The sequence below is a fragment of the Martes martes genome (genome assembly GCF_963455335.1).
Source record: "Martes martes genome assembly, chromosome: 7".
Lineage (NCBI taxonomy): Eukaryota > Metazoa > Chordata > Mammalia > Carnivora > Mustelidae > Martes > Martes martes.
Genome location: NC_137894.1, coordinates 130,647,509 through 130,789,707, shown reverse-complemented (window position 1 = coordinate 130,789,707; position 142,199 = coordinate 130,647,509). Strand labels below are relative to the sequence as shown.

Sequence of the window (142,199 nt, the reverse complement as noted above, 5' to 3'; positions counted from 1 at the left end):
TTTTCAAGCAGAAGATTTCAAAGACTCCACAGGATGGCAATGGTAATCTAGTACATGATGATCAAAGAAAATGCAAAATGTTTTAAAAAAAAAACGATCACTTTTGAATCCTTTAAAGGAATCTGCATTTTGTTAATCACAGGAACATCTACTGTCATTTATAAAAATAAGGGGAGCAACATCCTTTGAGGTTCAGAATCACAACCTCTGTGAAAAGCGCCTACCCACATTCAACCAGTAGAGATTTTATTTTCCTCGGAAGTCACAGAACTTAGTGTCTTACAGCTCCAGCTTGAAAAACATAAGGGATACTGGAGCACTGGGTCAGTGTTTTTCACACTTTTAATTATTATACAGTCCACCAATGATGGTAATACAATGGAACAAAATCTGAAAGCAGAGGTGATAGGTGACGTTTGTCACTTCTTGGCGGTCCAGCTTCAGAATCCCTTCCCAGCCGCGTGGAAGACGCCATCTTATGAGTCTTAGTGGAAGTTCAAGTCCACTGCTCACCTCTCACTATAGAGAGTGAACTCATAAGGCACTTGCTTCCCAGCTTCCTTCATTGGCAGGACTCAAATATGTCACCTGGGCTTGGCCAATCAGGAGCACCAGCTGGATTCGGAATCAGAGACCACAGAGAGAACCCCTTGGACAACCTTCTCTGGTGGGGGGTAGCAGCATCTGTGGCAGCCATGTCCGGATTCCAAGGTAGCAGCCTCAGCCCAGTCACCGTTCAGGCCCAGCCCTGACTATGTCACAAGCCACCCAGGGTTCTGAGGCCAGGGCAGGGCTCTGGCGAGCTTCTGTGCCACAATTTTGGCTGTGCTCCAGGCCGCTTCCGAGCACCCTTTGTTCTCATTCATGCACCGTGCCTGGTTCTCTGGCCTTCCCAGAGATTCCGTGGGCTACCCAAAATCCTTTCCACAAATTCCTCTTCAGCTTTACTCATCCAGAGTCAGTTCCTGATGTGCTTTTAAATCAAAGCCCTGGCTGATTCACAGTCTTAAGTCAGTTTGGGCATCCAGCTGCTTTCCTATTTTGCTTTGGTCACCCAGCTCTGAGAAAATTCTGATCATATGAATGGACGGTGTCTCAGTTCGTTTGGGTTGCTATAACAAAATACTGAAGAGTGGGAGGCTTACAAACAACACAAGTTTGTTTCTCACAGTTCTGGAGGCTGCAAGTCCAAGGTCAGTGGGGTCACAGTGCCAGCATGGTCAGGTGAGGGCTTTCTTCTGAGTAGCAGACTTCTTATCAGATCCTCACGTGACAGAAAGGGCTAGAGAGATCTGTGGGGCCTCTCTCATGAGGGTGTTAATCCCGATCATCGGGGCTCTGTCCTCATGACCAAATCACCTCCTAAAGGCCCCTACATCCTAATACTATCACCTTGGGGATTAGGATTTCAGCAGAGGAATTCTGGGAGAACGCAAACATTCAGACCAAAGGAGATGGTTATGAGTAATAATGATAGACACCAGTATATAACACCCACTAAGTGGCAGACCCTATCCCACACACTTTACATATATTAACACACTTAACAAACCTTTGAGGTAGCCCTACCGTTAACATTCCCCTATTACAAGTGGAAAACTGAGGTAAAGAGGAATGGAATAAAAAATCTGCCCTAAGTCAAGGCTTTAAATCCAAGCAGTCCTACGTGAAGGTCTGTGCTCATAACTCCTGCTAGCAGCTTTTTTTTTTTTCCAGTTTGTCTTTGAGATTACAATAGTCTTCAATTAAACCAATCTAGAAGCTAGAAAGAATGGTCTAAATTTTTGTTTCAAAGTTGAATGAGTAACTATCAAAATATCCAACAACTGCTCTTTATTCTCATCATAAACATAGAAGCCAGGCAATAAACAAGTAAAACTTACAACAAGTACTCAACAAACAAGACAGTTTCATTGCTTCATCTGCACTAGGCTAAGCCTGGTGGTTTACAGAGCCCAGGGCACCCCGTGCAGGAAGCACTCTGCTCTTCGTAAGCAGACATGCCCAGGCTGGTGCAGCGCGGAACCTCATGAGGCGCACCCACAATCCGTGCCAGCCTGGGCTCATTGATGCCAGAAGGAGCTTGAGCCAAAGTCAGCACAAAACAGAGTTTATAGAAAACTACTATACTGATGAAGGTCTGTCACAGGGGCCTATGAGTCAGCTGAAAGACCTCCCAGGGGGCAAAACTATGACAGTTTGAGGAACAAAATAAAGTAGCATTTGATTGTGGCCCAAAGGGGATGCCTGGGTGGCTCATTCAGTTGAGCGTTTGCCTTCATCTCAGGTCATGATCCCAGGGTCCTGAGATGGAGTCCCTTGTTGGGCTACTTGCTCAGTGGGGAACCTGATTCTCCCTCTGCCTGCCACTCCCCCTGCTTGTGCTCTCTTTCTCTCTGACAAATAGATAAATAAAATCTTTAAAACTATATATAGATTATCACCCAAAGTATAAAGTAAATATCTGTGAGTCCATACTTATATACATTAACAAACAAACAAACTTGACAGTGAGGGAAAATCTGACAAACACTACTTGAGCCAGATGGTCAAGATCCACACCAATAATCATAACCATGTGGGTAGTATGTATCTTTGTACACTATCTATGATGTGATGAAAATGGCACTTTCTTTCTTTCTTTTTTTTTTTTTTAAGATTTTATTTATTTGACAGACAGAGAGCACAAGTAGGCAGAGAGGCAGGCAGAGAGAGAAGGGGAAGCAGGCTCCCTGCCGAGCAGAGAGCCAGACTAGGGTCTTGATCCCAGGACCCCAGGATCATGACCTGAGCCGAAGGCAGAGGCTTTAACCCACTGAGTCACCCAGGCACCCCGAAAATGGCACTTTCTATCTGTGATCTTCCTCTCCCAAACCTACAATCCCAGTCTAACTTACGAGAAAAGCATAAGACAAATCCCCAAAGAAAACCGTCCTACAAAAAACCTACAAAACTCAACCAGTACTCACAAGATCATCAATAAGAAAAGTCTGAGCAACTCTCACAACCAAGAGAAACCCCAGAAGACATGGCACTTTAATATAATGTGATATCCTTCTTGAGATATTAGAATAGAAAAAGGCCATTAGGTAAAAACTAAGGAAATTTGAATAAACTATGGACCTTAGTTAATAATAATGTCTCAACATTGATTCACCAGTTGTGACTAATGCACCACACAAATGTAAGATGTTAGTAATAGGAGAAAGTGAATGCTGAGGAAGGGGAGGAGGATATGGGAGTTCTGTAAAACCTGCTCAGTTTCTTCCTAAATCTAAAAGTTTTCTGGGATGCTTGGATGGCTCAGTCAGTTAAGCATCTGCTTTCAGCTCAGATCATGATCTCAGGGTCCTGGGATTGAGTCCTAGGTCAGGCTCCTTTCTCAGTGGAGAACCTTCTTCTCTCTCTGCCTGCTGCTCCCCCCTGCTTATACATGCGCACTCTCTCTCCAAATAAATAAATAAAATCTTAAAAAAAAAAGGATAAATAAAATTTTTCTTAAAAAGTAAAGTCTAGGGGTGCCTGGGTGGCTCAGTGGTTTAAAGCCTCTGCCTTTTCGGCTCAGGTCATGATTTCAGGGTCCTGGGGTCGAGTCCCACGTTGGGCGCTCTGCTCAGTGCGGAGCCTGCTTCCCTCTCTCTGCCTGCATCTCTGTGTACTTGTGATCTCTCTCTGTCAAATAAATAAATAAAATTAAAAAAAAAAAAAAGTAAAGCCTGTTGGGGTGCCTGGCTAGCTCAGTTGGTAGAATCATGCGATTCTTGATCTCAGGATAGTGAGTTCAAGCCCCGCATTGGTTGGGGAGCCTACTTAAAAATAATAATAAAAGTAAAGTCTATTAACAAAAAAGATTCATAAAAGCAACTGCCCTCCCCTCAAAAAACTTAGTTTCCCTGGCAGTGGGACTTAAACCACTGAGGTCTTGATGGGCCAGACATGTATATTTAATACATTCACATTGCTACACACCAAGCACTTTTTTTTTTTTTTTTAAAGATTTTATTTATTTGCCAGAGAGAGAGAGAGAGAGAGAGAGAGCGAGCGAGCGAGCACAGGCAGACAGAGTGGCAGAGGGAGAAGCAGGCTCCCCGCGGAGCAAGGAGCCCGATGTGGGACTCGATCCCAGGACGCCGGGATCATGACCTGAGCCGAAGGCAGCCGCTTAACCAACTGAGCCACCCAGGCGTCCCACACCAAGCACTTTTTAATAGCAGTTTTTAAAATACTGAAATATTATTTGAAATAAACTTCTGATCTTCACATTGCATCCCTGGATCACCTCTGAGTAGCTGAGTACAGTTTGAGCTCCTCACAGATAACGTCCTTTGTCTCTGTCCCTTGAACACTGGATCTCTAAAGCTCCGTCACCTCAAGGCAAAGCAAAACAAAATCCCTTCCCCTCCCCCACCACACCCAAACCGCTGTGCGGCAGCTGTTGGAAGCCCGGGCTGCAGTTGGCCTTGTGTTGCACTTGCCTGTCAAGCCCCACGCTCCTCCGCAGCGGGAACGGCAGAAGGCTGGTATGAAGTGCGGCAGCAGATGGCTGGGACATGTCCTCTCGGAGCTCAGCTGCCCTGGCCAGCCTGCCAAGCTGTGTACATTTCAGAAGTTGGAGGTTCAACCAAAAGAGACGAGTAACGATTTTAAATCGCTTGCTGGAACACATGGCTAATCCTGGAGTAGCCAGAGAAGAGCGCTTTAAAAACTCACTCAAGTCTAGCGAGGGATGTGAGGAGACCCTGTGTGCTTTCTTGGCTTTGAATCCAGATCAGGCCATCCTGGGGGCAGTCGGGCATTTGTCCAGGATCCCAGTGTGCATCCTGCTTTTAGAAACGGTGTGATGTTTCAGTCTGTGTGTTTATTTGGGGAGGGGGGGGCGGGGCAAGGCTGTTTAGCAGGCAGGTTTGGATCCTGAGAAATTATGCACCCTGACCCTGTCTCCTGGTCTGGAGTCAGGAGATCTCTAGTGAACTCACTTTGTAAGTCCAGGCAGTGCCATTTCCCTGTCCAGTTCCGTCCTTGCCTGGATTATGCCAGTAGTCTCCTATCATCCTGGCTTTTCAGTCCTGCATCATCAGAATATTCCATGATGTGAGGTCATCTCTATTACCATACAGCATCTCCGACCTTGAATATTTTCTTTTTTGCCCCTATATCTCTCTCCAGCTTCCATGTCTCTCCTTTACCACAAAGGTTCTTGAACTAACAGTCTACTTTCCCTGGTTCTTTTTTTAAATTTATTTTAAATTTATTTTTTATTTTTAGGTAATCTCTCCACCCAACATGGGGCTTAAACTCAAGACCCCAGACCAAGAGTCACACGCTCTACTCACTGAGCTACCCAGACACCCAAATGACGCTTTTATTTTATTTTTAAAAATTTTATCTATTTATTTGACAGAGATCACAAGTAGGCAGAGAGACAGGCAGAGAGAGATTGGGAAGCAGGCTCCCTGCCGAGCAGAGAGCCCGATGTGGGGCTGGATCCCAGGACCCTGGGATCATGATCTGAGCCAAAAGCAGAGGCTTTAACCCACTGAGCCACCCAGGTGCCCCTGAATGATGCTTTTAAAAGGAAGAACACAACTCATTGGTCACCTTTGGAGGATGCATTTTTGGAATATCTTTTCTTGCCTGGATTACTCCAACAGTCTCCTACAGCCTTGGCTTCTTGGTCTTGTGCCATGGGAATCTCCTGCCGCATGAGGCCATCTCAGTTACCACACTGCATCTCCCACATGTTGAACATACCTTTTCTTGTCCCTCCGTCTCTCTCTAGCCACTGCTCTTGTCTCTCCCCTTGGAGGATGTTTTATTCTGACAACTAGCAATTGAAAGTAAAGAATTAAGCATGTATCCTGCCTTTCCTATATGAAAATGACCAAGTAAGCCAAATGGTTGATGAGGGAATATTTCCCTTTATAGACATATTCCAGCTAAGAAATGAAGGGGAAAAAAAAGAGAATTAGAACATCACAATTTTACAACCTCTAGGGAAATAACCAGTCTAGGTTATGATCACCAACAGCAGCTAACATCATTATGTGCCTCCTGATGGATGGACTCAATATCTATTTTGAACTAGTTAGGATTGAATTCCAAACAAATAGGGGTGCCCAGGTGGCTCAGTGGGTTAAGCCTCTGCCTTCGGCTCAGGTCATGGTCTCAGGGTCCTGGGATCGAGCCCTGCCTCGGGCTCTCTGCTCAGCAGGGAGCCTGCTTACCCCTCTCTCTCTCTGCCTGCCTCTCCAGCTACTTGTGATCTTTGTCAAATAAATAAATAAAATCTTTAAAAAAAAAAAGAATTCCAAATAAATAGCAAATAATCTTTAGTATAAATGTATCTCAAATAGGGGTGCCTGGGTGGCTCAGTGGATTAAAGCCTCTGCCTTCGGCTCAGGTCATGATCCCAGGGTCCTGGGATGGAGCCCCGCATCAGGCTCTCTGCTCAGCGGGGAGCCTGCTTCCCATTCTCTCTCTGCCTGCCTCTCTGCCTACTTGTGATCTCTGTCTGTCAAATAAATAGATAAATCTTAAAATATATATATATGTATATCTCAAATATTCCATGAGACATAACAAAAACTGTTTATTATTTTTCTGAAATTCAAATTTAACTGGGCATCTAATATTTTTATTTACCATAACTGGCAACCCTAGAAGTTGTCTAGCCAAAAAACAAAAACAAAAACAAAACAGACCTAAATCTGAGTAAGTCTTAAAAATCTAACTAGGGAGACAGGAGAAAATGTTAAAAACTACACCACCATGGCAGTGTCATCAGCAGAATGCGGTGGGTGAGGACAGACCACCAAATTTTTTCAACAGAGAGAGAGAGAGACAGAGAGAAAGGGGGAAGGAGGGAGGGGAGCAGGGGGGTTTTGTTTGGATTCTGGTTCAAAAGATCAAGGGTAGGAGCAGCCTCTACAAAAGCTGTCTGGCTTACCAGAGCCATGTGACTCTGACTCCAGGCTTCTTCTCTGGTCTCCCATCTCCTGCCTTACACTTTGCTATCCTGCAGACACATTGGATCGAGACTCCCCAGAAGCAATCTTGAGAGACACTTGAAGTCAAGTCCTGTTTCACTAAGCCAGCTTGCAAGCTGGGGGGTATTGTGGGGAGGAGAGAAAAGGCTAAGATCCCGCCTTCAGGGTGATGTGATGTGGCAAGTGCAAGGCGAGCGGCACTTCAGACAGCAAGCAGAGACACTTAGAAGAGGGTGAGGGGCACCTGGCTGGCTCAGTTCATAGAGCGAGGGACTCTTGACCCTCAGGGTCGTGAGTTCGAGCCCCACATCGGGTATAGTCCATACTTTAAAACAAACAAACGGAAAACAACAACAACGAAATAAATAAAAAGAGGGTGATTAGGAAGTCTTGTCAGTGATGAGTGGTGTGTGCCCGTTCTTTGCCTGCTCACAGAATGCTTTGCAGTGGGTGATTTGAATGCCGGGTTAGGTCTCCAAAGCATAGGAGGGCTCCATCCACTGAGCTGGCGAGGTGCCCCACCATAAAGGAATATTTTAGACTTAGAGACAAGGGACAGCTCACTGGGGCAGAAAATGGAGAATCGTTTTCCCAGGCATCTGGAGACATTTCTGTCCGCGGTGGAAAGCCCAGCTTGCTTCCGGTTTTGTTTTGCAGCTTCAGTTCTGAGTGTCTGCCGTGTGCACATCTTGTGACGTGTTACGGCAGCTGTGATGAGGCTTGCATCACTATCCTATCACGACCTTGGAAGGAGATCCCTGGTCAAGTTGGGCAATCCAGTGTCTCACTCTGGGAAGTACTGGCTGTTTTGAAAGACCTGAGCCTGGCACCATCTATTTACTCAAGAGTAAGATCAAAAGAGAGAAAGAAGAGATAAGGATCTTGCTCCCGCAGCTGTTCCCCTCTCCAGAGCAAAGAAAAAAACAAAGAAAAAAGGATGACGAAAGACAACTGAGTGGAGATCTCGGGCTTGAGTTGACAGGGTCTCCCTATATGAATAAGACATTTTATTTTATTTTTAAAGATTTTATTTATTTATTTGACAACAGAGATCACAAGTAGGCAGAGAAGCAGGCAGAGAGAGAGGAGGAAGCAGGCTCCCTGCTGAGCAGACAGCCTGAATTTGGGGCTCGATCCCAGGACCCTGAGATCATGACCCGAGCCCAAGGCAGAGGCTTTAACCCACTGAGCCACCCAGGAGCCCTGAATAAGACATTTCTGAATAAGACATTTTAGAAAACACTGTTCTTCCACACCATCATCTTTTTTTCTTTCTTTCTTTCTTTCTTTTTTTTAAGATTTTATTTATTCATTTGACAGAGATCACAAGTAGGCAGAGAGGCAGGCAGAGAGAGACAGATCGGAGGAAGCAGGCTCCCCGCTAAGCAGAGAGCCCGATGTGGGGCTTGATCTCAGGACCCTGAGACCATGACCTGAGCCGAAGGCAGAGGCCTTAACCCCCTGAGCCACTCAGGCACCCCTTTTTAAAGATTTTATTTATTTATGGGAGAGAGAGAGAGAGAGAGACAGAGAGAGTATGGGTGGGTAGGGGGCAGAGGGAGAGAGACAAGCAGATTCCTTGCTGGACAGGGAGCCTGATGCAGGGCTTGATCCCAGGACCCTGAGATCAGGACCTGAGCCGAAGTCAGACCCTTAACCAACTGAGCCACCCAGGCACCCTGCCACACATCATCTTATAAGTTATAAAAGTATCCCATTGATATTGCTATTAAAATATTTTGGAATTTTTTTGGTTAGGTTTTTAGCGGAAAAACAAATGTTATTTTATTTTATTGTATTGTATTTATTTTTTTCAGCTTAATCACATGTCTTATTTCCCAGACATGGCTCTGAAGGACTCTGGGTGGTCCAAAAACTCGTGTCTTCCTTCAAAGATGGAGGTTTGTTACCACTGGGAATATGCCATAGTGAGGCCGGCGTTACTTGGGGAGGAGGCCTGGAGAGATGTAGAGGCAGCGTTGAAGTGGGTGGAGTGGGGGAGTAGTGTGAGGCTGCCCCTAGGCTGGAGGCCCAGGGAGGCCAGAGGCCATGGCTGTTCATCACTGACACGCTGCAGGTGCATGGTAGGGTTTGCTGAATGAATGAGCATGAGAAAGACTGTCAGTGCATAGGAAAGTTGTGAAATGTGTGTTAAAAATTAGAAAAAAGAAGTCTAATTTTTTCATTGATTCATTCTCACAAAGGATCTGGCAAAAATGGCATTTCCAGCTGCTTCTCAAGGAAGCTGAGCCCATGTCACAGGAGGAAGAGGTAGGAGAGAGGGCTCTGGATTCTCAAGAACAGCACCAGAGTCCCAGGAGATGTGCCAAATAATTTTTATGGAAATTATAAATTTTATGGAAATGCCAAAGGCTGCCCTTCAGATAAAGACTGCAAGCTTTTTGTGCACACCGATAAAACCTCAGGCTTGGGAGTCTTTGTGATTAGTTTCTTTGGACCGCTGGAAGTACCACAAATCTGGTGACTTGAAACAACAGAAGTGTATTGTCTCAGAGTTCTAGAGGCGAGGAGTCCAAAACCAAGGTGTCGGCAAAGTCATACTCCCTCTGAAACCTGTAGGAGAGTCCTTCCTTCCCTGGTTCGTGGGGGTTTGTTGGCAATCCCTGGCATCTCTTGGCTTGCAACTTCGTGTCTCCTCCCATCCTGGCCTCCAGCCTTCACGTGGCCTTCTCCCCGTGTGTCTGCCTACACATGACCATCTTCTTATAAGGGCACCAGTCATATGGATTAGGGGTTCTTCCTACTCCGGTGTGACCTCATCTTAAATAATCACATCTGCAATGACCTATTCCTAAATAAGGTCAGGTTCTGAGGGACTCAAGTTAAGATTTCATTGTAACTTTTTGAGGGGAAAATAATCCAATTCTTAACAGGGGCAGTTTGAGAACATGTCACAATTCAAACAGGATTCAGTGATCCAGCTGACGCAGAAAATCAAATTGTTACCTGTTTGGTTGGTACCTTCTGAAAGTGGATAAGAAGCAGCAGGCTCCGGTTGGCCAAATTTCCCAATGTGTTAGCCGAGCCTGTCTGGCCAAGCCCTTCTGGCCTGGTGTTTTCTAGAACTCGAATCCAAGGGTCATGCTAACTCTGAGTAACTCATTTCTGGGACACTCATTTCCGGCCTTTTCTTTCAGAGCAGAAGCTCAACAATCATTAGATGCATCATTAGGACAAAAAAGTTCTTTACTTATCAGTCGCTGGCCCTTCAGGAGCCCCATGTGTGCCAATGCCATTGCTGCTTAATCAAAGCTCCTCATTCCTATTTCTGTCATGGCACACGGAGGGAGAAAAGGTATCCTTTGGAAAGCACTAGGGAGAAGGGACAGGCCTCCTCTAGTTAATCCAGGCCCTTCCCAGCTTTGTGAATGCTAAGGACATCACCATCTCAGGCCACCAGACACCTACCTACTGGGCCCTGGGAGGGATGCCTAGAGCTAGACGATTGTACCCAACCTAGAGGTAGGACTCTGACTCTACCACCCCAATCCCCCTTCAGTGGATCTCCGCTTGGTGACTCCAGAATTTTTCCTCACATACACCCATTTCATCCTTATGAAAGGAAACAACCAGCCTAAACTGGATCATCTCCATGAAGAACAAGCACAGTTCCTATTCCTTAGGAGAGGAAACTCTCCAGTTTAGGTCTAGAATAGATCTAAAGTGTGTAAGATCACAAAGCAGTCCGGAGACTAGTCCAGGATCAGAGATAAAACCCGGGATCACAGTCTTCACCGGGTTCAAGTCCTTCCTCATGGAGGATGAAGGTTTCAGCATAAGGACAGATGGCTGGCTTGTGAGCAGGGAATGGGCTCTTGTCTGGCTCTCTCTTGGGTTACCTGAAGAGATTTAACCAGCTTCCCTAGGCTGCAGTGTCCTGAAATGGTAGCATCTCCTCAAAGGCACAGATTCTTCTCAAGTACTTCCTCCTCCAGGCAGCCCTTCTTGACCACCTAGCCTGAATGTGGTGACCCTACTCTGTGCTCTGGCACCTACTTTCATCATTGCACCTACTGTACTATGGAGTAACTTACTGTCTGTCTTCCCAGGCTGCAAAGCTCTTGGCTCTTAGTCTCCTTTTATTGCCCATGGCTAGCACTTGGTAGGCACACCAGCTTACTGAATGAAATGAATGTCACAAATCACTTTTTAAAAATTTGTTTATTTATTTATCTGAGAGCAAGATCAAGAGAAATAGAATGAGCGGGGGAAGGGGTAGAGGCAGAGGGAGAACAGGGAGCCCCATGCAGGACTCGATCCCAGGATCCTGGGATTATGACCTGAGCTGAAGGCAGACGCTTAACTGACTGAGCCACCCAGGCGCCCTGTCGCACATCACTTTGAAGACAACGGATGACTACTTCCACAAGTCACACACAATTTCTGCTCGGTGCCCTTACCATCTCCTCTGCTCACAGCTGGTCCCAGGCAGTTATCAAATGGGCTGTGTTTTTTTTACTCAGGCAATACCCTGGTTGCTCCTCCTACTTTCATGCCAGTCCCTCTTGCTCAATTCTAGTTTCTTCAGTTTCCATGCCTTGCCACCTACCAGGATTTTCCCACTGACAAGGGGCTAAGGGGCGTTGGTTACACTTCTGCCTGTGGGCGTCTCCGGATTGTTCTTCACTCCTTCCTTGGCAGCTTGTGTGTGGGCCAGGTCTGGTCACCCAATCCAGGTCAATACCGAGAGCCCCAGGCTCCTGCTCATTAGGGAGAAGGGATCTGGCTCTCTGTGACCTTCATTCACTCACTCACTCACTCGCTCACTCACTCACTGATTTATGTCCCTCCTAACTTATTTATTTACTGTCATGGATTATTTGACATAAAATTCACACCGTAAAGTCCACCCTTTTAAATTGTACAATTCACTGGTTTCAGTATATTCACAGAATTGTACAACCATCACCACTATCTAATTCCAGAACATTTCATTGCCCACCCCCCCATAAGAAACCTCATACCCATCAGCAGTCCCTCATCAACCCCACCTTGCCCCGGGCCTTGTCAACCACGAATCTTCTTTGTGTTATTATGGATTTGCCCGTTCTAAATATGTCATATAAATTCAGTCATCCAACATGTGGCCTTTTGTGTCTGGGTTCCTTGACTTAGCGTTATGTTTTCAGGATTCGTCTATGTTGTAACATATATCAGTAGTGCATTCCTTTCTTAGGGCTGAATAATATTTCATTTTCTGAACATACCACATTCTATTTATCTATTCATCAATTGGTGGATGTTTTAGTTGTTTCCACCTTTTGGCTATTTGAATAATGCTGCTATGAACATTCATATACATGTTTTTATGTAAATGCATATTTTCCACTATCTTAGGTATATATATAACTAAGAGTGCAGAATAGCTTTTTGAGGATCAGGTGACTTTTTTCAAAGAGACCGTACCAGCCCTGTATGAGCATCCAGTTTCTCCATATCCTTGCCAACACTTGGGGTTATCTGTCTTTTAATTTTAACCAACCTAGTGGGCGTGATGTGATATCTCGCTGTGGTTTTGATCTGCAATTCCCTGCTAGCTGATGATGTTGACTATCTTTTCATGTGCCTGTTGGCCATTTGTATGTCTGTTCAATTCCTTTGCCCAATTTAAAAACTGAGTTGTCTTGTTATTGAGTTGTAAGCATTTTTATGTATTCTGGCTACAAGTCCTTCGTCACATACAGGGTTTGCAAATATTTTCTTCTATTCTGTGGGTGGTCTTTCCACTTTCTTAATGGTGCTCTCTGAAGTACAAAAGTCTTAATTTTGGTGAAGTCCACTCTATCTGGTTTTTTCTTTTGTTGTTTGTGCTTTTGATGTGATATCTAAGAGACTGTTTTCTAATCCAAGGTCATGAGAATTTGCTCTTGTTTTCTTCAAAGAGTTTTATAGTCTTTAGCTCTTACATTTAGATTCATGATTCCCCTCTCTTATTTTTGGTTTATCATCTCCCAAGGTCAAAAGCATTTCATGGCAGTTTGTTTGGTACTCTTCTCTGCATCATCTGTTGCCTTTACCCTGGGATGGGACACTTTCTTAAAGAAGCTCATATTTAGTTGTTCTGTGAAACAGACATTTATACCTCCAGCAACCTTTGGCTACTATCATGCCAAAACCAAACACTTATGTAATAAAATATGCTTTTCAGACTCCAGTCAGGCTGGTATTCCAGGCATTGACAATTTTGGAGGTGGTTTGAAGCTTGGTACTTTAAACCAGGACAGATAATCTGTGACCTCAATCCCAATCCCAAGGAAGGAGGAATACAACTGCAGAATTTGTCAGCGGGAGACCTTGATGCTTGGCAAGCTGTCACCTCGCTACAAGCCGGACCACCCAGGTCCCTTTCTACATCTGTGTCTTATTGTTCCTTTGGTTTCGGTTATTCAATTCAGTCATTGTCTGAGCCATTGTCTGCAAAGATGTTTGGGTTGGAAATCCTTCATTATGCCTCTGAGCAAATGATACCACATTTTCTCTAAGCCCTGCATTCCTTGGTCTTTGAAAGTCGATGACAAAATTAGTCTTAGTTTCCTTGGACATTGGTTTTGTATGGTTGTTGGTCCTCTCCAAATGGTATGTTTTTTTTCTCCTATTTGTCAGCCAATCCTTCAACTTTCTATTTGTTTGAATCCCTTCCAAAACAAGGAATAAATTCATTTTAAAAAATCAAACTCTATTTTTCATCTGGCTAAGTTTCCTAGGATTTAGATTTCCCACAACTGGAAGAACAGTGCCAGAGAGAAAGATAGTTTAAATCTGATATAGCTTTACATATGAAACCATTATTTTATCCTTTTTTTGGACCAAACCTCCCCAAACAATATAATGAGCAAGGGCTACATTTATAACTTTATACAATGAGGCAGTCACCTTCCTTAGGGAGAAGCAGCTAGAATCTGGCCATCCAAAATCTTCACTTTCTAGTGAGCTCCAGGCCACACAATATACTGATAGACAGCTCAGTCACTCTTCCAAGAGAGATTTTGAAGCTGATCTGTGATCATCTTTTGTTATCCAATAAAGGGAAATCACATCCAGCCTCCAGGAAGCCACTGTGTGGGGAAACCTACAAAAGACCACGGAGCATGTAAGCTCTTGGCCATCAAAACTCCATGCTGTTTAGAGGTGTCGATCCAAGGATGAGCTTGGCTTCCTGTGCTGCTGATTTGCTCCGTGACATGGCAGGCTCTTGTGGTTAGGACAACTTAACCAGAACTTAAGCCCAAACAATGGCATGGGGTCTTGACCCATCTCACTCACTGTCAGAATGGCTACTTGTGATGGAAATAACAGGGTTAATAACATATATGTAAAATTCACTTAAAATTGAGAGCTTAAGAGGCGCCTGGGTGGCTCAGTGGGTTAAAGCCTCTGCCTTCGGCTCCGGTCGTGGTCTCAGGATCCTGGGATTGAGCCCCACATTGGGCTCTCTGCTCGGCGGGGAGCCTGCTTCCCCCTCTCTCTCTGCCTGCCTCTCTACCGACTTGTGGTCTCTGTCAAATAAATAAATAAATAAATAAATAAATAAATAAATAAATTGGGAGCTTAAGAGATGGCTGAGATCTCATTGATCTAAAAAGAAGCAACTATAAAATGGTAACATGGCCCTGTTGGTAAACTGTTTATACGTGTTTTTTAGATTATTTATTTATTTATTTACTTTTTAAAAGATTTTGTTTATTTATTTGACAGACAGAGATCACAAGTAGGTAGAGAGGCAGGCAGGGGGGCGAGGGGAGCAGGCTCCCCGCCAAGCAGAGAGTCCAATGCGGGGCTTGATCGCAGGACCCCAGGATCATGACCCGAGCCAAAGGCAGAGGCTTTAACGCACTGAGCCACCCAGGCGCCCCTGTTTATACGTGTTTAAGTCTGAAAACGAGATATGTTAAAGTGTTTCTCCAGATAATAAAACTATAAGTCCTCCAATTTATACTTTAAAAATTAATAAAACAAATAAATAAATAGATAAGTAAATAATTGTAATGAATAGATTTTATTTTTGTAATAAATAATTGGACAAATTCTGTTTTTGGAAAAAAAAGAAAGAAAAAGAATTATGTCTTACCCTGAATTCAAATGCATGTTCTGAATTTTTAAAATAGGTAGCCAAGAGTACATATTTGAATTGGCTACTCTGCAGGAAAACTTAAAAATAATAAGCCTTTAATGGTGCAGAAGCAGTTGGCTGCTGGAGGATGTCCACTGCTGGAGAAGGCTGGCCCAGCCCTAAATGCCAGCTGGGTCTCAGGGCAGCCGGCTCATGGTGCTTCTGCCCCCTGCTGGATAATTCTGGAAAGTGCAGGCTGTGGCCCCCGTAGTTTTTCCCGGAAATCCTGAGAGATGATGAGTGTTTACAAACCCAGGGACTAGAAAAACTGGCCTGATTGCTCAAAACTATTCCGAAGGTCTTGCCACAAGGACACTACTCATGTAACAATCTTTTCATGCTCCCTGCCCCTTTTTGAAGACATATAGTTGTTTTTTAAATGTCCCAGACTTTTGGGCATTTACATATGGATAGAGAGTACAGATAAAACAGATGTTTTTGTGCCACCATCCCCGTCCCCCCCATTTATAGTATAAATTGTATTGTATTGCGCTTTGTAAATCATTGTATTCTCTGACCCACCGTTTTCACCTGTTGATATCTCCTGGCAGGCCCAGTAGCCAGGTGTGACAAGAGGGACCTGCATGACATTGAGAATGGCCTTCCAGCATTTTGTGGCCTTTGCCATTACCTCCAGGCCGGCCCCTTTCTCTGTGACCTCTGAATAGCATTCCATTGTATGAATAGGTCACGATTAACCATTTCCCTCTCAATGCACCTTTAGGTCATTTCCAGTTTTTAGCTATTATTAAAATGCTTTGTTGGAATCCTTACAGATGCCTCCTTGGGCATATTGTCAAAGTTATAATTTCATACTTTTAGTTTGTGTCTTTTATACTACCTGTTTAAGAGGGCTTCCCTACTCTGAAGTTATGATAATGTCTTTCTATATTTCTTCCTCTTCCTCCTTTTCCCCTCATTTTGGACCTCTGGTGCAGAGTTGAGTTAATCACACTCCTTGGCTCCTCAGTATGAACTTTACAGAATCATCACGGGTCCATGAAAGACACTTTTTTTTTTTTAAACTCCCTTTTCCCTCTTCCATTCCCCTTGCCCACCATGGATAATCACTCTGATGTGTTAGGTATGATAGTATTTGTATATTTCCTTATGAAGTATGTAGTACATATATGGAATATTTATAGGAATGATGCTGTGTCATAGACCTTATTGTATTTCATACTGTTTCCATTCAACACTGTTTTACAAGCTATCCACATGACCCTGGTACATATAGTTCTTGCTAACTGCTTCTCTTATCCCTTCCCCTGCTGGGGAGCTCCTGGAGCCTGCAACCCCCATAACCACAGTTGTGCAGTGCACAACCTCAGGGACCGTCAGTCCTATGTGAGAAGCTCTGTAGGGTATGTTTCCAGGTGGCTTACATTTTCTTCAAGTACTTGCATAGGGTTTTTTTTTTTTTTCTATTTATATGCCTGTCTACATCTGATCAATCTCAGCCAGAACATTGAACTTTTGCTATGATCTTGACTCTGTTCATTTTTGAGATTTTCTTAATTCCTAATTTCCATTTTGACTGTGTTTTTTCAAACACTATTTGAGCTATGGTTTGGGCAGGGGTTAGGTTTTTTGTTTTGTTTTGTTGGAATCTCAGCTCCCAAGTTCATGTTAGATGATACTAATATAACTTAGTTTGGACTCCTCAAGCCGAACTGAGGCAAGGGCTTGGGTGACCCTCATTTATTGGTGAGGCTCTCCCAAGAAGACAATGAAGAAGAACAGAGAGTGCCATCGGGAAACGGGGAAAAGCCCCCGAAAGATGCATTCCTGAGCTGGTTATCACTGTGGACAACGGACATAATCTTCCGAAGGCCCTTTGAAAATCCATATAAAAAAGCCACCTAGAAATGCCCCTCTGAAGTGTGGGAGGTGGATATGTATCCATCCACCATCATCCTCCATGGGTTGAGAGTTGCCCCTGGGTGGCACACCCACACCCACATGTACCATACCCTCCTGCTGTGGCCGCCAGCAAGCCGACTGAGCAAGCTTCCGAACTGGGAGAAATCCTGAGGCAAAAAAACTGCCTGACTTGGGGGTGCTTGACAGGGAAGCTGTCAGCGTGCATAGGAGCCGTTGGCTCTTGGCTGCCCTAGGAGTATGCCCATCCTTGTCTGCCAGCTGCTTGTTGTCTGACCAGCCTACGTCTCCCCCCCCCAGATCCTTGCTATTTCTATACTGACACTCCACAGACCTCTCTGTCTCTGCCTGGCGAGACCCGCCCAAACCTCTCCCTGGGCTGGACCTAACCCAGCTCCCACTCTGCTCACCCGCCCGCAGCGGCTCACCTCTGGAAACTGGGCCTTCTCCTCCCGTACAGCAGATGCACTCCTGTCTTGTCTCTCTTTCAGCTTCAGCCCTACTTTCTTTCCCTCTTCTCTGTGTCTACGCTTTAAGCCTCCATAGCATCAGCGAACCCTGCTGAGATCATCCATTTAACTGTTCTCACAGAAGTGCCACACTGGGCTTTAAATAATAAAAAGAAGCAGAACCCTATGGAGCATGGTTGGAGCACTTCCCAGGGGCAAGCGCTGCATGAAACGGAGCTCAGTCCTTTCCATACTGTATCTTCACAACAGTCCCATGGATTAAGTACGCTTGTCATGTCAGTTTCACAGAGGAAACCAGCTTGGAAAAGATGACTCTCTGGTTGATGGAATTCGGCCTCAAGCGTGGGTGTCCGGTCTTAAGGATTTCCTTTTGACCCCTCCAGGTAGCTTAGCCATTAACTGCCAACTGACCCTTGGAGAAGGCGTCTGACCCTTGGGGAAGCATCACCTCCTGTGCCTGGTTTCTGACCTTTCACATAAAACAGTCTCTATGGCTTTCCTTGTTTTCCATAAAAGATTCTTGAAAGTACGAGATAAGATTTTTTAAAAATACTAAATGTAACACCTCAGCTATATTTCTTTCGTTTGTTTTGTTGTGGTTTTGGTTTTCCGGGGTTTCGTTTTCTTGGCTCATGGCCTTACTGCCATGTGACACTTTTTACCCAGGGCCAACCCTGATGTATTTCTCCCTCAGCTTCCAGATACCTAAAATTCTACAGTTAGAAATTAATTCATTTTATGTCAGTTCACAGAGCTATGGGAGAGGCTACACAGTACTTCTCAGCCATTTTCGTACCTTAGCATGAGGAAATTTATGATCTTTTCTGAGAGCTAGTTTTGAAAGAGGAGACAGGGGAGGTACATGAATATACTAAGCCTAGATTAAAAGGAAGCCATGCTAGGTCATCGCCCTAGAAAAGCTCTTGCACACGTACACCAGGGTTTATGTGCAAGAATGTTCTTGGCAGCATTGTTCATAATAGACTCAAACTGGAAACAACCCTATCCATCAAGAAGAGAAGAGAAAGACACGTTGTGGTGTATTCATATAAGGGAATACGATACAGTGATGAAAATGAATGACCTCTAACTACAGCAACTGACTCATTTGAATCTCACAAACATAGTGTTGAGGGAAATAATGTTGACACAGAAGAATGTATTCAGTGAGAACTCATACATGCAAAGTTCCGATAGGTGGTGAAAGTACAAAGAAAATTAATATTCTGAAGGGCAGGATAATAGTAGTTAATTCTAATGAGGAGGGAGAGAGTTGTGATGACTCAGGGGACCCACCGGAGGCTTCTTGGATCTGATACTTGCTACTTTTTTTTTTTTTAAAGATTTTATTTATGTATTTGACAGACAGAGAGCACAAGTAGACAGAGAGGCAGGCAGAGGGGGGGGGGGGGAAGCAGGCTACCCGAGGAGCAGAGAGCCCGATGTGGGGCTCGATCCCAGGACCCTGGGATCATGACCTGAGCCAAAGGCAGAGGCTTTAACCCACTGAGCCACTGAGGTGCCCCTGATTGAACCAATTTATCTTCTCACTGGAAGTGTGTGATATAGAGTTCTCATTGCTTTACATGTTCACTTTCATTTGATATTGTCAGATTTTAAAATTTTGCTGCTTTTATAAGATGTATAGAATTACCTCATTATTATTTACATTATCCTAATAATTAATGAAGTTGAGCATCTTTGTATATATTTTTTGTCTTTGTGAAATATCTGTTTAAGTCTTTTGCCCATTTTTTTCTACTGGGTTATTTGTCTTTTTTTTTTTTTTAAAGATTTTATTTATTTATTTGACAGAGAGAGACAGTGAGAGAGGGAACACAACCAGGGAGAGTAGGAGAGGGAGAAGCAGGCTTCCAGCTGAGCAGGGAGTGTGATGCAGAGCTCAGTCGCAGGACCCTGGGATTATGACCTGAGCTGAAGGCAGATGCTTAATGACTGAGCCATCCAGATGCTCCTGTCTTTTTTTTTTTTTTTTTTTGGCCTTTTTTAAAAGTAGGTTCCACTCCAAGAGTGGATCTCAGCATGGGGCTCGAAGTCATGATCCTGAGATCAAGACCTGAGCTGAGATCAAGAGTTGTTTGTCTAACTGATTGAGCCACCTAGGCACCCACTCCTGTCTTTCTTATTCATATAATGGAGTTTGTATACATTTTTTTAAAAAGATTTTATTTATTTATTTGACAGAGACCACAAGTAGGCAGAGAGGCAGGTGGGGGGTGGTGCGGAAGCAGGCTCCCTGCTGAGCAGAGAGCCTGACGTGGGGCTCCATCCCAGGACCCTGGGATCACGATCTGAGCCGAAGGCAGAAGCTTTAATCCACTGAGCCACCCAGGCACCCCTGTATACATTTTGGATATATTTTGGATATATTTGTATACAGTTTGGATATTTTGGATATTAGGGCTTTGATAGTTAAAAGTATCTATTCACATCCTATGGCTTGTCACCTGCATTTTTGTAGGTGCGGGGGACAGAGGCAGCAAGGGTTTGCTGCCTCTGAATTCCTTTGCCGACTGCTTGGGTGCCTCAGGGACTTTGCTCAGCCTTCATGGGCGTTGGCTGCCCTTTCTGACCCAACCTGGAGTTCCTGGCTCCACAACCGCGGGCCCTGCTCTCCTCACCAGAGGCAAGCTGCACAGGAAGCAGATGAGCCCCCATGAGAATGATGATGTTAGCCCCAAGCAAATGGAATCTGTTTTGTGTTTTCTCTTTTCCTACCCTCTTGCCATTAGCAGAGAAAATGGAGTCTTGGCACTGCCTCAACTGCACAAACTTGTACTTCACACAACAGTGCCAAAAAGAACAACATGGGAGAGGACCCAGAGGTCGGCCAATTTCTAAAACCCTTTGTACCAGCCTGGATTTTACTGTCTGGACGAGAGTCAGTGCTGCCTGAGAACTGTGGGCCTGGCTGGGCCAGGGCAGACGGAGAGTGTGCATGGTGCCAAGGGATGGGGTCACATCACCCGCATCAGCGTTTCAAGCCAACATAAACCACGCGGCTAGTAGGCTTGGAGGTCATTAGCAACCCTTCCTGCAATACTTACTTGAACTTGAGACTAGCTTCCAGTGGAAGGGAGAGGTAATTAGGTTGTAGATGTGGTGTTACACTATGCTAATTTTTTTTTTTAAGATTTTATTTATTTGACAGATCACAAGCAGTCAGAGAGAGGGGGGGAAGCAGGCTCCCTGCTGAGCAGAGAGCCCGATGTGGGGCTCAATCCCAGGACCCTGAGATCATGACCTGAGCCGAAGGCAGAGGCTTAACCCACTGAGCCACCCAGGCATCCCTACACTATGCTAATTCTTGCTGAGAGGAGGCCTGACTCTCCGATGGGGAGGGCGTGGTGGATCCTGAATTATGGTCAATTTAAACAGTTCATTTTCACAGGTGACCTGGACAAAACTTTTTGAAGTACAGTTGATCTGTCTGCCCCACCCCCAACCCTACCCCTTCACTCATCCCAACCTCTTTGAGGGCAGTCTTGGTTTGTGTGAACATGGCTGATGGGCCATTGCATGCTGGCGCCCACTGCCGCAGCCGGGAGCCTTTGGAAAACTGAAGATTTAGGCAACGCCTTACAGGGGGGTATCTCTGGAGGCAGAAAAACTTGCGGCAGAAAAACTTGCAGTGTCTGTGAGATATTACCCCTTCCTCAAATGTCCTCTCTAGGAGATGTTTTTTGCTAAAGGCGTAGTGGCTTTTAAGGCTGCCTGGAGTCAGGCTTGAGTTTCTTTTGACTAGGACACAGTGCTAAGGTAGGTCTCAAGGAAGGAAATGGGGGTGCGTGAGTCTATCTGGGTCATACTCACATGCTTCTCTATCTGCACCAGCAGCATCCTCTGCACAAACAACACATACTCTACTGGATAGCTGTATGGGGTGTAAAAGTCTTGAAAACCGGGGACCCTGGGGACCCCTGGACTTCCCAGCAGACATGTTGACAGCTGCCCTGGGGGCAGCCATGCTGGAGCAGTGATCAGAGTATCTCCCCTGTAGCCACTGAGATGTGGTTTTTGAAAATCTAGGACATGGGGGCGCCTGGGTGGCTCAGTGGGTTAAAGCCTCTGCCTTCGGCTCAGGTCATGATCTCAGGGTCCTGGGATCGAGCCCCACATCGGGCTCTCTGCTCAGCGGGGAGCCTGCTTCCCTTCCTCTCTCTTTCTGCCTGCCTCTCTGCCTACTTGTGATCTCTGTCGAATAAATAAAATCTTAAAAAAAAAAAGAAAGAAAATCTAGGACATGGGCACATGGGTGGCTCAATCCGTTAAACAGCTGTCTTCTGCTCAGGTCATGATCCCAGAGTCCTGGGATCGAGTCTCACATTGGGCTCTCTGCTCAGCGGGGAGTCTGCTTCGCCCTCTGCCTCTTCCTGCTGCTCTCCCTGCTTGTGTATTCTCTCTCTGTGCCAAATAAATAAAATCTTTATTAACAAAAGAAACTTAACAGGTTCAATCCATTCTTCCATCCAGTGAGGTCTGTTTTAGGTTGTTTTCTCAGAGGCCAGCCAGGGATGATTTGAATGCAAATTACTCATTTGGGAGCCATCCCAGGAAGCACCAGTGGAGCTGAAGGAACTGTGGGCCCAGCGGCTGCTCCCCAACCCTGTGAGGTGACCTCAGAGGTCCCTAGATGACCTCCGGAGCCTTGGGACTGCCGCTTCGCTTCTGCCTTCCAAATCTCACGCGATCTTTCTCTTGTGGCTAAGCCCAACGACCATACAGGGGAGGGAGTTCTGGAAAATGTAGCACCCGCGACACAGTAAAAACCCTCCACAATCCTCCCAATGAATGTGCAGAGAAGACGATTCTCGGTCTACAAAGTCTGACTCGCAGCACAGCATTTTCTTTGTTTTCCACATCAATCGAGTTTCTGCCTCAGAGCCCCATTCTGACAGACAGTCCTGCCTGGCTTTTCCCCTCGGGGATCTCGTGAAGATTTCACAATCTTCCCCAGTTCTCAGTGGGCAGTGCCTTCTGGCACTGGGTCATCCGTGACGGATGAGGTTTACCGTAGAACAGACATTGTGTCATTCCAGGCAGCACCCCCAGGTCTGGTGACACCTTTGCTTCCATGACCCACTTGGGATTTGTTTGCCAGGCTGAGGGCCCCAGTGCTTTTCTTCTCTGGAGTTTGGTCACATCTCTGGGGCCTTGCCACAAAGCCAAGACTGAAGGAGGTCTGTTCCCTTTAACCTTCTTAAAGACGTTCCACTGTAAAACTTCTCTTCTCTTCATTCTACTTCTGCCACAAACCTGCATTCTTCTAAGCCCTTGGGGAATGAGAAACCAAAGTCTCTGCTTTCTGCCATTTCATATACTTTCTCTGTGGCAGAAAAGCGTTAAAGCTCCCTGCTTATTGGGAAGAGAATATACCGGAACAAAACAAAACAGAACATAAATTAATCTTTTAAAAGACATACTGTCCAGGCACCTGGGCCGTGGTGGCTCTTCCTTTGTGCTGGATGAGGACATTATGTGGGAACAGCAGCTAGAGGTGGAAGCCAGTGTCCCCCTCGGCTGTCACCACACTGTCTGCCTGTCCCCTGTCAGGGCTACCACTTCTAGTTGTGCTGAGGTGATGTGGGCAGGGAGTGGCACCAGCGTGGGGCCTTCAGCCCACAGGAAACTTCTGGAAATGCTGAGGGGCCAAGAGACACACGCTGTTGAGGACACGATGCATTTTGCTGCCCGTAGCAGTAGTCCAGACTTCCACCGGTGTGGCACGCTTTCCTGCCTCGGTGACCACCCCACCCTGAGACCTGCTGACCACTCGGCTTTGTGTTCCTTCCAGCAAAGAAAATACAGCCACTCAGTCAGCCACCGACTCAGGGCTTGACAGAGGCGAGACCCACTGAGTGAACAACGTGTGTGCAGATTATATGTGACAGAAGCATAGAGAAAAAAGATGAATTAAAGGGAAAAAACCGTCTCAGTGGATCTCATACCAGTGGATACCTGACCCACCCAGGCCAAGCCCTGGGAACCACAAAGCAGCTGGATTTAAGACAAGCCTGGGCAGACCTTACCTAAAGGTGTGGAATTAAAGTCAGCCCAGGGAAGACTCCAGGGGAAAAAAAGCAGCAAGCTTTCGGGTATTCTAATGATGCCAGCATGCAATGAGCTGGACGTTACGCGGTTTACAGTAAGAGATGATGCACTGTATTTACATATGTGATGTATTTACATATGTGATGTATTTTCATATGTGATATGTGGAGACCGTGTACACGGGCGTCTCAGATAGCAACCCCAGGAACTCTAGCACTGCGTGCACCCCAGAGCCTAGAGACCAATATGGTATGGCTACCTCATGTGCTGACAATTAAAGAGCTACTTAGTTTCTTCTGGCTGAGCCTTAAGATAGTCTTTCATTCATTCATTCATTCATTCATTCATTCATTTAAGCAATCCCTCATGACCCAGAGATCAAGAGTTGCACGCGCTTCTGACTGAGCCAGCCAGGCGCTCCTAAAATACAAGATTCTTCCTAATTTACACAGAATACTATCACTTCCAACACACAGTGCTTCCGTCTTTATTTCCATGCTCAGCTATCCACTTTTACTGTGGGTCTGTCATCTAGCTGTTGCTCGGGATGATGTGTACTCTGCTGCTTGGCAGTCCTTTTCCAACCGGAGTCTGAAAATAGTGGCTTAACTGAGTGTTCTCCCTGAGAGTAATTTCATACCGTGGCCAAGGATTTGGTTGCATGTTGTGTTTTAGACCAGTTGCCCGTGGCACTCCTTTCATGCTATTTTCACCCCTGATTTTATTATCCACACCCTTTCCCCCTGCCCTTCCCTAGGTGTGTCCCCCACCCGACGCGCAGCCCAGCCCACCTGCTCGTGGGCATGGCGCTCTCAGAAGAGCTTCCTGTAATGTTGGCTTCCTGATTTTGCTCTCAGGTGGATTGAATGCTGAAATCAATCAGAGGAGGTAGGTTTACTAGTGGTATCAGGAAAAATGGGGGATGGCTGTAGTTGTAAGCTGATAACTGATTAAAAACTCGAGTTTGCCACTCGTGTGACGTGCTGTTCACCTGGGCACAGTCAGCATCTCCTGCTCCCAGGTCTTTTTCCCTCATTTTTTTTTTTTAAGATTTTATTTATTTATTTGACCAAGAGAGAGATAGCGAGAGCAGGAACACAAACGGGGGAGTGGGAGAAGGAGAAGCAAACTCTCCGCCAAGCGGGAAGCCCAGTGTGGGGCTCGATCCCAGGACCCTGATCATGAGCTGAGCCAAGGCAGACGCTTAATGACTGAGCCACCCAGGCGCCCCACAGTTCCTTTTTCCTCGTGAATGATAATGCGCACCTTTCTAAAGAGAAAAGACACTCCGTGATAACTTGAATACAGTTGTCAACTATTTTTACTTCCCTATAATCTCTCCATCTTTATGTCTTTTAGGAAACCATCTCTTGCCATGAGAGACACCGAAGCAGAGCGTTCGTGGAAGCACCATTGCGTCTGGTCCTGGCGCTGCACGGAGCAGGTGCTGACATGTGTATCGGCAGCTGTTAGGGCAAAAGCCTGTGCCCACCATTCCTTCAGCGGCCAGTGAGCTAGGAGGAATAGCCAGGGCCAGGTATTAGGAAGTCCTTTCTGGGGTATTGGAAGGTCCCTAAGAAGAGCCTCATAGGATTTGTGGAGCAGGTGGGGGAGAAATGAGAACTATTTGAAAGAAGTGTTCGAGGCTCTCTAATGCTGGGCCTCATCTTCTCCTAGCTTCTCACAAATTGAATGTGGAAATAGAAAAGGGAAAAAGATTATGCAAGCAAAAGCAATTAAGGTTGTTTGCAGAGCTTATGCCTTTTCTCTGAAGGTCTCTCCTCTAGGCAGTAATTCAGCTGAACTCCCTGTTTTAAGATTCTTGTGAAAATGACAAAATCGCAGTGAGGGTGTTATCACTGCAATAATGTATGCTTCATTTTTCCATTACTGAAGGAGAAAACTCCCCGGGGAGTGAAATTCAACACTCAATTTAACAGTAGCACTGCATACTAATTCATTTTGAAATGTAAAACCAATTCAGTTAAAACAAAAAAAAATCTGGATAAAATGAAATGGGCCATGATAATGGTATGGGCTTTCGATTAGATGGGTCTCATGTTATAAGGATTACAAATTCTTTTCTAAATTAAGATTCTCAATGTCTCTGGTAGTAAAGATAGAGGTGGTCACTCCGTGGCTGAGAAACTTGAGCCAAGAGGCTCTGTGACTGGCCCGGGGTGAACGAGAAGTTGCAGGGAGAATGTACATCCTGGATTCCTGGTTTCAGCTCTGGTCCTTGACTGCTTACCGGAAGCTTCAGACTCTGACCACAGTGCTTAAAGGTTTGGCTGAGAGACTAAAGACAACTTGAATTTGGAAGACGGCCCTCTAGACTTTTTATTCAGTCATAAATATATGTTACACCCTTTATATATGTCAGAGGCTGTGCTAACCCCTCGGATTCTCAGCCTGAATAAGATACAATTTCTAGGTTCAAGAAGATCAAGTCTAGTAGTAAGAAAGACATGTAAATAACTGTTAAATGGGGCAACAATATGCTTACAGGATGGAGAGGCCACAAATGCATTTTTCTGGTAATTACAAAACAAGTGTCAAAAAATGATACCATCCGTTTGCTCTATTACTGCAACCACGATTCATCATGCCATGAAATATTGTCACCAAGATCACCAATGAGGTCCCTGTGGCTAAATGATCTGTAAGGGAGGAGCATTAATTTCCCCTCTACTCTTTTGGTTCTTAGCTGAGATGCCTGTAATAAGATTGACAAGAGAAAAACAGACAGAAGTGTATTATCCTGTATACCTCATGTATACTTAGGAGATACCCAGGAAAAATGAGTAACTCTCCAAGATGGCTTAGAATTCAGGATTAAAAACCATCTTAGTAGGGAAAGGAGAGAAGGATCATAGGTCTCTAGGGAAGATGAACGGGCCCTTAGACCAACAAATGGGAGGTAGATGGTTTGTGACAAAATTTGTCTTGGTGTGGTGTCAGCTTCTAGTCTCCGTCTTCCCTGGTTGATGAAACTCTAGGGGAGGGCATCTACAAGTGAGTTCCTTTTAGAGGCTCTGTCTTTAGGCATACAGGGGAGTTCAGAGAAAGGCCTTCTCTACGTTTGCTCTTTTTCAAGTGCCTACAGCTGAGAATAACCCATAAACCAAAAGAGACTGTTTTGCAGTAGCATGTGCTAAGCTCCTTTGGTCATATTTGGGGGTGACATATTCTGTTTCAAACCTTCAGATCTGAAAGTCACAGCTCAGTTTTCATGTACTTGGCTTTTCTGCAACCTTGGACACTGTTGACTTTGTCCTTTTTTTTTTTTTTTTTGTAAGATTTTATTTATTTATTTGACAGAGCACAAGTAGGCAGAGAGGCAGGCAGAGAGAGAGGGGAAAGCAGGCTCCCTGCTGAGCAGAAAGCCCAATGCAGGGCTGGATCCCAGGACCCAGAGATCATGACCTGAGCTGAAGGCAGAGGCTTTACCTACTGAGCCACCCAGGTGCCCCGACTTTGTCCTTATTTTTGAAGCCCTCTCTTTCCTTGACTTTCGTGGCATTTTGTTATCTTGGTTTTCCTTTCACCTCTCTGCTTCTTAGCAGACTCTTGCAATCCTTTTCAGGGCTCTGTAGTGGGCTTTCTCCCTATATTTCTGTTACTCTTTCTGAGCAATCTTACCTCGTCCCAGGAATCCTGACCATCTACTCTCTCTCTAGTTCAGTTGTCTGTCTGAAACTCCAGATAGACCTGTGTTTCTTTACCTGTTGGCTATCTCCACTTCAATCTGTTATTAAGTCCTGTTGGTTCTAACTCCAAAATGTCCCATAGTCTGTGCTTTTCTTCCCATTTCCAGAACCATTACCTTTATTTAGGTCACCGCTATCTTTTGTTTAGACTTCCTGTCTCCAGTACCCCCCTACCCCTGCCATTTAAAATCCATTCTCCTGGGGTGCTTGGGTGGCTCAATCGATTGAGCGTCTGCCTTTGGCTCGGGTCATGATCCCAGGGTCCTGGAATCAAGCCCTGAGTCAGGCTCCCTGCTCAGCAGGGGCCTGCTTCTTCTTCTTCTCCCTGCCTGTGATCTCTCTCTCTTGCTATCTCTGCATCTGTCTGTGAAATAAATAAATAAAATCTTTAAAAAAAAATCCATTCTCCTTCAAAATGTAAGTACAGGGGTGCTTGGGTGGCTCAGTCATTTAAGTGTCCAACTCTTGGTTTTTGGCTCAGGTTGTGATTTCAGGATGCTGAGATCCAGTCCTGCGTCCTGGGCTCAGCACAGAGTCTGCTCGTCTCTCTCCCTCTGCTCCTCCCCTTGTCTGCTCTCTCTCTTTCTCTCAAATAAATAAATGAATAAAATCTTCAAAAAAATGCAAATACAATCAGGTCCAAATCTTTAACACAAAACAACAAATCTGTAACAGTTCCTCCATTGTTTTAGGATAAAATTGAAATACCTTACTTAACACAGCTCACATGGTCCCTTTGGGCTTCTCCTACTTCATTCCTTTCCATGCTCTCCCCTCAAACTCATTCCCTTAGTCATACTAAACTTCTTTAAGTTCCCTGAATATGCTTTGCTGTCTCTTACCTCCAGACTTTAATGTGTAGTATTCCCACAGTTTCGATTGATTCCCATCGACACCCCATTCTGCTCCCCACCCACTCCTTGCGAAGATCTTTCCAATTTGTTTAGACAGCTTTCCAGAAGCCTCAAGTCAGGGTTAGTTTTCCTCCTATGTACTGCCACCGAATCCTGCCCTTCCCCACCGTTCCCCGGGCAGTGCAGTATTAGAAGTGCCCGGGTTACTTGTCCTAGTCCCTTCTAGAGGAAACTTGGTGAAGGAAGAGTCTGTGCCAGGTTTTTCACCATTGCATACCACAGCACCTGCATGTAATGGGTGAGAAGGAAGTATTTGCTCAGTGGATGAATGAATGAAGCATTTATTGCCTAGCTCACTCCATTTGGCACTTATCATACTGCATATAATGTTACTTCCCTGTCTTCCCACCTGGATTGTGAATTTCCGTGGGTCAGGAACTTGAACTTGCATGTGATGATAGACCACTTAGCACCCAAGTAGTGTTAAGCAGACAGTGGGCATCCATTCACTTGTTAATTAATTTAACAGGTATGTAGAGTGTGTTTACAATGTTAAAGGCAAATGTGAAGTTTGGCAGGAGGGAGGTCAGTGAGGAGGAAGCTGGGAAATGAGTCTGATTTAAACCCGCTATAACTATTGCAATTTTTAATATCATATAGTAGTTGTAAATATGGCCTTAATCACAGGGAAAACCTTATCTATTACCAGCTTAGTAAAGGAAATTTGTTATTTCCAGTTGCCAAGGGAGCAAGGAATCAAGGTTTAAAAATAGATTAAAAATAATTTTTGGGGTGCCTGGGTGGCTCAGTGGGTTAAAGCCGCTGCCTTCGGCTCAGGTCATGATCCCAGCATCCTGGGATCGAGCCCCGCATCGGACTCTCTGCTCAGCAGGGAGCCTGCTTCCTCCCTTCTCTCTCTGCCTGCCTCTCTGCCTACTTGTGATCTGTCTGTCAAATAAATAAATAAAATCTTTAAAAAAAAAAAAAAATAATTTTTTTTAAGGGGCGCCTGGGTGGCTCAGTGGGTTAAGCCTCTGCCTTCGGCTTGGGTCATGATCTCAGGGTCCTGGGATCGAGCCCCTCATCGGGCTCTCTGCTCAGCAGGGAGCCTGCTTCCCTTCCTCTCTCTCTGCCTGCCTCTCTGCCTACTTGTGATCTCTGTCAAATAAATAAAATCTAAAAAAAATTTTTTTTTAAGATTACTTATTTATTTATTTCACAGATAGAGAGAGAGAGATCACAAGTAGGTAGAGAGACAAGCAGAGGTGGGGGGAAGCAGACTCCCTGCTGAGCAGAGAGCCCGATGTGGGGCTCGATCCCAGGACCCTGAGATCATGACCCGAGCCGAAGGCAGAAGCTTAACCCCCTGAGCCACCCAGGCACCCCAATTAAATTTTTTTTTTTAAGATTTATTTTTTTATCTCAGAGAAAGAGAGGGAGCATGACCAGGAGGGGCAGAGGGAGAGGGAGAGAGAATCCTAAGCAGACCTTGCACTGAGTGCACAGTGCCTGACCTGGGGGCTCACTTCCAGGACCCCGAGATCAAGACCTGAGCTGGAATCAGGAGTCAGTGGCTTAACTGCCAGGCGCCACCCAGACATCCCAATAGATTCTTTAAAAAGTCCATAACATAGAGGAGAAAAAAAGAAGGGAGCAAGAGAAAAACAGTAGGACTAAGTAATCCGAGGGGTCAGCATCTCCAGCCTGGAAGGAGCTCCCTCCGGTATTGTGCAATTCATGTGGTTTGGCAGAAATGAGGTGAAAGAGTCCTCTTCCCTCCAGTTAAAGGATAATTATTTTTTAAACGTAAAATCATGACTCATAGAAATATAAAATTAACAGGTGTCTAAAATTTGATTTAATGCATCAGCTAATGAGAGAACCAGTAAGATATTACAACTGATTCGAAAGATGCTCTGAAGAGCAGACACATGTATAGACAATCAGCAATTCTGAAATTAATTTGCTGCATAGACACAACACTGGTTTCTTGGGTGAGGAGGAGAGAGATCTGTTGTACTCTAGGAACACCTGGCATTTGCATTTTTATGGGCAAGAATCATCTGCATCGGTACCAGTTTTTTTGCAACCCAGAGTGGTAAAATAGCTCAAAGACAGTGAAAGGTGAAGATAATCTGCTAGACTGGGCACCCAGTAATCTTCTTCACCCGGTCTTTCCAAGTCTTTCACGAATTTTCCCAATGCTGGAAGACCCTTCAACCTGTCCTCCAACGTAAGGCTTCATTGTGTGAAGGCTTAGTGTTTTCCTAAAAAGGGTTAAGGGGAAAAAAAGGGGTTTTGAAAATTAACCACACAAAAGTGAAGTCTCCAGTCTCCTCAGATAAGACATTGAGTGGGGGAAAAAAAATCTCAGTTCTATTTAGATGCTTGTAACCTCCAAAAGCCAACTTGATCTTTTTCTTTGAAATGTAGCTCTCATGTCCTCCTTAAAAGAGTATGTCTGGGGGCACCTGGGTGGCTCAGTGGGTTAAAGCCTCTGCCTTCGGCTCAGGTCATGATCTCAGGGTCCTGGGATGGAGTCCCGTCGGGCTCTCTGCTCAGCAGGGAGCCTGCTTCCCTTCCTCTCTCTGCCTACCTCTCTGCCTACTTGTGATCTCTGTCTGGCAAATAAATAAATAAAATCTTAAAAAAAAATACGTCTGGTATTTAACTTTTTTTTAAGTTTGTTTTCATGAAATCTTTGAAAAATACACAGTTTTTAAAATGACATAGCAAACATCCAGATACTCACCACTCAGTGTAAGAAATACAGTATTTGGACAAACCGTAAGAGACTCTTAATCTCACAAAACAGAGGGTTGCCGGGGGAAGGGGATATGGAGAGGGTGGTTGGGTTATGGACATTGGGGAGGTATGTGCTATGGTGAGTGCTGTGAAGTGTGTAAACCTGGCGATTCACAGACCTGTACCCCTGGGGCTAATAATACATTATATGTCAATAAAAGAAATACAGTATTTGTCCCCTCCTCCCTGATCTTATTTCTCTTCCTCTAGAAGTAACCATTCTCAATATGGATTGGGAGGTGTGTTTATGCTTTTACAACATAAATTTTATTCATCAACAACATACAGTATTGTTTTGCACATTTTTAAACTCTATATAAATGAAATTATACTGTTGTTTCCTTCTGTAACTTGCTTTTTCTCTCCATTGTTATGTTTTTGAGAGTTTAGATCTAGTAATGTTTTTGTTAAAAATGACTTAGAGGGGCGCCTGGGTGGCTCAGTGGGTTAAGCCTCTGCCTTCGGCTCGGGTCATGATCCCGGCGTCCTGGGATCGAGCCCCGCATCGGGCTCTCTGCTCGGTGGGGAGCCTGCTTCCTCCTCTCTCTCTCTGTCTGCCTCTCTGCCTACTTGTGATCTCTCTCTGTCAAATAAATAAATAAGGTCTTTAAAAAAAAATGACTTAGAAACGAGCCCTTGATTGGTAACAAGAATGGGAGACCAGCATAGTTTAGATCCATTATTTATTATTATAAAAGTCCTGGTCATTGTAGCCATAGCAACAGTACATGAAAAGGAGGACAGCGGTGAACAACTGATGGCAATATATTTTTTTAAAGATTTATTTATTTATCTTAGAGAGACAGAGAGAGAGCAGGAGAGAAAACTGGAGCAGGGGGAGGGGCAAAGGGAGAGGGAAAGAAATCACCGAGTGGATTTCCTGCTGAGGATGGAGGCTAACATGAGGCTAGATCCCAGGACCCCAAGATAATGACCGTCAGCTGAAATCAAGGGCACCCAACTGACTGAGCCACCCAGGGGCCCTGAATTTAGCAAAGCCTTTAAAGCAGCTGTTATAAATATGTACAAAGAACTAAAGAAAACCATTTAAAGAATTAAAGGAAAGTACACAACAATGTTTTGACAGAAACAGATTCTCAATAAGGATATAGAAAAATTTTAAGACAAAACCAAGTGGAAATTCTGGAACTGAAGAATACTATAACTGAAAAATTCACTAGAGGGCTCAACAGCAGATTTGAGGTGGCAGGAATGAACTGGAAATAGATCAATAGAAATGACCCAATCTGGGTGCACCTGGGTAGCTCAGTCATTTAAGTGTCCGACTTGATTTTGGGTTAGTTCATGATCTCAGGGTTGTGAGATCGAGACCTATGTCAGGCTCTGTGCTTGGTGTGGAGTCTGCTTGAGATTCTCTCCCCCTCCGCCCATCCCCTCAAATCTAAGAAGAAAGAAATGACCCCATCTGAATACAGAGAGAAAAAAAAATCAAAGACAAATGATCAGAACTTCAGAAATCTGTGAGGTACTAGCATACTAACATACATGCAGTGGTAGTTCCAGAAGGAGAGGGGAGAAAGGGGCAGAAAAAATATTTGAAGAAATAATGGCTGAAAACTTAAATTTGATGAAAAATATTAATCTATACATCCAAGAAGCTCACTAAGGAAGTATTAAGAAAAATTTTATGCCAGAAGGTTTCCCAATCTATGGTGACTGGTATTGACATTCTTTCTTGGAATAAGAGCCTTTATACTTACTGGTTGAATCTGGTTTAAGAAAAATTCAAACATGGGCGCCTGGGTGGCTCAGTGGGTTAAAGCCTCTGCCTTTGGCTCGGGTCATGATCTCAGGGTCCTGGGATCGAGCCCTGCATTGGGCTTTCTGCTCAGCAGGGAGCCTGCTTCCCTCTCTGTCTCTGCCCGCCTTTCTGCCTACTTGTGATCTCTCTCTCTGTCAAATAAATAAATAAAATCTAAAAAATAAAAAAAAAAGAAAAATTCAAACAAAATTCTTTTCTTCTTTAAGAAGATACTAGGTACACACAGAGCATGGAATATAATCAAACATATTGACTTTTAATCTTAATGTGATTATTTTTGTGTTGATAATTTTTTTAAAAGATTTTATTTATTTATTTGACAGAGAGAGAGAGAGAGAGATCACAAGTAGGCAGAGAGGCAGGCAGAGAGAAAGAGGGGGAAGCAGGCTTCCTGCTGAGCAGAGAGCCCAATTCGGGGCTCGATCCCAGGACCCTGAGATCATGACCTGAGCCAAAGGCAGAGGCTCAACCCACTGAGCCACAGGTGCCCCATGTTTTCTTTTTCTTAAGATTTTATTTATTTATTAGAGAGAGAGAGAGCACAAGCAGAGAAGCAGACTCCCCACTGAGCAGGGAGCCCCACATGGGGCTCAGGACTCTGGGTTATGACTTGAGCCAAAAGGCAGATGCTTAACTGATTGAGCCACCCAGGCATCCCAATAAATGTTTTCTTCAAAAGATGACTTTGGGGGCGTCTGGGTGGTTCAGTGCATTAAGCCTCTGCCTTTGGCTCAGGTGATAATCTCAGGGTCCTGGGATCGAGCCCCACATCGGGCTCTCTGCTCAGCAGGGATCCTGCTTTCCCCTCTCTCTCTGCCTGCCTCTCTGCCTACTTGTGATCTCTCTCTCTCTCTCTCTCTGTCAAATAAATAAATAAATAGAATATTAAAAAAAAAAAAAGATGACTTTGGGCAGCCTGGCTGGGTCGGTTGGTGGGGCATGCAGCTCTCGATCTTGGAATAGTGGGTTCAGGCCCCGTGTTGGGCATAGAGATTATCTAAGAAAAAAGACAACTTCGATCACTTCTGTATCTAGCACTTATACTGTACATCTAATACAGTATTTTGTAGCATAGTTTGAAATATACTGTAGTATACTTTATCATATCTAGAGCCGTTCAGTATACCTGTCCTTCACTGGTGATGTTTTTTTTTTTTTAAACTTTATTTATTTATTTAAGAAAAAGAGAGAGCATAAGAGTGGGGTGAGGGGCAGACTCCCCAATGAGCAGGGAGTCCCATGCAGGATTCAATCCCAGGACTCCAGAAGTATGACCTGAGTGAAGGCAGTCGCTTAAACAACTGAGCCACCCAGGTGCCCTGGTGATGTTAATTTTGATTACCTACTCAACTTATTGTTCAGTTTTTCTACTTTATGACCATGCAACTATCTTGTTCCTCAAGACAATGTCCCTGTTGTATTGTGATTTATAATAAGAAATATATATTTGGTCTTCTTCTATTTCTGGCACAGAGTTCCTAAAACCCTTGAGCTTCCCAAGTGATGAGAATGGTCTAGGTGTTTCCTGTTATGTTAATGAGGTAACTTCTACGGGAGCCTGGCTGGCTTAGTCAGTAGAGTGTGCAATTTTGATCTCAGGGTCATGAGTGAGCCCCATGTTGGATGTAGAAATAACTAAAAATAAATAAATAAACTTAAAAGCAGGGTGCCTGAGTGTCTCAGTCTTTGGGTGTCTGCCTTCGCTCAGGTCATGATCCTAGGGCCCTGGGTTTGAGCTCGGCATGGGACTCCCTGCTCAGCGGGAGGCTTGCTTCTCCCTTTCCCACTCCCCTTCCTTGCGTTCCCTCTCTTGCTGTGTCTCTCTCTGTCAAATAAATAAATAAATAAAACCTTTAAAAAAAATGAGGTAACTTTTAGAAAGCCCCTAGGTAACCTAAAGATGAGAACTGGTTGCCAGGGCAACCAATTAAGTGATTAGAGGGTTGGAACTTTCAGTCCTCCCTCCACCCTACATCCAGGGAGGGGAGAAGGGCTGGAGACTGAGTTCAATTACCAACGGCCAATGATTTAATCAATCATGCCTTTGTAATGAAGCCTCCATGGAAACCCAAAAGGATGGGGGTTTGGAGAGCTTCTGGGCAGGTAAACATGTGGAGATACAGGGAGAGTGGGGAACCTGGAGAGGGCATGGAAGCTCCACATCCTTTTCCCAGTCCTTGCCCTATGCACCTCTTCCATCTGGTTGCTCCTGGACTATATCATTTCATTTTATTATTTTTTATTTTAAAATTTTATCTTAAGTAGGCACCACACCCAGTGTGGGACTTGAACTCATGACCCTGAGATCAAGAGTTGCATGCTGCACTGACTGAGCCATGCTCAGGTGCCCCATGAGTCATATCATTTTATTATAAACTGTCAACCTAGTAAATAAAGTGTTTCTCTGAGTTCTGGGAGCCACTCTAGCAACTTAATCGAACCCAAAGTAGGGGCTGTTAGAACCTCCAGTCTATAGACGGTCAGGAGCACAGGTCACAACCTGGACTTTCAATTGGTACTTGAAGTATGTGTGTGTGGGAGGGGGGGCAGTCTTGTAGGATTGAGCCCTTAACCTGTGGGATCTGATGCTATCTCCAGATAGACAGCACCAGCATTGAGTTGAATTGTAGGACAACCAGCTGGCATTGGAACGGTGCTTAATGATGTGTGGAAAGTACCCATCTACCATTGGATTGGGTGCAGAATCTTAGTCCTCTAGATTTACCATCCACTGATAATTCTGATAATGTCTCGTCCAATCTTTACTATGAAAGCTATAAAATGATAATTTTCTTTCTTTTTTTTAAAGATTTTATTTATTTACCTGACAGAGACACAGCGAGAGAGGGAACACAGCAGAGGGAGTGGGAGAGGGAGAAGCAGGCTCCCCGTAGAGCAGGGAGCCTGACGCAGGGTTCGATCCCAGGACCCTGGGATCATGACCTGAGCCAAAGGCAGATGCTTGACGACTGAGCCACCCAGGCGTCCGTAAAATGATAATTTTCCAACTCAAGGACTCTCCTTTACATTTATTAGCTGGCCCTCAACATTCTGCTGTAAGCAAGAACTCTCCAGTCTTTCTTTTTTATTATTGTTACAGATTCATGAATTTCTAGTTCTATGATTGTTTAGAAATCATTAATGTGCTTAATTTTTTTTTTTTTTTTTTTTTGGTGCTCAAGTTGTCCCAGATTTGGCCGGTAGGATCCCCTTCAAGCTGGCTTCTGTGTCCCTGTGACATGCTCCATCATTTTTTCAACACTTCCTTAGTTTCTAGTAAAACAGATGTTCTAGGCTCATTTGGTACCTATCCTGCCTCAACCCTGGGCTCAGCGATTTCTCTAAGAGGCCCTAATTCTCTTTTAGTGGGCAGATTAGGTATCTACTGCTGCATAACCAGCTACCCCCAAACTTAGCAGCTTATAACACTAATTATTATCTCATACATTTTCCGAGGTTAAGGATTTTGGGAGAAGTTTAACTAGGTAGATTCGGGGTAAGTTTCTCTCCTTTCATGAGGTCATAACGTATGTCCCTCTTCCTCTGCCCCTCCCCCCACACATGCTCCCTCTCTCTCTCTCTCTCTCTCTCAAATAAATAAATACAATCTTTAAAAAAAAACTTTTTTAAAAAAAGATTTTATATTTATTTGACAGACAGAGATCACAAGTAGGCAGAGAGGCAGGCAGAGAGAGAGGAGGAAGCAGGCTCCCCGCTGAGCAGAGAGTCCGATGCGGGGCTTGATCCCAGGACCCTGAGATCATGACCTGAGCCGAAAGCAGAAGCTTTTAACCCACTGAGCCACCCAGGCGCCCCAAAATACTTTCTTTTAAGATCAAATTCTAGACTACGTTTACTTTGCGCTATTACTTTTAGTCTGTTTGAGCATTTTTAAAAAATAAAGATGTTACGTATTTATCTGAGAGAGAGAGAAAGATCATGAGCAGGGGGCGGGATAGAGGGAGAAGCAGACTCTCTGCTTAGCAGGGAGTCCGATGTGGAACTCCATCCCAGGACCCTGGGATCATGACCTCAGCCAAAGTCAGATGCTTATTGGCTGAGCCACCTAGGTATCCAGCATTTTCTTTTTCATCAGTTGGTTCAAGTTATGAAAAAAAGGTTTATTGAAGACCGAAAAGAGATAAGCTCCTGCCTGAGTTTGCAAAGTACTATAATCTTTCTAGTTCTTTCCTGAAACTTTCTCAAAGAAATAAAAGATTTCAGAGATGAGAGCCTGGGTGGCTCAGTTAAACATCAGCCTTCCGCTTGGGTCATGATCCCAGGGTCCTGAGACCAAGTCCTGCCTTGGGTTCTCTGCTCAGTGGGGAGCCTGTTTCTCCCTCTTCTTCTGCCTGCTGCTCCCCTGCTTGTGCTCTGTCAAATAAATAAATAAAATCTTAAAAAAATTTTTTTAAGAGATAAAGCTACTGGAACTGCCAACCTGTTGAATGATTCTTACCCTCTTGCTCACTACCCCAGTCATCATTCTGCTTCTGAATAGCATGATGTATACTGAGCTATTAGCTCTGACGTGGTTACAATATAAATAGCAATTCCTTCAGGGCCTAATTCAGCATGGTCTCTCTTGGAGTTTATTAAAGTCCCTGGGGAGCCAAGCTGTTTTAGGAATAAGGCTTGCTCAACCTAGTTCAAAACAAAAGGCAATTAATAATTAATGAAATTGAGAAATCAGTCCACACTGCAGCAGGGGCACAAGAGTGCAAAGGCGCCTGGCTCTGGGGATCCCAGACAGACCTGGTTTGGCCACTTGCTGCTAATAAAATCCAAAGGCAGAGAGACAAATGGTTAAAGGAGAAAAGCATTTTATTTCAGTGAGGCTAACTTGGAAAACAGTGGACTAGTGTCTCAAAGACTGCCTCCAAGTGCTGAAAATACTTCCAGGTTTATATAAGGAAAATGTGGGGCAGTAAAGGTCGTATCAATCATTGAGGTCAGTCACTGGGGTCTTCCTGGTTCAGGGCAGTCCTTATTGCTTGAGGGGATGCTTTGCCTGCAGCATCTTCTGCTTGAGTTAAGAGACTGGCTTGAAAGAATTTAATAACTTAGAAAGTTTGAGGTCAAAAAAGGAAGCAGTTGAATTCCTCTTTCAACATTGGGTAATCCATCTTTGAGGAAACTGGGATTCTTTGTGAAAGAAAAAAGACAGCCCTGTTGTAAGGGAAAGGGTCCTAACCCAGCAATCTGGAGAGGCAATTTTAACCCCAGCATTGCCCTGAATCAGCGCAAAAGTGGGTGGTGAACCAGATCAGCTCTTCGAGTCTGTTTCCCTGTCTATAAAACCAGGGACAGGCTTGATGGCCTCTGTCTCGCTGTAATTTTCCAATCTGAGGCTTAGAGAGAAGTCCATGTAACGAATTAAATTCCTTCAAGGACAGCTGGACCTGAACTCCACGGTCAAGGCTGAACGATCTGTTCTTTGGGTCCAGGCAATACACCGAGGCCATACGGTCAGCTTATTATGCAGTCTGCCCAGGGGCGCCTGAGTAGCTCAGTTAAGCTCAGGTCATGATTCTCAGGGTGCTAAGATAAGCCGGGCCCAGGCTCCTTGCCTGCCTGAGACCGTCTCTTTCCTTCTGCCCCTCCCCCGCCAACAACAACAAAAACCCACAACACACTTGCCCAGACATGGGAGGATCCTTTAACACTCTGCAGCTTCCCCACCTCTAGAAACGTGGGAACCCAGGAGTCCAGCCTAAACTGTAAAAGCCCGCCCCTGGAGGGGAGGGCGCGGAGGCGAGGAGCGGAGGTCTAGCAGTGCGCCTGCGTACGGGGTTCGGCGGGCTGAGGTCGCGCGGCGCGCCCCTCGCAAGCTCCTCACACCGCGCGAGATTTCCTCCGCAGCGGCGTGGCGGTGAGTGCCGGGGGAGGGGCGGCCCCACAGCTGCGGACCGCGAACCCCGAGCTGGCTGGCGTCTTCCGGGTGTGGGAGGATCTGAGGGCAGGGGTGACCTCCACTTTTTCTCCCGGAGCTGCGGCGACGCTGACGTTATTGCCTAGGTCACTAGGTTAGCGAATGCTGCAAAAGAAAGAGAGGCAGTTTTTTTGTTGTTTTTGTTTTGTTTTGTTTTGTTTTGAACTGTTGGAATTAAGCAGCCTCGAGTGTGGACGTAATTGTGTTTTTAAGGTGCGTCTGGGGCGTTCATTTAGCACATATTTATTGGGCATCTATCATGTGCCAGTCAGAGAGTGAACGTAAATCATTGACACAAATCCCTATCCTCTCGGCGCTCACAGGGGAAGCCAGTTTGAAATTTGGGCTGTGGACGCAGGTTTTTATTCATTTCCATGTGAGTGGTTGGTAGTGGGAGCCGGAGAGGACGGTGAGGTCAGTGGGATGGGCGAAGAGCCAGGCAGGAATCCCCACAGATTAGACTTGGGCAGAAGGAGGAAGCCAAAACACTCAAAAGGTGAGGGAGCGACCAGCCAGCCAGAAAGAGTGAAGGATATCCCAGAGATTTCCACCTTTTACAACAAGGCCGTGGTCAGCAGAGCCGTTTGTGGCACGGTAGTTGAAGGAGATTAGGATAGGGAAGTGTTTCTTTAGAAAGATACTAGGAAGCTCATGATACGGAACTGGGATGTGTTGTGTTTGAGTGTCGGTTCCAGTGTCGGTCGTTACCAGTTGTGCAAACATGGGCAAGTTATTCGACCTGTCTGTTGCTCCCTTTACTCGTCAAGAAAATGGGGGTAAAAGACAGTACCATCCTCATAGAGTTGTTGGGTGGAGGGGTTAAGCGAGACAATGATTATAAAAACTTTAGTCCAGTTCCTGGCACTTCGTAACATTCGGACGACTGGGGGAGAGAAGTCTTTCCTAAGATCCCATGTGATTAGAACCCGGCCAGGTACTCTGTCTACTTAGTTCAGTGCCCTTTTCCTAATACTAGGCTACAACCTAGACGGTCAGATGACACACTCTTTATGACCAGCACGGGAGTGAATCTATCTTTCTTTCTTTTTTTTTTTTTTTTAAAGATTTTATTTATTTGACAGAATACAAGCAGGGAGAGCAGGTGAGGAAGAAGCAGGCTCGGGTCTGAGCAGGGAGCCTGATGTGGGGTGAAAGTGAATTTTTCAGTTGCATTGATCTGGTGTTATTTGGGATAATACTTAACATAATTGGAAACCCACTTAATATCATACCAAACAAACATGGTATGCTTAATGTGAGTCAATCAAGAGTTGAGTGTCCTCCCTACTCCTCTACTAGAGATGAATGTAATCACCAACACTACCTCTCTTTTCAGATCTAGAGCTAGGTATGTCGTATTTTAAGATTTTGATTTTGTAACTAAATCAAGTTCTTTATATTTAAATGTTTGTTGTGCTATCAAAGGATATTGTGCAATATCGTATCTTAGTTAATTTTAGTATTTGATAGTTGAAAACTTTGAAATTTAATACAGAGGGAGAGAAATTTGATAGTGTACTTTTCATGCTGATGAACAGTATTTGGACAAATCTACAGTGTGCATATTTTATTTATTTATTTTTTAAAGATTTTATTTATTAATTTGATAAACAGATCACAAGTAGGCAGAGAGGCAGGCAGAGAGAGAGAGGGGAAGCAGGCTCCCTGCTGAGCAGAGAGCCTGACGTGGGGCTGGATCCCAGGACCCCGGGAGATCATGACCTGAGCTAAAGGCAGAGGTTTAACCCACTGAGCCACCCAGGTGCCCCCAGTGTGCGTATTTTAAAGAAAACATGCACAAAGTAATCAGAGAAGAAGGCAAATATGAAACTTCATTTGGGAAGACTCTGAAAATTATGGTGCTGTTAGTAACCACTTCAGGGCAGTTATCTGTGGATACAGCACCAAATTGGAAAATTTTGTTTTTTAATTTTCCATAATTTATATGTAAGGTGATTCAATGGAAAATTTCCTTTTAAAAATATGTTTAGGGGTGCCTGGGTGGCTCAGTGGGTTAAAGCCTCTGCCTTCGGCTCAGGTCATGGTCCCAGGGTCCTGGGATCGAGCCCCACATCTGGCTCTCTGCTCAGCAGGGAGCCTGCCCGCGCCCCCCCCCCTGCCTACCTGTGATCTCTGTCTGTCAAATAAATAAAAAAATCTTAAAAAAAATATATGTTTAGTCCCACAAGACATTTGGGACTTCTTGACGTCATGAGATAGGATGCACATAGCAGCACCTTTAAAGATTCTTGCCTAAAAACTGAACCTGCATCTAATCAAATCTCTAGATCTAACTACTAGTCAGGGATTGGGGTTAAGGGGTGGATGAGGAAGATAGAAGAATGAGGTAAATGACACATGAGGAAGCTGTCAAAGGGTATTCCATAGACAAAGGAATTAAGCAACAAATGTTTCTTCAACAATCAATGGCATCAAATAAAAGAGGGGAGACTCAAAATGGAGTATGTGGACCTTGAATCCTGTTCTAATGAACCAAGTGTAAAAGGACATATTTGACTGAGTGTTGCTGGAGGGGAGGGAGGTGGAGGGCTGGGGTAACGGGGTGATAGATATTAAGGAGAGCACGTAATAAAATGGGCACTGGGTGTTATATGAGACTGATGAATTATTGACCTCTGTCTCTGAAATCTATAATACATTATATGTTAATTAACTGAATTTAAATTTTAAAAGGGGAATAAACTAAAAAAATAGATTGCCTATAATTGGCAAAACAAAAAAAAAGACTTGTTTGGGACAGGGAATTTGAATATGTACTAGGTATTAGGTAATTTTTTTTTTTTTTAAAGATTTTATTATTTGAGAGAGAGAGGCTATACAAGCAGGGGGAGTGGGAGAGGGAGAGAAGCAAACTCCACATTGAGCAGGGAGCCTGATACGGGGCTCGATCCCAGGACCCTGGGATCATGACCCGAGCAGAGGCTTTAACCCACTGAGCCACCCAGGTGCCCCGGTATTAGATAATGTTAAGGAATTATCTGTATTGCCAGTTCTGTCAGGTTAATGGTATAGTGTTTGTATTTAAAATAATCTGTTACCAGAGATGCAAACAGAGGGACTTTGGCAATAGGATGATGTCTGGAATTTGTTTTAAGGGGAAGCAGGGAAATGCAGTCTTTTAGCAGGGAAACGTGCATGAAAGAGAGAATGGATATTGAGGGCTGCTAACCATTAATGTCACAACCACTGAGATTATAAAAACATACATCACAAAAAGTAAAAAAGCAATGTTCTTTCTTCTGTCTTACTGAATGTTCCTAACATCATTTAGTTAATTGGGAGTAGAATTCCTCTTCCTCTACGAAAGAGTACTTATAGGAGAGTTGGACATCATTATATGGCTGTATATGTAAAAACTCTGGGGGAGATTGTGGGATAATAGTGCATAGAGTGAGGCATGTGAGATCTGGGATGAGAAAAATATATACCAGTCCCAACTCCTTTGCTTACCTGCTGTGTGATCTTGGGTACTAACTGTATCTTTGCTTCCCCGTAAAATGAGAATAATAATACATTTATCTATATAACTTTGTTTTAAAGAATAAGTAATGGAATCTATATGAAAGTTCCGTATAAATTATCTCCATTTAAATATTATGGTAAGCAAGATTTGGGAACTACCCTGTGATGATTATTTAACATACTTTGGAGTATGTATGAATATCAGGTTTATATAGGATACTCCAGTACTTTATAGGGTACAGAGAAAAATGAAGAAATTGAAATATCGTGCAAATTTAGAAACTGGATTAGTGGTAGAGTCATGCATAAACAAAATGACCCAGTGATACAAGGCAAGGGATTATTAAATGTCAAATGGATTTATAGATGGTTGTCAAATGTCTAAGTGTGCTGCTGTATAAAATCTTTTACAATATAAAATATAAAATTAGAAATGTTAAGAGCTAAATATGTTGCAATTGTTATAAAAAATAAGTGGTTGATACAGTTGTTTTCCTTTGGGCTTCTCAATGTTATATACTAAAGATGATAAAATATCTAAGGAGAGAAGACAGAAGTGGTAAATAAGTATATTGATTTTAAGAAAGATAATGTTTGCTTAGTATTTTAGAAGTCAAACAACTTAAACATACAGGATGGAAATGTTTATGTAGTAGTTAAGAGATTGGCTCTGGAATGTCAGGCAGGTTGGGTTTAATCTTAGTTCCACCACCTTAGGAAGGTGCTTAAAGCCTTTAAGGGCCAGTTTCCTCCTGTAAAATGGAGATAATAACACTATTTAATATGATTGTTAGGAGATTAAAAGAGTATATATTTGGGGTGCCTGTGGGCTCAGTCAGTAGAGCATGTGAATTTTTTTTTTAAATATTTTATTTATTTGTCAGAGAGAGAGAGAGAGAGAGAGAGAGAGAGAGAGAGCCGCGCAAGCAGGGGGAGCAGCAGGCCAAGGGAGAAGCAGGATGCCTGCTGAGTAAGAGCTGGATCAGGACCTGAGCCAGAGGCAGACCTGACTGACTAAGCCACCCAAGTGTCCCAAGCCTGTGTGACTCTTGTTCTCCAGGTTAAAGGTCGAGCCCCACGCTAGGTGTGGAGATTACTTAAAATCTTTGAAAAAAGAATATGTACATTAAATATTAAATGAATGTGTGTGTGTGTGTGTGTGTGTGTAGATTTCATAGCACTCACAGTAGTACTTGGCATATAGTATAGTAACATTCGTTAAGGTCAGGGCTTGTTTCCCCCAAGTCATATAGTGCTGGCGCTGGAACCTCATTTTGTTTCTTTCATTAGCTCAAATTGAAAATCCAGAATAAACTGATCCTTTACCTTCTTATTTTGCCATTCTGTATTACAGAATTTCCTGTAAGGTGAGGATTTCAAATCTTTTAATGTTTTACCTTTTTTTTTTTTTTTTTAAAGATTTTACTTATTTATTTGAGAGAAAGAGAATGAGAGAGAGAGAGAGAGAGGGAGAGAGGGAGAGGGAGAGGGAGGGCATGAGAGGGGGAAGATCAGAGGGAGAAGCAGAACTCCCTGCCGATCAGGGAGCCTGGTTCGGGACTTGATCCCAGTACTCCAGGATCATGACCCGAGCCAAAAGCAGTTGCCCAACCAACTGAGCTAACTCAGGCACCCCAGTGTTTTACTTTTTAAAAAAATTTTTGTTCCCACTGAGTCAGCCAAGCACCTCTGATGTTTTACTTCTTCTTTTTTTTTTTTTTTAAGATTTTATTATTTATTTGAGAGAGAGAGAGAGAGAGAGCGCATGAGAGGAGAGAGGTCAGCAGAAGAAGCAGACTCCCTGCCGAGCAGGGAGCCCAATGTGGGACTTGATCCCAGGACTGCAGGATCATGACCTGAACTGAAGGCAGTCGCTTAACCAACTGAGCCACCCAGGCACCCTGATGTTTTACTTCTATTATAAACAAAACTTAATTTCCATTTTAATGAATAAAATAATTTTTGAAAATTTGGTTACATTTCAAGCAGCTAGTGTTTTTATTTTGCTACTAGATCAACTGTTTAGTTTTAGAGGAATGTGTCTTGTTTTCATTTAATCAAGCCACAGTGGGAGGCGTAATCATGATGGTATAAAGATGAATGTGCTTGAATTATGAGGCCAAAAACATTTTGTCTTAGTCTTTTGAACTTGTTCCTATTAGCCAAAAATTCTAATTAGATTTGGTCTTTCTTTATATATTTGCTTTAGGAGGCAAACTCTGACAGGAGATTATATCTTTTCTGGATCCTAAATCCGACTTTTCCTCTCCTTCTTCAGAAACACAAATATGCTCTTTTTAAAAATTGTTAAACATTTTTAGACTTTGTGATTTAAAAACTTTTCTGTTTATAGGAGTTATTTTATAAGAAATCTTCTGAGACCACTGTGCATCGAGGTGATGATTGTACAAAGAGTGGTATTGAATTCCCGACCTGGTATGTATATGTGATGAATGAACAGCTGTGGTCTTTGATAATTATTATTGTTATTTTTAAGATTTATTTTTTTAAAGATTATTTATTTGACAGAGATCACAAGTAGACAAAGAGACAGGCAGAGAAAGGATGGGGAAGCAGGCTCCCCGCTGAGCAGAGAGCCCAATGCAGGGCTGGATCCCAGGACCCTGAGATCATGACCTGAGCTGAAGGCAGAGGCTCAACCCACTGAGCCACCCAGGTGCCCCATTTAAGATTTATTTATTTATGAGAGGAGAGAGCAGGGGGAGGGGCAGAAAGAGAGGGGGAGAGAGAGAGAATCTCAAGCTGACTCCCTGGTGAGTGAGAATCTCAAGGTCAGGTGAATCCCATGACTGAGAGCATGCCCTGAGCTGAAATCCAGAGTGGGACACTGAACTGACTGAGCCACACAGGCACCCCAGTCTTTGATGATTATTAATGAAAATGAAGGAACAAAAAGTAATAGTCGGGCGCCTGGGTGGGTGGCTCAGTCATTAACCCTTGCCTTCAGCTCAGGTCATGATCCCAGCGTCCTGGGATGGAGGACCACATCGGGCTCCCTGCTCAGCAGGAAGCCTGCTTCTCCCTCTCGCTTTTGTCCTGCTTTGTTTCCTCTCTCCCTGTGTCTCTCTGTGTCAAATAAATAAATAAAATCTTAAAAAAAAAAAAGGTAATAATGTGGTAAATTTAAGTTAGGAAGATATTAACCCTACTAGGGATGTTAGAAGAAATTCTAAGCAATGTAATACTCAGTTTTTTTAAAATGTATTTTTTTTAAGATTTTTAAAATTTATTTGACAGAGAGTGAGATCACAAGTAGGCAGAGAGGCAGGCAGAGAGAGAGGGGGAAGCAGGCTCCCCGTCGAGCAGAGAGCCCGATGGGGGGCTCGATCCCAGGACCCTGAGATCATGACCTGAGCCAAAGGCAGAGGCTTAAACCTGAGCCACCCAGGTGCCCTGTAATACTCAATTTTTAAGTGATTACCTATCAAGGCTATTTGTTGAAGAAAAAAAGATATTTTGGAATTATTATATTTAAGAGGTTATATTACAAATATGGATGGCTTTTTTTTTTCTTTGTAGCATACATCGTCGATTCTTAAAATTTGCCTTTCTGTTTTATGTGAAAAGCACTGACATATGTCTGTGCTGACATTTAACCTGAATCATAGAAACTTAGGTGTGGAAATAACCTGGGAGGTTTGGGCGCGTGCTGCTTTGATTTTACTGTTTAGTGTGTGGCCTGGGGAAATCACTTACCTTGTCTGTTTTTTTTCCCCCCACTTACATTTTCTGACTTTAGTTTTAGTAAAGTGAGTTGTTAGATTAAAATATTTACATCTATTCCCACCTTACACATTTGATGATTTAATCAACAGAGAAAGTTTGCCTATGTTAAACATAACTGAATAAGAATACACTTTTAGTGATGGCATTTTTGCCTATAAATTTTTCTTTTCAAACTTCAAATTTTCTAATTTTCAAACTTTATTTATTTATTTTAAAGTTGGCTCCACACCCAGTGTGGAGCTTGAACCCACAGTCTTGAGCTCAATAGTTGCATGCTCCACCAAGTGAGCCAGCCAGGTGCCCCAAGACTTTACTTTTTTAAAAAATTGCATTCATTTAAGTTTCCATTTCTTCTTAAAATGAGGAAGGAATGTTTACCTAAGTATTTATTTTGGCTGATGTGGTGTTTCTGCTACCTTATAAATTTTGAATTTTCATAATTTAAACTGGCTTTGAGTTTTCACTTTTTGAAATCCTATAATTTCAAGACAGATGAAATGATTTATCGGTAATCTTCTTTAAAAAGAAATTTTGAAGTTAGCAATATTCCACAGGAACTTCTTGGGGAAAATTAAGAGGAGTTGAAACTATTTAAAGAGGGTACCTGGGTGGCTCAGTGGGTTAAAGCCTCTGCCTTCAGCTCAGGTCATGATCCCAGAGTCCTGGGTCGAGTCCCACATCGGGCTCTCTGCTCCACGGGGAGCCTGCTTCCTCCTCTCTCTCTGCCTGCCTTCCTCTCTGCCTACTTGTGATCTCTGTCTGTCAAATAAATAAATAAAATCTTAAAAAAAAAAAAAGAAACTATTTAAAGAATTTACACTCTGTTACAGAGAAATTACTAAACAATATAGACTTATTCGTGTCTGTATTAAAAGGGAGTTATCTGAATCCTAGAGTTACCTTCTAAAGAATAATAAATAATTACATGGGAAAGTAATGTTTTGATTTTATATTTTCCATAATATTTTAGGAAAAAATGGTAATCCAGTGGCAGAAAATTTCCGAGTAGAAGAAGTAAATTTATCAGATATCAATGAAGGACAAGTACAAGTGAGAACTCTTTATCTTTCTGTGGATCCTTACATGGTAAGAATCAGGATTTTGTGACTTGGTGAAAATTAATTTTATTTTCATATTTTTCATGTTGCATTTTAATATTATTGTGCAATCCTTATGATTAATAAACATTTAAGCAATTATATCTTGATACCTGGGAATTACAGATTGCCTTTGCTATTCACTAGTGTTCTGAAGGAATGTTGTAGAAGAATGTTTTCATAATAGTAGTACATGTGGTTAATCAGGTTTTCAAATGTCCAGATCACTTCCCAGTAGTAAATAAAGCTTGAAGGTAGTAGATTAAGATTGGAAATTCTCTCAGATTGATTGAGTTTACAATGCAGGCTCTGTATAAGACCTTTATTCTAATTGGTCTCTCTCTCTCTCTCTCTCTTTTTTTTTTTTTTTAAGACTTATTTATATATTTTAGAGCAGTGGGAAGGGGCAGAGGGAGACGGAGAGAGAAATTCAAGCGGATTTGAGATTGAGGCCTGACACAGGGCTCAGTCTCACGACCCTGCCATCACAACCTGAGCAAAAACCGAGTCGGTTGCTTAACCAGCTGCACCGCCCAGGCACCCCTCCAGTTGATCTCATTTTGAAGGAACGACTCATTTTTAGAGAAAGGAGATTTGTTGAAAGATACTGTTTAGGACTACAGCTGAGAAGCCCTCAGGCACATGGACTTAGACTCAATACAGAAATGGTTTTTGCTTCTCCTTTTCCTACACAAACGCTTTTTATTTCATTTTCTTGCCTGATGAGCACCTCCAGTACAGTGTTACATAGAAGTGGTGAGAGTGGAATCTTTATCTCGTTCCTAGATCTGACGGAGAAAGCATTCAGTCTTACCATTAAGTATGATGTGGGATTTGGTAGTTGCCCTTTATCAGGCTGAGGAGATTTCCTCCTGGTACTGATTTGGTTCCTGGTTTGTTGAATGTTTTTATCATAAAGGGATTTTGTTTATTGTGATAAGATACATATAACAAAATATGCCATTTTAACAATTTTCAAATGTATAATACAGCAACATTAGGAACATTCACAATGTTGTGCAGCTACCGCTTTCCATTTCCAGAAATTTTTCATCTTCTAAAACAGAAATTCTGTGCCCATTAAATAATAAAGTCCTCCTTACTCCTTCCCCCCAGAAGCAGTTCTAGATTTTGTCATATGCATTTTCTGCTTCTCTTGAGATGATCTTGGGGATTTTGCTTTTTAATCTATTGAAATGGTTTATTACATTAATTAATTTTTAGATGTTAAATCACTCTTGTATTCTTCGAATAAATGACATTTGTCTCAGATGTATAATTCCTTGATACGTTGTTGGGTTTATTTATTTATTTATTTATTAAAGATTTTACTTACTTATTTGAAAGAGAGAGAGACAGGTAGTGAGAGAGATCACAGGCAAGGAGAAGAGGGAGAAGCAGGTCCTCTGCTGAGCGGGGAGCCTGACTCAGGGCTTGATTCCAGGGCCCTGGGATCATGACCTGAGCCAAAGGCAGACGTTCAACCAACTGAGCCACCCAGGTGCTCCTGGGATTTATTCTTTATTTGAGATTTATTTATTTATTTGAGAGAAAGAGAGTGTGTGTGTGTGTGTGTGTGTGTGTGCGCAGATGGAAGGAGGAGCAGAGGGAGAGGGACAAACAGACTCCATGCTGAGCATGGAGGCCCATGTGGGGCTTGATTTGGGTGACTGAGCTACCTATGTGCCCCAATATGTTATCAGATTTAGTTTGCTACTATTTTGTTGATTTTTTTTTTTTTGCATCCATAAGGTTATGAGACTATATTCATGGTCTCTTGTTTTTTTGTGATGTGTTTGCCTGACTTTGGTATTAGGGTAATTTGGGCCTCAGAATGGGTTGGGAAATGTTCCCTCCTGTTCTTTTTTTTTTTTTTTTAACATTTTTAAAAAAGAGTTTATTTATTTATTTGACAGAGAGAGAGATCACAAGTAGGCAGAGAGGCAGGCAGAGAGAGAGGGAGACACAGGCTCCCCGCCGAGCAAAGAGCCCGATGTGGGACTCCATTCCAGGACCCTGAGATCATGACCCGAGCTGAAGGCAGAGGGCCAACCCACTGAGTTACCCAGGCTCCCTGTTCTTTTTTTTTTTTTAAGATTTTATTTATTTACTTGACAGAGGGGGATCACAAGTAGGCAGAGAGGTAGGCAGGGGTGGGGGGAAGCAGGCTCCCCGCTGAGCAGAGAGCCCAACGTGGGGCTTGATCCCAGGACCCTGCGATCAGGGGCTCGATCCCAGGACCCTGAGATCATGACCTGAGCTGAAGGCAGAGGCTTAACCCACTGAGCCATCCCTGTTCCCTCCTCTTCTATTTTTGGGAGAGTTTGTGAAGAATTGGTATGCTTTAAAAGACTGGTAGAATTCACCAATGAAGCTGTCTGGCCTGGGCTTTTCTTTTTGGAGAGCTTTAAAATTACTAGTTCAGTATCTTCATTTGTTTTAGGCCTACTAGGATTTTCTGTTTCTTCTTGAGTCAGCTTCAGTAGTTTGTGTCTTTCTGGGAATTTGTCCATTTCATCTAAGTTGTGTAATTTATTGGCATACAGTTCTTAGTATTTCCTTATAATCCTTTTATTTCTGAAAGATAGGTAGTAATACCCTTTCTTTCATTCCTTATTTTAGTAATTTAAAGTTTTTTTAAAAAATTTATTTATTTGGGAGAGAGAGAGAGAGAGAATGAGAGAGCGAGAGAGAGAGAGAGAATGAGAGGAGAGAGGTCAGAGGGAGAAGCAGACTCCCTGCCGAGCAGGGAGCCGGATGTGGGACTCGATCCTGGGACTCCAGGATCATGACCTGAGCTGAAGGCAGTTGCCTAACCAACTGAGCCACCCAGGCGCCCCTGATTTTAGTAATTTAAGTCTTGTCTATTTTTTTCTTGGTCAGTTTAGCTAACATTGTCAATTTGTTAATTTTTCGAAGGAACAGCTTTTGGTTTTGCTGATATTCTGCATTTTTTCCTATTGTCTATTTCATTAATCTCTGTCCTTTGTACTAGTTTTACAGCTTGCTTTTATTTATGTAAAATAAGTTAAAAGGAAATCAGGATAGCTTATTCAATAAACTGTTGGATCAGTTGACTGTATACTTTTGGGAAAAAATTACATTTTTAGCTCAAACCTTCACTAGAATAAATTCCAAGAGATATTAAAAAATTAAAGAAAAAAATGAAACTATAAAGGGGTACCTGGATGACTCAGTTATTAAGCATCTAACTCTTGATTTCAGGTCATGTATTGCCTCTGCACTGGGCATAGAACCTGCTTAAGATTCTCTCTCTCCCCCTCTGCTCTCCCCCCACCCCGGCGCATCTTGAACTCTCTAAGAGATAAATGTATATGTCTAGGTTAACAATTGAATGATGTTGGGGAATGAAAGACTTTATAAGAATGACAGTAAACCCAGCTAATATGAAGAAACATGATTGATGAATATGACTATTTTAAAAACACTGTCTTTTGTAAAACATAATAAAATAGCATGTACAAAATCAAAAGATAAATGGCAAACAGAAACATTTGCAATATAAATAGGAAAAAAAGATGATAATGATTGACATGCAGAAAGTTCCTATACATTAGTCTGTGAAAAGTAGAAAGTTGGCCAAAGAAACAAATAGGCAATTTTATAATCTCTTTCTGTATTACTGTTTCTGTACTGTCTGCTTGCCTCCTCCTTTTGGCTTTTATTTTATTTTATTTTTTTAAAGATTTTATTTATTTATTAGAGAGAGAGAGCGCAAGCGAGCGCACAGGTAGACAGAGTGGCAAGCAGAGGCAGAGGGTGAAGCAGGCTCCCCTCCGAGCAAGGAGCCCGATGTGGGACTCCATCCCAGGACGCTGGGATCATGACCTGAGCCAAAGGCTGCTGCTTAACTGACTGAGCCACCCAGGCGTCCCTCCTTTTGGCTTTTAAAGTGCTGTAGTAAAGGATAAAGAAAATCCTGCCTTACCTCTTCTCGGGCTTCATTTACAGTGGATACCCAGTGACAGTGCCATTTTCTGCCAGGAGAGTTGTAGCTTTGGGAAGGCTCCTCTTCTCTCTGATCCAGGAGTACAATTCAGCCTCTTTCAATGACACCAGTCACACTTGATTGTACTAACAGTGGAAAGCAATTTGATGACTTCATTCAAGATTCTTCTCTGGTGTAGGAAGAAATTTTTCTTTGTGGGCTAGGGAAATGAGGTGGTGATTGGTCTAGGATATTCTTTTTTTTTTTTTTTTTTTTTAAGGATTTTATTTATTTATTTGACAGACAGAGATCACAAGTAGGCAGAGAGGCAGGCAGAGAGAGAGGAGGAAGCAGGCTCCCTGCTGAGCAGAGAGCCCGATGCGGGGCTCGATCCCAGGACCCTGGGATCATGACCTGGGCCGAAGGCAGAGGCTTTAACCCACTGAGCCACCCAGGCACCCCTGGTCTAGGATATTCTAAATAGACAAATGTTCAAGTTGATACAGAGGGTTAAATTAGGTCACTGATTTCCCACAGACCTAAAGATGCTCCACCTTTCAGTGGCAGTTAAGACAAGCTCAGTCAAGCTATGGCCCTTGAACTCTAGACTATGCTAAGCAAATCACATGAGGAGAATAATTACCATTTTTCGGGAGAAAAATGACAGTGTGCTATTTAGTACTTAGAGTCAATTCTTGATGATGACTGGCTTGGATTTCTTAAGACTTAAACACTTTAATATATAAGACATAGCTCAGGGCACTAAGGATTATACATGCCCTGATGAACAAAATGGAAAGCGTATCATTGAAGCCCAGGATAATAAGTACAAAGTAAATTAAGAGAAAAAAATTCATCAAAGTAAAGCCAAGGTTCAAGGTTAGAAGGGTTTTAAAAATCAAGCAGAGCAGTCCAAAAGGAATAGTTGAAAACAAGCAGAGAGGATGTGTTTTTCACAGTATTCTTTAAGTTGGAACAAACTTCCTATTCAGCAGAATTCCCTCTGAGAGTCTTAAAGTGAGAGAAATTTATGACCCAATGCTTTTTTTTTTTAAAGATTTTATTTATTTACTTGACAGAGATCACAAGCAGGCAGAGAGGCAGACGGCGGGGGGGGGGGGTGTGGGGGGGGTGGGAAGCAGGCTCCCCGCTGAGCAGAGAACCCGATGCAGGGCTCGATCCCAGGACCGGGGGATCATGACCTGAGCCAAAAGCAGAGGCTTTAACCCACTGAGCCACCCAGGCGCCCCTGACCCAACGATTTTAGGAGAGAAGATGAAACACCTAGGATTATAACATGGATTAAGTTCATGACCTCCACTTCTGAATACCCCAACCTCAAAACAACAAAAACAGAAAATCTCTGTTTCCTCCAGGGAAGTACATAGCTTCTCCATCCACTCATTTCTTGCTACAAAACTGAGTTTTTCTTGAGAATTTTGTCTCTTCATTCTCAGGCAATCTCAAATCCTGCGGGTCCTACTTCTAAGTACATCTCAGTTCAGTCCACTTCTCCATAAACTCCAAGGACATCTCTTTAGTCCAGATCACCATTGTTTCTCTCCCAGTGGGGTGTCCTTGCATACACTCCCCCTTACATGGTCTTTCACACTGCAGCCAGAATGATTTTTTACAATAGTAACTAATCATGTCACGTTTATGTTTAATGGCTTTCCTTTAGTCTTGAGATAAAGACTAACTTTCTGGACGTGGTCTAAGATGCTTCATAGTCTGGTCCCTGTTTGCCTGCCCAGCCTTACCATCCCCTACTTCACTTCATCCCCTTGTACCCTGGCCACACTGGGCTTCTTACTTGTGTAACAACATACCAGTGGCCCTTTTTGCTTAAGCCTTACATTCATGTTTCTCCTTTTCTGTATTTTTTTTAATTTGCAATTATTCTGTGCAGAATTTACTCCTGGGCCGTAAGTTTTTGTTTTCTTCAGTTTCTTCTGGGATATCTTTTTCTTCTGTGCAACCTCCTCTTCTGGTTTAGGGACAGTTTGCTCTTTTTCAGGAGGGATCGTCTCAATGTGGAAGGGAGAGCTCATGTGTGGGTTCATCTCACCAGGAGTCCTGTAAGTTCTATGCTGCATCTTGGGGGCTTTGCTCACCTGGTTGGGCTCAATGAGAGAATTGACATCTAAACCCTTACGTGCAGCATTACTCTCTGCATTGTTAAGCATGTGTAGTAAAAATGGCACCACTCTTCTTGGGCCACCGACCCTGTGTCCAGCCCCACTCTGTAGCACACAGAGTGACACACCTACCAGCTCCACCATTGTAGCGACAGAATGGCATACACGGCTTCAGCAAAGTGACATCTTTTGGATACTTGGTGGCTTTTCAGATATGCATACGCTTGATGGCCTGGGTGGTTTCATGTGTGTTCTTAAAGTGAACACAGAGATTTGAACCTCTTGATTTGCATGATTTTGTAGCCTAACTCTTACACACCAAGCTAATATTTTCCCTGGCCCAAATCCCCAAAGGGTCAGGTGCCAGACAACTAGGGACCAGCCCTATAATCAGAGCCCACAGAAATTTTCCAACTGTCTAATCCTAAACTTACTCAAGTTTGTCCAGTCTGTCTTGCCTGTTTCTTCCCCCTGAAACCATAGTAAAGACTCTGGGCCACTTAAAAAAAACAAAAACAAACAAAAAAACCCCTGGGCCATCCTGTCCTGTTGCTGCCTTTTCTTCCTCATTAACTCTAGTGCTTCCCCGAGTGGCCCTGTGTGGTATGGTGTGCTCCTCCTCTTGGGAATTATAAGTGATAAACTCTTCCTTCAAGGCAGTTGGCCCCATGTCTGTTGTTTGACTGTACCTGACTAAAAATCCCGAGTACAAATTAAAACAAGCCTACGTACATATTCTCCCTCTGTCTTCCTCTCTCCCTGGCCAACTCCTGTTACTCCCTCAAGCCTGCATTGAAAGGATTTGCTTTGGTAAATTACCTTGAACCCTCGGCCTAGTCCTCTCTCTGTTACATTTTCTCATTTATCCTAGTTGTAATGAAGAATTACTGGGGTAGTTATTAGATGTCTGTCTTTCCTCCTTTTTAAAAAAAGTTTATTTATTTTATTTTATTTAAAATATTTAAAATATTAAAATATTTATTTAAAATATTAAAATATTTTAAATATTTTATTTATTTATTAAAAATATTTTATTTATTTATTTGTCAGGGAGAGAGAGAGAGAGAGAGCGCACAAGCAGGGGGAGCAGCAGGCAGAGGGAGAAGCAGGCTCCCGGCTGCGCAAGGAGCCCAGTGTGGGACTTGATCCCAAGACCCTGGGTTCATGACCTGAGGTGAAGGTAGATGCTTAACCAACTGAGCCTCCCAGGCATCGCAATGTCTGTCTTTCCTAATAAAGAGTAAACTTATGGAGACAGAGCTCTTATTTATCACTATATCTCCAGTCACTAGCATGGTGTTAATATTAAGTACTAATGAAGGAGGGAAGAAAATCATCTTGGTTGCTTTTACTAGACATTGTTCTTAAAATATAAATATATATATATATATATATATATATATTCAAGTTCATAACTAATTTTATTTTTTTTATTTTTATTTTTTTAAAAGATTTTATGTATTTATTTATTTGACAGACAGAGATCACAAGTAGGCAGAGAGGCAGGTAGAGAGAGAGAGGAGGGGAAGCAGGCTCCCCGCGGAGCAGAGAGCCCAATGCGGGACTTGATCCCAGGACCCCGAGATCGTGACCTGAGCCGAAGGCAGAGGCTTTAACCCACTGAGCCACCCAGATGACCCTCAAGTTCATAACTCATTTTAATCACCAGTGTACACAGTATTAAATGGTTGTATTTAATGTATATATACTACTTTGATTTGATATTTAAGTGACTTTATATCCATACTTAGATATGAAAAACCAGTCCAAATATCATTATTTTGGTGGTTATATAATCTTCTATTGTGTTGACATCATTTGCAAGAATTACTTGCTCCTATTTTCTCTGTTAGCCTCTTTCTCTGTTTAGCCTCTTTTAAGAGGTCCTCGGGGGACACCTGGCTGGCTCAGTTAGTAAAGCATGTGATTCTTGATCTTGGGGTTGTTAGTTTGAGCCCCACATTGGGTATAGAGATTACTTTAAAAAATAAAAGCAAAAAAAAACCCCGAAAAACAAATTACCTTAAAAAAGGAGAGAAAGAAGGTCATGTCCTTGGTCTGGCAGTATTCAGTGGCTGTTGCATTTGCTTTCTATGAATACTTGGGATGGGGACACTAGCAGAAGTGTAGTAAGTATATTGTCATAGAAGTTTCTGCCTCAATTCCCCGTTTGGTCCTTTTCCCTGGTGAATTGAACTATACCACATGAGGCGCCTTAATGAGGTACCCATCTATCTTTTCAATCTCCCACATTGCCTCTACACCTTGGCCTTCATGAGTGGGCAAGAGTGAGCCACAGAGAAGAAGAGAGTCTTAACTGCTTCTCAGAGATATCTTTAGCTCTAGTCCTGTGGAAAGGTGGGTGCTTCTGTGACATTTTGTCTTTGTAGAATAAAGAGAACATCTACCTGAGGTTAGGTGGTATGGTGTAATGCTTGGTCTGAACTTGTAATGAACAACCGTGTAAAAATTGTTTCGTTTCTTTTTGGGTTATTTCCATGGAGGAAGCAGAATCGCTAGGTCAGTAGAAATGAGTAGTAATATGGTCTATATGTTGCTGGTTTTGTTTTCTAGAAAAAATGTAAAGTTTTATAATAGCAACATGTAAGTGTATGTAATTTGCCACAATCCATTGAAAGCACTGATGCAGTATTTTGTATTATGTTTGCTAGTGTAATGTAATAGTACCTACTTAATTGTTTAAACATTTTAACAGCTTTGTTGAAGTATAATTCATCTGTCATACAGTTTATACATTTAAAGTGTACAATTCAGGGGCATCTGCCTGGCTCAGTCAGAAGAGCATGCAATTCTTGATCTGAGGGTCATGAGTTCAAGTCCCACGATGGGTGTCGAGATTACTAAAAATAAGTAAATAAGTAAATAAACTTAAAAAAAAAGTGTACTATTCAGTGGTTTTTAGTCTGTTCACAAAGTTGTGGACCTTTCTAATTATACTTCTTTACTGATTAGAGAGGGGATACATCCCTTTTTCAGGATAAAAAATAACTGAAAGAAAGATAGAATTTAAGATAAGTATAATTTGTTTGACTAAGACTTAATTTGACATTACTGACTATATACCTTTCTTTTAGTCATGAGGTAGATTAATAAACTGGCCGGTATTGCCAGGCAGAATTACTGTAATCATTTTTCCCTTTTAGCGTTGCAGAATGAATGAAGACACTGGTACTGATTACATAAGACCTTGGGAGCTGTCCCAAGTGGTTGATGGTGGAGGTATTGGGATTGTCGAAGAAAGCAAACACATTAATTTTACCAAAGGCGATTTTGTGACTTCCTTTTATTGGCCCTGGCAAACCAAGGTTATTCTGGATGGAAATAGCCTAGAAAAGGTGATGTATAATATGCAGTATTTGGATCATCTCCCCCCTGCCTCCATCCCGTTTAATTTTTACTTTGAGCATTTGGCATTCAGTTTGTTATCAGGGAAAAATAATAAAAGCATATGTTTTCTTTTAGATAGCTTCCAAAATGTGGAAAACCTTTGTTTCTTTTCCACTGTTGGCCATAACTATATGACAGTTCTTAGATTATTAGCAGATGGTGGTGTTTTCTGTATTTTATTTCTAGATTTTGCAACTATAAAATAAAACCTGAATTATAAGCATCAAAAAATATTTTATGCCAAGAACCAGCAGGCCCCTTAGAGTTGTGTGCTTTAAAGTTTCCTGAGAAATTGCCATTTAACTTAAGAAGTGCATTTGGTTTGTTCTTGAAATGACTTTTTCTATCAAAGTCCTGAGTTCAGTCTCTGCTCTTACTTGAATCATGCGAAATTACCAATATTTGTCTGTTTTTCCCTATGAAACCTGGAAGCTTCATGTAATTCAACCTAATATATGTCATCAGGGAAGTTAGTTCATGCCTCTGGCCCTTAGCTTCTGCATGTGGAAGAAGAAAATAGTGTAGCTCTCTCACAGATGAGTGTGGACATTAAATGCTATGAGAAATATGACTAGGACTTTCTTAAAAGTTTTATACAATTTTAGTACTTTTTTTAAAGAGATTTTTTAATTTTTAAATTTGAGAGAGGGAGAGCACAAGCGGGGCAGGTAGGGGCACAGGGAGAGGGAAAAGGAGAAGCAGGGAGTCTGCTTTCTAAGTATCGCTGACTTTCACATCTCAATTACCTTTATGTATACAGTAGATTTAACTGGTAGTTGTTTAAGACTGCTGAATACAAACTTCCATTTTATTTGTTTATGACAAATCAAATCAAAATCAAAGTACAAATCAAATAAGGTAGCGAATCTTAATTATTTTTGGTGGATAATTAAATTTTTACTGAAGTTATTCAATTCCTTAAAATATTATTATAAAATTTTTATGGTAGGGAGTCTTTCCATATCATTTCTTTTTATCCAATTCCCCCTAACTTTACAGATAAGAAAATAGACAGAGAGAATGTAGAAGTATAATTAATTATTGATAGGGCCTGGTAAACATATAAACATAAAATGCTAAAAAGTTGAGTCCTCATTTTATTTTGTAATTAAACTAAAAGAAATTATATTTTATGGTACATTTTAAGCATCAACAATGAGAACTCTTGGGGTTTGAGCTGATTTTTTTTTTTAAGATTTTATTTACTCATTCATTCATTCATTCATTCTCAGAGGTTTTAAAACCTTCCAATTCTGCCTAATGTTTTCCCCTTAAATATTTCTTCTCTAATTTTTATATACTTGGGGCACTGATGAGAAAGAATGCTTAGTGTCTTTCATGTGGGAATTCCTTAAAGTTTTTGTTTGTTTGTTTTTCTATAAAGAGAAGTAATATTCATTTCTTTTTTACTTTGTACAAGTAAATTATAGAATTTTAGCAAGACTGAAGAATGGCTTACTGTTCTAGAAACCATATTGGGTTGTTTATTAGTCTGCTTGGAATGCCATTACAAAATACCATAGACTGGGTGGCTTAAACGACAGAAATTTATTTTCTCACAGTTCTGGAGGCTAAAAGTCTGAGATCTAGGTGCTGGAAAATTTGGTTTATAGTGAAGCCTCTCTTCCTGGCTTGCAGTTGGCTGCCTTTTTGCTGTATCCTCACAGGGCATTCAACCTTTCATTTGTGCACATGCAGAGAAAGAGCTCTAGTGTCTCTTCCTTACTCTTACTAGGAAACAAGTCCTTTTGGATTAGGGTCGCTTCCTTAGGACCTTACTTAACTTTAATTATCTCCCTAAAGGTCCTGTCTCCAAATATAGTTACATTAAGGGTTAGGTCATCAACATAAGAATCTGGGGGGACACAACAGTCCATAACAGGTTGTCTCTACATTGTTGACTTAAAACAGGAATTCCTAGTATATTTTTTTTTAAAGATTTTTTTCTTTTATTTGACAGACAGAGATCACAAGTAGGCAGAGAGGCAGGCAGAGAGAGAGAAGGAAGCAGGCTCCCTGCTGAGCAGAGAGCCCGATGCGGGGTTCGATCCCAGGACCCCAGGATCACGACCCGAGCCGAAGGCAGAGGCTTTAACCCACTGAGCCACCCAGGCGCCCCCTAATATTATTTTTTAAAGTTATATGTTTTATTTTAGGTGGACCCACAACTTGTGGACGGACACCTTTCATACTTTCTTGGAGCTATAGGTATGCCTGGTTTGACTTCCTTGATTGGGATACAGGAGAAAGGTCACATAACTGCTGGATCTAATCAGACAATGGTAGTTAGTGGAGCTGCTGGTGCTTGTGGATCCTTGGCCGGGCAGGTAAAATTTCCGAGAATTAATTTGATTTTCTAAAATAAGTGGTCATAATCAAACTTCTGGATACATGTATATAGTTTAAAATATAAAATTGAACAAATTTATAATATCCATTTTACACATTTTGGGTAGAAATGATGTTATTACATGCTTAGACTCTCTTCATAACAACATGAAAAATGTTGATTTTTGTATCTTGTTCTCTATTAACCGAAAACAGACATGGTAAATTCTAGAGCATTGCTTTAATCAATATGAGGAAGAAGCTCATAGAGTACCTATCTGGAATTTATGAATTAAAAGGCAAACTCATATTTTTGAAAAGAATCTTCAAATTAGAGAGCACTTACTGGGTTCTAGAAATATAATAAGGATTATGATAGAATTTTTAAGTAAATTTATGTTTTATTTATTTATGTTTTATGAATAACAGCCTTTATGGTGTGAAAACCATTGAAACAAAACATTTTATCATAGTAGTGATTTTAATTCCTCAGAGTCTATTTCTTTTATGAAATCAGCTTTGAATTGTGTGATTGTAACATTAAAACTAAGTCTAATGTTAGTCAATCTTCATTTTTTTAGGAATGGCCTTATATCTGGTCTCAATTCTTTTGGTTTCAAATTCCTTTAAGCCAGCAGCTCTGTAATCAAACCTAGTTGTGATGAATACTCTCATATACTTGTCATATCTTGTATGGTTTCACATTTTTACACTTAGATGTGGTAACAGAAAATTGTTTAATTTTTAAAATTTCCCCCTTAGATTGGCCATTTGATGGGCTGTTCCAGAGTGGTGGGAATTTGTGGAACACAGGAGAAGTGCCTCTTTCTGACCTCAGAACTAGGCTTTGATGCTGCAGTTAATTATAAAAAGGGGAATGTCGCAGAACAGCTCCGTGAATTATGCCCAGCTGGAGTGGATGTTTACTTTGACAATGTTGGTGGTGACATCAGTGATACAGTGATAAGTCAGGTTGTGTGCCGATTTGTTTGTTATAAATTTGAATACTATATTTTATTTGATGTACTATCTTTTTACCTGATATCGAGAAAAAAAACTCTATAAAATTTTAGGGTTTATTGTGAGAAATAGTGTGATGGTCAGTATTGTAATTAAATGACCAAAAAGCTTGCTACAGCTACTTCCATTTGCTTGCAGATTTGCACATGAGTATCAGTTTCAGTTCTTTGCTAGCAATATTATATTTTTCACCTGCAATTTATTTTTGTCAAGAATTAGTTGTAGGGATGCCTGGCTGGCTTGGTTGGTCAGGCATGCAACTCTTGATCTCAGGGTGTGAGTTCTAGCCCCATCTTGGATATAGAGATTACTTAAAAATAAATCACATTTGTATTGTTCAAATGATGAACAATACAATAACTCCCTATCAGTTAACTCACAGCCATGGCCTTTGACTTTGGGTAGGGAAAGGATTTTCATAGATTACAGGTATTTATATATTTTATCGACAATGTTATAAAATATGAACATTAGCTGTTAATACCACATTGTCTTTTACTGTATGTAAAATTATGTGCAGTTGAGGTTAATTATTTAAATCCAAGGAAATTCTTTACTGCTACTACTAATAGTAGCAACAACAATGGCGACACAAGTGTAATTCTTTTGCACATTACCAAACTCTCATTTACGTCTATGTTCCTTTGGAGGGGACTTGTTTCCTAGCTAATTAAAACTCTTAAATACATATCAGGCGTAAATCTTCAAAGCTTCAAATTAATTGGCACCAAATGATTAAATACAATAATCAAGGAGGCATTCATGGCATTGAAGTAGCCATAAAATCAATAAACATAGCAAAGGCATGTATCTTAGGGTATAATCACCAGTTTTCTCTGAACAGATGAATCAGAACAGCCATATCATCCTGTGCGGTCAAATTTCTCAGTACAACAAAGATGTGCCTTATCCTCCTCCACTACCCCCTGCTGTAGAAGCAATCCAAAAAGAAAGAAACATCACAAGGTATGGTCTCCCCTTTTCCCCTTATTACCAGATTCATGAGTTTAAAGATCATAGACGTATATGGAATGCATTGTTCTTCATATATAACTTTTCCTTATTTTTAAAAAAGATTTGTGTATTTTAGAGAGTGAGAAAGCATGCTTGTGCACATGGGGGGAGGGGCAGAGGGAGGAAGGGGAGAGAAGCAGACTTCCTGCTGAGCATGGAGCACAATGCAGGGTTTGATCTCATGACCCTGAGATGATGACCTGAGTCTAAATCAGCAGACACTCAACCATTTGAGCCACCTAAGTGCCCCTATTTTTCTTATTAAATAAAGCTTGAAAATATACGTTTTAAGCCAGTTCAATATTTAGGTTTTTGCGAAGTAGCTCCCTAGCAGAAAACTTACTTTCTTTTCTTTTTTTTTTTTTTTGGCATAAAACTTTCTAAAAAATGCATCTGTTCTATCAATCTTTTGCAAGTCTTTTTTTCCCAAGTGATAGAAACTCAACTCACATTGGCTTCAGTGCAAAGGAAATTTATTGGCTCATGTTTCTGAGAAGTCCGGTATTAGCACTGACTTAGATTTGGCTGGATAAAAGGTTGGCGTGGTGGCATCACCACTCAGTTTTTCTCTACCTCTGGGCTGTGCTTTATTTTGGGGTGGCTCTGTTCCCTCACAGGCTCCCTTGCAGCACAGCAAGATGATGACTGTTACCTCTAGTCCTATACTGGTTAGTAACCCAAGCAAAAAGAGAACAGCTCTCTCCCGTTTTGTTAAGTCCCAAAGCTGATACTTACTGGCTCAGACTGGCCTGGCCAGGAGGGTGGTCACAGGAGGGTGGGGAAAGGATATTACCCACAAAGTAAAATCACAGTGCTAATTACCAAACAGAGTTCTGGATGCCGGCCAGACAATAGAAGTCCACTATACTTACACCTGTAACTACACCAAAAATAACAAAACTGTATCTGACCAGACTCTGTGTGAATAAGTCCAAATGTTTGAAAGATTAACAGATATTAAAGTTCTGGAATGGTTTGGTGTTGGATTATTTCACCCTCTATAATTTCTGATCATTATCCTTTTCTTCTCCACTACAGAGAAAGATTTCTGGTGTTGAACTATAAGGACAAATTTGAGTCTGGCATTCTACAGCTGAGTCAGTGGTATAAAGAAGGAAAACTAAAGGTAGAACTTGCTTCTGTTCTTTATCGCTATCATTTGTCTGCTACTTAAGATACCTTTTTTTTAAAAAAATTAATTAATTAATTTTTTTAAAAGATTTTATTTATTTATTTGACAGAGAGAGAGATCACAAGTAGGCAGAGAGGCAGGCATAGAGAGAGGGAGAAACAGGCTCCCTGCCAAGCAGAGAGACCGATGCGGGGCTCGATCCCAGGACCCTGAGATCATGACCCGAGCCGAAGGCAGAGGCTTAACCCGCTAAGCCACCCAGGCGCCCTGATACCTTTTTTTTTAAAAAGATTTTATTTATTTATTTGACAGAGATCACAAGTAGGCAGAGAGGCAGGCAGAGAGAGAGGGAGAAGCAGGCTCCCCACTGAGCAGAGAGCCTGATGCGGGGCTCGATCCCAGGACCCTGGGATCCTGACCTGAGCCTAAGGCAGAGGCTTTAACCCACTGAGCCACCCAGGTGCCCCTACTTAAGATACTTTTATGTTATTTGAGTTTATGATAGCAAACATTAGCTTCATAATAAAAATTACTACAAAATTGTACTAAATGTTGTAAATTAAGTTTTACTCCCAGGTGAGTATAACCTCCTAATTGAGAAACTCTCTCTGGTTAGTCCCTTTACCTAAGATTTCATTAACCTTTACATTTCTTAGACTATATTACAAGATAAATATTTGTTTTTTTCCCAAATTTTAATATTCATTACTTTAACAAATATTTATGGAATGCTACTATGTGTTAGAAGCCATGCTTTCTCAAAAATCTTATAAGCACTTCTTTGTACCCCTAACCCTCTACCACCATACTTCTTTTGTTCCCTCGCCGATATTCTGAAGAATCTTGGTTGGTGGCTGAAAATCAAGAGTTATTAATCTGGGGTCTAGACCCTGACCTAGGATGTTCTTGAAACTTGCAAATCATAGACAAAATTATATGTGTGTGTGCTTATGTTTATGTACTTTTTTTTTGGAAAGAGGTTGTATAGTTCGTGATATTACCAATTGAAGATGAGAAATGGGAAAAGAGGATTTTATTTTTAAAAGATTTATCTACCTATGAGAGAGAGAGAGAGAGCAAGCGAGCGCATGCGCATGTGAGTGGTGGGGAGGGGTAAGGGAGAGAGAGAGAATCTCAGGTAGACTTCCTGCAGAGCCCAGAGCCTAGAGCTGATGCTACACTCAATCCCATGACCCTGAGATCATGACCTAAGCTGAAATCAAGAGCCAGATGCTTCACTGACTGAGTCATCCATGAGCCCCAAGAGGACTGTATTTTTAAAAATCATTTTATAGGAAACTTTTCTGTGCTACCTCCAAGAAATGAAGAATGTCTATTTTTAGACAGAAAGTTTAAATAGCATTTCTGCCCTTTGCAAAAATGAAGAATATTAAAATTGACCCTGAGCATCTCAGGGTTTAAAGGTGCTGACACCCTCCCCCTCCATGCAGTTGAAAATCATGGTGTATCTTTTGACTCCCCCCAAACTACTAATAGCCTACTATTGACCAGAAGCCTTACTGATAACATAAACGGTTGATTACCACATATTTTGTGTGTTATGTGTAATTTATACTGTATCCTTTTTTTTTTTTAAGTTTATGTATTTATTTGAGAGATAGTGAGAGAGGGAACACAAGCATGGGATTGTGGGGGGGGGGCGTTGCTGGAGAGGGAGAAGCAGGTTCCCTGCTGAGCAGGGAGCCTGATGAGGGCTCATGACCTGAGCCAAAGGCTGACGCTTAATGACTGAGTCACCCAGGCACCCTATACTGTATTCTTTATAATAAACTAGGGAAAAGAAAATGTTATTAAGAAAATCACAAGGGAGGGGTGCCTGGGTGGTTCAGTGAGTTAATAAGCCTCAGTCTTTGGCTTGGGTCGTGGTCTCAGGGTCCTGGGATCGAGCCCTGCGTCGGGCTTTCTGCTCAGGAGGGAGCTTCCCCTTCTCTGTCTGTCTGCCTCTCTGCCTGCTTGTGATCTTTCTCTCTGTCAAATAAATAAGTAAAATCTTAAAAAAGAAAGAAAATCATAAGGGAAGATACATATATAGTACTGTACTGTGTTAAAAAAAATCTGTGTATAAATAGACATACAGTTCAAATCCATGTTGTTCAGGGTCAGCTGTAAATAGATACATTGAACTTGAGAATACTATATGTAGCTGTTTTGATTTACAGATCAGAGAGACTGTGGTAAATGGATTGGAAAACATGGGAGGTAAGATGAATGTAGATTTATTTATTATATGCATGAGCTTAGCACAAATACTCCCTTTTTTCCTTGAATTCTACTTCCCTGGTATTTTTTTCTTTTTAAATCATTTCTTTCCTTCCTGTAAAACCATTCTGCAGGTTTACTTAAATATCTTAATCAAATTCCATTAAAGTTCAGCATAGTGGTATATAAGAAGTATTGTTTTCACATTTCAAATAATAAATGTTTCTTTGGTTTTGAAACAATTTATGAAAAAATGTAACAATCATGAAAGTCATTTAGCTTCTAGGTAACTTTTTCAGGTTGAATGGTTTTATTTATTTATTTATGGGGGGGGCAAGCATGCAAGTCAGTGAGCTTGAGGGATGGGGAGGAGCAGAGGAATAGGGAGAAGCAGGGTCCCTGCTCAGCAGGGAGCCCCAACCCTGGGCTATCCCAGGGTCCTGAGATCTTGACCTGAGCCCAAGGTAGACACTTAACCAACTAAGCCACCCAGGTGTCCCCAGGTTGAATAATTCTAAGGCATCGTGACATTATATTAAACACATTTTCAATATTTAGGTTTCTTTCTTTTCTTTTTAAGATTTTATTTATTTGAAAGTGAGAGTGAGCATGAATTGTGGGGCGGGAGAGGGAGGAGAGACAGGAGAAGAGGCAGGGAGCAGGGAGCCTGCCCTTGGGCTCAGTCCCAGAACTCTGGGATCATGACCTGAGCCGAAGTCAGCTTAACCAACTGAGCTACCCAGGCACCCCAGATTTCTATTATCTTTAATAGTTTTTTTAAAAAAAGATTTTATTTATTTATTTGAGAGAGATAGAGAGCACAGGTAGGCAGAGCATCAGGCAGAGGGAGAGAAAGCAGGCTCTCTACTTAGCAGGGAGCCTGATGTGGGGCTCGATCCCAGAACTCTGGGATCATGACCCGAGCCAAAGGCAGCCGTTTAACCTGAGCCACCTAGGCGCCCCTATTTTTTTTTTTTAAGATTTTATTTATTTATTTGACAGAGATCACAAGCAGACAGAGAGGCAGGCAGAGAGAGAGGGGGGGAAGCAGGCTCCCTGCTAAGCAGAGAGCCCGATTCGGGGCTCGATCCCAGGACCCCGGGATCATGACCTGAGCCGCAGGCAGAGGCTTTAACCCACTGAGCCACCCACGCACCCCAGCGCCCCTATTTTTAATAGTTTTTGAAAAATTGTTTTTGCTGACATTTTATCCTCATACTTACTTATTCTAGTCTTCAGACTCTAAACAGTGAATATTGAGGTAGATATAAACATTTCTAGTTTGGGTAAAAAGCACATTTTTAAGATATAAATTGGGTTAGTTTATCTTGTAACTTTGTCAGTGTTTCACTTGAGGCTTCTTTTCATGACAATTTCCTTCTAAATATTAAAATCATTGCAGAAATTATTCAAATTAAATGTATGTGTTTGTACTGATAAACATGTATGATAGTGATATTTATGTTTTCATATAATCTAGGTTTTTTTTTTCTTTCTAGCTGCATTCCAGTCCATGATGACAGGAGGTAACATCGGAAAGCAGATAGTTTGCATTTCAGAAGAAACCTCTGTGTAATCTGTATAAGCACCTTCATCAAGGAAATACACAGATTTCTTTCCGTGCACAAAGATTTTTTTTTTTAAGATTTTATTTATTCATTTGACAGACAGAGATTACAAGTAGGCAGAGAGGCAGGCAGAGAGAGAGAGAGGAGGAAGCAGGCTCCCTGCCAAGCAGAGAGCCCGATGTGGGGCTCGATCCCAGGACTCTGGGATCATGATCTGAGCCGAAGGCAGAGGCTTTAACCCACTGAGCCACCTAGGCGCCCCTTACACAAAGATTTTTAAGATACATTAAAAAAAATTCTTAGAATACAGATAGTTTTTTATTTAAATTGATTATTGGTACTATCATCTAGTTGCATAACATAAATTTTTCCTATATCTTCAATATCATGTATGTTCTCTATGTCCAGCATGATTATTTACAGTAATAGATTAAAGTCAACATGACCTATTTTTCTTTCTTTTACTAAAACTGAGACTATATTTGATATTTGATCAGATATTCTGAAACCATTGGAGATTTGATACAACTGCTTAATGGATCATACTTTATAAATCAATTTTTACAGTTAATAATTTTTATTTAAAATAGAATGCTTGAGAAGACGCATAGTAAATGTATGTTGACCTGAAAATGCTTTACGTAATTCTCGAACTATAACTTGGTGTAAGAATAGAATTGGGATGGCTTTTCTATATTGTAGTTCCATGGAAAAAGGATTTAATGGCAGAGCATATGTTGGGACTTGGGGTAATTCAGAGCTTGTGGAGCAGTTTTTAGGATAGGAGAGCAGAGGCTTTGTGTTGAGAAGATAAATAACAGGTCAGTCAGGTTGATGAAGAGACTAGTTTATCACAGAGGATTATCTGTGTTTTGCTAAATAATTTACTGTATAGCCTAAAAATTCAAATACATATTGATAAAAGTATGTTTGTTTTAGGGTAGCAGTTACGTACTGTCAAATAGTGTAAAGATTTTAGGGCAAATAGGTATAAATATCACTTGAAGTTTTAGGTGATTAGAAACATTTGGCAACAAAGATAGCTTTAGAAAATGACAGGACTGACTGAGTAAATTAACAAATGGTTGTAAACATGAATGTTCAATATCTAATGTACCTCTAAATAAGAGGGTTTGCTTCATGATTATAATCAACCCTTTACAACAATAAAATTGAGGATATTTTTCAAGTGTTGTGCTGGTTTCTGGTCACCTTTTTCACCCTGCTATATACTTTTGTCTGCAACATTGTAGGAAGTAGATTCAAACTGTTAGTAATCAGTCACTCCAGTTGACCTATGTCCTCCTTTTTTTTTTTTTTTTAAAGATTTTATTTATTTATTTGACAGACAGAGATCACAAGTAGGCAGAGAGGCAGGCAGAGGGAGAGGGGAGAAAGCAGGCTCCCCGCTGAGCAGAGAGCCCGATGGAGGGCTCGATCCCAGGACCCCGGGACCACGACCTGAGCCGAAGGCAGAGGCCTTAACCCACTGAGCCACCCAGGCACCCCCCCCCCTTTTTTTAAAATAAAGATTTTACTTATTTATTTGAGAGAGAGTGAGAACTACAGAGAGAGAAAGAGCACACAGAGGGAGAGGGAGACAAAAAGCAGAGTCCCCGCTGAGCAGGGAGGCAAGGCTGGGCTCCATTCCAGGATTCTGGGATCATGACCTGTGCCAAAGGCAGACGCTTAATTGACTGAGCCACCCAGGGGCCCGTCAGTGTCCTCTTCTTGTTTTATATACCTTTCCTGGACCTTTTCATCTCCAGAGAGCCCTTCCTCTGTGGTCTGTATGTTGGTAACTCGCAAATTTGCATCTCTATTTCTGACCTCTTACTTGAGCTTAGGACCTCCCAATCAAAATATCCTGTTGGCATCTGGGATAAACTGTTTTATCTAGAGAGGAATTACCTTCCTCTTACATATTTCTACTTTGTTTTTAACTCACCATTGTTTGCACAACCAAACTAATACTCCCTCACTAGTTCAGGTGCCTGTCATCAAGGCTTGTGTTTAACCTTGAAAATGCCTTTCTTAGAGAACTCAGAGCTTTAATTCCCACTGCCACTGTCTTAGTTGAGTTCCTCATCCTGTGGCACACAGCAAGTATTTAAAAATTAGTAATTTCAAAAAGTCTCAACCGCATAAAGCTCTAACATGTGGTGGCATCCAGCCTGGAACTCAAGTGTTCTAGTCCTCAGTGTGGGTATTCAAGAGCTCTTTCAGTCCTAATATAGGGAACCCAGACTCTAGGGAGTTCATTTTACAAGAAAAGTTGTACACCTGAGTTTCAATTCTTACCCCGTCCCGATTGCGGTGCAGAACTAGATTCTGCAAGTTCCTTTTTCAGTGAAGCTTTGAGGTCCTCTTCAGTGAGAACGTCGATAAATGTTTCAGTAGTTCTCTCTTTTTCCATGGCCCCCATTGTAACTAGTTCTCATCTCAGCTGACAGGAAAAACTACCCCATCTGCTGCTGCAAGGAAGCCGTGACGTCACGGCTGGAACGAACTGACCCGGTTTTTCGGGTTTGGCAGACGGCGAGGCCCCAAGTGATGGAATGAACAGGAGACGGTAGACCACAGCTCCGGGGGTGCAGGGGCCCAGCCCCGCCTGGCCCCCGCCGGCCCTGCCCTCTACGCCTGGGGCGGAACCCCGCACGGGCGGGGGAGCCGAGTCCAGCCTGCGGCGAGCGAGTGGGTGTGAGCGTTGGGGGCCGGCCAAACTTCCTGTCCCGCGCTGCCGCTGCTTCCGGCGGGAGCCGGAAGACGCTGTGTGTGGACGGAATTCGGGACCGCCTGACGGCTAGCCGGCTGCCCGGGACGGGAAGGTGAGCTCGGGCTGGGCCAGGCCACACCCGCGCAGCTCGGTGGTCCCGGAGAGGGAGGGAGGCAGTGCGGACTCCTCGGCTGCTCGGGCCGAGTTCGCCTCGGGAGAGGACAGGGAAACCGCCCCCCCACCGACACCCCCTCCCAGATCTGGCGGGCCCGGGAGCGGCCGGTCTGAAGCCCTACGGCTTCGGCCCTAACCCTCGCGGCGCTGGGGCCGCTGTTTCTGCTCTTTGCTTGGTTTTGGGGGCAGGGGCTTAGGAACAAGACGGTCCTGAGAAAGCTGGAGTCAGCAGCACGTCCCTAAGGGCGGGGGCTGCTGGACTGCACCCGCAGCCTGGCCCTGCCCGCGGGCTTTGGGGCCTTCCACTAAGGCTGTTGCAGAGGGAGAAAGAGGATGCCAAGAGCACTGTGCCCTGGAGATCTCAGCCCAGAGCTGCCGTCTTCTTTCGTACGTCCACTTACTTCCTGGGTCTAGAAGGAGGCTACCGGCTCTGAGGGGCTTGGCTGCTGGCTTCTCCTTAGCCTGTCATTGCAAGTCGAGGCTGTGGGCTGTGTTTACAGCCTGTGCGCATTCGCTGGTTGAATTTATCCTGTGAAGTTTCTTCAGAGAAAAGAATGCAATTAGTTTATTAAAGTTTATCCCAGTTGCTCATGAGGCCCTGAAATGCACCATTTGGAAGTTAAATATTACTAACCTGGGACTTAAGAATTTGTACTTTTTCACTTTGGCACACAGATCAATGTAACATATTTGCAAGGAGAGTAAAAGAAACATTTGGAATAGAGTCCGTGGCATTTTGTTGTTGTTAGGGAATGGAAATTCCACATTGTGTTATTTTAGTGTAGACGGAGTAGAGTCAACCGAGCAGAAGATTTAGGTTCTAATTTTTAAAAAGTCTGCATTTAAGTAAATGTCTAATTTTTGACAAGTTACTTAATCTCTGGTGCTTTTTTTCCTCCTGTGTGAGTGAAGAGGCTTACCTATTTTTTCAGCAGATAAATCCTGAAAGCTTAGTTTGTTCAAAGCATCATACTAGGTTAATGAGAGTTAGAATGAATAAATTCAGCAACCTTAGCCAGTGAAAAAAATATGCAAGTAGACAACTACCAGCCAAGGCAGGATGGAATCATTGCCACGGAGAGATGAAACAGTGTGTTGGGAGCACCAAGGAAAAGACAGATTTGTTTTGCTTGGAGGGAAGGGACAAGTATCTTAGGAGGATAGCATTTGAATTGGAATTTTTTTTTAAGATTTTATTTATTTATTTGACAGAGAGAGATCACATGTAGGCAAGAGGCAGGCAGAGAGAGAGGAAGGGAAGCAGGCCCCTTGCTGAGCAGACAGCCTGATGTGGGACTCGATCCCAGGACCTTGAGATCATGACCTGAGCCGAAGGCAGAGGCTTAACCTACTGAGCCACCCAGGCACCCCTTGAATTGGATTTTAAAGGCTGGAAAGGATTTCAGAAAATCGCAACTGGATTGGGAGTGTTTATTACTGGTCGAAGAACTATTCTAAGCAAAGACTTGAGCACTGAAATAGGCTGATGTGTTCATTCCAAAAGCCAGTCCATGTGGGTGGGAGTAAAGAGTTAATTGAAAAATATGGACAGCGCTGTAACTGGAACAGTATTTGAGGATATATTGTGAATATTTGAAATGCCATGCTTAGGAATTTGACTAGTGTTCTGAGGCGCTGAATTTTGAGTGAGTGGAGAAACACAAGCATTTCTGTGTTTTGGAAAGATAACTCAAGTGGCTACATTAAAAGGTGGATTGAAAAGGGGAGTTTTTAGGGCATGGTGACTGGTTAGAAGCCTATTTTTTTTAAAAAAGATTTTATTTATTTATTTATTTGACAGAGATCACAAGTAGGTAGGGAGGCAGGCTCCCTGCCAAGCAGAGAGCCTGACATGGGGCTCGAGTCCCGGACCCTGGGATCATGACCTGAGCTGAAGGCAGAGGCCTTAACCCACTGAGCCACCCAGGCGCGCCTAGAAGCCCATTTTAATTGTGTAGTTGAAAGACAATGAGATCTAAACAGGGTATTACAGGAGGAATAAGTTTGGGGGAATTAGAACTCCTGGGATTATTTAAATATGGAGAATGAGAGACATCATTAAAGACCTAGAATTTGCGGTTGAGTGGGTAGAAGATTGGGCAATCATTTAAATGGATAATACAGGAAGAAGAACAGGTTTGGTGGTGAAGATGATAATCTGGATTATGGACATTGTTAGGTTTGAGACTGATATCCGTGAGGAGATACTCAGCAAGCGGTTAGAAATAAAAATTTGGAGTTCAGAAGAGAGGTCAGGAGTAGAGACAAAAATTTTGGTATTATTTGCATGTCATTCATTCACTGTACAGATGTTTCTTCAGTGCCTACTAGGTGCTTGCAGGAAGTTTGTATGGAATTCCTTAAATCTCATAGTAAAGCCAACCTTAAGAGTGTCACAGTATCAGAAATGACTATGGAGACCTAAATTCCTTATGAATTACATACAATATTTTGCCAGGCACTATGATAGGTAGTGGAAGGTAAAGTTGTGAGGAAGACAGATTAGTTCCTGCCTTTGTTTATGGAGTTTACAACATACAGGGTAGCCAGACGAAGAATGAATTCCAAAGGAATTAGAAATAGCAAGACGCCTGGGTGGCTTAGTCGGTTAAGTGTCTGCCTTCAGCTCAAGTCCTGATCCCCAGGACCTGAGTCCCACATTGGGCTTCTTGCTCAACTGGGAGCTTGCTTCTCCCTCTGTCTGCTCCTCCCCCTGCTTGTGCTCTTTCTCTCTCTGACAAATAAAGTTTAAAAATCTTAAAAAAAAAAAAAAGAGGAATTAGAAACAGCAGAAATAGAGAAAAAAGTTGGAAGTTTGGGGAATCTTCTTTGGATAAGGTGATCAGATGAAGCCTTTCTAAATGAGTTGATAGTTAAACAGAACCCAGAAGAATGAAAAAAAGACCTAATCAAGGTAGAGAGAGGTAAAAGTGTTTCAAGGTAGAGGAAATGACATGTACACATCCCTAACATTAGAAAGAGCTTAATTTGTTCAAGGAACTAAGATGGCTGAAGCTTGGTGAGCACATAAGGGAGACTGACTCTGGAGTGTGGTTGGAGATGCAGGAATGGATCACATAGTTCTTAGAGGCCAGGATAAAGAGTTTGGATTTTGTCTAGGTGCCTTGGGAAGCCACATAGAGTTTCAGGTGGGTGAGTGATATAATAGGACTTGCATTTTAAGGTGATATTTACTCCTGTCAAGAGAATGGAATGGAAAGAGGCAAGAGTAGAAGCAGGGAGACCAGTGAGGTGGCACTACCAGTAGTTTAGGACAGGTACTGATAGGGCCTGTGACAGGGTGGTGACAGCAGAGATAGAAGTAGGTGGGTTTGCTGTCTCCTTAGGACTTGCAGCTGGACTGGAAATTGGGAGCAAAGGAAAGAAAGTAGTAAAAACAACTCCTAAATGGGGTGAATGGTGGTCCCATCTTTTTTTTTTTTTTTAAGATTTTGTTTATTTATTTGACAGACAGAGATCACAAGTAGGCAGAGAGGAAGGCAGGCGGGGGGTGGGGTTTGGGGGAAGCAGGCTCCCACTGAGCAGAGAGCCTGATGCGGGGCTCGATCCCAGGACCCTGAGATCATGACCTGAGCCTAAGGCAGAGGCTTTAACCCACTGAGCCACCCAGGCGCCCCATGGTGGTCCCATCTTGAGTGGAGGGGTGTAGTGAGTGGGGCTGGCAGGGCGTGATGGGAAACGCGCTTGGGAGAGAATTCATTTCGGACATGTTAAATTTGAGATGTCAAGTTGTGAAGTAGAGATGCCAAGTAAGCAATTGCATATATGTCTGCAGTCAGAGGAGCTATCTGGGCTGCAGATAAAAATTTTGGTGATGAACGCAAGGTATTGCATGGAAGCGCTGAATAACTACTATATGCCTGAAACTAATATTGCACTGTATGTTAACTAATTGGAATTTAGATAAAAACTTAAAATTGGAGACTCTATCAACTAAAGCCGTAAGTTTGCACTAGGAAGAGAGTGTAGCAAGAAAAGAGAGCCTGAATACTGTCCTGAGGAATATTAATATTTAGAGGCTGAGCGCGGGAAGAGTACAGGAGCTAACAAAGAAAACTGGAGGTGTGGCAATGAGGTAAGAGTAAAATGAGGAACATGTATCTTGGAAGCAGAGAGTGTAAGTGAAGTGTTGGAGGAAGGAGGCAGTGCCTCTAAGGGATAATGCCAGTTACGGCTCTGGTTGCAAATGACCAGTTTGCTTCAGAAGAGGAATCTGTAACAAGGATATGGGCAGCTCGTGAGATCAAAGTAAACGATGAAGACCCTGGCTTCATGAAGGTCAGGAACGTGAGCAGCCCCAGGGAAGGCTGCAAGCAGCATTACTGGCATGAATGGGCCACTGCAGCCGTTTTCAGCCCTTTGTTACTTCTTTTAGAATTCACATTCTGAGGGAAAGTGTCTGATTTATTCAATATAGGTCAAGTGTCCAACAGTTGGCCAGTGAAGAAAAGAACACCTTCATCTACAGTCTCACTGAAGGATGTATCCAGTGGGGGAGGAGACAGATCCCCAGACGGGACATCAATCTGTCACCTGAGCAGGGGACATGAATGTGGGACAATTGAAAACAGTAGTTGTTCATTGCAAAGGTCAAGTAAGATGAGGGCTGCAAAGTGTCCCTTGGATTTGGTAACGTGAAGATCTACGGTGACCTTTACAAGAGACGTTTTAGTGAAGTGATGGGATTGGATAGTGATTAGAGATTTGAAAGTAGAGACAAATCTCTTGATAAAATTGGCTCTGAAGGATTGCAGAGAAATGCGGAGGTGACTGGAATAAAAATGGGGGCTGTAGGCATGGAACACCTAAGCAGATCTGAGAAGGAAGAGGGAAGGCCCAGGGTGAATCCTATAGTTTCTAAGATTCATTCTGGTTTCACAGTTCTCCAGTTCTCCTCCATTCCAAATTTCTTTCACTAGCACCTGTTAACTGCTTTGTTAGAATTTAATCAGCTTCCATAGTATGCTAGATAATGGATATAAAAAGTTACTTTTTTTAAGAGATGATTCCTTTAATTGTCAGAGAGAGAGTGTGTGCATGCGTACGAGTGGGAGTGGCAGGGAGAGGCAGGAGCAGGCTCTCCACTGAGCAGGGAGCCTGATGCAGGGCTCAGTCCCAGGCCCCTGGGATCATGACCTAAGCCCAAGGCAGATGCTTAACCCTAGTTGTCCCTAGTTACTTTTTCTTTCCCTAGGACTTTTTTTTTTTTTTAAAGATTTTATTTACTTATTTCTCAGAGAAAGAGAGAGAAAGAGAGAGAGTACAAGCAGGGGGATCGGCAGGCAGAGGAAGAAGCAGGCTCCCCACTCAGATGCTTAACCAACTGAGCCACCCAGACATCCCAGGACTACTATTTTATACCAAAATTTAAACTATTTTTTTTTTAAGATTTTATTTTTATTATTTATTTATTTATTTGACAGACAGAGATCACAAGTAGGCAGAGAGGCAGGCAGAGAGAGAGAGGGGAGGAAACAGGCTCCCCGCAGAGCAGAGAGCCGGATGTGGGGCTCTATCCCAGGACTCCGGGATCATGACCTGAGCCGAAGGCAGAGGCTTTAACCCATTGAGCCACCCAGCTACCCCTAAACTATTCTTTTTTAATTTTAATATTTTTTTAAAAAGATTTTATTTATTTATTTGTCAGAGAGAGAGAGAGTGAGCACAGGCAGACAGTGGCAGAGGGAGAAGCAGGCTCCCCGAGGAGCAAGGAGCCCGATGTGGGACTCGATCCCAGGACGCTGGCATCATGACCCGAGCCGAAGGCAGCCGCTTAACCAACTGAGCCACCCAGGCGTCCCTTAATTTTAATTTTTGATCATGGTAATTCTCTACCATTGGTAGAATTTTTCTTCTAGTTTTTTCATCTTCAGTGAAGCATTGTTTGGGTCTGTATTTGTGGTCAGCCGCAGGTGGATATGCAGGGAACTGAGAAGTGGATTGGTTACTGACTGGCGGGATCACAGTGTTTCTCAATTTCTTCCCTCTTTTTTCTAACCCGCTCTTCTTTCTGAAACTGGGTCAAGGTCAAGGCATTTTCTACCTCTCTAAAATAAGAGTAGTGTTGATACTCTAGGCTTTGTTTTCCTAGGGTGGAATCACATTGCTTTTTAGAAGTTGACACAATGATCTTCTGTTTCTTTCTTGAGGCAGAGCAGTAAAAGCCCCTGGTCATTTTCCCTTTGGAATATACTCCCTTCTGTATGGCAGTCAGGACTGAGGCAAGGTACACCTGTACCAGCTCTGTTCTCCTCTTGCTTGTTTAATTTATTTTGCCTTGGTTGTCTTGCCCAGTATTTCTCCTTGTAGCTTGCATTAGTTTTAGGCCATCTCTACCCTCCCAACATGGTGTTACCACTAATTCCTGTCTTGTGTGAGGATTCAGGTAATTTCAGTTTCCCCAAGACTCTGATCAATGATAATTGCTGATTGTAATATATATTTATGGCAGGTTTATATCAATGGCTTTACGTTTTATGGCTGAGTATCTGTTTAACATATATATACATGTGAGACTTTTGAAGATACTTTATACTGTTTTTCAATCTTTGGGATATAATCTGTTAAGTAGCTTTTGAGATCAGTTTAGTGAGTTTTATTTTTAAAAAATTCAGAGTGCATGAGATTAGTATAGACTAATTTTGTTTCATGAAAATGTGTTATTTGTATGTGTCTCAGTGAGTATTTCATTCTCTGGGGTATGATGGCAAATTTATCTTACTGTGATTTGCAGTCAGTTGTTTGAAAACCACTGCTTTATAGGAAATTTGGACTCAGTAATAAGAAAATAAATTTTTTTTTTAAATTTCTTTTTTTTTTTTAGATTTTAATTTATTTATCTCACAGAGATCACAAGTAGGCAGAGAGGCAGGCAGAGAAAGAGAGGAGGAAGCAGGCTCCCTGCTGAGCAGAGAGCCCGATGCGGGACTCGATTCCAGGACCCTGGGATCATGACCTGAGCCAAAGGCAGAGGCTTAACCCACTGAGCCACCCAGGCGCCCCCCAAAAATTTCTTTTTTTAAAAAAGATTTTATTTTAAGTAATCTCTACATCCAACATGAAGCTCGAACTCCTGACTCCTAGATCAAGTGTCACACACTCTACCAACTGAGCCAGCCAGGCGCATTTCTTAATCTTTTAGAATACACAATGCATTTGAAACATTTACTTGTTTCTTTTTTTGAAAAATATTATTTATTTGAGCTAGAGAGCAGGAGTTGGGGGAAAAGGCAGAGGGAGAAGCATACTCCCTGCTGAGCAGGGAGCCCAGTGAAACTTTGATCCCAGAACCCTGGGATCATGACCTGAGCTGAAGGCAGATGCTTAACCAACTGAGCCACCTAGGCGCCCTATCTACTTGTTTCTTAAGCACTTATGCAGAGCTTTGTTTCTGAAGAATTTTGTGATTATTTCTATTGACTGATACATAAATAATCCTAGGGTAGATTTGTTTCATCTGTATTTCAGATTAATTTCCTAGGGTCCAGAAGATGAGTAGCCTGCCTAGGTCTCAACCAAAAGGTCAGAGGCATAATTTAGACTTCTGTTTTAGAGACCTTGGATTTTTTTTTTTTTTAATATAGCTCAGCTTCCTTATTTACTTTTTCAGCTACTTAATGCATAATTTGCTGGATGATATTGAGTGTACTGTAGAAGAAGTATGCAGTTAATCAGACTTCAATTCTCAGGATTTGTTTATTTGGCTAAAAACAGAAGGAGAATTGTTCTCAGAATGGTCTAGATCATAGATATTGCTGTTGTCTTAAATCTGCTTTGCTTCTGTTATGAGTTTTTTGTTACCAGTTTATAGAACTTTTCAGGGCTTTCTGTGTTCTTTGCTTTGGTTCATTGCAAAGGTTTGTATTGCCTGCATTCTTTTTAACCTTTAGGTTGACTAAGGGATAACATATTAACATTTTCTTCTGTTATTAGCTATTAACATAATAGCATTGTCAGAGTCAGTGGATTTCTAAAAAATGGAATTTCTGCTAGACCAAGGTTGTTTTCTGTAAGTAGTCTAATGTGCTTTTGGTGGCCATAGGGAACCATGTACACAGTAAAAATTCTGTTGTTGCCAAGAGTAGAGGGAGAAAAGGGTTTGACTAGAACTACTGATTTCATATTTATTAATGATATCTTTTAGACCAATTGCTGGGTGTCTGAGATCATTTTGTTTTGTTGTGAGCTCTTTATCCAGAGCCATGATGCCTTATTTATGATTTGTGGAAAGTATGATTTGATGGGCCTACCCTTGGTTGCTGACTGTTAAATGTCATTATCTTTTTTATTATTTATGGGGCTAAATTAGTAATTTTTCTAATTTGAAAGCAAATAAGGATATAAATTTTGCCTACCAGGTAAAGATACAAAATAAAATAAAAAAAAAGAACAACTATTAGGGTTCACATTAAAGAACTTGGAGTGACCACTCAGTATTGCATTTCTAGTCTCTTATCTTAATAGCATAAGAAAGCCTGGGAAGAAATATCCTTGAGATCCATAATTAATTAAAAATTGCTTCCTTTTGAATCAGAGCAGAGCCTTTCACTCCGCTGTCATGCAAATTGCATTTAAAGGAAGAACACTGCATTGGACACTATATTGGTCCCCATACTGGCAATTTTTTATTATAATTACTCTAAATATACTTTGACATAAACCTAGGTAGTAATTCTTATCCTTCCTGTGCTGAAGCCCCCAGTAGCTCTTAATCAACTACAAAATCAAAACAAATTTACAAATAATTCAGTAATAACAGCAATAGGGTCAGTGGATTTTTAAAAAATTAACATATGTTGAACCAAGATTGTTTTCTTTAAGCAGTCTAATATATATTTCTTTTTAATCCATGAGTAACTGACATACAGTGTTAAATTCGTTTCAGGTGTACAACATAATGATTTGACAATTTGATACATTACCACAATTTGAGACACTACTTAGTGCCCACCAAGATAAGGGTAGTTATCATCTGCCACCATACAAATTTATTACAATATTAGCAGTCTGATGTTTTGATGGCTCTAGGGAACCACGTAGGTAGTAGAATTTAGGTTATCAGGATTATATCAGTTGTTGCCATGGATTTATATCTTTATTAATAAGTATACAGTTGTAAACCACACCCTAAAACAAAATTCAAAATAACATTCATATTATGTGGTAGAGATGTCGTTCTACTGAAGTGCAGTACTTAATGTTGAACTTAATAGTGGAAAGATTTAGCCTTGGGTTCAATAATATATTTCCTGTTTCTACATTTTAACTTTAGTAATACTATGCAGAGAATATAATACAAGGTATGTATTTGAAGTGTCAAGACATTGTAGCAGCGTGTGATAATGGGATCTCACATGTAACCAAAACTGACTAAAGTCCTTGAATGCCAATTTTAATGAGGTATTGTTAGAGAACAGCAGAGTTAGTGTTGCCTTGTTCAAATGAGGGTGAGATTTGTGTTGCGAATGAGAACACACAGAATAGGTGAAAGTTTGTGCAAGTTGTATATCTCATAAGGGGCTTGTATCTAGAATATAAAAAGAACTCTTACAACTCAATAATAAAAAGACAACTCAGTTTAAAAAGTGGACCAGTAATCTGAATAAGTATTTCTTCTGAAAAGACGTATCAATGGTCTATAAGCACATGAAGAGATTCTCAACATCATTAGTCACCAGGTAATGCAACTCAGAACCACAATGAGTTACCATTCACACCTGCTGGGAGGGCTATAATAGTATGTTGGTGAGGATGGAGAGAAATCCACTGCTCGTGGGATTATGAAATGGTGCAGACACTTTGGAAAATAGCCTGGTAGTTCTTCAAGAGGTTAAACATAGATTTACCATATGACCTAGCAATCCCACATCTAGGTGTATATCCAAAAGAGTAAGAACATATGTCTACTCAAAATGTTCATAGCAGCGTTATTCATAATAGCCAAATTGTAGAAATAATCCAATGTCCATTAAGTGATACGTGGATAAATAAAATGTATATCCATACAATAGAATATTGCTGGCAATAAAAAGAAATTATGTACTGATTCATGCTATAAGAGGGATGAACCTTGGGAGCATCATGCTAAGCGATAGCAGCCAGCCACAAAAGATCTCATGTATAATTCCATTTATGTGAACTGTTTAGAATAGGCAAATCCATAGAGACAGGAATTAGTGGTTGCCTAGGCCTGGTCGGGGAGGGTTTGGGAGGAAATGGCGAGTGCTTGCTGATAGGTACAGGGTTTCTTTTTTGGAGTGATGAAATTGTTATAAAATTGATTGTGGTTGTGGTTGCGCAACTGTGAATATATTAAAAATAATTTAACGGTACTCTTTAAATGAGTAAATTGTATGGCATATGAATTTTATCTCAGTGAAGCTGTTACTTAAAAATTTGCATTGCGGTTTTTGAAACCTGTGAAATGATAATGGGAATTGAGAATAGAAACAAATTTAATTGCATATTTGCCATCACACTTCCAGCTAATATACATGGCGAGTTGCTGTGTTAAAGATGAGGTTTACACAGCTTGATAAGGTACTGAGTGCCCCAGTATCTTGAGGCCAGCCTGCCTATGTTTCTCTGTCCTACTAGTCTCTCTTTAGTTCATATAGTGCACATACAAACCACAAATGTGGGCAGCAGATTTGGGCAGAACTCAGTTATAATACGGATACCCATTTGTTTCAGAAAATGCTCATGTTAACTTTTTGAAAAATTATTACTGAAATGACACTAAAATAAAAAGATACCATAGATAACCATGGACCCTTGAGAAGTGGTGATCTAGAGGTGGCAGCTTTCTTCTTTAAGTTGTTATTACAGCTTTGCAAAAGTATCTAAGAGCCAGTATATGATTTTTCCCTGTTCGGTGCACATATTCATAATATTCATAAACCTTTTTTTTTTTTCATTAGGTGAGGATAATGGAAACGCAGCCAGCATCATTGATTTCTAAGAAGCCTAACAAATATAAAGGGCAGCAAATAGTTGTCTAGTTTCTTAGAGATTTTACAATCTTGGAAACTCAAGAGTTTGAGGAACCTTAAGAAAAACCTGAACAAATATTTGGTTATTTCTTGGCTTCTTGAGATGAACTGGAATTGGGGAGAAGTAATTTTTTTTTTTTTTAATTTATTTGACAGAGAGATCACAAGTAGGCAGAGAGGCAGGCAGAGAGAGAGAGGAGGAAGCAGGCTCCCTGCCCAGCAGAGAGCCCGATGCGGAACTCGATCCCAGGATCCTGAGACCATGACCTGAGCCAAAGGCAGAGGCTTTAACCCACTGAGCCACCCAGGCACCCAGGAGAAGTAATTCTTAAACCCTGGTGTTTCAAGGTCAGATGTAGATAGATGTAATTGCTATTTATGCCAGCTGCTGTGTGGGTGGGAGTCCAGATTCTGCAGCTTAATAACTTGAGCACTGAGCCTTGGTTCCTTCCTCTGTGACAAAGAGGGATGAATAAACAGCATTGAACTAGTATGTGTAGGATTGGAATAAGAAAAACATGAGAAAGGAAAAGTCAGAGATTTATGATACTTGATTTTATGTGGGAAACAAAGGACACTTTCATTTACGTCTTGTGAATTGTTATTTTTTTTTTTAATGATTAAAATGAGGATTTCTGGAAGCTAGCAAGGGGGAGAGGAAGGAACCAACAGAACAATAAACATTTATTCAGGAACTTCTTAAATGCCTTTTTTGTAGAGTAAACCTACCTTATTCTAACTTTCCAGTCAACTTTGGTATTAATTGAAAACTCCCATCCTGGGTGCATTTTACACTGCACAATTATTTTGTGTATGGTAGTGGTCCCAATTATAGCAACAATTGTACAAAAGACAGTGAACTCTTTTGTCAAAAGTCTGAAAAAAAATAAAGTGATAAGAAGGTAAGAATTTTAATTATGGGATGACAATAGCTGCATCAGGGTCCCAAGGGTCCTACTTTTGGGAAACACTGTTCAGATTTTGACTCTGTAACTACTTTTAGAAAGATGAGGAACTTGAGAAAAGAAAAATAAGTCATACCAGCCTGCCACCTAATATAGCTACTATCATAGTTGTATTAATTTCCTTTTATTTTTCCTGTTCATATCTTAACTAGTTTTAATAATAGCAAGTATATAATTTTGTATTTTGTTTTTGTAATTTAACATGTCATTAGCACTTTTTGTTGTTGCGTTATTTTTATAACCATATTTTTAAGTGACAGTGCTATAATTTAATTAACCATTCCCTAAGTGTTGGGTATATATGTGTATTTATATCTTGCTTGCAGTTGTTTATTATTATAGATGCTAACATGAAATTCTTTAGGCATATACTTTTTCTATTTTTAAGACCTTTTCTTAAAATAGATGAGTGGAAGTAGAAATTCCACAAAGTACAACTTTTTCTTTTCTTTTTCAAAGTACAACTTTTAATGGGTTTTGACATCTGTTGGGCTTGTTCTATTTTAAAACAAGTGTTTTGGGTTGAATTCTGTATTTGCTTGCTTGTTGTGATTTTTAGATATGTAGACTTACCTTTGTTTATTTAGCTACATTTTTCTACTCCTCTAATTCTCTCTCTCTCTCTCATCCTTTTTTAGGCTAAATTGACTACCCATCCAGCACAGCATCTTACAGGAAAAGCATAGCATTTCCTAGAGGAATATGAGCATAACAGGAAGGTGTCATTGACTGAATTAAATTTTTAACCTGTCCCCTGAACAGCTACAGGATTTGGAAGCTGAATCAATGTTATCAGATGAGTTAGAATCCAAACCAGAGGTGAGCCCAGGCAGTACTATCTATCTATCTGTCTATTTGTATTTTTTTGTGGGGTATCTTCCAAGGTTTGTCCTTAAGTCAGGAAGTCAGTAAACTTCTGTAATGAGCCAGATAGTAAATATTTTAGGTTTTGTGGGCCATATGGTTTTGGTCGTTAACTACTAGTTTATTATTTTTTCTATCACTAAGTACTTTCTCAAAGATTTAAAAACTCGTTTTATCTATCAGTTTTTATGTTTCTTTAAGTAAGTGTAAGTTATTATATATCTAGGTAATTATGTAATGACAGAAATTTTAATAACATGTGGATGTATATATACATATATAAATATTTACTACCACAACCATTTTTCAATTAATTTTATATATATCTGAAAGTGTTTTCTTTATAAATGTAATCAGAGGATTTAAACATTATTTATTATTTATTTTATTTATTTTTTTACGTGGGCTCCATGCTAGGTGTGGAGCCCATCACAGGGCTTGAACTCATGACCCTGAGATCAAGACCTGAGCTGAGATCAAAAGTTGGACACTTAACTGGCTGAGCCACCTGGGCACCCCTAAACATTTTTTGATTTTTTTTCATTTCTCTTGCTTTAATTTTAGTACATCTGTGTCACATAGTGGAAAGGTCAGTGAATTTGGAATCAGATGATAAAAGCTTGAAGACTTACTTCCCCTACTAGTCATGTGACCTTAGATAAGTCGTTTGATGTCTTCAACTTGATTCCTTAGCTTTATTTATTTATTTATTTTTGATTCTTTATCTTTAAAATACATGTTCAATCTTACTGGGTTATGATGAGGATTAAATGAGCCAATATAGCTTTTCTTTAGAACAGAGGACTTGATAAAAATAACTTTAAGTGTTATTTTGTAGTTAATCTAGTTTTTCTCTGAATGTGCTTGAAACTAGTAAGCAATAAAGATTTAATTACGCTGTGAACTTGTGGTAAATTCAGAGGTTTAGATTCATTCTAACAACTTGTATTTTTCAATATTGTCTCTTCCTCCCCCACTCCCCAGCTCCTGGTACAGTTTGTTCAGAATACGTCCATCCCATTGGGACAGGGGCTAGTAGAATCAGAAGCTAAAGACATTACTTGCTTGTCCCTCCTTCCAGTGACTGAGGCCCCAGAATGCAGTCGGCTGATGTTACCAGGTAAAAATGAAGAGTACAAGAAATAAGATAAGCAGTTTTTACTGGTGGGATGGGATAAATGACTTTATAACTGACTGGTAGAAACTGTAAAAACTAGGAATTAAGGAGAATAAGCAACCATGGAAGTTACTTAATTACCAATTACTTAATTGGTAATTTAAGCCACAGTAATGGATAGGATCATTCATAGAATGTGAGAGTGAGAAGAAAAGACCAATGTGGAGCTCTGTATTCAGGGTACAGGGTAAAGCAGGAGAGCCTATGAAGGAGGGAAAAAGGAAAGGCTAGAGTAGTGAGAGAAATATTCCTACAGAATGCAGGCATAGAACTAAGGAGAATAGTCAGTGTGTCAGATGCTTCTAAGAGGCCCGTGGGATAGGGACTGTCCCAATGAGGTAGGGCCAACAAAGCCATTGTTGACATTGGCAGGACCTGTTCCATGGAAAGGGAATGGAAAGCCAGGGTGTAGAGGGTTGAGGCGTCAGTGCAAGGTAAGGATAGTTGAGGAAGTAACTATACTTTTTCAAGGCTCTCCTGCTATGGGAAGGAAAAAGAGAAGGACATAAGGTAGATGGCAGAATTCTTTTTTTAAGATCTGAAATTTTTGAGGATGGTTTTATGCTAAGAGGAGAGAGCCAGTTAGAGAAGCTGCAAACAGAAAGAGAGGCTAATTAGTGGGGAGGCTCCAGGAGAGGTAGGAGGAACTAGAATGCTGATCATGAGTTTGTGAGATTAACTTTGGATGGGGAGAAGGTGATCCTATCCCTTGACTGTTACCAAGGAGAACATTATTTTTGGGTGCTGTGAATTCTTTATTTTCTGGAAATTTGAATATTTAAAATTTGGAATATTGATGTTAAATCGGGGGAGGGTCACCACCTATTGGTGACTGGCGACAGCTTATAATAAAGTCTTCTGGGTACTGTCCTCTATTGGAGGTGATTTTGAAGTGACTTTAAAATGTTTTTCAATGTTTAAAGATTCAAGAAGGCAGATACATGCAACCAACCAGTATTGACTTAAGGCTTCCCTGTCTAGTTCCTAGCTTTCACATATCTTCTGTCATTTAACTCCTGTTTTTCTACTGGTATGTTGGAGTTTTTCCAGATCCTTACGGATTTTCAGTATGTGTACATTTCCATGTGTTAATAAATTTCGATCTTCATTGGGCTTAAATTTTTCTCTCCCGATTTTAATTTGTTGAATAAATATTTCAACAATATTGAAGTAAAATGAACAAAATCATTAATCTTCTTTTCTACATTAACTTCAGTTGTAATTTTTAAAAAGATTATTTATTTATTTATTTATTTGACAGAGAGACAGCTAGAGAGGGAACACAAGTTGGGGTGGAGGGAGTAGGAGAGGAAGAAGCAGGCCTCCTGCTGAGCAGGGAGCCCCATGCAGGGCTCAATCCCAGAGTCCTGAGATCATGACCAGCAGCCACCCAATGACTGAGCTACCCAGGCGCCCCTTTAGTTTTAATTTTGATTAAAAATATTTTATTTTAGGGGTGCCTGGGTGGCTCAGAGGGTTAAGCCTCTGTCTTCGCCTCAGGTCATGATCTCAGGGTCCTGAGATTGAGCCTTCATTGGGCTCTCTGCTCAGCGTGGAGACTGCCTCCTCCTCTCTCTCTCTCTCTCTGCCTCTGCCTACTTGTCTGTCAAATAAATAAATAAAATCTCTAAAAAATAAATTTTATTTTATTTTTTAAAAGTTTTTATTTATTTATTTATTCATTTAAGTAATTAAGTGTTGGGCTCACACTCACAACCCCAAGATCAAGAGTCTTGTGCTCTTCTGACCGAGCCAGCCAGGTACCCTGATTAAGAATATTTTATTTTATCTTATTTTATTTCTTTTAAAGATTTTATTTATTTATTTGAGAGAGAGAGCGTGAGCACGAGCGGGGTGAAGGGGAAAGGGACAAGAAGACTCCCCGTTGAGCAGGGAGCCTGATGTGGGCTTGATTCTGGGACTTTGGGACCATGGCCGAAGGCAGGCGCCCAACTGACTTAGCCACCCAAGCATCCCTGAAAATATTCTAGATACGCAATTATCAATAATAATAAATGAAATTATTTTACCAATAATAATAAATGGAATTCACATCCCAGCTCATGAAACATAATATTACAAACACAAATGTATCTGCATATATCTTCCTAACTTTATTCCTCTCCGTCTTAAGTATGTGTGTATCATTCCATGCATGGCGGGTATGTTTCCTTTTTAGTTGGTATTTGTGATAGATATAGAAAAGTATAAGATCCTCTGCTTATACATTTCAAAGAGTTATAAAGGAGATACCCATCACCCCATCAAGAAGTAGAACCTTGCCAGCATCTAAGCCCCCATGGGGTCCCTCCCTGATAAAGACAACCTCTGTTCTTCATAGGTCACCACTACCTTCAATTCTGTGACCAATATTTGTTCCCTAAGTTTCATGACAGAGATCTAAGCAATGCAGTTTAAACTTAGGTGTTTTTAGACCTTGGAATCATACGAATGTATGGTGCTGTACCTTTCTTCTGTTACTGTATAGTTGTGAGATTCATTCTTGTGTGTGTGGCTGTGATTTGTTTGGTTTCATTGCTGTGTAGTGTTCTGTTACATGTCTGTAACCACAGCTTCTTTGTCCATGACACTGTTGATGAATATTTAGTTATATTCATCATAGTAAAAACTATGATTTTTTTACTATGATAAACAGTACTGCTATGAACTTCATTAAAAAAATGTTTGTGTATGATAATATAAAAATAACTAAGGATTTGCCATATAAACCAGTTAGCCATTTTAATAAATGTACTCTTTAACCAGTTCTGTGACATTAAGTACATTCATATTGTACTATTGTATTAGACTTTGAAATGGCAGTACTATCCCTAGGTATCTACGTTCATTCCTATAATCTTTATCTGTTGTCTTACTTAAAAAAAAAGGGGGAAAAAAATCATCTGCCTTTTATAAAGATGACTGAAACCCCTGCAAACATTGGATATGTTAGCTCTGCAGTTCAAGTCCTCATTTTACTGCAGCCAAAATCTTTGGAAATTCATTCCTCCAGGGGCACCTGGGTGGCTTAGTGGGTTAAGGCCTCTACCTTCGGCTCAGGTCATGATCTCAGGGTCCTGAGATCGAGTCCCGCATCGGGCTCTCTGCTCAGCGGGGAGCCTGCTTCCTAATCTCTCTGCCTGCCTCTCTGTCTACTTGTGATCTTTGTCTGTCAAATAAATAAATAAAATCTTAAAAAAAAAATTCATTCCTCCCTTTAGAATAAAGTTTTAGAGAGCAAGTCTTCCGAATTATTTCTTTACATTTCAGTGTAAACTCATAAGTATAATGAAACATTTATGATTCTATAAAATTTCAGTGATTTCTCAGGTTGTGGTTTTTTTCCCCCAGTGACTCAATAGAACTGTCACATACATGCTATAAAAATTAAAGGGAGGGAATCTTTTTCCCAAGACAAATAATTTAAAATTTAGAATCCTATTCTTTTTTTTTTTTTTTAAATATTTTATTTATTTATTTGACAGACAGAAATCACAAGTAGGCAGAGAGGCAGGCACAGAGAAGGGGAGGCAGGCTCCCTGCCAAGCAGAGAGCCTGATGCAGGGCTCGATCCGAGGACCCTGGGATCATGACCTGAGCCGAAGGCGGAGGCTTTAACCCACTGAGCCACCCAGGCGCCCCTAGAATCCTATTCTTGAGTTAGTATTCATTGTATAAATACATTTTTCGAGGGAAAAGTTCTGATTTCTGGCCTTGAAAGGACAAAGGCCAATAATGTCCAAATGTGGATGGTTGGTTGGTTGTTACTGCCAAGTGTCAAACGAGTCTGTCCCTCACATTTTGGCTGACTCCCTTTAAAACCTAAAGTTATCACTCTGTTTTCTTCTGAGGGAAATTTTGTATTTGTAAAGTAAAAATGCTGCTGCTTTTGTAAGGGCTGTTGTAAGGGTGCTGTGTATCAGAATGGTGAGCTCTGTGGATATAGGTGCTACATAAAGCCGTGGTATTTTTCCCTTTGCTAGATGATACTCCAAGTCATACAAACTCCTCCAAGGAGGTCCCTTCCTCAGCTGTGTTGAGAAGCCTTCAGGTGAATGTGGGCCCAGACGGAGAGGAGACGAGGGCTCAGACTGTACAGAAGTCCCCGGAGTTTTTGTCCACTCCAGAGTCTCCTAGCTTGTTGCAAGATCTACAGCCGAGTGATAGCACTTCTTTTATTCTTCTTAACCTAACAAGAGCAGGTACTCTCTATCCTTTTCTGAACTCTGCTCATGCTTGAGGACAAAAACTAGGGGTGGGGCATATCTAACTCAGTCATACTTAAAATGGAAAGAAGCCTTATTATTTTATAATTTTAGAGAATTGGTATAGTCTGGTGATAAGTTGAATGTGTAGAGGGAGAAGGCAGACTTTAGGATGCCTCAGAAGTTTCTCGTTTGGGAAATTAGATTGTGCCATTCAGCAAGATAGTGAGCCCAAGAACAGGGTCGGGGGGAGGATGATTAGGTCCAGTTTCTGCTTGTTGATGTTGGGATTTCAGAGGGACATTAATGAGGAGGTGTCCTTTAGACAGTTAGAAACAGAGTTCTAGAAATGTCTTGTGGGAAATAAGTTGTTTTGGTGCTTATCAGCATTCAGGAAATGCATGAAACAGTGAGCACGGATTCTTTGATTCAGAAGCATAAACAGAAAAGAAGGCAAATCTGGGACCCTGGAAAAAAACATTTAAGAGAGTAGCAGAAGAGTGGGGAGGAGCTGCTAGAGAGGGATAAGGAAGACAGGAGAGTGGAATGGGAGAAGCCAGGAGAGGGAAGATGTCTAAAAGAAGAAAAAGGTCGTAAGTCATGCCACATACCACAGGAGAGGCTAGTGAGGGGAGGACTGGGAAGTGTATGTCTGGTGACCTGAGCAAGAGCAGTTGTTACTGAGATGGTAGAGGTCAAGGCCAGGGTTCTAACCGTGACCGATGATAAAGTGGATACAAAAGTTGGGAGTTACACTTGGCAGGAAACTTGACTGTGAGTGAATAGCTAGAGAAGTACTTGGGATTTTCTCTTCTTTTTAAAAACAAAGGTGGGCGAGACATTTAAAGGCTCTGAGGGGAGGTTGTAAGGTGGCCAGTAGAGAGGAATGGCTTGCAGATGGCCGAGAGAAAATGACTGATAGGGTCAGGATCCTCGCTTGCTTGCCCTGGGGGGACAGCTTTGCCTCTGAAACCAGAGGAGGTAAGAAAGATAAGCCTGTCTGGGAGTGGAAAGTGAGAACCTCATGTAGTAGGAGAACAGAAGCTTGAGGTGAGAGGTGAAAATCTGCAGGAGCGGATTCAGCTGTTCCAGATACGAAGTATCTGAGCCAGGGCCGGTAAAAGGGTAACTTGGTGGGTAACTTTCACATATCCTCTTGTTTCTTCCAGGTCTGGGCTCTTCAGCTGAGCACTTAGTATTTGTACAAGATGAGGCAGAGGATTCAGGGAATGATTTCCTCTCCGGTGAGAGCACGGACAGTAGCATTCCATGGTTCCTCCGGGTTCAGGAGTTGGCTCATGATAGTTTGATTGCTGCTACTCGCGCACAGCTGGCAAAGAATGCAAAAACCAGCAGCAATGGTGAGGCCCCTGCGATGTTTTTCATTTCCGGTATTCTGCATGGAGATTTTGGTAATGCAATGACTGTAATCGAAGTTATTTTATTGGTAAGAGCAGACAGCTAGAATGTGTACATTGTCTTATTTTCTATAAAATAACTTTGCTCTGGCAGATTCACATGCAAAATCAACACCACTAGCATTCCCAGTTGTCAGCTTTGAATTATGTGCAGAGCCCCTTTAAAGGGAAAACATTTTCACAGATCAAGATGTTACCTTGAGTTGTTTTTATTGTACTGTTACCTATACTTAGAGCTTTTATACCATTATAAAATCCAAACAGTATTACCAATTAATAGAAATAAAACTACAAAACCAGTGAAAATAAAGTTAATATTTTATTTTGGCAGACGATGGTGTTTTGCCGAAACTGAATTGCTACTCATAGCAATTTAGCAATTTCAGTAGCTATCTCTGCTTTTTTTTTTTTTTTTTTTTTTGGAACCCTTTCATCATATGACCTTAAATATCCAGTCTGTAGTGCTGTTACTTTTGAGTTCAGCATGCCTATACTAATAACTCTGTCCCACTTTTCTCTGTCTAGTAGTTTTCAGATATAGTCCTTGGATCATCAGCATCATCTGGGAACTTAGAAATACAAATTCGCAGGCCTCATCCTACTGAGTCAGAAACATGTGCTCTTTTAGTAAGCCCTTTCAGTGGTTCCAATACATGTTAAAGCTTTAGGACCACAACTCTAAACCACCCCTGAACCATTGCACAACCTTTGCTTATGTAACATGCCATAATACTTTTTGTTTTAGAGCTGCTTCTATATTTTCTCTTTAATCTGTGACAGTTAAGGTACTACAGCAAGTTATTAAGGTAAGATACACATTATCATTATCACAAACCAAGCTTAAAGTACTGAAATTTTATGTTGGTACATGACTGTTTGCAGTGCATGTGGATGATCTAGAATGTGCTTATGACTATTCTATGATTACGGTACAAGTGAAAATAAAAAATTAGAAACTTTCTCAAGGATCTCTGAGAATATTTCAGAATATTCCAGTTTTAGAAACATTAACCCAAATCTTTTCTACATGGAGAACTCCAGACTTCTTTTTTTTTTTTTTAAGTTTTTATTTAAATTGCAGTTAGTTAACATACAGCTTAATGTTAGTTTCAGGTATACAATATAGTGGTTCAACACCGGGTGCTCATCACAGGTGCACTCCTTAATCCCCGTCACCTGTTTCACCCATCCCCCCCTCCACCCATCCCTCCTCTAGTGACCATCAGTTGTTTTATATTGGTAAGAGTCTATTCTTGGTTTGCCTCTCCGTTTTTTTCCCCCCTTTGCTCTTTTGTTTCTTAAATTCCACCTGTGAGTGAGCTCATATGGTATTTGTCCTTCTCTAACTGACTTATTTCACTTAGCATAATAGTTTCTAGCTCCATCTGTGTCACTGCAAAGAGAACTTCAGACTTCTCTTAGTTTCAGAATAATTAGTTCTTCTTTGACTACCGTAGTGCTCTTTAGAATGGCCAGTTTTACCTTTTTTTTTTTTAAAGATTTTATTTATTTATTTGACAGAGATCACAAGTAGGCAGAGAGGCAGGCAGAGAGAGAGGGAGAAGCAGGCTGCCTGCTGAGCAGAGAGCCTGATGTGGGGCTCGATCCCAGGACCCTGGGATCATGACCTGAGCCGAAGGCAGAGGCTTTAACCCACTGAGCCACCCAGGCGCCCCGAGTTTTACCATTTTGGGGAGGCTGTAAAGTTCAGATTCTCCCTGAGATGCTTTTACTAATCTCTGGATCCTGAAACCATCTACATCTCTTTGCATTAAGGAAGTAGCGCTGCATGTGCCAGGAAGAAGCTGTGCGGGGAGGGAACTTAGGGCTTGGCGTCTGGAGACCTGGGATCCAGACCTGGTCCTCTGCCTAGGAGATTTAACCTTCTTAGCCGCAGTTTTCTCGTGTTCAGAACACAAGAGATTGAGTAGCTTACCTGATGGGGTTCTTTTGGAGATTTAAATGAGAGTCTCTCTGGGAGATGCTTATAACCAGCAAAGCATTGTGTGGGTGTTTATATTACTCAAAATATGTTACCTTACTACCTAACAACTACCTTGTATACTTGAATATAAAATGAGCCCAAATATATGAGAGTCTTCTATTTTGTCAATGAGATGATACCATAAAACCTTTTCAGGGGGCTAACTTAGATATATAAACTGTTAGGCATCCAGATAAAAGTAAACACTGTAAGTTGTTTTTGAAAATTTTATTATTTTGATTCCACACACATTTTGAATCATGAAATACTTTAATATTGCTTTTCACCCACTAACATAATGATTTTATCCAGTATTTAAATGCATCTTTAACATAAATATCTTTGTTGTTACTAAAGCCATTTTGTGAGTCTTGTAGCAGTTTCTCAGAGCACATCTTCACCTCTAAGTTGACTGAAATACAGATAAATTTAAATTTTGTATATGATGCTTTATATAAGGGGTTAGCAAAGGGCCAAATAACCACCTGTTTTGTAAATAAAGTTTGGTTGGAATACAGGCATATCCATTCATTACAAATTGTCTGGCTGCTCTGGTGGCAAAGTTGAGTAGTTGTGACAGAGACCATATGGTCCTTTAAGCCAAAAATACTTAGTATTTGGCCCTTTACAGAGTAAGTTTACTGACCCATACTATATATGATACTCTTGCTGGAAATTTTATCCTGAATGCAAAGACCTCACATAACTGTGGGATCTTTAAAGTGTTTACAGTGTTATACAACACGTGCCATATAAAGTGTTGAATTTCTTTGTCTTTCTCTTTTTGGGGGGATCCAGTTTGTCAGATCTCTAAATATCCAAAACTATCGTTGCTTGATGTCATTTTAAGCTAATCCGTCTTCGGCAAACAGTGCTCTGTGTTTTTTTAAGGAGTAGTTTCATAAGGACTCAAATACAAGGCAATTCACTATTTTCAGAGCAGTTTTTAAATTACATGATTATATCAGTGTTCTCATTGTATCTACAACATCGAATGCACAAAGTCCCAAATGTCAGAGGTTTAAATTTCTATATTAATTTCTATTGATCTTTCATTAGAAATTAATTAGCTGGAGCTCTGGAGTTGGTGGGAAATTTCCTTTATGGTATATACAGTTTTGTACTGTTTAAAATTTACCTATGTGCAGCTGTTTTTCAATTAAATAAAAAACGGTGTGGGACGATATTAAAAAAGAAAAAAAGTTAAAAGTAACTAGCAAAAGGCATCTTAGATTCTACTCTGACCTTGGAGCATTTAGTTTTATGATTAGCACTTGGTGACATGTACAGCAAGGAACATGTAGGGGGCGCCTGGGTGGCTCAGTGGGTTAAAGCCGCTGCCTTCGGCTCAGGTCATGATCCCAGCGTCCTGGGATTGAGCCCCGCATCGGGCTCTCTGCTCAGCAGGGAGCCTGCTTCCTCCCTTCTCTCTCTGCCTGCCTCTCTGCCTACTTGTGATCTGTCTGTCAAATAAATAAATAAAATCTTTAAAAAAAAAAAAAAAAAAAAAAAAAAAAAAAGGAACATGTAGGAGAGGAAGAGAATTAAGATTAATATTCGGGATGGAAACCTTGATCAGCTGTCAGGTTCCAGGAAATATGATGGGTACCACATTTATTGTTCCTGTTCTTGGCTTTTGAGAGGGAAATTTGGAAAAACAAATCTTATTCCTGAGGTATATGTCTTAGAAAGAAGATAAACTCCATTTGTTTGTAGCAAAATTAAGTAGTCATAAATATTTTTCTCTGTTGATGTCCAACTATATCTTTAAGAAAATTAAAGAAAAGGCATACTACCTGTGAATCTGGGATTTATATAAAGCTTTAATTAACTGATTTCACTTAAATTTAAGGGAGGTGCATGCTCTTCTTCCTTCCTTTTGTTCTGTTGAACAAAAAACTTCAGTTGATGTTGTTTCTAGCTTTTTAAAATGTGGTTAGAAATTATAAAATCAGATGAGCTTTTGCATTCTTAAAGAGAAGTGGCACAGGAAATTGGAGGGTTGTTCTTATTCTCTAAAATGGTAGAAATAGCCAGGCTGACCTCAGAAGATAGAAATCTAAGAATGATCATTTAGCAGAGAAGTCACAACCATAAGCTCAGAACTAAGCCAGAATGGCTGCCCCTCCTAGAATAAACACAAGTTTACTAATACCTAGAACGAGAAGCCATCTTTAGCATCCCTCTCCGGGTGTTGACATATATGCTTCCCTGACAATTTGTGTAATGCAGGATAGGTTTAACTCTTCTTTTTTATGTGAAACCATTGTGGACATTTCTTATATTTGCCAGAGAGGCCTGGTCTTGTGAAACGAAGCATGATGGCTTTTGATAATTGTCTGGCGTAAGGGGATGGGAACAAATTGTGCGCTCACTTCCGTTGTTAAGTGGATATAAAGAGAGCGAGGGAAGCTGAAGAGAGTTATCTGCTTCCTGATCAGTAGGAGTAAAATATAGGAGCTTTATTGTTTGAACCAAAGTACCTCAGCAGCTTCCTTCCCTGGATTACAAATATGTGACTCTGTTACAGGAGAAAATGTCCACCTCAGTTCTGGTGATGGGCAGCCCAAAGATTCTGGGCCCCTTCCTCAAGTGGAAAAGAAGCTCAAATGTACAGTTGAAGGCTGTGACCGGACATTTGTGTGGCCCGCTCACTTCAAGTACCATCTCAAAACGCATCGGTGAGTATATCTGAGGTGCCATACTTGGAGCTCAAGAATGTTGATGCTTCTGGAAGAGCTTGTCCCCAAGTGGACAGATTAAAGGAAAGCCAGGGCTCCAGTTCACTCATGATTAAGATGTCTTTTGTTTTTTAATAGAAAGGTTTGCATTGTCTCATTTACCTCATTCCTCATAAATATTTAATAAGACATTTGGCACCTAAGCATCTTAGAACAAGAGTTCTGGAATCTCATTATAAAACATAATTTCTTGGAAAACTTAAAATATATAAGCATGGGTGTCATTCATAAACCTGTGAAATCAGTATTCAAGAAGTAAGGTGTGGGGCACCTGGCTGGCTCAGTTGGTAGAGCATGCAGCTCTTGATCTTGGGGTCGTGAGTTCAAGCCCCACGTTGGGCGTAGAGATTATTATTATTTTTTTTTTCTCGTAGAGATTACTTTAATAAAAGAGGGTGGGGAGTAAGGCCTGGGGCATCTGTGGTTTTAATAAGCTTCAGATGATTCTGGTATATCCAGCTTTGGGATTTACTGTCTGCTTTAAAAGGCAATAGGAGATTTAATTCGTCCTTTCTAGAAAAGAGCATTTTCAGGTATTGTTGCTTATATGATTTCTTTCCTCCCCCAGAAATGACCGCTCTTTCATCTGTCCTGCAGAAGGTTGTGGGAAAAGCTTCTATGTGCTGCAGAGACTCAAGGTGCACATGAGGACCCATAATGGGGAGAAGCCCTTTGTGTGCCCCGAGTCTAGCTGTGGTAAGCAGTTCACTACAGCTGGAAATCTGAAGAACCACTTGCGCATCCATACAGGTGTGTGCAACCCTGCCTTCCTGCAGGCGGTCTACCCTTGGGCTCGGGGTTTGCGTGCCTGTCCTCAGGAAAGGCTCGGAGCTGGGAATAGAAGTGAAGGTTTAGGTTTGTTGCTACAACTCTGAAAATGGAGTTTCTTTTTTTCACATGCTTCATGGCACTTTTCAGTTAATTCAGTAACATTTGTTAACTTTCACCTGCGTGTGAGGAATGGACAGTGTTGATTCCTGCCTGTAGGAGCCTAAAGTGTAGGAAGGGATGTAACCTTCTCTGATAACAAAGATATGGTGAGATATGGACAAAATCAGTATTTCCAAATATCTTCGACAATTACATGGTTGTAATTTTGATCAGTAATATTTATTGAATCGCACAAACCATATAGAGCCTCTTCTAGCCACTAAGTGGGGTAAGGTGATGGAGGAAGTACCAAAGCTGAGACACATCCCTGACTTTAAGGAGCTTGCTTTTTTGATGGAGCCTCACAACATGAGAAGCAGAATGGGAAAGTGACTTGATCTGGGTCAAATAGCATGTTAATATCAAAGGAGCCAAATAAAGATACCCTGACTCTCATTCTAAGAGTTTAAGGGTGACTTATCAAGCCACTTGGCCTAAAATGTACCAAGTTTCTTGTCAGAGCTTAATCACTGAACCAAGACCAGTCTCTTAGGATGTGTAACTGTTCTTCTCCACTTTCTTGCCACTTTCTTTGTCTCTTCTTTCTTCTTGCATTGCTAAAATGACAGCATGTATAATTAAAGGACATTAAAAAGTGAACCCCCCCCCAAAAATAAGTGAAACCCAAGCTGAGGCCCCATTCATTCCAGGTATGTCCCTGTGATACCTGCTAGATGGACATTACCACTGAATATGTTTTAGGGCAGAATAGTTCTTCCCAGCTTTTACTTGAGAGACTGAGCTATACTTAGTTCACCTCAAAATGTCAGAAGTGACCACGGATCTTTATTAGTAGTGACAACAGTAATTAAAGCTACTGATTTTGGTGGCTTACCATGAGGGCTGACTATGTGCCAGACACTATGCTGAAAGTACTTAACTTGTAGTGTCTAAATTCTCAAAATAATCTTTTGAGATTGTATTATGTTAATTTAATTTTTTTTTATTTTAAAGATTGATTTATTTCAGGGGTGCCTGGGTGGCTCAGTGGGTTGAGGCCTCTGACTTCGGCTCAGGTCATGATCGCGAGGTGCTGGGATCGAGCCTCACATTAGGCGCTCTGCTCAGCAGGGAGCCTGCTTCTCCATCTCTCTCTCTCTGCCTGCCTCTCTGCCTACTTGTGATCTCTGTCTGTCAAATGAATGAATAAAATCTTAAAAAGAAAAAGAAAAGATTGATTTATTTCAGAGAGAGGGATAGCACATTCAAACATTGTGGAGGGGCAGAAGGAGAGAAGTGAACTCCCTGCTGAGCAGCATGGGGTGGGGGTGGGGGGCCCTTGGTCCCAGCACCTTGAAATCATGACTTGAACCAAAAGCAAAAGTCGGACACCCAGCCAGCTGAGCCACCCAGGTGCCCCAGAATTCCTCCCTTTTCTGAATACTTAGCACGTTTTTGTACAGGAATTTATACTAAAGTTATTTATGAATACATTTATCTCTCACACTAGTCTGTGACCTTTGGATAGGAACTACGTCGCTGATTTTTTTTCACTTTTTATTTTGAAATAATTAGTCTCATGAGAATTTGCAAAAATAGTACAAAAAGTTACGTGCCTTACCCAGCTTCTCCAAAAAGGGACATCTTCTGTAGCCACAATACAATATCAAAACCAGAAAGTTAATAGTACTATCAGTTAGTCTACAGGCTTTATTTAGTTTTTACCATGCATCTTTGATTTTTAAAATAATAATGTAATATTATAGACAATAAAAATTACAGAGAAACACAAAGAAGAAAGGAAATCATCCATAATGCCACTATCAGGATGTAATTACTTTAGCATATTGTTACAGATTTTTCTTTGTACCTCTGACTGAGTTTCTGTTTTTGTTTGTTTGCTTTAGACGGTGGGACTATGTAAAACCTATTTTATAACCTTTAGAAATCTGTACTTTTTAGTGGATTTAGAAACTGAATCATAGAAAGAATTAATATAAGGTAAAAATCTGACAGCATATGTGGTGTTAATCTTGATACCCTCAAAAGGGATGGAATCACTGAGCAGGGTAGGTCAGTGTAGCTCGGGTCAGTGCTTGAGCCAGGAAGGAGGAGGAAGTATGATGCTCAGAGGTAGCCACTCTAGAGAGGAGGGCAGGGCTGTCTGGCCGGCTGTTGGCTGGGAGACCACTGAGAGGCGACACCTGCTGGATAGAGAGCCCCGCTGAAATGACACAGGCCAAATTCAAGAAATCTGAGCAAGTCATTGGAAACTGGATAAGGTTAATGGGAAAAGAGAGTAATAGATTGTCAGTTCATCAGAAGACTGACTGTTTATCTCATTTTCCATCTCTAGGAGAGAAGCCTTTCCTGTGTGAAGCCCAAGGATGTGGCCGTTCCTTTGCTGAGTATTCTAGCCTGAGAAAACATTTGGTGGTTCACTCAGGTACTAGAACCCGTGCCAGTCACAGATTTCAGGGAAGGTGGAGAACCATAAGGGTAAAAAGATGGTGGTGGGGGTGGGGGAGGTGTAAAGAACCCTAGAAAGAAACAAGCTGTTCAACATAAAGTTTGCTGCTCATGACAGAATCAGAAATCAAAGCTATTGATAATTGCATGGAAAGGGTTGTGTAATCAAGGGGGAAAGACCTAATTGCTTTATTCTCTCAGCTAAGTCGTTGACTGAATTGCTTTCGAATCCAGAGCTTTTCTGAGGAGATGAGCAAATTTGCACTGTGTTGGGTGCTTTATAAGGTACATCAGATATGGGCTACGGAAGTTATTCAAAGCAGAGTTTGCTGAGGCAGAAGTGAACTCAAGAGTGGAGAGGGATTCTAGAATCAAGTAATTGTTCAAATGGTTGGCCATAGGAAGTATTGGAAAGCCAAAACAGGAAGAATGGAGAAAAGGAACGGGAAGTTATTTATGATGAGGACAGCAAAGCAATTCAGTGGGAGTGAGGGAGTTAGAGAGGTATAAGCAAGCAGAGATAGGAATTTCAGAGTTGAGCTCTTACCTGCTGACAAGTTCTAAGCAGAAGATGACAAACTGATAACCTGTGGGTTAGATGGGGACTTCAGGTACGTTTTGGTTGGTTTGTAGAGTGTTTTTATTTTATCTTACTTAATTTTATTATATAGGGTACCTGGGTGACTCTGGGTTAAGCCTCTGCCTTCAGCTCGGGTCATGATCTCAGGGTCCTGGGATCGAGTCCCGCTTCAGGCTCCCTGCTCAGCAGGTAGACTGCTTCCCCCTCTCCCTCTGCTCCTCCCCCTGCTTGTGCTATCTCTCCTTCTCTCACTCTCTGTCAAATAAATAAATTCTTTAAAAAAAATTTATTATATAAAATTATGTCAAACATACATAAGAGTAGAGAAAATAAAGACATTTTCTTACATAACAATACTGTTATCATACCTTTTAGAATTAACAATTCCTTAATTTTATCTCATACCCAGTCCATGTTTAGTTTTTTTTGCAATTGTCTCAAAAATGGCCTTTTTTTTTTTTTTAAGATTTTATTTATTTATTTGACAGAGACACAGTGAGAGAGGGAACAAAAGCAGGGGGAATGGGAGAAGGAGAAGCAGGCTTCCCACTGAGCAGGGAGCCCAGTGCGAGGCTCAATTCCAGGACCCCAGGATCATGACCCAAGCCGAAGACAGATGCTTAATGACTGAGCCACCCAGGCACCCCTCAAAAATGTCTTTTACAGTGGGTTTATTTAAATCAGGATCCAATAAGTTTTAATTATTATACTTGGTTAAATTATTACACTTAATAAGTCTTTAATCTAAATCTGTTTATACTCACTTTTTTTTTCTTGCCATAGACTTACTGCACCACAGAGTTAGTTGGGTTTTACGGAATGTCTCACATTCTGGATTGGTTGGTTTGCTTCATTTTATGTTATTTAACTTGTTCCCCTAGATTTCCTATAGGAGAAAGCCCTAAAAGCTTCAAAGGTTCAAAGACTGGGCAAGGATGTTTTATAAATGGTTGTATTTGTTTCATTTTGTATCATCATATCAGGAGGCACACAGTGCTTGGTTGTCAGAATTTATCATGAGTTCAGATGGTAACACCTTGATCTTCACATTGTAGAGTTCCCTAGCACGTTTTGCCGTATCTATGAGTGATGCCTGAATTAGTTATTTCATTAGGATTGTAAAATGGTGGTTTTCTAATTCTATCATTCTGTTCACATCAGCTGGAATTCTTCTGTATACAATAGGTCTCTTCTCTATCCAGCAGGGCTCTTTGGTAATTTGCACAGGAAAGGCAGAAAAAAAATGTGTGATCCTTTTCTTTTCATTTCTTTTAATTATGAGTTTTCAAAATAAGAAATCAGAGCTCTTGTTTATTCTGGTAAATTCATGGGTTTCTATGTAGTCATTGCATATCAGTCCATTGTAGTTCTCTTTTAACAGCTTTTTTGGTGTATAATGCATACACCTTAAAATTCACCTATTGTAAACATACAGATCAGTGATAGAGAATATATAGAATTGTACAGTCATCACCACAGTCCAGTTTTCAAACACTTCTGTCACACCAGGATGTTCCTTTGTGCCCTCTGGTTGTCAGTTCCTGCTCCCACCCCCAGATCCAGGCAACCACTGGTGAGCTTTCTGTCTCTATAGATTTTCCTTTTCTGGAAATGTTCTGGCCATTTCACTTACTCTGGCCACCTACTGATCTCCTGTAGGCATGTGTTTCTGGCCCCAGCTCTAAGTGTGGTTGTCTGAGTAGGTGGAAAGATGACTGGGAGCTTTGGACTTGAGGGTACAGAGGATAGTTCAGATCACTGTGTAGAAGACCCACCAGTGTAAACACTGGTGACTATGAGAGTGGTGGCAGGAAGTGGTGGGATAAGGGGGTATTCTGGACCCAGGGTTGGGATCCTTGAGGATGGTACATGTTCCAGAGCTCCAGGGAATACTGTATCTGGAAAGGGAAGGAAATATTCTGTGTGGCTGCCATGATCTGATACCAAAGAGGTGAAGGCAGCAGTATAGTAGGTCTGGAAAGGGTAGGAGTTGGGAGCAATGGGCGTGCTAAGCCCTCCTGGTGAACTCTTCCTGCCTTCCCTGGTGTATGAAGGTTCTGAGGCTGGGGACCTCCAAGGCTGGGTGGAGAATGGGAGAAGGAAAAGCCTCTTCTGTTTAGTTGAATGTTCTGTGAGCTTTTCTCTCCAGGTCTTGAGTCCATTCTCTTGCTGCCAGAAATGTACCCTGTTTTTTTGGCTATGCTGTTTTAACCTGCTCTGTTTCAGGAGAGAAGCCTCATCAGTGTCAAGTCTGTGGGAAGACCTTCTCTCAGAGTGGGAGTAGGAATGTGCACATGAGAAAGCATCACTTGCAGCTGGGAGCAGCTGGGAGTCAAGACCAGGAGCAAACCGGTGAGGAGAGAGGGTAGAGTGGAGGGCTGTATCTTCTGGGTTCAAAAAGCCAAATAACTGGCCAATCTGGTTATTTAGAAATTTTCAGATCCTGTGTTGGGGGAGAGACCTAGTCTCGTTTGATGGACTAGTGGTTTCCAAGTATAGCTCTACAGTGAAATCTGTAAGCTTTAAAAATGTACATATTTGTATTGCCTGTCCACCCCTCATCCCCAAATATAACAGTACAAAGTGACAACTGAAATTATTGGGGAGTAAGATCCCCGAATCTGTAGTTTCCAAGTTTCCCTAGTGAGTTTGATGGTAAATCATGCTGATCCCTTAACCAACACTTGAGTATTGTGATAAAGACTTCTTTATATATATAGAAGGGGAGGGTTTAAACATTTTTTACAGTCAGGCCTGACTCCCTTTTTACCCTAACTTAAATTTGATAACTCATTTTTATTATTTTTTTCCATGTCTCACTGTGATCAATTATTTCATTCCAAATACTCCTTTCCAAGGATCGACCCATCCCATTTCATATATTAATTCTCCACACGCTGCTCACAGGCAAGGATATTTATCTATGAGGCTCCACCCTTCCCTTCTAGAGTTATTCTTACTCCCCAGAAGTAGATAGCATCCAAGATACAGGTTAAGTTCCAGTTCTGAAAGGAAAGGCCAGCTTCCTGTGAAGGAAAATGGGGACCAGGCACAGCCTTGCCTGCTGCGTGTCTCTCACATCTTGTTCTCTGTGCAGCTGAGCCACTAATGGGCAGTAGTTTGCTTGAAGAGGCTTCAGTAACCAGTAAAAACCTGGTGCCTATGAATTCCCAGCCCAGCCTTGGTGGAGAGTCCTTGAACCTACCAAATACCAATTCTATCCTAGGAGTTGATGATGGTAAGACTTTCAGCTCTCCTTTATTTGGGGAAAACAGGCTACAACTAGGGATTAAGGAATGGGGTTGTCTCCATAAGGGAGGTTTTAATTAATTTCATTTCTTGTGAGTAGCTGTGGTATGATTGTGTAGCATTTGTGTTCTTTGTTTCTGGGATGGATAAGTGAATCTGTTAAAAAATATATATATATTTTTGTTGTTGAACAGATGATGTAACAAAAGAATAAAGAGAAAAAAATTTTAAGAAGAAAATTATCCATAATCCTAGCATCTTAGCCCAATTATTTCTATCTTTCCTATTGCAGTTATGGAAGAACTTAACTTTTAAAACATTTAAACAGAACATAACCAGGTTTTACAGAGGAGATATAAAGCAATTTCTCCATACCTTCAAAAGCCATATCTTCTGGAGAAAAGAAAGGGCTGTCTAGGAAACAGTTGCTCCTCTCTGGTATAGAAATTTCACCCAAGTTACACAGGCCAGGCCCTCTTCTCTGAAAAACTTAACAGGTGAGGTCAGCATGCATTTATTCAGTGCCTACTGTGTGCCTGGCACCGTGGGAAGGACAAAAGTAGAAAACAGGGACCTTAAAATCCAGTTGAGAAGTCAAAACTTACATATGGGAGACAACATGGAGTGAATAGAAGATAGTATGTGAGTAAATGCTAAATTACACAGTACCGTCTGGAAGAGCAGTATGTATTGAAAGCCCCAGAGGAGAAAGTTTTGATTTATTAGAGACCTAAGTAGTTTGTGTATAAACTATTTCTAGAAGATTTTTACAGTGGTTACACTGATGAAGTCTGAGATCCTGTGTTTTAGTTACTCGTATCCCACTCAGTTTTGTGTATAAGTGACCATGTTTGTGTAAACTTCTGTGTGGAGCCTACAAGGCCCAGAATGTGCTTCCACAACAAGCCTCCTCAGTTGCATAGTAGGATCCTAGTGGACAGTTGAAGTATGTATGAGACACGGCCGTGGCATGGAACTGCTTTGCCATTGCTAAGGAAGAAAGTCTCACGGGAGGAAGGGACACTGTGTAAGAACTTTGAAGCCAGATTTAAGTTCCTAACTTCTGCACAGTATGCTGTTTATGTCGCTGCTGGCTGCTTTAAACGTTGGCTGAGGTCCCCTGACCCGCCCGCTGCCACAGCTTTTGCCCCATTTCATGCACGGCCAATTCAGCTAACGGTGCGAAGGCCATACTGCTCTGAATTGGTACTTTGGAAACTGGTCAACTCTTGATATATATCTCAAGACTTCTTACCTTTTCTTCCCATCCCCCTTTTGTAATACTTCCCAGATTCACCTCTTCAGTTGGGAGCTAATTTGGAAGGAATACAGGAATGTGGGTTTCAGGGCACAGTTTGTAGTGTTCTTCGTGAGAGGCTTGATAATGCAGGTAGGGTTATCTGTGGATTCACCCTCCATTGAAACATTTTCTGCTGTTTCAGAGGTGCTTGCTGAAGGATCCCCGCGTCCCCTGTCTTCAGTGCCTGATGTGACACATCACTTGGTGACCATGCAGTCAGGGAGGCAGTCTTATGAAGTTTCTGTGTTAACTGCCGTAAATCCACAGGAGGTAAATCTCTTTCTTGCCCTTACGTTGTTTCTGTGGAGACTAATGTGGACAGCGGTTGGGAATCTAGTTTAGATGATCTGAAAATTACTCCAGTTTCCCTTTCCTGGAAACCTTGTCTAGAATATCTTCCCTTAAGCTAAGCATGAATCCAGCTTAACTTAAGCTTGATTGTTAGAGTCTCCTGGATTGGGAGATTGGTCACTCATGACTGGGTCTCAGCTTTGATTTCCTTCATATACATACCTTACTGAATGATAGCCACTCCTGTGTTCTCTGCCTATGACATGAGGATGCTGCTTTTATTTTATAAAGAAAGTAGTATCCTGGACAAAGTTGTCCTTGAACAAAAAGCTAGTGACAGAATCACTGAAAGTAATCATTGTTCATTGTATTAGGGTCATATGTCTGGGAGATACCAAGCTGAACCAGCTGGGCCTTTAGGAATGTGTTCACTTGCTTGTGGAACGAGAGCCATCATCTAAATCGGGGAAAGGTTTTAGGTTGACTCTAAGCATTCCCAACTCTAATGTCTTGGCTCTAACCCAGAAAACAGAATGAAAACCAGTCAGGCTTCTAGAATCTTAGGATATTTTATTGGCCTTTTGTCCTTGGGAGTAGATGACTTCATCATGAGCTCATTGCATATGCATGAACTTTTGCCAAAACCCATGTATCCTGGATGCCTTCGAATTACAGTAACTCTTACAGTGCCTTCCCATCTTTTCCCTTGACCTTTTCATTATAACCTCATCCCACAAGATCAGCTGTTCCAGTGTTCTGCATCCTATATGAAATATTCTATATTATTCTGTAAGACTCCTGGGGATGCCCCAAATCACGGGGCTCTGGACATGCATGTTAATGATTCTGCCAGAACCTTTCCTTATATTAATCATTGTGTCCCATTGTCTGAGTCTTGCTTATATTATATTGAAATTTTTTTTTTGCTATTGGTTTCTTTGGTTCTTTGCTAAATCACCTTCTCCTGGCTACTGCTTTGGCACATATCTCACCTGTGAAGACTTCCTTTATTATTTCCCCTCTTCATTTATGTATTTTAAAATTTTTATTATGAAAATTTTCAGGGGTGCCTGGGTGGCTCTGTTGGTTCAGCAGCTGCCTTTGGCTCAGGTCATGATCCCAAGGTCCTGGGATTGAGCCCTGCCTTGGGCTCCCCACTCAGTGGATTATCCCCCAAGAGGTGGATCCCTCTCCCCCTGCTTGTTCTTTCTCTGTCAAATAAATAAATAAATAAATAAATAAAATTTTAAAAAATATTTTATTTATTTATTTGACAGAGATCACAAGTAGGCAGAGAGGCAGGCAGAGAGAGAGGGGAAGCAGACTCCCAGCTGAGCAGAGAGCCCAATGCGGGGCTTGATCCCAACCCTGGAACCATGACCTGAGCCGAAGGCAGAGGTTTAACCCACTGAGCCACCCAGGCGCCCCAATTAAATAAAATCTTTAAAAAAAAAAGTTTCAGGGGCCCCTGGGTGGCTCAGTGGGTTAAAGCCTCTGCTTTTGGCTCAGGTCATGATCCCGGGGTCCTGGGATCGAGCCCCACATTGGGTTCTCTGCTCAGCGGGGAGCCGGCTTCCTCCTCTCTCTCTGCCTGCCTCTCTGCCTACTTGTGATCTCTGTCTGTCAAATAAATAAATAAATAAGTAAATATTTATATAAATAAATAAATAAAATAAAAAACAAATAAATAAATAGAGTGTAGTGAGAGAAAGTATAGTATAATTAACTCATGTACCTATCCCCCCAACTTCAACAGTTAACTTTCTACTGTTATTTATCTCTTTCCGCCTACTTCTTGTTGGTGCTGTTCTGTTTTTGCTGCAGTATTTAAAAGCAAATCACAGATGTACCATTTTATTTGTAGATATCTCAGGGTATACTGCTAACAGATAAGTATTTTTTCATAGCTATAATATCTTCATCATACCCAACAGAATTAATAGTCATTTATTGATATCCTCGAATTTTAGTCTGTGTTCATTTTATTTTTTTCTCAAAATGTCTTTTAATGGTTGGTTGGTTTAAATTAGGATTCAAACAAGGTCCATTCACTGCATTTGGTTAATAATTCTCTTTATTTCTAAGTCTTCCCCACCCCCGACTCTCTATCTCTGTTTTTTCAGAATGACTTAACTATTTAATAAGAATTTCCCACATTCTGGTTTTGGCTGATTGACTCCTTTTGTTGCTTAATACATTTCTCTGTCTACAGATTTCCTCAAAACTGGTAGTGAGGAGCTTAGATTCATGTTTGGATTTTTTCCCCTCGGCAAGAACATGCTGTAGGTGCTACTCTTGCTTTCTGTGACAGCTCACAGCAGACACAATGTTTAGTTGTTCTCCTCTTACTGAGCTTAATGATTGACCAATGGGTTACATAAAAATTTTGGCAAACATTACTGATCCTGGCTTAGATCAATTTTTTTATTAAGGCTTCCAAAACAGGGATATCCTAATTCCCTTTTTCTTTCTGCTTTTATGAACTGTGATTCTTCTGTAAAAGAAATATTTTAGAGAAAATACTCTGATCTACTATCGGATTGCTCTGAAATAGTTCAGAAAAATCATCTTTTTTACCTAGTGGAAATTATTATCCTGATAAACCAATCCACAACACTCAACCTTTTCCTTTTCTATATTTGAAACTTTTTTATATTTGAAAGCTTTTCTCCCCTGTACTTTTATTTTTTACTTTTTTAAAGATTTTATTTATTTATTTGACAAACAGATATCTCAAGTAGGCAGAGAGGCAGGCAGAGAGAGGAGGGGGAAGCAGGTTTCCTGCGGAGCAAAGAGCCCGATGTGGGGCTCGATCCCAGGACCCTGGGATCATGACCTGAGCTGAAGGCAGAGGCTTTAACCCACTGAGCCACCCAGGTGCCCCTAAATGACTGACTTTTTAAAAAGCCTTATCCTCTTAAAAAAAAATCATGGGAAATATATCAAAACTACATCTTATTCAGGTGGTTCAGATTAGACAGTTTTTATTTTCCCTTCAGTGTTACCCAGTTTCCTGCAAATCAGACAGAGGACTTACTGTGCCAGCCCAGCTGGAACCCCAGGGCTTTCGGACGTCTGCTGACTAAAAGGCATCCCAAGTGGGGTTCTGTAGTCACACTGTGCCGACATTCTTGAACTCAGGAGGCAGTGTAAATGATTGTCAGCTAGGCTTGAATATATCAGAATTTATCCCCCAAAAAGAGGAAGACAAATGAAAAATTCTTTAAGATTTTTCATAAAGTGCCATTACTAAATTTGAGTGTGAGCACCTGCATCTTGATGTAGATGAGAACGACGTCATTCGGGGCGCCTGAGTGGCTCAGTGGGTTAAGCCTCTGCCTTCAGCTCGGGTCATGATCTCAGGGTCCTGGGGTCGGACCCCGCATCGGGCTCCCTGCTCAGGGAGCCTGCTTCCCCCTCTCTCTCTGCCTGCCTCTCTGCCTACTTGTAATCTTTCTCTGTCAAATAAATAAATAAAATCTTTAAAACCAAAAACCAAAAAACAACGTCATTCATACATACATCCCCACCACACAGCATCACATGAAATTTGTGGTTTCTTTAAATTTTTAAATTTTTCTTTAAATTTTGTTTAAATTTCTTTATATTCTGTCTTATTAAATTCTACTGTATAAATAACCTTCATCCAAATTGAGATCACCAAGTAAATCTATCTTCATCCCAGGAATTTATCTGGATATATTTTACTAAGCCAAATTGTTATTCTGAATGTCACTGTGTTGTTCTCATCTCATTCTCATAATAAAATGGAACTAAAGTTTATCAGTTATTGTACAGAACCACCTTTCAACAGAAAGCCTTGAGTGTAGAGTAGAAAGTCTGTTTTAGCTGCTGCCCTCTTGAGACTCCAAAGGTGTCTTTTTAAGCCCTCGGAATCCCTGGATTCCTTGTGATGTGCGCTCTAGCTCTCGTATGGAACTCATTGGGAACAGCTTCCCATTCCTCTTACTTCTGCTCGAGTGAGCATTCCGCCTGTACCATGGACTAACACTGATTGATGTAGATTTTTAGGTTCCACCATTTCTGATTTATTTGTAAGAATGGATGCCTCCAGCACAGACGAGCAAGGACGTGACCACACAAACAATAGTTTGGCTTATGGACTCAGGATCTTTTATTGCCATAGTGAAAATGCCAGCATCGTGAAGTGGCCAAATGCTGTCCCAAGACCAGGTTATGAAGGAGATCTGTCAGTCTACATGTGTCTCTTGCTTTGGAGCTAGACAGCCTTGACTCACCCCGGCTGTGCATTTCCCCACTCCCACTCATGAACGTTTTCCGTAGTACGAATTCTTTTTCCCGTTAGTCATTGGTAGCCTATTCCAGATTTGGTTTTAATCTTTTACAGTTACTAAACCAAGGAGAATTAACTGAAAGCCGGACATGAGCATGGACACCGACTCCTGGAAGAGGAGCTCTGTCTGATCCCAGAGTGCACATAGTGGGAACAGGATGCTTCTGGCTCGTGGTCTGCCAGAACTGAAATGAATCTGTGAAGGACAGGACCCCGCTTCTGCCTCTGTTCACCTTCCCGGACAGAGAAGATGAATGTGGGAGCACTTCTTTTCAAACCACATCTGATCCAGACGAGGACGAAAGCAGTGAATGTAGGCTGGGTAACTGTACCTACCTCTCTTCCCACTATGAAATTTTGGGATGGACTTCTCCCAAAAGGGAATTTGATTATGTGTTGGCTGAAATTTCTTCGGTATGACTATTGAAAAGGGATTTTCCTTTGAAGAATTTACATCCCAAACTCAGCTGTCTTTTCACATGGATGAACTAGTCCTGCCACCAACCACAAAACTTCACCAAGAAGTTGAGCTTTCAAGATGCCTTGTTGCTTTCGAGAAGGGAGGGATGTCAGTTCTGCTGTGGCATTCTCCCTTTAGCAACCTGAGTAAGAGACTCTCTGCCCCTGGGCTGCAAAAAAATAAATTACTTGAATCCCTACCTGGCCCAGGCTGAGGTACTATCTTGTCATATCCTCTTCTACTTGGTCACTTTGCTTTGTTTATGGAATATACAGTAGCATGTTGAAGGTTTTTTGTTTTTTGTTTTTTTTTGAAGTTAAATACCACATGATTCAGAGTTTCAGTTGTTTTCCCTTTAAATAAACAAGACAGCCCAGTCAGTTCTTTGGTTCCTTGTTTTGGACAAAACCTATTTTCTTAGAGAGGAGATTAAGAAAATAGTTCAGGCTTTCCCTTGAAGAGAGGGCACTGATTGTCCCTTTGGATTCCATGCAGGTAAAACTGAGCCCAGGAGTCTTGGGGAATGGGATACGAGCAGCTTCCTCTCTAACTAGAAAACCTAGGTAGTTATCATAGTACTGCTCTGTCATCACCAGAAGGGGCCATGTCTGAGTCCGGAAAAATGGCAATAATAATAGAAACTTTTGGATTTTTCCAGAAAGTTAAACAAAAACAAGAACATGAGAAATGTGCTTCTTTTACGAGTAGGCACTCTTGCTATCATCCTGTCTCTACAGCTGATAGAGAATATATCTAATCAATCATTGGTGAGAAGAGAGTTCCAGAGATCACTTACTAGTAGAAAATCATGGCTGTCAGAGAATTTTCACATTTATTTAAAATGAACCTCATGCTGACGCATACATACCATGCACACAGTGGCATATTCTAAGCAGGTAACAGGACAGAATTAACTGCTGTAATAAATAAATATAGTTCTTAATTTGTTAATGACATCCATAATCATCCTTTGTTACGTAGATTGAGTTCATGTCAATTTCCTGTATTCTTCAATTACCAGTTTTTACTTCCTGTAGCCTTACTTTTATACTATAGCATGGTTCTTAACTAGGAATATTTTTGCCTGCCCCCACATGTGGCAATATCTAGACTAGACATTTTTGTTCGTCACAACTAGGGGAGAGGGAGTTACTGGCATCTTGTGAGTAGGAGCCCAGGATGCTGCTAAACATTCTACAGTGTAAGGACAGCGCCCTCTCCCACCACCCAACACAGACTCCTCTGGCTCAAAATGCCAATAGTACTGAGGTTGAGAGACCCTGTAGCAAAAGTTGTAAGCGTGTCATCCTGCAGGTGTTTTGTTACTCCCATGCAATATTTCTAAGTAATTTTTAAATTAGTTCCCAACATGCAAATTTCTGGTTTCTGTTGAAACTGGGTTGATCTGGCAATTCTGGGCCTGTGTTCTAGCAGAGACTCTGGTCTCTACTGTCTCTTACTGTCTTCTACCCAGCCCATGTGATCCATTGGTTTCCTAACTAGCCCTAACTAGCCCCTTCTAGGCATTTGGGCTTGTGCCCTTTTTTAAAAGTAGGAGGCACAAAGCAAGAATGCTTAACTCAGCTCTGGTCCCTCTGCCCTGAGGTTTTTCATTTTGACTTATTAAACCATTCATTCCCTGTTTGTTACCTCCTTTTCCCCCACTGCTACTTCTCTTTCCCCCATCCTCCAAGAGTAGCCATTGACTCAGAAGCCAAGTTTTGCCTGCCTTGACTCAACCCCAGGTTAGCTGGTTAATATTGAAAAGCAGTAATTTTAAGTGTTACTGATTAAGCAAGTGATTTGCAATTATCTAGTAGTTCGTAAGACAGCTCTTCCAGTTCTTTCTTGGGGCTCGTAGGCTCTTGTAGAGATTCTTCTAAATCCTGCTGTGGATTTCTGGTGCTGAGTTTTGTAGTTTCATGGGTGCTACAGAATAAATTAAAGCATTATGAAATAAAATGTTTTTAATTAAAAGCATTATGTAAGGCTGAAGGATGGTTTCAACATGTTCATTATTTTATATGGGGTGTAAAGGGAAATTTCTAGGGGGGAAACTGGGATAGGAATTAGGGGAAGGGCCATTAGGATTTAAGAAACAAAACAAAGTCGAGAATAATGGTGATACTATGCTTTTCTCCCCTTCACTTATATGATACCAAAGGAGGGGTGCTACTAATGAATTACTTTTTTTTTTAATGAATTACTTTTTTAACGAGTGCTAGATATTAACAAGCCATGGTGACCATGCTGCGGGGAAAAGAAAGCCTTTGATTGTTCAGGACAGTATAGCTTTTATTGTGGCTCAATATAGGTTTTTACCTTCAGTTATCCAAACAAAATAAAAAGTGCTAGAAAAATAGTTTTATCATTTTATAGTAAGTAAAAATATACATTGGGGCACCTTTACACCCACAGACACACATAACGTTTGTTCCTCAAAAGTGAAGTGGAGATATTTTTGACTGATGGCCCTGGAAGTAGAATTGGAAAAATGATCTGTTTCAAATTGAAGGAATCTACAGCCCATATACAACGGTTATATTTCATTCACAACTGCACTATTCTCCCAATTTAAATGTGTTATGCGGGGATCTCTGGGTTAGTATTCCATATATACATGATTGTGATCTCAAAACACACGAGTGGTGGCATCGGGAGGGATGGCGGTTCGAGAGCTGTGGATAACAAGGAGGATCTGAGATTACCTGGGACAGTCACGGTCTTCTGACTGCCCCCGCCGCTGTTCGTCCCGGCTGCCCTGACCCTTGCTCCTCACAAAGTCTTCATCGAGCCCAGCCTGCTTCAGGGTGTCTCGATACCGTTGTTCTGCAGCTTTCCTGGCAAGGTCCTGTGGAATGGAAATTAATCTGCTGTAGCTGTCTTGTGAATTACCAGGTAATTCGAAATCACTTGCTTAATCCGTATGCCTATAATTGCCCCCTACCCCAACCCCCCATTAGTGCTGGGCACCGATGTGCGTGAAAATTTCTTAGAGCTTTTTCTAGCCTTAAAAGTGCACAGGAACTACCTGAAGATCTTGTTATTAATGTAAATTCTCATTGGGTAGGTCTCAGATAAGGCTCACAATTCTGTATATCTAACACTCCCAGCAGATGCCAACAATTGATTTGGGACCCACCTTTGAGAAGAAAAGATTTAGATTTTTGGAAGATCAAGTGAGACTCAGATGAGAAAATGGACTTAAAAGCATTTTAAGATTTGAAAACAACCAGGGGTGCTGGGGTAGTGTAGTCAGTTAAGCATCCAACTCTTGGTTCTGGCTCAGGTCATGGTCTCAGGGTCCTGGGACTGAGCCCCAAGTCCGGCTTCACACTCAGTGCAGAGTCTACTTGAGATTCTCTCTCCCTCTGCCCCTCACGCGTGTGCTCTCTCTCTAATTAGAGTAAATAGATAAATAAATAAAAAATAAAAACAAACTATCAACACTAAAATATATACGTAAAAAGAAAAACCCACTAAAATATAACAAAACACTCTTCAAAAAAAAAAAAAAGATTTTATTTGACAAAGAGAGATCACAAGTAGGCAGAGAGACAGGCAGAGAGAGTGGGGGAAGCCAGCTCCCCGCTGAGCAGAGAGCCTGATGCAGGGTTTGATCTGAGGACCCTGAGATCATGACCTGAGCCAAAGGCAGAGGCTTTAACCCACTGAGCCACCTGGGCACCCCTAACAAAATACTCTTAACAGGATAGATGGTATGCCTGAGGAGGAGGAAAATGTTATTTTTTGTTTTAATTTAAGCAAAATCATATAGAGCACTTTGTATTTTTCCTAGAGTGGTGAAAGATCTGTTGTGATCTGAGAGTGAGCTTTGCTTGAAAAAAATTAACATAAAAAGGAAAGGGCATTATGAGAGATTTGAACCATGCAAGTTGCTAAGTAAACCCAAAACCATCCAGCGTGTGTGAGTCTGTGTGTGGTATGTGTGGGAGGAGTGTACCCGGGAAATGCCTAGATAAGGTAACACACTGGCTGTAAGATGGAGATGATGTCCAGCTGCTGGAATCAGGTCACTAGGAAACCCTAACTTTTATCTGAAACTGGAGAGAAGAGGGATCTGCAGAGCCTGATAGAACCCCAAACCCCCGGGGATGGTGGCCTTTCTGAGGCCATTCATCTGAACCAGCTTCAGACGCTCCAGAGCTTCCTTAGGGAGACCAGATCTCAACTGGGCCTAAAGGTCTAGAGAACACCTTAAAACGATTCTTCTATCCTGAAAGCCACTTAATCTGAAAAGGACTTTCTGGGGTGCTTGTGAGCATACCAACGTCTGGAGACCCATAAATGGGCCACAGCTCTGAAGGCTGGGGATGCCCAGGGTAGCAGCACTGCAGGGGGAGAGACGCTGTTAGCAAGTTAAAGTTCGTCTCACTGACACAGCCAAACTGTCACTGGGTATGTGGGATTTAGCCCTCACCATGATTCAAACTGAAAGCCAGACCGTAGCAAACACTCCAGGAAATGAAATACTTTATAGATGCCTCGAGTCCTGTCTTGGATGAAATCAGTCCAAGCGACATTCACCACTGCACTACTTACTTGGGAGAGGAGGGGAATGGTAGTTAATAACAGGCCTAATTTAGAATCTTCCTGAGCCCAAGGAAATGTTTAATACCCAGATATTAAACTGTTCCATCATGAGGATGCCTGGGTGGTTCAGTCGGTTAAGCATCTGCCTTTGGCTCAGGTCAGGAGGTCCTGGGATCGAGTCCTGCATTGGGCTCCCTGCTCAGAGGGAAACCTGCTTCTCCCTTTCCCTCTAACCCTACCCCCACTTGTGCTTTCCCTTGTCTCTTTCTCTTTCTGACAAATACAGTCTTTAAAAAAAAAATAAACTGTTCCATCATTTTCAAGAGCCCTTTCATCCAAGACTGAAAGAAAATGAATGATGGTTTAGTTTTACCTTGCTAACTTGTTCAAAGAGGTAGGGCCTTGTCTGTATTCTCTTCTTCATTTCTTCCAATTCTTTCTTATACTCTTTCGCTCTTTTACGGTCATTGTTCCTGGAATTAACAAGGTTCTTAGAATGAATTCTCTTTTTCCAATCTGGAAAAGCCTTCACTCCAATTAAGCAGAGTAATTCCCAAGGTCATTGTAAATTCCTAACCGTGCCTAGCAAAATCCTTGACTGTGTGCGATTATAGGAGTCTAATAACTCCATTTTGCCATTTTTCAAGGCTCATGATCTGCTGGATCCCAAGACAGGCACCCTTTGACACATGGAGGACACTGACCGATTCTCTTTCAGCTTTGCTTTGAACACTTCCTCCAGGCTTTGATGGGGATCCATGGCTTTGGCACGCAAGGTCACGGATTTAGACATCGCTTGACACTTCTTTTTGTGCATCTCCAACCACTGAGTACTCTCATCTGCTTTGTCCTTTTTTTCAAGTGAACTTCTAAAGAGAGGAGGCAAAAACCATACAGATGACCAACTTGAGTATATTTGAAAGCAATCTTAGTAACCTCTCCGGAAAGGAAAATGGTGTTTTCTATGAAGGGCATTTCAGAAAGAATAGGATTCTGAGATTGGCAGATGAAGCCTCCCCAGCACTATGGACACAGTAATCTTCTGCTCCAGGAAAGTTCATTAATTGAACTGAAAAAACATATGAGTTAAAATATCCTTATACTCGTGCTTCTGGCTTGTCTGGAAACGAAATGATCCTAAGAGCTGCCATTTGCTGAGCTATCTACTCTGAACCGAGAGGAGGAAGGAATTAAGTGCTTTATATCCATTATCTTCCTAACTGCCCTATGAGGTAAGAACTGTAAGCCCCTCTTTTTATAGGTGAGGAGATCGAGGTTCAGAAAGGGTAAGCCATTTACTCAAAGCCACCCAGCAAGCCAATGGAGAAGCCAAGATCTGAACCAGGATGTCTGACTCCCAAGCGTCTGCCCTTGACCACTGTGCTCAAAGGTGCCTGGATTCATGGGCCCTTGGGAATACAAATCTGCATTTTCACAGAGAACTGAAAATAGGCCTCTGTCCCTGCACAGTTTGGGGTTAATTTACAGCACTTAGTTTGTGTAAGTATCATTTGACAAGGTACTATGGAGAGTTCTACGAAAAGAAAAAACAGTCAAGACTCTTGCATTTGGATATTTACATTCAAATGAACAGATTAGGAAGGAAGGCATGAAAGTTGAGTCTGCTATGGTATCAAACTCCCTGTTGCTGGGAAGTAAATACAGATATCCCCTAGGGGTGCGAGCTTCCCGTTCATAAGGCTTATCTTACTGGGGCCTCAGGATACTGATGGATGTAGCCTTCATTCAGTAGCCCTAAGAAATTTGAGGAAGAAGGGAGTATCCTTTGGATTCTAAATAAATTTCTAAGATCACTGTTGCGTATCCTAAAGAGCCAAGTAGCTCCCGAGTACTCCTCTCTGAGCCCCACAGAAATGCACTAAGATGCTAGTCCTCTCCCGGAGCTCAGCCGCGTGTTATGACCATGACCTTGCCTGCCAACTTCAGCTCAGAGGTCTAGTGGAGGAGCTCTTGCTGGGGTGCTGGTTTGATGAGAGCAATACTATGACAGAGTCAGGTCAGTTAAAGAATTAAAAAGTAAGGAGGCTCCTGCTTCCCAACCAACTTCTGATAATTCCCCAAAGATGAATCTCAGACAGTCTCAAGCCGCGTGGTAGATGCCTTCTCTTTGTGACCAGGTCCACCACCTGCCATCACGCTTCTCTGAATTCCTGTTCCTAACGGCTCCCTCTTTCATCTGTGGGTCTTCACCCACATTGTTCTCTCTGGAACCTTCTTTCCAGCCTTCGGCTAATTCCTCATTCTTCAGAGATCTATTAAAGAGATCCCTGCCCCAGGCTGTCCAGTGCTCCCAAGTTTCCCCCACCAATGCACTTCTTACAAAATATGGTAACTTCTTTGCTTTTCTGTATTTCATACTAGATACTAAACTAGAGGTCCCATAAGGTATCTCCAGCCTTAACATCGTAACTGGCACAGAGTAAGTTCCCTGTGAGCACCTGCTGACTGATGGCCGGGTGTTCTCCAGCTCTGCGTGCGGAGGGTGATGTGTATTCCTGTCCCGATCAGTGTTCCCTTCCACCCCATAGGTCTCTCCGATAACCAGAGAGGAGGCCCAGCACCAGGATGGTTTCTAGCACTGGGGTCAAGATCCAAGCGCTGACCATTGATCTCCATCCTAGGCCAAGGTCTCCGGCCCCACCACTCACCTGACTGCAGATTCCCTCTTCCTGGTGGCGTCTGTGATGTGCACAGGAAGGGTGTTGGCAGAGAGGGAAGCAAGGCCGCTCAGAGAACGGCTCCTTGGCAGGGGTGTGGCTGTTGGCTGTGGAGAGTCCTAGAAGAAACGAAGGTTGGTATTGATGGGACAGCAATGTGTGATGAGTTTCTGTTCTAACTAGAATTCATTTTCAGTGAAGGACTAGTCAGACCGAGAATCCTTTTTTCCCCCCCTGGGATTATGGAAAGAGTAATGAGTTTATTACTAGGCCTAGAGTTGGATATCAATCCTGAGGTTTTAAAATCAGATGAGAAGTGGGGCGCCTGGGTGGCTCAGTGGGTTAAAGCCTCTGCCTTCAGCTCAGGTCATGATCTCGGGGTCCTGGGATCGAGCCCCGCATCGGGCTTTCTGCTCAGCGGGTAGCCTGCTTTCTCCTCTCTCTCTGCCTGCCTCTCTGCCTCCTTGTGATCTCTGTCTGTCAGATAAATGGATAAAATCTTTAAAAAAAAATCAGATGAGAAGAGTTCTTTATAATTGATATAGGATTGTGAGTAATTGATCCCAACTCCCTACTTTCTAGACTTGCTTAGACTTATTTCTGCAAAATTTCTCTAGAAAAGTTCCCTCTCGGAAGGAAAAGAAAGGAAGTATTTTTATGGTTCTAAGTTTATAGGAACTGTGGAGCTTACAGCTGAGCCAGTGTTTGTATTAATTAATTAATTGTATTAATTAATTTTTAAGTTTTTAAAAATTAAAATTCAATTGATTAACATATAATGTATTAGTAGTGTCAGGGGTAGAGGTCATTAGTCTTCTATAATGAGCCAGTGTTTCTTTTTAATTTTTTAAATTTATTTTTCAAGGGGCGCCTGGATGGCTCAGTGGGTTAAAGCCTCTGCCTTCGGCTCAGGTCATGATCCCAGGGTCCTGGGATCAAGCCCCGCATCGGGCTCTCTGCTCTGTGGAGAGCCTGCTTTCTCCTCTCCCTGTGCCTGCCTCTCTGCCTACTGGTGATCTCTGTCTGTCAAATAAATAAATAAAATCTTTTAAAAAAAATTTATTTTTCAAGATTGATTGATTGATTTATCAGAGAGAGAGAGAGCTTGAGCGCGTGCGTGCACGCACACTCAAGCAGGGGGAGCAGCAGGCAGAGAGAGAAACGGACTCCCTGCTGAGCAGGGAGCCCGATGATGCGGGACAAGATTCCACGACTCTGAGACCATGACCTGAGCCCAAGGCAGCTGCTTAACTGACTGAGCCACCCAGGCACCCCTGAGCCAGTGTTTTTTAAAAAAAGGACAGGAAAATGTCATGAGAAGTGCCTCCCATTGAGACTGGCCTGTCTGCTGGGTCCCAGGCCCCGACCCTCCTGCAGCTGCCTGGGCTCTCACCCTTCTCCCTCCAGATGTGGTGGCATCACAGGACCGCGGAGTGCGGCGCAGGCTGCCGGTCCTCAGCAAGAAGGGCTTGTTGCGAGTCCCCTCTCTGGTGTCCCTTCTCTTGGCAGCTCTTCTCTGGAAGGCCTTGTAGAGGCCTTCGTAGTCAGGGACGGCAGGGTTCACACGAGGCTGGAATCCAAAGTCCGTGTGCAGAAACGCAAGCTTTTCCTTCTGGGTTCGGGTAGCTGCGCGCGGCTGTGGGCGCGCCCGGCTGCCGGAGGGGGCAATGGGGGAGGCGGCCTTCTGGAGCATGTCTAGGGCTCTCATCTGGATGCGAATTTTCCTGAAGAGTTCCGCTTCTGTGGAGAAAAAGTCAGGGTGGTGATGGGTGAGAGGGGACCTGCCTGGGCTTGGAGAATGTTCCCTGTGAAGCCCTAGCCGAAGGCGCCGGAGCCGCCCCACAGCTTCCGCAGGCATTTCAGGCAGCAGCTGACTCCATACGGGAAGCTCCATGTCGGCCAGGAGAGGTGTGCTTAACACGACGGACAATGGCAAACTCTACAGATCAGCTTGCTCTGTCTTGTCTGGAGAGTTCGTTCATAAACGTTGGCCAGAACACGGCTGCCAGGTAGCAGCAGGCCGCAGAGGCAGCCACCACGGACACCACGGGTACCGACTGCTTTCTGTGGTTCCTTCTTCAGAGGTGGAGCTGGCGGGGTGGGCCGGTCACCCCCCTCGCCCAGGTCCCCCAGACTCAGGGCAAGTACCCGCTATCCACCCAGAGGCCCACGCTGTTGCCCAAATCACTCTCGCCTGCTGTCTCTGGTCAGTCTCAAGTTCTGCGGTCTCTGCTCTTTAACCGTGCTCCAGCCTGGCCTCTCCTCACCGTCCCTGCTGCTCATCTCACAATCTCTCCACCGAACTGTGGACACGACACGGGGTCCTGCAGACCAACACCCTCCGGGCCTGTCCCTCCCCCCTTAATCGTCTCCACCACCGCATCTGAGTGATCTTCCTGAGCTGCGTATCTGATCCCGAGTCCCTCCTTAAAGCCCTTCAGGGGTTCCCCAGTGCCCCTGGGAGGAAATCCAACCTTCTCCCACCGCCTACAAGCCCCCAGGTCTGCCCGGGGCCTGCCTCTCCCTCCCCACTCCCTCTTCTCTCCCCTGTGCTGTGACTCTGTTCTGCTGCTTCTGACCTCCGCCCTGTTCCCTCTGGTTCACTCCTCCTCCCTCTTCCCTTCCTTCAGGGGCAGCCTCAGTGCTCTCTTTCCCCGGGACCTTCCCTAGCTGCTCCCACCGCCTCACCAACCTGAAGTGAGGTCCCTGTGTCCTGTGCTCTGCGAGGGGGAAGGCTTCAATCCCTGCAAACCACTCACCATATCTGTCAGCTCCGTTATTTAGTCTCCGGCTTCCTCCTGTGCGCACCGACTCGGAGTCTGTCTATTCCGCGCACAGTAGTGCCTGGAGCTTGGCACGTTACTGAATGAATAAAGCCTGAGTCCTTTCACCGAAACCCATTTCTTGAAATGAGGCGGCGTAGGAGCTTCCCTCGGGAGCTGGTGGTGGCACTGGCCTAAGCTGCCCCTTGGGTGTCTCACTGGTTCTGCCGATGTGTTCGTGTCCTGAGAGCAGCCACAGGACCAGCCTAGGGCATGCCAGGCCACCTCTCACGCTCGCTCCTGCCAGGGCTCCCCCACGACACAGACAGAGCCAGCCCTATACCCCGTGGCCTGCCCTTAGTGTGGCCTGGAGCCAGCCAGGCTGACCCCTGAGCCTAAGTCCCCCCAGCACCCCTTGGCAGCCCCAGGCAGCAGGCAGCATGGTGGGAAGGAGGTCTTTACCTTGGAGTTTGTCCCCGAGGGCTGGCTCCAGAATGGACTTGGGGATCCTCCTGGTGGCCTTCTGCATGGGGACCTTGGCCTTGGCTGTGGCGGCCAGCTCCCTCTGTTGAGCGGCTTCCTTTCTCTGCTCCTCCTTCACTAGGAAGCTGAAGGGCTTCAAGGAGGAGAGGAGCAGTTCCTTCCTCTTCTGGATCCCTGCCTGCCTGCGGGCCTCATTGCGCTCCGTGATCTCCTGGTAGAGGGGCAGGTAGACGTGTGCGGGCACCGGCTGCGCCCGGAACTGCCGGTGGCACTCGGCCTCCTCCTGCCCCTGCCGCTGGGCCTGCTTCCGCTCCTGCTCAAAGGAGGCAGGGGAGGCCAGCCACTGGGCCTTCTTCTGGGCCTCACGCAGTGTCATGCGGAACGGCCGGGGGACCGTGATGGACGACACCCAGGAGCTGATGCTTCTGTGCTGCGAGGGAGGCCTGGAGTCTGGGGGTGGTTGGGGCTGACCCTTGGGATCGTCGGAGGGCAGGCTGCTCAGGGAGCTGCAGCGCCTCGTAGAGCTGCACCTGGGGGGAGAAAACAGCTTCGTGGGGGACGCGTGGAGGACTGTGGCGGACTGTAGCAGACGGGAGGCTGGCCCCTCCTCCTGCTCGTCCCTGTCCTCCCTCCCAGGAGGTGGCAGCTGACTTCTCAGCCTGACATCGTGGCCTCACAGGCCTCTGAGCCTGTGCCTCTCTCGACTGGGCCTCCCTCCTTTCCCTCAGGCCATCTAGCAGCCCATTAGGAAGTCTTTTCTCACAACTGATTCACGAATTACCACTTTGCATTCTAATATTTTCTGGTTTTATTTTTCTTGTAAAGATTTTTTTAAAGTAATGTCCACACCCACCGTGGGGCTCGAACTCACATCCCTGAGATCAAGAGCTGCCCGCTCCACCGACTGAGCCAGCCCGGCGCCCTGCATTCTGATATTTTCACATGGGCGGGAGAACAGTGCAGTGGAACAGAACCGGGCTTTAGAGTCAGACCCAGGTTCAAATCTTGCTTCAAACAATTACCAGCCATGTGACCTTTAGCAGGGTTTGCTTGGAACCTTGATTTCCTCATCTGGAGAATAGCAAAAATAGTATCTACTTACAGGGTTAGTGGGAAGAGAAAAGAAATATTAAATATTATATAAATGCAGTGTACACGCACATAGAAGGGCTTGGCCAAGGTCATGTACCTCGTTGCTATTCTCAGGAGGGAGTGAGAAGGGCATCCCTTTAGTCAATCCCAGTGCTTCCAGTGACTAAGGGTAACCCAAAGTGATTTAGGATGGCTAGATAGGAATCAGGACACTTTTGGCTCCGAAGGCTGATTCTGAGCTGGAGCCTGGGTAAGGGACAACTTGCAGAATGGTCTTTACTGAGGAAGAGGATGAGGCCCAGAGTCACAAGGGACTTGGCCAGAGTTGGGCATGAGGTGCCTTACCTCGGAGACAGTGGGTACTGGACCTGTGGCTTCCCCCTGCCTTTGTCTTGGAAGAAACTCTCCAGGTCCTCATCATCTTCGGAGAAGTTCTCACCACTGTCTGGGTCAGACTGAAAAAGGGATTCCAACAGGCACCACCTGCCTTTCTGCTTTAGTACCTCCAGGGTCTCGTAAAAGCTCCCAGTTGAGTCGGAATCCGAAAGTGTCAATTCCTCTGGGCTGAGGAAGTCATCCAGTTTGCCAGCCCTGGGCAAAACCAGTCCATCCCCAGACAGCTCCTCTTCTGTCTCCGAGTCCGAGGAGGATTTGGGGGGAAAAACCTACAGTGAAATAGAATAAATGGTGGGTCAAATATCATTTCAAATTTACTCAAAACATAACTGCTAACTTCACTTTGAATAAGTCTCTGTGTACAGGGACTGGGAAAGAAGAAAAATAAGATGTGTTCCTCGCTTTAAAGAAATTTCACAACTTGGTATATGGGGTATGCTTGGTTGAAGGGCAGGGAAGGGAAACAGGTGAGTAGTTAGAGTACCTGCCCTGCGGTGTGCACGCTGCCCCCTGCACTCCAGGACCCCCACCCCCACCCCCACCCCAGACCTTGGCCACACTCTGGGCCTTGCCCTGTTTGGTTTTTACCTGCTTGTTGCCAATCTTCTTTTTCCCGCTCCTCCTGTCTGCACCTCTGCTTTCCTCCTATTCTACCTAAGATCTACCCCGTTACTAGGGATGAATAATTAACTAGACAGGTAATGTGTTCTAGCTGAAAGAACAGTGTCCTAGAAAGTGGGTTTCAATACTCCGTTCATTTAGAAAATCTTTATTTGGTGCCTAATGTGCACTGGGCATTAGGGTGAGAACGAGTCAAACAAGGTCCCTACTCATGAAGCTTATGCTCTAGAGAGAGGGAGACAGACAATATAAGGTGATAATATATTCAATGAAAGTCATAAACTGAGAGATTAGGTGGTGATGAAGTGGTTTTGGAAGCTGTTCTGTTGATAAAAGCCCGTCAGATAAAAATCACTGGGAATAGTACCTATAATCAGAGCTAGGTTTATTAATTTGTTAGAGTACACCATGAAAAATTAAGGGAATGTGCAGGGTGGGAGGATGGGGTGGGGGCTTCCAGTCAGAGGGTGGGGGAAGGGCTTTTCCTGGGGCTGGCTTGTCCCAATGATCCTGGGGAGGAGAGTGGATCCCTCTGTATCCACTCTGAATGGATGCTGTCATGAAGAGGGCGCAGTTCCGTGAGTGAGTGAGCACTTTTGATTCCAACGGTAACTAGAACAAAGTGGGGCTGGGTAAGTAATTGATAGGTAAGCATCATCATTTAGGAGGACGTCTTAATCGTTTTGCAGGTATGCTGTGGCCCATGAGAAACACTGTTTTCTGCTCATCTGGCGGCTCACCTTAGCTGTGTCTGTTACAGTCTGCACCGTACTTTCTTGGTCTTGGGCAGATTTTTACTTTCTCACTGTGGAGGAGTTTTAGACTGAACACCTGATTGATCAGAGGGAGCCAGCCTTGCTAAGAGCTGGGGTAGGAGGGCTCTGGGTTCAAGGACAAGCAAATGCAAAGGCCTTGAAGCAGAAATAAACTTGGCTCTTGGAGAGGCAGAAGGAGGGCCAGGGTGGCCCGAGGACAGTGGTATGAGATATCCTTAGAGAAGCAGGTGTGGGGCCAGGACTGGGCGGGATAAGATGACTGCTTGCACCTGGAGCAGAGGCTCCTACAGGCCTCCAGGTGACACTTGGGGATGATTCTCTAAGGTCCAGCTCTAATACTGAAAAGAGCACTGGATTTTGAGTCAAAGAATGTGCTCCAGCCCTTGCGCTGCTACTGAGGAACATGTGATCTTGGGAAAAATTTTTAAAAATGACTTTATCCAGATGTAATTCAGACACCATACAATTCAAACAATTCACTTACAGAAAGAGTACAATGCAATGGGCTTTAGTATATTCACAGAGTTGTGCAACCATCACCACCATCAATTTTAGAGCATTTTAATCACCCCAAAGAAAGCCCATACTGGCGGGATCCTGGGTGGCTCAGTGGGTTAAGCCTCTGCTCTCAGCTCAGGTCATGATCTCAGGGTCCTGGGATCAAGCTTGGGATCAAGCCCGGCATCCGGCTTTCTGCTCAGCAGGGAGCCTGCTTCTCCCCCTCTCTCTGTCTGCTTGTGATCTCTGTCTGTCAAATAAATAAATAAAATCTTAAAAAGAAAGAAAGCCCATACCATTTAGTAGTCACTCCGTATTTTGCTTAGTCTTTCCAACCCTTTCCTCGCTGCCAGCCCTAAGCAACCACCAATCTACTTTCTGTATGGGTTCCGTGGCAAATTTCTTTTTCTATTTTTTTTTTTAAGATCTTATTTATTTGGGACGCCTGGGTGGCTCAGTTGGTTAAGCGGCTGCCTTCAGCTCAGGTCATGATCCCACATCCGGCTCCTTGCTCAGCGGGGAGCCTGCTTCTCCCTCTGCCCCTCTGTCTGCCTGTGCACTCGTTCTCTCTCTCTCTGATAAATAATAAACAAAATCTTAAAAAAAAAAAAGATCTTATTTATTTGAGAGAGAGAGAGCGTGCGCGAGAGAGAGCACACGAGTTTGGGGGAGGGGCAGAGGAAGAAGCAGACTCCCCGCTGAGCAGGGAGCCAGAAGAGGGGCTCCATCCCAAGACCCTGGGATCATGACTGAGCCACCCAGGCGCCCCTCTATTGCAAATCTCTTAGTCTCTCTATGCCTCAGTTTTCTTTTCTACAAAATGGGGACAACATCGGACTATCAGTTCTAGGGTAGTTGACAGGATAAGTGAAAACCGAGGGCCATCGCTGTGGTTCTATGAAGGGCCTGACATAAGGCTCAACCCCTTAGGGAGTCGGCCTGCGGGGACTCAAACGCTGCGGATTTTAATCCCACGCCCCCCTGCGACACGCCCCTGCCGTCTGTCTCCAAGGCAACGTCAAACAGTTTCCTCCCTTAGAGATTCCTTTCCGGGGCGCAGACCCAATTCCTCTCCTTCTCTTTCTCTCCTCACCTGACGGTTCCACTGAGCGCCTCCACTGAGGGCTCCTGCAGCCCTCCCGATGGTCATCTTCTCCGCGGGGCAGTGACGGAGGCGGCGGTGACAGCTCCGGCTACGCGCTGGCTGCGGTGGCCGTACCAGCTGCACGATTAGGTTCCGCCCCCTTCTGGCTTTGGCCTCTGATTGGCTCCCAGGCGGATGCCTGAGCCAGTCCCCCTTCCCAGGGAGCCTCTGATCTTTCCCGCCCAAGTTGGCAAGAGTCATTTTCTGATTGGCCTAGTCTTTGCGAGTTCTATTTCCGGCTCTGAGGCCGGGGCGGAAGCAGCTAGCGATTGGAGAGCTCTGTTCCGGAAGCGCAGCAAAAGGAGGGTCTAGTGGTGCGCCAAGTCCGTTGCAGGTCAGCACCATGGCGGCCCGCCTGGTCGTGAGCCGGTGGAGGGCTCCCCCTGCCGCGGCTGGGAAAGGCCCGCTGCTGTCCTGCCGGAGGTGGTCCGGCGCCAGGGCAGACACGCTGTACGATGTGGTGGTGTCTGGCGGAGGCCTGGTGGGTGCCGCCATGGCCTGTGCCTTGGGTAAGCTCAGCTCCAGGCAGGTATTGGCGGGGAGGGCGGCCGTGGAGCAACTGTAAGGATCGTGGGAGCCCTGAGCTCCTGTGCTCTTTCCCCTGCCGAGAGGAGCCCCACGCCAAGCGCTTGGTCCTTCATGGGTTCCGAAGGGTCAAAAGTGGGAGGGTCCTTAGGAATCATGCTAAATCCCGCCGGTTGTTATTTAGGAACGGACACAGTTGGAAGTTATCAGGCATTGTATCGGGGTAGGCGTTTCGTTTCTTTTAGAAAATAACTTCTTTGAGATATAATTGCATACCGTAAGGTTCACCCCCTTTAAGCAAGCATACAGTGGTTTTTAGTATATTAACAGGTTGTGCATCCATCACCACCATGAATATTAGAAAGAACATTTTTTATCACCCCCAAAAGAAACAGGAACCAATTAGCAGTCACTGCCCATTTCCCCACAAAGCGCCTCAGGCCTAGGCTACCACTCGTGAACTTTTTGTCTCTACAGATTTGCTTTTTCCTGACATTTTCATATACTTGGAGTCTGCTTAATGTCTTAAAGGTTCATCCAAGTTGTGTGCACCAACACTTTTTATGGTTGAGTAATTCTGCATTGTGTGGATGTCCTACATTTGGTTTATGCATTTATTAGTTGACGGATGTTTGGGTTGTTTCCACTTCCGGACTGTTTCGAATAATGCTATTAATTTGGTGCAGGGTTTAGTGTAAACATACAGTTTTGATTACTTGGATATATCCATTTCTAGGACTGGAATTGCTGGTCACATACATGGTAACTCTGTGTTTGGAAGAACTGCCAAATGGTATTCCAAGGTGGCTGCACCATTTTACATTCCCACCAGCTGTGTGAGGGTACCAGTTTCTCCACATCCTGGACAGCACTTGCTGTTGTATTTTTGTTTATAGTCATCCTGGTGGATGTGAAGTGGTGTCTCCTGGTTTGATTTGAATTTCCCTAATGACTAATGATGTCGAATATCCTTTTATATGCTTATTTGTTTATCTTTGAAGAAATGCCTGTTCAGAACCTTTGCCATCTTATTTTGATTTTTTTAAAGTAGTTTCTTCTGCATTGTGGGGTTTGAATTCAGGAGCCCACAATCGAGTTGCATGCTCTGTCAACTGAGCGAGCTAGACACCTCCCTTTGCCCATTTTGGGCAATTTGTCTCTTTATTATTGAGTTCTAAGAGTTGTTTTTGTTTGTTTGTTTAATCTGGGCACAGGTCCTTTAACAGCTAAATGATTTGCAAGTATTTTCTCTCATTTTATGGTTGCCTTTCATTTTCTTGGTGGTGTCCTTTGAAACAGAAGCTTTTAATTTTGATAACGTTCAACTTGTCAAGTTTTTTACCACTTACACTTTTGGTGTCATATCGAAGAAATCATTAACCCAAAGTCGTGAAGATTCATTCTTGTGTTCTAAGAGTTTTGTAGTTTTAGCTTTTGGATTTAAGTCTGTGATCCACTTGGAGTTAAACTTTGTTTGTAAGGTGAGGTGAGGACTTTGCTTTTACATGTGTACTTTATTTTTTTTTAAGATTTTTAAAATTTATCTTATTTGACAGACAGAGATCACAAGTAGGCAGAGAGAGAGAGAGAGAGGAGGAGGAAGCAGGCTCCCCACTGAGCAGAGAGCCGGATGTGGGGCTCGATCCCAGGACCCTGGGATCATGACCTGAGCTGAAGGCAGAGGCTTTAACCCACTGAGCCACCCAGGAGATCCTACATGTGTACTTTAGTGTGGTTCACTTCACTGTGATATAGATACTTTTTTCATATTTTATGTGAGGAAACTTGCTTAGCAAGGTTAAGTAAGGACCAGAGTGGTTTGTTTTTTGTTTTTTTTTTAAGATTTTATTTATTTATTTGACAGAAAGAGACACAGTGAGAGAGGGAACACAAGCAGGGGAAGTAGGAGAGAGAGAAGCAGGCTTCCCGAGGAGCAGGGAGCCCGTTGCCAGGCTCCATCCCAGGACCCTGGGATCATGACCTGAGCCAGAGGCAGACGCTTAATGACTGAGCCACCCAGGTGCCCCTAAGGACCAGAGTCTTAACAGCCAACTGGTAGTCGACTGAGAACTTGAACACGGGTCACCAAAACTCCAGTTCTTATGCCCTTTTTAAAAAGATTTATTTATCTGAGAGAGCATGTGTATGCATAGGATAGGGGGCGGATGTGGGGAGAGAAGAGGCAGAGGCAGAGGGAGAAAAGGAGATTTCCCCCTGAATGCAGAGCCTGATGCGGGGCTGGATCCCAGGACCCTAAGATCATGACCTGAGCCAAAATCAAGAGCCAGACCCTCAAGCAACTGTCCCCACTCAGGTGCCCCCAGATCTTTTGGTTTTAACAATTGTATAGTGACTTGCAGAAATTGGATCTGAGTTTTCTGACCTCACAAAGATCACTAATAATATAAAAGTCTTTGTTGACTTAAGAATAAGGTGTAACAGCCACATCTCCCCTAGGGTGGCTCCCTTTTGGGATACTGGTGGGAAACAACGCTTTATATGAACTAATCAGATTGAGTCTCAAAGTCATTATAAAAAACATAGTCATCAGTTATTGAGTACTTGTTATGGATAGGCATCTTTTAAAGTATTTTGCATAGGGGCACCTGGGTGGCTCAGTCGTTAAGCATTTGCCTTCAGCTCAGGTCATGATCCTAGGGTGCTGGGATCGAGCCCCCGCATCAGGCTCCCTGCTCCGTGGAAGCCTGGTTCTCCCTCTCCCACTCTGCTTGCTTGTGTTCCCTCTCTCGCTGTGTCTCTGTCAAATAAATAAATAAAATCTTTAAAAAAAGTATTTTGCATAACATTTTTACTTAATCCTCATAATCTTTTTTTGGGGGGGGTGCAAAAAGGTGGTTTTATTGAAGCAAGGGGACAGGACTCATGGGCAGAAACAGCTGCACTGGGTCATCATCTTTTTTTAATTAAAGTCTGATTGACACGTGTTGCATCCACTTAATCTCTACAATCCTGATTGTAAATTGTGCAGACAAGGAAGTTAAAACTCAGGTTAAGTAGCTTGCACGCAAAAGTTGGTAATTGGGGGTGCCTGGGTGGCTCAGTGGGTTAAAGTCTCTGCCTTCAGCTCAGGTCATGATTCCAGGGTCCTGGGGTCGAGCCCCACATCGGGCTCTCTGCTTAGCGGGGGGCCTGCTTCCCTTCCTCTCTCTCTGCCTGTCTCTCTGCCTACTCGTGATCTCTCTGTCAAATAAATAAATAAATCTTTAAAAAAAAAAAAAAGTTGGTAATTGGGAGATACAAAACCTTTTTGAGACACAGAACTCTGGCAGGTATTTATACCTTTGCCTCCTGACAGCCATTTTGGTTGTACCTGCTGGTCGCTGGGCTAAAACAGTGGTTCTCAAGTTTGAGTGCATTTAAGAATCAGCTGGAGTTTTTGTTTTCTTTGGAGATGATGAAATAAGGCACATACAGAAAATTCAAAGGGATTTTGAGTTCTGAAATACAAAGGGTGTAGGGCATACAGTGTAAGGGATGTAAAGTGAGACTTCCATTTTTTATTTTTACTGCCCAGTTCTCCTTGAAGACAGTCCCCCATTACCAGTTTGCGGGGCATGTTTTAAAAATGAGGATTCCAGGTTTCGCTTGCAGCGACTAATTGGGTTTATCCAGGTGGGGCCCAGGAGTCTAGACTTCCGACAGATACCTGCAGAGTGGATGCCAGGAGGCCGCACTTTGAGAAAGAGAAGCAGCGGAAGAACTGAATTTTCTTATAGTGACTTTACTTAACTTTTTAAAAAAAAAATTTATTTATTTGAGAGAGAGAGAGTGAGAGAGATCATGAGGGGGAAGGTCAGAGGGAGGAGCAGACTCCCCATGGAGCTGGGAGCCCAAAGCGGGACTTGATCCCAGGACTCCTGGATCATGACCTGAGCCGAAGGCAGTCGCTTAACCAACTGAGCCACCCAGGCGCCCCAACTTTTTATATAATTTTGTATGATATGTACCTGGAAAAATTTCTAGCCTTACTAAAACTTAAGTGTTAATATTTGTATTTAACTTCTTTCCTTCCTTGTTTGTTCTTTATCTTACCCTCTTCTCCAACGCCTCAAGGAGGGGGAGCAGCAGTGCTTTCTTTTATAAACTCAAACAGAGAATTCTGTATTGTAATTGTTCCTTTTTTCCTTCTCTTCCATAGAAGTATAAATCCTCAAAGTCAAGACTGACTTTTAAACAGTTATAATGCAGACTTCTTGGTATAAGTCTACAAAAGAGGTCAGGAGCCGGAGTGCACTGGGTTGTGACAATTTCTGTTCTAAGTCAAAACTACCAAACACAGGTTAACAAAAGAAAATCCACACACTGGCCAATTTCCTAAAAAAGCAGAGAAAATAATAAATGTTAAACATGAAAGTTAAAACTCTGGAAGGTTTGGAATCTTTTTTTTTTTTTCTCTTAAGATTTTATTTATTTGACAAAGAGGCAGCAAGAGAGAGAGAGCGAGTGCGAGCATGCGCCCGAGAGCGAACACAAGCAGGGGGAGTGGGAGATGGAGAAGCAGGCTCCCCACTGAGCAGGGAACCCGATGTGGGACTTGATCCCAGGACCCTGAAATCATGACCCGAGCCGAAGGCGGATGCTTAAAGACTGAGCCACCCAGGTGCCACTGGAATCTTTCATGTGAGCAAGCCTCGCTGTTGTCCTATAAAGCATCTGGGATCTTGGGCAGATCTCAGCCTTTCAGAGGCAGGTGTGGCATTGGGAGTGTTTTCTCTTGTTGAGTCAAGTAAACTCTGAGCCCGAGATTTTGTGTGTGTAATGTTTCCCCTTGATCATCACAGCCTGTATCCCAGAGAATATTGTCAGTAGTTTATATGGTGATCAACCTTACTTTTTATTCCACTGTCCACTTTATTTATTTATTTATTTATTTTTAAAGATTTTCTTTGACAGAGGGAGAAACAGCGAGAGAGGGAACACAAGCAGGGGGAGTGGGAGAGGGGGAAGCAGGCTTCCCGCCAAGCAGGGAGCCCGATGTGGGGCACGATCCCAGGACCCTGGGATCTCGATTTGAGCCAAAGGCAGATGCTTAATGACAGCCACCCAGGCGTGCAGTCAGTGAGCACTTAATTTTAAAGATTTTTTTTTTTAATTTATTTATTTGACAGACAGAGATCACAAGTAGGCAGAGAGGCAGGCAGAAAGAGGAGGAAGCAGGCTCCCTGCAGAGGAGAGAGCCCGATGCGGGGCTCGATCCTAGGACCCTGGGATCATGACCTGAGCTGAAGGCAGAGGCTTTAACCCACTGAGCCACCCAGGTGTCCACACTTAATTTTAGCACCTGCTTTAAAAGAGCAAGTTTTGGGGCACCTGGGTGGCTCAGTGGGTTAAAGCCTCTGCCTTCGGCTCAGGTCATGCTCTCAGGGTCCTGGGATCGAGCCCCGCATCGGGCTCTCTGCTCAGCAGGGAGCCTGCTTCCTCCTCTCTCTCTGCCTGCCTCTCTGCCTACTTGTGATTTCTCTCTCTGTCAAATAAGTAAATAAAATCTTAAAAAAACATGTTTAAAAAAAAAAAGAGCAAGTTTTTCAGTAGGTTCTTCGTGTTTCCCCTTAAGTCGTTTCCCCTTAAGTTGGTTTGTTTCCTTTGATTCTTCTACAGACCCACAGGAGTTTATGTTTCAGGCTTGAAACATCTGTATTTCCCTCTTACGTTGTTACTTGTAAATTGCATTCTGTAGCATTTTTTCTCCAGCTGAGTTTTCTAAAATGTTAAATAGCTAAAAAATAAAATATTGAACCTGACTATATTTTAGTCCTGTTAGTTCCCTTGTCTCTCATTTAACAAAAATGTCCATTGGGTATCTATGGATTGAGGAGATCAAAAGTTTGTTGCTGGGAATATTAGCCATAGCAAAAGAAATGGTTCCTGCCCCCAGGGAATTTAGAATGTAGCAAAAGAGATAGATTTGTAAGTAGCCCTGCTAGGAAGGGGAGGCATGAGTGAGTAGGATCCAGAGGGAGGCGGCGGTCAGGAGGGCATTCCGGTAGAGGGGACCCTGGAAGGAAAGAGGTGTCATGGACCAGAAAGCAGTCCTCTCCGGGGAACGTGGCTGTTCCCATCCTCCAGTGCAAAACAGCAGCGCCACATGGCGGTAGGCGGGGGGGAGGGCATGTGAACTTGGTAGTCTTGGCGCAGCTCGCCGCCTGTTCACCAGAGTGACCTTGACTTTCACACTCCCTAGTTAAATCTTAAAATAATGCCACTCTTCTTTAGATAAACAAAAAGTGTGGCGTTGTCATCATTACTAAGTAAAACCTACATCGTTTCTCTCTAATAATCCTGTCACATTTTTTTTCTCCTTTCTTGGCTGCAGCAGCTCCCTGCTTATGGTTTCCATGTCTTTCCCTGGGACACGGTGGAGGGACTGTCTGGGCTGCAGGCACCCAGTACCGAAGTCCCCAAGTCCCCTTTTTACTTCCCTATACCAATGTTTGAGGACCAGATTTATAGGTACAATTGATATATTTGGGGGGCTCCTTTTCTTTTACAAATAATTCTTTATCTTTGATTCAATCTCGAGGCCACAACAAATTTTGCTTATTAAATATTCCATTTTTCTGTTGAACACGATTTGTAATTTTTAGTGACTTAACAGTTTAAACATTAGAAATATCTGGTGTCCTGGACACTGGGCCCTGCCCTTCCCCCACTCTCTTCCCCCAGGGCCTGTACCCTTCGGACAGGCCTCCTCTGAGAACTCCTTTGCTCGCCAGCAGGGCTGGTGGCGCGGGTCAGTCTGCCGTGGGCCCAGGCAAACTGCATGTCACTGGTCACCTGTTCGGGGCCTGAATAAACAGTTGGCAATAAAAAAAGAGAAACAGAAATATCTGGTGTCTAAATACTTCAGCCTTTCTCTTTTACTTCGTTCTTCCTTTCTAGGGAGTTCTACTGGCTCCTTGTGAGTTTTGTCATTATTTGCTTCTTTGCACATGGCCGGTGTTGGACTGTTAAGAGAAACCCGGGCAGTCATGGGCAGGGTGAATCACATGGTTGAAATAGTGGTATAAGCTACTGCTTAGGATTTTGTGTGGTGTTTCCTTTTTGTGTGCCGTGTGAGAAACTTGTATCCTAAGGACGAAGCAATTAGTTAATCTCATGCTTCTCTTAGAAGTGAGAAAGGGAAGAAATTCTGATTTTCCCACTATGATATAAAATGTTGATTCTCTCTCTCTCTTTTTTTTTTTTTTAGGACATGATATTCACTTTAGTGACAAGAAAATCCTGTTGCTAGAAGCAGGTCCAAAGAAAGTATGGGAGAAATTGCCAGAAACTTACAGCAACAGAGTCAGCTCCATTTCCCCTGGCTCTGCAACCCTTCTCAGTAGTGAGTAGATCTTTCATAGAACCAAACTCTTGTCTCTCCTGGCTTTCCAGGGTGTCCCATAGGGCAGAGGCTCTGGAGCATCCTGTGAGGAGGGGGTTGGTGTGGTAATCTAGTGCGTCGTTGAAGATGAGGACCCCATTACGGTGTCAGCTCCAGGCTGAGGAAGATGTCCTCAGGACATGTGGGTTCATCATGTGGACTTTGTGATGTTGGGTCATTATGAATTGGTGAAACTGTATGAACTAATTATGACCATTGGTTTCCAGTAGGAGTACCCTCTTTCTTCCCAGACTCAGCCCTCTTGGGATCTAGGGAGTTTGGATGCTAAATGCTTTTGAGTGTAAATCAGTGTAAATCATTAGAAAACTGTCTGTAGGTCTCTGCCAGAGGTTATTCCCCCAGGCTCTCCTATCTAGAACCGCGCTGTCAAAAATTAGACTCTTCCATCACTTTTTAGCCCCTTATACTGCTTTATTTTTCTTTGTTGCACTTAGTGCTAACCTGCCAATGTATTACGTCTTTGTTTTTTTTTTTACTGTCTATCTCTCCAACCAAAATATTAGCTGCAGAGGGCAGGAACTTTGGTTTCACACTTTATGCTCAGTATGTAGAATTGTGTCTGGCTCACTAAATGTGTCCACACTGAATAAATCTGTTCAGTGCTATGGTGTTAAAAAAAAAAAAAAAAAGTTAAAAGACTGTCTTTTAAAAAAAATTTTTAAGATTTTATTTTTTTATTTTTTAAAGATTTTATTTATTTATTTGACAGACAGAGATCACAAGTAGGCAGAGAGGCAGGCAGAGAGAGAGGAGGAAGCAGGCTCCCCGCTGAGTAGAGAGCCCGATGCAGGGCTCAATCCCCGGACCCTGGGATCATGACCTGAGCCGAAGGCAGAAGCTTTAACCCACTGAGCCACCCAGGCGCCCCAAGATTTTATTTTTAAGTAATCTCTCCACCCACTGTGGGGTTCAAACTCAGAACCCCGAGGTCAAGAGTTGCTATGCCCTTCTGACTGAGCCAGCCGGGCACCCCAGAGAGTTTCTAATTTCTGTAGGATGATGAAAAAAATACGGGTTTGGTTTCCTTTTTTATTTTCCCTAACTTTAATGTGATTTGACTTTTTAAAAAAAATACTTGGTGGGGGAGTGGAGGGAGAGAGACTCTCAGGCAGACTCCCCATGGAATGCAGAGCCTGACGTGGTGCTCAGTCTCACGACCCTGAGATCACAACCTGAGCTACAACCGAGTTGAACGTTTAACTGACTGAGCCACCCAGGCGCCCCATATTTGACTTTTTGATCATGAAAGCTGTGTCTTTTTTCATGCTGTATAATCTGAACTTGGGAACAGAGTAGCTTAATTCCTAGCATCAAACAGGAAAAAATGAGAGTATTTTTCTGTCATTGGAGGATGCTGAAAACAATCTCTTACTTCATAGGTTGGAGAGACAGAGCCCAGGAGGGCTGTGTCGCGTGACCTTGCTCTGGCCTATACATGGATCCTTTTCTTTTGTAGGTTTTGGTGCCTGGGACCACATCTGCAAGATGAGATACAGAGCCTTTCGGCGAATGCAGGTGCCTCCTTTATCACTTCTGGCAAGATATCTTGCTTGTCCATCTTCTTTTCTGTATCTGGAATCCATATTCTCCATATTTCGTGTGGAAGCAGGAACTTCCCGTTCAGTCTAAGGAAGTGGGGGGAAGCATCCTCGAGAGAAGTTTCTTCTCACCTTCTGTCTCCCACCGGGGGAACTGACATTGTGATTTTCTTGCTTCTGTCACTTGGGGAAGGCAATACTGTTTCTGATTGGAGCAAGGCATTTTCTCTTCCTTGGGTTATAACACAGACTTTCCTTCGGTGTTTCCAGGTGTGGGATGCCTGCTCAGAGGCGCTGATAATGTTCGATAAGGATAATCTGGATGACATGGGCTATATAGTGGAGAATGACGTCATCATGTGCGCTCTCACCAAGCAGCTGGAGGCCGCGGCAGGTGAGGCTTCCACTTCTTACGTCTTCCTTTTACCCTGCACGGTGAATTGCTCTAGAATTTTTCTGGGACTTCCTGGAAAAAAGAATCCCTTTCATGGAGATGGAATATCCACCATAAAGGAACCCTCTGTTAGATATCTTAGGGTTTTTTCTTTTTTTTTTTTTTTCACCCAGCAGTTTTATTCAGGAATAATTTATATACCATAAAATTCACCCATCTTAAGTGTACAATTCAGTGGTTTTTAGTGTACTTACAGAGTTAGGCCATGGTCACAGTATCATTTTAGAACATATCTGTCACCTCAGAAAGAAATCTTAGGTCCGTTTACAGCATTCCCCATTCCCAACTGCGCAGCCCCTGGCACCTATGATGTACTTTCGGTCTTGTGGGATTTGCCTCTTCTGGACATTTCATATAGATCGAATCATACACAGTGTGTTTTTTTATGTCTGCTGCTCTCACCGAGCGTGTCTTTGATATTCGTTCATGTCGCTGCCTGTGTTAGTGGTCCGTTCTTTTTTATCACCAGATGGTATTCCTTCGTGTGAATACACTGTATTTCGTTTATTCATTCATTAGTTGATGGACAGTGGGTTGTTCGCACTTTCTGGCAATCGTGAATAACACTGAACACTTGGTACAAGTCTTTGTGGGGACATAGGTCTCATTTGTTCTGGGTGCATACTTAGGAGTAGACTTGCTGGGTCATGTATTCTATGTTTAACATTTTCAGAAACTGCTGAACTTTTTCAGAGAGGCTGCAGCATTTCCCTTTCCCACCAGTAATATATAAGGGCACCAATTCCTCCATATCCTTGCCAACACTTATTTTCCTTTTATTTTTTTATTACAGCCATCCCAGTGACAAATGGTATCTTATTGTAGTTCTCTCTTTTTTTTTTAAGATTGTATTTATTTATTTGACAGACAGAGATCACGAGCAGGCAGAGAGGCAGGCGGAGAAAGGGGTGGGGGAAGCAGGCTCCCTGCTGAGCAGAGAACCAAGAGCGGGGCTCGATCCCAGGACCCTGGGATCATAACCTGAGCCAAAGGCAGAGGCTTTAACCCACTGAGCCACCCAGGCGCCCCTCTTACTGTAGGTTGGATTGATACTTTGATGTATTTGATTGTATTTCCCATCTTTTCCTGTGCTTATTCAGAATCTTTTGCCCATTTAAAAACTGGATCATCTTTTTCTTTTTGAGTTAGAAGAGTTCCTTATATATCCTGAATATAAATTCCTTATCAGATTATTATGAAATCTCCATACCCAGCATGGGGCCTGAACTCACAGCCCTGAGATCGAGAGTCCCGTGCTCTACTGACTGAGCCAACCAGGTGCCCCACTTAATGTGTAACTTTTTAAAGATAATTTAGACCGAATATTTAGTCACTTAGAAACATGTTCCATAACATTGGCGAAAAAAGTAGGTCATATCATGTGTGTGCATACGCATCTATATGCATAGGAAGTAATCTGGAACGCTATCTGGAAAAGCCTTAATTGTAGTTGCCTCTTGAGTGGTATGATTAAGGGTAATGTTTTCCATCCCTTTTAAATCTACCTTTGTTGGGGTGCCTGGGTGGCTCAGTGGGTTAAAGCCTCTGCCTTCGGCTCAGGTCACGATCCCAGCGTCCTGGGATCGAGCCCTGCATCGGGCTCTCTGCTCAGCATGGAGCTGCTTCCTCCTCTCTCTCTGCCTGCCTCTCTGCCTACTTGTGATCTCCGTCTGTCAAATAAATAAATAAAATCTTTAAAAAAAAAATCTTCCTTTGTTGTTGATACTTCAAAAACAAATAATTTTTACGATCAGAAAAGTAAAATGATTTCCAGTGGCAAGAAAAGTCTTAGGAAATCTAGAACTTTTTTGAGCCCCTGGCATTCCCACCCTGTTGATTCTGAAAGCATGTGGAGTCACTTAGGCACAGAGTGAACCTAGAAGAGCAGGAGTGTGGGGATGAGAAGAGAGAATCCCTGCCATGGGCTCGTCATTCAGTGAGGGCTGAGTATGTATGTATGTATGTATTTATTTATTTATTTATGACACTGACTTATCCCTGTGGCCCTGTCATTTATCAGCTCTCAGACTGTAGCATTTATTATAGTAGTTATTTTTTAGATTTTACTGTTCTTGTTCAGGAGTAAACGATGGGAGACCGCTATCCTGAGAGCTCGCTTTAGATTTAGGTACGATTTTTGCCTCAGCCCATGTGGGGGGCCTTTCTGATGTTTTGTTTTCTCTCTCTGACCTCCTAGACCGGGTGACGGTTCTCTACAGGAGCAGAGCAGTCGGCTATACCTGGCCTTATCCCTTCACCATGGCGGACTCCAGCCCTTGGGTTCATATTACCCTAGGTGATGGCAGCACCCTCCAGACTAAATTGTTGGTAGTTGAAAATTCTTGTTTTGCCAGGGGTCTTGAGTATCCATAGCTTATCCTAGACTCTAGGGTCTTTTGTTTTAGATTTAAGCTATAATTTTGGGCAAAGCTTTTGGTTATTAGGACCAGTACCCACTCAGGCCAGCTCAAGATGGTCTTTTAAATCCGGTATAGAGGGGTGCCTGGGTGGCTCAGTGGGTTAAAGCCTCTGCCTTCGGCTCAGGTCCTGATCCCAGCGTCCTGGGATCGAGCCCTGCATTGGGCTCTCTGCTCAGCAGGGAGCCTGCTTCCCCATCCTTTCTCTGCCTGCCTCTCTGCCTACTTGTGATCTCTGTCAAATAAATAAATAAAATCTTAGGAAAAAAAAAAATCCGGTATAGGAAGCAGTCTCCTGGACCATCTTAGGTCTTGAAAGAGAAGGGACACAGGAACAGCAGCAGAAGTGGAGGTGGTTCTTGCCCTCGCAGGAGTCCTGTAGTCACTTCACCTCCCTACGTTTCCCACGTCTCTCTCTCTCTGTTCGCCAGCTTCCCCTTCTATTGGGCAGCCATTCCTGACCTTCCAGCACGACTGTTCAGCTCCGGTGCCTGCCTTGTTAACTTCTAGGTCAAATATCAAGAGAATCTGGCCAAGTTAGCCTATGGCTGGCACCTCAAGGGGCCGAGGTCTAGCTTTGGTCCATTAGTTGACACTGGGGTTACCTAGGTAAGGCTACCTCCTCCAGGGGCTGTGAGTGAGGTGGGCATTATAACAAGTTGCCTGCCGCCGATGAGCTTGTGAACGAGAGTTGGAACTAGAGAGAACTTAAGTAGACAGAGACACACTTCTGGAACAGTTTCGGGTATTAAGGAGTTCTAAGACTTGACAGACTCATTTCCACGCAGATTGGTGCAGATGGTCACAACTCAGGAGTACGACAGGCTGCTGGGATTCAGAATGTCAGCTGGAGCTATGATCAGTCTGCTGTTGTGGCTACTCTGCATTTATCGGAGGTAAGAGCCTGAGCCCACCAGCTGGGGCCCCTGCTCGTGTTTTGTGGGTACTAAGTACTTTTCGTGAGAACTCTTCCTCTGTCGTAGGCCACAGAAAACAATGTAGCTTGGCAGAGATTCCTTCCGTCGGGGCCCATTGCTCTGCTCCCGGTAAGAAGTCCTTCTAGCTAATCAGTCTGCTTAACCGTGCCCAGCCTTCCTCTCTTAGGGCTTCACTTTCTCTCAGTCTTTTTCTGGTTTCGAGGGAATATGCCCAGGCTATGTTTCCCCTTACTCCCTTCAAGCCTGAGAGCTCCCAAGAACAGAAGTCTTGCCCTTAGTATTGATCTTTTTTTTTTTTTAGAGCTGGGTGCTTGCAAGTGAGGGGAGGGGTGAGGGAGAGGATCTCAAGCCGTCTCCCTGCTGAGCATAGAGCCCTGCCTGGGGCTCGATCTCCCAGCCCTGAGATCGTGACCTTAGCCGAAATCATCCGACTGAGCCACCCAGGCGCTCTACTATTGATGTTCTTTTGACACAGCTCTCAGACACCTTGAGTTCCTTGGTTTGGTCCACATCCCATGAACATGCAGCGGAGCTCGTCGGCATGGACGAAGAAAAGTTCGTGGATACCGTTAACTCTGCCTTCGTGAGTATGAGCATGTCTAGCTGATGCTGGGTTGCAGGGGAGATACAGAAAGGTGGTTTTGATGAAGGAAAAAGGAATAACCAGCCAGCAGCCCCTGCAGTAACTGTAGGGTTTGATCTGAGCTACGTGGATGGGAGGGCATTCAGGGAAATGCAAAACAGCACAAATTAATAACTTCCGTGCTTTTTTGACGGTTGTGGGCTGCTGCTGTGCTGACTGAAACAGCTGCCTGGGCAGTAGTTAGCATTGGCCCTTTTTTTTGAAGCTGTAACTACTTGGCTTATTTTGAATAGCTGTCCTAGGTTTGAAGTACCTGAACCTTTGAAGCCTGATTCGTTAGACGTGTTCTTAGAGGAGTTCTTAGAGGTGCACAGTTTAGCAGGGAGCTTAAGAGAAAGTCTTGTAGACAGACATGGGTTCATTACTGCTTCTGCCTGTTAATCTCCTAGAAAATGGAGATAGTATCACCAGCCTCTCAGGGTCTAATAACAATAATAAAAGTCTAAAGATTTTTATTATTTACTATTAATTTTTAAAGATTTTATTTATTTGACAGACAGAGATCACAAATAGGCATAGCAGCAGGAAGAGAGAGAGGAAGGGAAGCAGGCTCCCCACCGAACAGAGAGCCTGATGCGGGGCTCGATCCCAGGACCCTGAGATCATGACCTGAGCCGAAAGCAGAGGCTTTAACCCACTGAGCCACCCAGGCGCCCCGAGTCTAAAGATTTTTCAAATGAGAGAATTGATGTAAGATGCTTGGAGCACACCTAGTACATTGTAGGTGCTCAACAAATGGTAACGATTATTCCGGAGTAGACACAGCCTTCAATGTTGGCAGCAGTAATTTCGGAGCTTAAACACCACATATATCTGAATTCAACTAATAGTAACAATCAGTAAGATTCACTGAACGTTTACCGTGTGCCACACACAGCTGAAGAGTTGCACCTGTCCATTTAATGCAGTGACCCGTCGAGGAGGGCGCTGTTACCATGCTCGTAGCTATTTGCCCAAGGTCAGAGAGCCGGGGGTAAGGCTGGGTTTGGTAGTCAGGCTGGCCCCTCGAACCTGTGGTTTTAACCACCAAACTGCCACCTCACTAGGGACTTCCAGTAGTTTAGACTGAAGAACTTAGGCATCCCTGCTCTAGAGCAGCAACGGGAATAACAGGAACTGAACATACTAAGTGGCTTCCAAGGTAAATGGTGAAGGCTGCCCTGCTGGTCAGTTAGCACGTACTCCTGCCACGGGCTTCTGCAGGGCAATCACTGACACGTCCCGCGTGCCTTCTAGGTGGGAGAGTCTGGAGGCAGACAGATGAGACCCAGTCCCTGCTTTCAGGAAGCTCACAGTCTAGTGAGGGAGGAAGCTACGGAAGCAACAATTGGTGAAAGTATTCACAGGATGTTAACGGAAGCACAGAGGAGGGAAACACACAGTGGAGCGTTTGGAGGGAGGATCACAGCTTCTTGGTGCTCCGAGGGGTCATCCCGGTGAATTAGAAGGACATTCTAAGCACAGGGAGGAATGGCAGGGGCGAGGATGTTGTAGAATGAGCTACGCCATGGCTGCTGTATGGTTTTGGAGGGTTAAGGTGAAGTGCAAGGTGGAAGGCCACAGGTAGGCAGGGGCAGCTCAGGGGCAGTTTGGCTTGATTCTAAAACCTGTGGGGAAGGGCAGGAAGTTGTGTTTTTTTGCCTTTGTTTAAGGGGTGCGCCACCTGTGGTCTACATCAGTCTAGGCATGTTAGGTACTATTAATACTTGGCTTTAGTGATAAAATGGGTTTCCTTGATTTTTTTACTTCCCTTTTAATCACTGGTGAATCTCCACTGTTTGTGGCTGATGCTGCTCAGTGGAGTGATGCTAACCACACAGACCTCATCGACTCGGCCGGCAGCCTGCTGCAGTATGCTGTTGGCTTTCTGAAGCCCACGAAGGTCTCCGCTCGCCAGATGCCCCCAAGTGTAGCCAGGGTGGATGCCAAAAGCCGAGTGCTGTTTCCACTCGGCTTGGGACATGCTGCCGAGTACGTGCGCCCGCGGCTGGCTCTCATCGGGTAAGATGACAACGGGGCGGGGCTGTCTTCTCACTGCTGCGGGAGGTCATACCTGAACTCTGCTTTCCTCTTAGGGATGCAGCCCACAGAGTCCATCCACTTGCAGGACAAGGTGTCAACATGGGCTTTGGGGATGTCTCCAGCTTGGTCCGTCACCTCAGTGCTGCAGCCTTCAACGGGAAGGACTTAGGTAAGGATTCAGGTGCCTCAGAGAAGTATCCGGAGGTCATAGAGTCAGGAAGGTCGGGCTCCAGAATGCCCCTCCATAGCCAGATGTGGTAGACATCAGCGTGTCTGGCTTACTGGGAAACAGCTTCATTGTAAGATCAGAGATTTACACCTTTCCTCCTTCCTCCAGGCTCTATGAGCCATCTCACAGGTTATGAAACAGATCGACAGCGTCACAACACTGCTCTTCTAGCTGCTACTGACCTACTGAAAAGGCTCTACTCCACCAGGGCCACTCCGCTGGTGCTGCTCCGGACATGGGGCTTGCAGGCCACAAATGCAGTGTCTCCACTCAAAGTAAGGTCACTCACGGCTCTCCAGGAGTCTTGCTCACTGAGGAAGGACTTGGCCAATGACTCTTAATTTCTTTGAATTAATTTTCTTGGCTGTAAAATTACCTTTTTAGGAATACCTCCCCCATTGGTTATGAGCAAAAAAGTCCTTGCTGGGCTCGTGGGTAGAGCCCACATCTAAGCAGTAACTTCACATGAGGGAGGGCTTAAAATAGTGAATAGGAACTTTTAAAGATAAGATTGTTTAGGGGCAGCTGGGTGGCTCAGTTGGTTAAGCTTAGTGTCCAACTTGTGATTTTGGCTCAGGTCATGATCTCAGGGTCGTGATATCAAGCCCTGCATCAGGCTCTGCACTCAGTGCAATCTGCTTATCTCTTTCTCAAATAAATAAGTAAATACAATCTTAAAAAAAAAAAACGCTTAAACTCCTTTTGCTGCTTGCCTAGCTTCCTTCTTGAGAAACTTATATTTAAAGACATTTTGGAGGGACTCTTGAGAGGAGCATCTGTCTGGCACTTTTGCTAAGTTTTTGCTTTAATCACTTTGGGTATTTTATTTTTAAGTAGGCTCCACTCCCAGCATGGAGCCTTGAACTCACAACCCTGATACCAAGACCTGAGCTGATATCAAGAGTTGGACGCTTAACCGACTGAGCCACCCAGGCACCCCTATATATTATTTAAAAATATTTTTTCACTTGCTGTCACACCTTAACAGGGTCCAAGTATCATTCATTTTATTTCATTTTTCTCCAGGAACAGATTATAGCCTTTGCAAGCAAATGAATGCTCCCCCTCTGGACATTGTTGAAGAAAAATGGACATCTTTTCTGAAGACTATCACATATTTTCAAGATTTAATAAATTCGCTTTACATTAGATTTCTCTAGTCTCTTTTTCTCCTCTGCTTTATGGGCCTGTGGACCCCAAATCATGAGTGATAGATAATTTGCTGTGAGGAGGGCATATCAGTCAAGCCAACAAAAAAAACCCCAAAGGAAGACTATTGTGATTTGGTTGAAAAGACTTTTTATTACTGAAAGAAAAATTGCTAAGGTGCTGTCTCATTCATTTTTGAGGGAGGATTTATAAAAGAGAAGATTTCTAAAATTAAGTTGCTATCAACTTGACTGCTATTTACATCACATATTTTATGTGAACCTCATGGTAACCACAAGGGGAAAATGTAGGTACACAAAAGAAAATGAGAAAGGAATCGGAACATAACACTAAAGAAAGCCATCAGACCACAAGGGAGCAGTGAAAGAAGATCAGAGAACTAAATAAACAGAAAACAATTAACAAAATGTCAGTAAGAATATACCTACCAATAATTAAATGAAAATACCTACCAATGGCTGGTTGTGTGGGTAAAAAAACACATCTACATACTTATAAGAGATACTACTGGACATACCCAGACTGAAAATGGAAGGGACAGAAAGATACTCCGTGGAAATGAAAAGAAAGCTGGATTAGCTATACTCCAGTCAGACTTTAGAGGCAGCTGGGTGGCTCAGCCGTTGGATGTCTGCAGATACTAACAGACCTATCCCACTCTTGTCAGTGGATAATTCATCCAGACAAAAGAATCAGTACAGAAACACTGGACTTTTATACCACATGGACATAACATACATACTCAGAACATTCCATCTAAAAGGCAGAATACGCATTCCAAAGTGTATGTAGAGTGTTCTCAAGAATAAATCAGGCCAAAACCCAAGACTCAACAAATTAAAGAAAATGGAAATCCTATCAAGCATCTCTGGTATGAAACTAGACCACAATGGTATACAACTATAACTTAATTAAAAGAAAATGGGAAAAAGCACAAAAATGAGATTAAATAATGTGCTATTGAACAACCAGTGTGTCATCAAAGAAATCAAAGAGAAAAAACCTAGAGACAAATGAAAACCAAAATATGACATCAAAATATATAGGATGTAACAAAAGCAGTTCTAAAGGAAGTTCACAGCAATACATGCCCACTTGAAGAAACAAGGAAAATCTCAGATTGCCAACATAACTTTACATCTAAAGGAACTTTCTAGAAAAAGAACAAAGCCCCAGATTAGTGGAAGGTAGATTAAAGCAGAAACAGAGACAAAAGACAATTACAAAAAATGAATGAAACTAAGAGCTGGTTCTTCGAAAAGAAAATCTACAAATCTGCAGTAGACTAACCAAGTAAAAGTAAGAGCAGACTCAAAATCAGAAATTAAAGAGAAGTAGTTATAACTGATACCACAGAAATCCAAAGGATCCTAAGAGACACTAAGAACAATTACATGCCAACAAGCTGGACAACCTAGAAGTGAATAAATTCTTAGAAACGTACAACCTTCCAAAACAATCATGAAGAAACAAAATATGAATAGACTGATTACTAGTAAGGAAATTTGAAACAGTAAATTAAAAACCTTCCAATAAACCAAAGTCTAGAAACAGCTTCACTGGCAAATTCTACCAAACTTTTAAGGAAGATAGAATACCTATCACACTTCCAAAAGAGAAGGATTAGCTTCCAAATGCAATTTATAAGGCCAGTAGTACTCTAATAACCAAAACCAGGCAAAGATACAACAAAAAATTTATAGGCCAATATCCTTGATGAACACAGATGCAAAAGTCCTCAACAAAATATTAAGAAATCTAATGATACATTAAAAAGGATCATACAGGGGCACCTGGGTGGCTCAGTGGGTTAAGGCCTCTGCCTTCGGCTCAGGTCGTGGTCTCAGGGTCCTGGGATCGAGCCCTGCATCGGGTTCTCTGCTCAGCAGGGAGCCTGCTTCCCCCTTTCTCTCTGCCTACTTGTGATATCTCTCTCTGGGTCAAATAAATAAATAAAATCTTAAAAAAAAAAAAAAGGATCATACACCATAATCAAGTTACTCCCGGGATGCAAGGACAGTTCAAGCTATGGAAATCAATTAGATAGGTTAACTGAAGGAAAGCCAAGTCATTTTATCATCTTAATAGATGTATAAAATCATCTGACAAAATTCAATATCCATTTATGCTAAAAATTCTCAACAAAGTGGGTACATTAGGGAATGGGGAATGTACTTCAACACAATATAGGCCATATATGACAAACCTTTAGCTGGCATCATACTCAAAGCTACAAAGCTGAAAGCCTTTCATCTTAAGAACAGGAACAAGACAAGACTGCCCATTCTCACCTCTTTTATCTGTCATAGGACTGTTAAGTCCCAGCTACAGAAATCAGGCAAGAAAGAAAAAAAAAAGCAGCCAAGTCAGAAAGGAAGTAAAACTCACTATTTGCAGATGACATGATACTATATATAGAAAACCCTAAAGACTCCATCAAAAAACTGTCAGAACTAAAAATAAATTCAGTAAAGTTACAGGATATAAAATTAATACACAGAAACTGGTGGTGTTTCCAAACACTAAGAACAAAGTGCCAGAAGTTAAGGAAACAATCCCATTTACAATTGCATCACAAAGAGTAAAATACCTATAAATAAATTTAATCAATGAGGTGAAAGAGCTGGACACTTAAACAGCAAGACACTGAGGAACTGAACACGCAAAGGGAAAGCTAGTCTATGCTTATGGATTGGAATAATATTACTAAAAACTCCACACTACCCAAAGCAATCTCTAGACTCCATGCAGTAGCTCTCCAAATTCCAACAGCGTAGGACACAGAATTAGAACAAATAATTCTAAAATCTGTATGGAACCACATTAAATCCCGGATAGCCAAAGCAGTCCCGAGAAAGAACAAACCAGGAAATGCCATACTCCCTAATTTCAAACTATACTACAAAGGTGTAGTACTTAAAACAGTATGGAACAAAAACAGAGAGATCAAATGGAACAGAACTGAGAGTCCAGAAATAAACCCACACATATCAAGGCAATTAACCTACCACAAAGAAGCCAAAGATCACATGTAATAGAGAAACTTCAGTTTCACTTCCATGGGGAATCTCAACAAAAGGACAAACAAAATAAAACAAAAACAAAACAAAAACCACCTCACAGAAAACAGACTAGTGGTTACCAGAGGAGGAGGAGGTCAACTGTATGATGACTAGATTTGTGGTGGTGATCATTTTGTAGTGTATACGGATGTTAAATTATAAAACTGTACACCAGGAACTTATGTAATAAAAAAATTTTATGTAATTCTTTTTAATGCCAGTCATAAACTTACACAATTGCCTTCTAATGAAGATAAAAATTAAAAATACCAAA

The 142,199-nt window shown here is 42.7% G+C and overlaps 4 protein-coding genes and 1 pseudogene across 14 annotated transcripts; 3 read left to right on the top strand and 2 right to left on the bottom strand.

Moving 5' to 3' along the window:
* The first annotated feature begins 38,338 nt into the window (after positions 1-38,338).
* On the top strand, positions 38,339-66,922 carry PTGR2 (prostaglandin reductase 2). 5 transcript variants are annotated; one of them, XM_080809629.1, is made up of 11 exons: positions 38,492-38,564; positions 44,461-44,543; positions 46,825-46,940; positions 52,918-52,978; positions 56,203-56,394; positions 58,603-58,773; positions 59,537-59,746; positions 60,639-60,760; positions 61,847-61,934; positions 64,121-64,160; positions 65,660-66,922. In XM_080809629.1, exons 5-11 carry the CDS (start codon positions 56,212-56,214, stop codon positions 65,734-65,736), a joined length of 891 nt encoding a protein of 296 aa, XP_080665755.1. In that variant the 5' UTR covers positions 38,492-38,564; positions 44,461-44,543; positions 46,825-46,940; positions 52,918-52,978; positions 56,203-56,211; the 3' UTR covers positions 65,737-66,922. The 5 variants fall into 5 exon arrangements, with proteins under 5 accessions (XP_080665753.1, XP_080665755.1, XP_080665752.1 ...); XM_080809627.1 differs by lacking the exon at positions 52,918-52,978 and having other exon boundaries at positions 38,339-38,564; XM_080809626.1 differs by lacking the exon at positions 52,918-52,978 and having other exon boundaries at positions 38,551-38,837.
* On the bottom strand, positions 52,813-55,291 carry LOC308346056 (large ribosomal subunit protein uL22-like; annotated as a pseudogene). Its single transcript has 2 exons — positions 55,241-55,291; positions 52,813-53,342 (listed from the first exon to the last, which is right to left on the bottom strand). The product of its transcript is annotated as a large ribosomal subunit protein uL22-like (transcript).
* A 1,339-nt stretch (positions 66,923-68,261) lies between the features above and the next one.
* Positions 68,262-107,335, top strand: ZNF410 (zinc finger protein 410). Of its 4 annotated transcripts, none has more exons than XM_080808269.1 (13): positions 68,476-68,556; positions 79,787-79,978; positions 81,234-81,414; positions 82,444-82,579; positions 86,620-86,838; positions 88,011-88,202; positions 92,774-92,924; positions 93,553-93,734; positions 96,211-96,300; positions 99,130-99,255; positions 100,001-100,141; positions 101,595-101,722; positions 106,113-107,335. In XM_080808269.1, the coding sequence occupies exons 3-13, from the start codon at positions 81,382-81,384 to the stop codon at positions 106,149-106,151; spliced, it is 1,437 nt and encodes a 478-aa protein (XP_080664395.1). In that variant the 5' UTR covers positions 68,476-68,556; positions 79,787-79,978; positions 81,234-81,381; the 3' UTR covers positions 106,152-107,335. The 4 variants fall into 4 exon arrangements, 3 of the variants coding, with proteins under 3 accessions (XP_080664394.1, XP_080664395.1, XP_080664396.1); XM_080808270.1 differs by having other exon boundaries at positions 68,497-68,556; positions 93,582-93,734; XM_080808268.1 differs by lacking the exon at positions 79,787-79,978 and having other exon boundaries at positions 68,262-68,556.
* Positions 107,329-121,619, bottom strand: FAM161B (FAM161 centrosomal protein B). Its single transcript, XM_080808267.1, has 9 exons — positions 121,472-121,619; positions 118,433-118,752; positions 116,975-117,525; positions 115,144-115,490; positions 113,742-113,869; positions 111,777-111,941; positions 111,446-111,545; positions 109,227-109,369; positions 107,329-108,447 (listed from the first exon to the last, which is right to left on the bottom strand). The coding sequence occupies exons 1-9, from the start codon at positions 121,526-121,528 to the stop codon at positions 108,309-108,311; spliced, it is 1,950 nt and encodes a 649-aa protein (XP_080664393.1). The 5' UTR covers positions 121,529-121,619; the 3' UTR covers positions 107,329-108,308.
* A 190-nt stretch (positions 121,620-121,809) lies between these two features.
* Positions 121,810-138,887, top strand: COQ6 (coenzyme Q6, monooxygenase). Of its 3 annotated transcripts, none has more exons than XM_080809613.1 (12): positions 121,810-122,031; positions 129,258-129,392; positions 130,909-130,967; positions 131,261-131,384; positions 133,642-133,772; positions 134,650-134,757; positions 134,845-134,907; positions 135,275-135,382; positions 137,241-137,413; positions 137,518-137,633; positions 137,802-137,968; positions 138,720-138,887. In XM_080809613.1, exons 1-12 carry the CDS (start codon positions 121,866-121,868, stop codon positions 138,747-138,749), a joined length of 1,380 nt encoding a protein of 459 aa, XP_080665739.1. In that variant the 5' UTR covers positions 121,810-121,865; the 3' UTR covers positions 138,750-138,887. The 3 variants fall into 3 exon arrangements, with proteins under 3 accessions (XP_080665739.1, XP_080665738.1, XP_080665737.1); XM_080809612.1 differs by having other exon boundaries at positions 137,241-137,443; XM_080809611.1 differs by lacking the exon at positions 138,720-138,887 and having other exon boundaries at positions 137,241-137,443; positions 137,802-138,157.
* Positions 138,888-142,199: the final 3,312 nt, after the last annotated feature.

Coding starts and splice junctions, on each gene's coding strand:
- FAM161B (XM_080808267.1), bottom strand. CDS start 121,528: ATGACCATCGGGAGGGCTGCAGGAGCCCTCAGTGGAGGCGCTCAGTGG. Junction 117,526..118,432: donor CAGTACCCACTGTCTCCGAG/GTAAGGCACCTC, acceptor TTCTCCCCCCAG/GTGCAGCTCTACGAGGCGCT. Junction 111,546..111,776: donor GCAAAGCTGAAAGAGAATCG/GTCAGTGTCCTC, acceptor TGTTAATTCCAG/GAACAATGACCGTAAAAGAG.
- COQ6 (XM_080809611.1), top strand. CDS start 121,866: ATGGCGGCCCGCCTGGTCGTGAGCCGGTGGAGGGCTCCCCCTGCCGCG. Junction 130,968..131,260: donor GAGCCTTTCGGCGAATGCAG/GTGCCTCCTTTA, acceptor CGGTGTTTCCAG/GTGTGGGATGCCTGCTCAGA. Junction 137,444..137,517: donor CCGCGGCTGGCTCTCATCGG/GTAAGATGACAA, acceptor CTTTCCTCTTAG/GGATGCAGCCCACAGAGTCC.
- PTGR2 (XM_080809625.1), top strand. Junction 61,935..64,120: donor ATAAAGAAGGAAAACTAAAG/GTAGAACTTGCT, acceptor TTTGATTTACAG/ATCAGAGAGACTGTGGTAAA. Junction 64,161..65,659: donor TGGATTGGAAAACATGGGAG/GTAAGATGAATG, acceptor TTTTCTTTCTAG/CTGCATTCCAGTCCATGATG.
- ZNF410 (XM_080808268.1), top strand. CDS start 81,382: ATGTTATCAGATGAGTTAGAATCCAAACCAGAG. Junction 88,203..92,773: donor TGCAAAAACCAGCAGCAATG/GTGAGGCCCCTG, acceptor ACTCTGTTACAG/GAGAAAATGTCCACCTCAGT. Junction 99,256..100,000: donor TCAAGACCAGGAGCAAACCG/GTGAGGAGAGAG, acceptor TTCTCTGTGCAG/CTGAGCCACTAATGGGCAGT.